The sequence below is a fragment of the Pseudochaenichthys georgianus genome, chromosome 1 (assembly GCF_902827115.2).
Source record: "Pseudochaenichthys georgianus chromosome 1, fPseGeo1.2, whole genome shotgun sequence".
NCBI classification, from domain to species: domain Eukaryota; kingdom Metazoa; phylum Chordata; class Actinopteri; order Perciformes; family Channichthyidae; genus Pseudochaenichthys; species Pseudochaenichthys georgianus.
In genome coordinates, this window is record NC_047503.1 from 43,068,109 (window position 1) to 43,178,342 (window position 110,234).

Consider the following 110,234-nt stretch of genomic DNA (forward strand, 5'->3'; position numbering starts at 1 on the left):
TCCGGATGTTGTCTCATGCTACCCACGTCTGTAAACAAACGCATTCAAATAAACTGTACCTTCATTTAATATTCAGCAATAATAATATTTCGACGTCTATAGGCTACAGTAGTTGTAGTGTTGAAATCAGTAGGTTTCGGTGTGCAACACTCCGTGTCATATCGCTACTAAATTCACCTCTATTGTAAATGGTATATTAGCCACATGCTAAATGCTAACCGGAGATGAAGGATTTTCAGAATAAAAGCTTAACAACTGCGCACGAGAACTTCTGGTTTTTCAGTATAAAACAGAATTTAAACTGACGGTATGTTTAAGGTACTTTATGCCATCAAAAACATTGATTTTAATTTATAACACTGTGCGCATGTGCAGAGCTGCAGGTCGGGTAGTCACAACTACTACAATCACATTCACCGCTTCACCGACAGACGTACCATAAAAATGTCCACGAACACAGATGAAGAACTCATTCCTAAAAAATGTGCTACTTCAGTTGTATGAAGTGGTTTGGGTACAAGCGGTCATACACAGGGGCGGACTGGCCATTGGGAATACCGGGAGTTTCCCCGGCGGGCCGGTGCTGTGTGTGGGCCGGAGGGCCAAAAACAAAACAAAAAAAAAGTTTAGAAAAAAAATAAATCTTTTTTTTTTGCCTGAATCTTACCGGCCCACATTTGTAAGTGTTCCGGCCCAGCCCAGCCCAGTGGGATGTGGCCAGGGTTGGGTTGTAACGGAATACATGTAACGGTGTTACGTAATCAGAATACAAAAATCAAGTAACTGTATTCAGCTCGCGTTATATTTGAAAAACGAGTAATCTGATTACAGTTACCTTCGTAAACCTGAAGTGAATACATTTTTATTGGAATTATTGGTGGAAAGATTTCCTCACAACATTTAATATTCATTACTAAAGGTAGAGCCGAATCATCACAGCGCACAAAACCGCGCAGATGGACCAAAGGAGAGCGTTTGAAAAAAATGTGCGGGTCCGCTCAGTGAAACAATAACAACGTAACATGGAGGAACAAAAGTCTGCGTTTAAATCGTGTGTTTGTGTGTGTGTGTGTGTGTGTGTGTGTGTGTGTGTGTGTGTGTGTGTGTGTGTGTGTGTGTGTGTGTGTGTGTGTGTGTGTAGAGGTGTGTGTGGTTAAAACACATCAGCCACACCGCTCTTTAGCCTTTCTAATGATTCTGAAAGTAAACACAGTGAAGGCGGTGTGTGAAAGGCGGTGCGTGAAAGGCACTGCGCGCTCCTCTTCTCAGAGGCTGAGTTAACCCTCCCGCTGCCTCCTGGTGCTGCAGAGATTTCATGAAGTGAAGGAGGTTTTCCTTCTATAAAACAGCTGCGGGCAGCAGATACTGTGAGTGTCACAGACATGAATACATAGATCAAGGCAGACTGGTGCACACACTCTCCTGTTTTGCCAATCCGGTGCTTAAACAAATATAGCTCTACACCCTTGGCCGAAATGTCCTTAAAATGAAGTCTGAGTTCGACATTTTAATTAATGTCCTGCCAACACTGGCAGAACAGAAGGCCCTTTCTAAGCCATGTCCTCACATCCCAAGCTGCATCCCCAAAAAGTGTATTATGTTGTTACAACAGGGTTCAAGGGGAGTGGCTGTACGGCTGTACCCGTAGGATAGAAAAGGGGGAAGTGCCGTCTGACTCAGAGGTCGCGCGGCTGTGGAGAAGAACGTGTTGCCCACATTCTGTTACTGAGTTAGCTAGCAGGTTTATTGTTTTGGGTGCAGTCACGTTTGCCTCCACTTGCTGTTCAAATAAATGTTGGAAGAAAAAGTTAATCTGTTTACAGTTCTGTTTTATATGGGTGTTGAAGAAGAAGAAGAAGAAGAAGAAGAAGAAGAAGAAGAAGAAGAAGAAGAAGAAGAAGAAGAAGAAGAAGAAGAAGAAGAAGAAGAAGAAGAAGAAGAAGAAGAAGAAGAAGAAGAAGAAGAAGAAGAAGAAGAAGAATTGGGAGGGATGAAACCCTCTTTAATGGTCACACATGCAGAGCACACAGCACACACAGTGAAATGTGTTCTCTGCTAGTCACTCTGCTAGGAGTCTAGTCAACACACTCTCCCTCCCTAAGCGTCCAATAGCGACGTTTGGTCAGTGTCCGTGGCGTCCAATTGTGACGCTCCTAGGCTCCTTCAGCGTCATAAAGGGACGCAAATAGCTTTCAACTGATTGCAATGTATTCCCATCTGCGTCGGGATTTGACGCTCATGGAAGCACGGCATTCGTTTATGTCGGCTGCCCTTAAAGGTAATGTGAGCGTCCATTCCCAGGAGTAAAGGATGGCAGAAGACACTACACTACCCAGAATCCCCAGCTATCGTTTGGACTACACCATGTGCTCTGTTTGACAAACCCCGTGATAGTCCTCAAGCTCTGTGATTGGAGAGTGTGCTCCGAGGCTTAAGCCGATTCTCGAACAGCACTTGAAATGGGATGGAACCACGGCAGACTGTCCAAAACTGGATTTGAACGCGTCCCCCCCTCCCCCACCCCGTCCCCAGAACTACACATGCTGGCTATTCTGTTTCGCAACATGTTCTCTATGGCACGTCTCTACTGGGAGTTGTAGTTTTAAAAGACGTTTTCGTATTTCCCATAATAAGAAGTTGCCAGTATTAAACTGTGTACATCCCTGGAGGATTAGGGGACAGGAAACACTCACATTTAAAACATATAATTAATAAATGGGTGAAAATTGCTTGTGCCCATAATGGGCAGTATTAATATATATACCCACATGCCAGCTAAGGTCAGAAGAGCTTTATTTAACAGCTGGACTTATGTTTGTGACCCCTCCTGTTGTTAATTGATAACATTACATTACATTACATTAATTGATAAGCCTGAAACATGCACTTGTCAAGGTTCAGAGGCACATTTTGCAAATATGGCAGTAGCCATCGATCAGCTTAAGATAAGATATACTTTATTGATCCCAAGTTGGAACATTTGCGTTACATCAGCATGTGTAACAGTTAAATATGCAGTTGTGTTTATTTGAAAATCATTTAGTATAATCACACAAATTCTGTGTTTTATATTCAACAATTCTGTGTTCTTTATTTATTGATTGTTCAATACCTGACAAGGCCGGAGATGAAATATCTGCATACATCTTATAAGAGTATAATACATTATGTATAATATCAGTTAAAATAAGTGCTTCAACATAGTTAACATTGCTGGAGGTATGCACACATATTGATAGATGTCTTGTAATGCACTATTGAGGAACCTGCAACCCAAGTTTATCATTCAGTGCAGAACTACACCACAGTTGTGTAGGCCTATATGATATGTCAATAAACCTTAGAAAATCATGAAATCTTGAAAGGGATGTGCAAAATAGTCATTACATACAGTCTTTAATTAACTATTAGTAGAGAATAACGAGTAATGAATATACTTTATAGGGATCGTATTAATATCTAATAATAAAAATAATTAAATTCAATAACATGCTTTAACCACCAGGTGTCCCTTTATATCAGCTGTGCACCTTTATGGTGTAAATACAGATGTAGCACTCCAGATCAGACTGAAATGGGTGTGTCCCAGTCAAAAGCCCAGCGGATGCCAGTGGCTGGGGGTGTTGCCAAATTGCTAGAGGGCGTTGCCCAATTTCCCCATTTGTTCAATTACAGGATTTAACCATGAGATGGCGCTTCATTCACAAAATACACAATGGGTGTTGTAGAAACATCAATATTTTAGATCAAATCAAGTATATAGTTTGCTTTATGCAGTATATTTCCTGTAATATTGTACAGTAGATTGAAGTAAATCAACTTATACATTAAGATAAGATAAGATGGACCTTTATTAATCCCGTGGGGAAATTCAGTAGTTCAAACAGCAACAGGGTGAGAGTGAAAAACAGGACAGCACAGATTCACACAGATTAATAAAATCAAAAATAAGATGAGCGATAAAAAATAATAATAATAATGAGAAACTATGAAATAAGAAATGAATAGAACTCAAATTTAATTATCATATCATATATTATAATGTATTGTATTAAGTAATATCATACATTAACCCCATTATAGCAGATGCCACATTGAATGGATGAACACATGTATGCATCAATAATTACAACAGAGTATTTCTAAATACAAGTTGTAAAAATACTTATATGTATTTAATATTAACCCTTTGGAGTCGACCGTCACGCCGGCGTGATCAGATCACATGACCTGTTCAAGCCGGTGCCGCATAAAAACAACAGTCCGGACAACATTGCCGTGTGTTTCTGTCGAAAGTACTGGCTTGAAACTATATCCCAGTCTTTATTTCATGCAAAAAGACCCAGTAAACACGGAGATACGATGATATAAAGTTAATACATTTCAAAAGTATGAAATATGGAAGCACATATTTGAATATCTTCGCCATATTTGATCATTTTACGAAACGGAAAATACTGGAAACTGTAGATCCTGCTCAACAGGATGTATATGTGTATTTCTGTCGAAAGTACTGGCTTGAAACTATATGCCAGTCTTTGTTTCATGCAAAAATACCCAATAAACACGGACATACGATTATATAAAGTTAATACAGATATATTTCAGAAGTATGAATAATGGAAGCACATATTTTAATATCTTCGCCGCATTTTATCATTTTACGAAACGGAAAATACTGGAAACTGTAGATTCTGCTCAACAGGATGTATTTACCAGGAAGGGGGTGAGGTAATCAGGTAAACGGAGTTATACGAAACGAGACGAAGAGGGACGGTGGGAACCGAAGAGAGACGGCGGGAAATGGAGAGAGACGAAGATATACGAAGACAGGCGGCGGGAGACGAAGAGAGGCTGCGGGAGACTGCGATTGAAGTAAAGTGACAGACAAACATGGAGAATTTAGATATAGTTAGATAGATTTAGAGTTTTGAAGACTCAACTATGATGAAGAGAACTCTGAACGTGAGTCAAGCTTTAAGCTTGTTTTTTGACATGGAGGAGGAGGAATCTGTGATGTTGCCCTCTGTGTCGTAGTTGACAGAAACCGCTTTGAAGCGTGGCACAGATAAAAACAGATTGTTGTACATAATGTGTATATATATATATATATATATATTTGTATTATATTTATAATAACACTTTTGCCTTATCAGAATGAAATCCCATGCTACCTCAATCAAACTTTCACATTATCATAGTCACATCCCATGTATATATTTCCAGCTTTTAAATGGTTTCGTTGTGTATGTTTGTGTTGTGAAAAATAAAATCATTTTCAAAATCTGTTTTTACGTTTTTGTTGTGATTTTGGGTCCAAAATGTTCATATAGTAGAAGATCACCTACATCCAAACGAAATAAATATAATTAATTATGATGAATACGTTAAGTCTTGTTCATTGTTTTTCACTTTTATTAAATGTTTGATATTTCCGGTGGAAATGGTGGATTATCGTACATTCAAAATGCAGCATATTTCCCCCAAGTGTCTGTCAAAATGCATTTTACGTTTCTAACTTGCAATATCAATATTTCAGCTCTCTTCACTCCAGAAAAGCGATCTCCCTGTGTGCGGGGGATCACAGGAGGGGGGGGGGGGGGAGAGCTGTGGAATGTGACTCCACACATTCCGATGGCCAATTAGTTTTAAACAAAGGGTTCCCAACATACATAGGAAACATGGGGGGGTTGGGGCATGGTCGGCGGTCACTCCTGATGAACCCACCAGGGCTGTTTCCTCAGAACGAGAGGAAAGTTTTTACCAGGACAGCTTTTTTAAGGGACAGCATCGCCCTGAGATCTATGCTGCTAATATGTTCATGGCCATAACGCCATTTGTAACATAGGCTATGGGAGAATGGTGAAAATAACCAACTGGACTGGGACCAATGGGAAAATGCCTCTTCCCCTCAATGTGAAGCAAAAGATTGAGTCCTATGTTTCCAATCGGTTCCCAAATCTGAACATTGACCAGTGGCATAAGATCAGGAACCGGGTAAACGAGAGACTGAGGAGCCCCAGAAAAACAGATCCCGAAATCGCTCGTCCTGGTTTCCGCAGCAGATAGGCCTACAGGATGTGTCTGTTACTGTATGTCAGTTATTTTAAATAAAACGGTGAAAACTGAACTTGAAAATTGTTTCCTCTTTTTATTTTCTTTATTATTTTTGGGATGGGGAGACGTGTGTGATTAAAAATTCATTCGCAGAAATGTAAAGTGATCTAACTACGGGAAGAGCCGTGTAAATGGGTGGCCATATGCATTTGAAAAGCAATATAAATCACACAGTTATTATGCAATAGGCTATAAAAGCACCATCGATTACCTTTCTCCAATTCAAACTCTTGACGGGAAAAAAGGAAGGTGTAAATGGTTGGGCTATACTGTACTGTATACATACAAAGGCCATTCAATAGACGTTCAATATATAGTATTCGTTTATTAGAGTCGGCTTGACTCGGTTTGCATTCATAAAGAATGCACAAATGTGTTTAATCGTTAATGTCATAGTATTCGTTTATTAGTCCCAGTAGTTATACAAATGCCACATTCGTCTCATTAGTATGCATGGAATGTGACAGGTCGCCCGCCCCTTGTTGGCATTTTTGATCGGAAGTCCCGCCCCTTTTGACCGGAAGTCCCGCCCTGCTTGACCGGAAGTCCCGCCTCTTTTGACCGGAAGTCCCGCCTCTTTTAACCGGAAGTCCCGCCCCGTTCGACCGGAAGATTATTATGATCCGGTAATGGCTCTACAACACCATCCTCTAGTTTAAATGTCTTCACTTTGTTTCTTTTTCTTTTCACCTTCCTTCTTTTTGTCTTTTTAGTTTTCCGTCCTATGGTCCCTTTTCTTTTCATTCGCATTCTGCGTTTGCTTTTAATTTTTCTTCTCCTTTTCATGTTGCTTTTTCTTTTTCTTCGTTTTTCTTTACTTTTTATATTCTTTTCTGCTAATTGTCGTTTGCGATCTTGGCGAGTGGTATGAGATATACTGTTTCTATAAAGGTTATCTATAATACCATCTTTTAAAGAAAGATATTCTTCATATGTCATGTTATCATGGTCCTCTTTTGTCCTAAAGACCTTACATGGATATGATATAGAGGAGAGCTCTTCTTCGGGAACATCCTCTCCCCTACTTTGTAACATCCAGTCATTAAGCCCATATCCATTATCCTGGTGATAATAAGGGCAGGCTACATCAGACTTGGTTTTTCTCAGATCCATGGCTAGTTTTTAATGGTCGTCCTTAGTTTTATATGATTTGCTGAGTGGGTGGGACATATTGCGTTGAGTGGGAGATCTGTAGAAAGATTTCGTTAGGATTCTGACTCTTAATGGCAGTTTGTCATTTTGAGGGTATTTCAGTGAAACAAGGCTGTTTTGAACATTTGCCAGATTTATGCTTAAATTCTCTGGTAAAGTTACTGAAAGATACACTTTGTGTATAAAAAATCTGAAAAGTAGATAATGAAGTACTTTGTGTCAGTAGATTTCGTTAAGAATCTTTCACAGATTTATGCTTAATTCTCTCAAGAAGGTTACCGAAAGATACACTTTTGTATTAAAAGCTGAAAAGTAGATAATGAAGTACTTTGTGTCAGTAGATTGGGTTAAGAATCTGACTCTTAATGGCAGTTTGTCATTTTGAGGGTATTTCAGTGAAACAAGGCTGTTTTGAACATTTGACAGATTTATGCTTAAATTCTCTGAGAAAGTTACCGAAAGATACACTTTTCTTTTAAAAAAAGCTGAAAAGTAGATAATGAAGTGTGCTTTGTGTGTGCACAGACACACAGAAAACACTGAAAAACACAACAAGAAGGACTGTAATACACATGTATCAGACACGCTCCCCTTGCTATAATGATGACAACAGTTTTTAGATGTAAAAGATTTTAGATTTTATTTTTTTCACACACAAAATCAATAGTTATACTGATTGTAGCATCCCCAGGACAGTCTCCAGCTTAGAATTCCCCATATTACTGGAGATATCGTGATGGAGTTTTTTCACTTCAGTCAAAATATTCACATGTATGCTGTTTTCAACACACAGATGCATTACATCTACAAACAGAGCATACAATGAGAGCACATGATACACTTTTGATGTTTGTTTCATTTCTGAGATAATGTTACAGAATGTTTCGGAAAATGAAGATTCCAGGACCACTTTAAATGTTTCGTTTACAATTCGTTTACAAAGTATAGTATGTCAGAAATATGGAAAAGTCATATAGTATGTTGAAAATCAAAAAAAGAAAACTCAATTCAATACAAATTAATGAATATTTTACCCTGTTCTAAAGTTTTGCACCCTTAAAGAAAAACCCCTTCCTTACCAACTACTTCATTGCGTACATCAGCGTGTATCTCAAAGTATCTTGGTAACATAAAATAACTAAAATATGTAAGTTTATCAGACAAGAAAAAACCTTGTTTATCTGAACAAGTGTTGCATACACCAAAGTGTGTCTAAAAGTATCTTAGTAACACAAGAAAAAGAGAAGAAAGCGTTGATGTTAACAAAAACTGGATTGTTCCACTGAAATAATTAATAAATAATTTCAAAAAGTGCTCTTAAAAAGAACAAATGTATTCAGATAAAAGTATTTTGTTAGACTATTAAGTCCACGATGATTACATTTAACCCCTAACCCATTTGTATTATATGTTTGTTTTCCTAATAAAGCCAGAGTCACCTGAAATAATTTTGTCTCCATACATTTTATTTTTATTTTTTACATTTTTGTAACAATCTTAAACTGTTTGCTTTTATACATCTTTGATTTAGTCTGCATCAACCCAGCTGTTGAATTTTTCGGGCCAATTATGCCAAGATACAAACATTTGTTTTTTCCCTCTCACCATACGCCTTTTTAGAATTTTCTCGACTTGAAAAGCCTTGTCATTGGCTATCTTCACTTCTTGTAACTCTTTCTCATAAAAAGTCCCCTTGATCTCTTCTCCATCATAATCTTTGAGCTTGTAAACAGGTGGCTGCCGAGGTAAGCCTTCAGACACCGTAAATATTTCGTCAGTATAACTCTGCTCATATATTTTTTCGAATACTCCTCTCAATTTGGATATCCTTACAAGCTCCCCCTCCTTAAAGTTCATTTTGACAGCAGCTTTTTTACGTTGGCTAGAGGGGTTATATAGATTCCGAAACACTTGAGCCTCATTTTCCTTAGTTACCTGCAGTGGGTTCATTTTAATACTTTGGTGATAACTATTATTGTAACTTTCAAGTAGTTCGGGTAAGACGTCTATTTATCTATGAGTGTTTTTAGCTGTAAAATACCTCCACATTTTAGTTTTCAGCGTACGGTTAAATCTCTCTACCACACATGCGTTATGTCACTGGCTGTTGCATAATGTGCAATACCTCTTTTCTTCAACAAGTTTTGAAAAACTTTATTAAAGAACTCTTTCCCCGCGTCTGTTTGTATCTTTTTAGGAATCTCGCTGTGTGTTAAAATTGTATCAAAGGCCTTGGTAACCTCAATACCCGACTTCTTTTTTTAATGCTTGAGCATAGGCTTTTTTCGAAAATACGTCTACGACTGTTAACAAATAATTAAAACCATCATTATATTCGGACAGCGACTGCATATCGCAGAGATCTGCTTGAAATTGTTGTAGCGGTCTGAGTACAAAAACTCTGTTTCTTACAAAATGCACCCGTGCCGGCTTATGCAAAGTATATGCATCCTGCTCAGATAAATATTCTCTGACTTTCTCTACATTTACTTGTTTACCCATTTCATTCTGTACAGCTCTATGGAGTTTATCCACACCTCCTAAACTCCCTGGATTAGATGGAGTGTAATAAACCCTATGCATAACACGTTTCTCAGACATGTTTCCTGTTACAGCCCGATGAGGTAATGAGTACAACAGTTTTTCTTACAATGCATTTTATTGATATGTATATACAACATTTCTCCAAGCAGAGAATAATAAAAGGAAGGACACACTATATCAAGTAAAATTTAAATAAAACATACTTTAACGAAAAAGTATCAAAAATAAATAAAAACTCTTCCTAATGCTGCCAGAAGGCCCAAGCTGCTGTTGTAATCTTCAGTTGGGTCTCGTCGTTCTCTACAAGCTGTTCGTATAGCTTCTCGATTTTAGCCTCAAAGAGTCTGGTGTTTCTGAGGTTGTGCAGAATCGCCTCGGTAGCTCCAAAGACTCTCCTCTCTGACACATGAAGGTGGTTCTGGTGCAGAGCGTCCCGAATGGCTGGAATGAAACGAACGGTCCATAGTCTCTTTACCACTTCATCATAGTTTCGATCCAGATAGTATTCACCGGTAGGGAATAAACACTCGTGCTGCATCTGACTGGGGTGATCGACTTGACATCCGTTACATGTTTCCTTTCTGTGTAAAGGTATACGACTCTATCCAACAGATGAACTACAACTGCTTTTACCGTATTCAGGAATGCCGATGTCCTAGCACGTTCTGTAGCATCACCCTCGGGAGCACAAGGAAAGCATGGCGAATCAATGCCTACTGCTGTTGATTCCTCTGGAGAGTCGTGAGTAGATGGAGGTTGATACATATTCAACCATCCTGTAATATCAATGCCAGCCATAGCGCTGTCCAGATCTGGTGTCCAAATTGTAGGTGAGGATGGAGGTCCTCCAGACGTTTGCTCCAGGCTGCAGATCGTGGGGAGAGACTTGGTTTTTCTCAGATCCATGGTTGCTGCTCTCTAAAATGTCCTTGAAGGGTTCTCATTTTTAAATGATCTGGTGAGGAAAGGTGGGGCTTGTTATGTTGAGTGGTAGGCGGAGCCCATTGGAGAAAAGTCAGAGTCTTTTGCAGTAAAACTATGTAGCTTTTAAAACTCAGTGATGCATAATACAGAAAACTCCTTCATTTTACTTGAGGGCTTCAACATGTATTTTGTACTTAGAAGGATACTTCATTAAAAGCTTCGAAATAATTACAATCTAGGGCTGTTATATAATAGAAAAAACAACAGATGCATAGAGGTTCTTTAACACACATCAAGCAGCATTAACTAACTACATGATATTATAACATAAAAAAATAAAAGTACTTACCAGATATCTGTGCCTGATGGGGGAAAAGCAAAGAGAGGCTGTCTAGATGGTTCGGATATGTAAATGACTCTAAAAAGCAGCCAATAGGGTTATTCCTGCTTGTTTAACAAATTAGCATTATATTGTACTTGGTTTTTATGGCAGAGCAAATACTTTTTTAGGTGTAGGCTATTCTCCTGTATATATATATATATATATATCACACACATAAATATATATACACACATATATATACACACATATATATATTAAAAATATGCATACACATTACAAAAAACATTTAGCTAGTATATTACCCCTCTCCCTTCGGCCGCCATATGGTCATCTCCATAGGGGGTTTATGGTTTCTCCCCCCCTGTCCTGACTTGTCTCAGACTGTTCGCAAAAGGCTGACTTTTTTTAAATATATGTTTTTTAGATGCTTTACTTTGATTTATTTCATGTTATTTGCAAGTATTTGTAAGTTACATTCAATACTGTATACAGGATTAGGGGCACAGGAAGTGGTTAGGAGGCGGGACATATATCCTATGCATACTAATTGATTGAAACAAAAACAAAGAGGGTGACTTTTTTTAAACTTCTTCCTTCACCTTGAGGGGTAGCGATGCAAACTCTTCTTTAATCTCGCATGCTGTTTGTGTTTCTTTGCTTTTCTTTGCAAATATCTTGTGCGCCTCTGGTTCCACGATGGTTTCTTGATGCACTACTTCTTCCGATACAGTGGTTGCGTGTAGATCTCGGAAGACACCAGAGTTAACACAGCCCAATCTGTTGAGGTCAGTGTCGCTTTAACACTACGGGGTCCATACGTTTCTCCATTCTTCAGATTGTAGAAATGCAGTTCATTAGCCATATAGTTGAATATATAACCCCAAACATCGCCATTTTTTCAGAGTCCATTCTTCGTGAAGTTCTTCGGCTGTAGGCGTCTGAACCCGGCATACAAACTGCATTCGTTTCTTGATTGGAGCACCCAACGGATGGCTGTAAGTTGTCACCGGTGTCTCGCTGATTAAACTCATATCAAGACGTGTCTTGGCCATTTTCTCTCGACTTGAAAAATATTGAAGAGTGACCAAAAGACGCTGGCTTTTATTTAGCCAACCTCTAACGGGAGAGGGGTGAGGGGCGGGAAAAGTGTGTGTGTGTGTGTGTGTGTGTGTGTGTGTGTGTGTGTTCCCCCCTCCCCTCGGCCGCCATATGGTCTCTCCCCTCATGTCCTGACTTGTCTCAGACTGTTCGCAAAAAACAGAGAGGCTGACTTTTTTTTAAATATATGTTTTTTTTAGATGCTTTACTTTGATTAATTTCATGTTATTTGCAAGTATTTGTAAGTTACATTCAATACTGTATACAGGATTAGGGGGGGGGGGCACAGGAAGTGGTTAGGAGGCGGGACATATATCCTATGCATACTAATTGATTGAAACAACGGCATTTTATTTTTCTCATTTTTTTAATTTTTATTTAATTTAATTTAAGTTTGTAAACCGGAAGCGGGGGCGGGACATCCGCCATGGGGGCGGGGCTTATACCGGAAGGGGCGGGACTTATGGGGGCGGGACTTCCGGTCAAACGGGGCGGGCGACCTGTCACATCCCATGCATACTAATGTGATGAAAGTGGCATTTGTATAACTACTGATACCAATTTGGGAAATGTTTGCTTTGCAGCAGCAAAAGACACGGCATTGTACATAAGACAGTTAAAAGACTAGAATTAAACAATCGAAAATGTAAACATCTCAAATAGAAATAAAATAGCAGAAAATATACATAGTGTGAACAGCTATCTTCCTGTTAACATACATGTTAGGCTAACGTTGCCTTGGTTAAAGAGCCTGTTGCTGTTGTTTATTGCTTTGAATTGTTTAAAACAAATATTAATATACAAATATTATCTTCTTAAACTTGAATGGTAGTCATCACTTCCTAATGTTCGATATATTTAGAGGGAGGGAAGGAAGGTTTCAAAATTCAGATTAGATTCATTTCTACAATTTCTTTAATTCATGGTGGTTTCAGTAATCCCCTGGTAATTGAGGACATAAGTCATCTAAATGAGTGATGTCTTCTTTATGACTTTCAGAAAGGACAGGAGACCGACAGGTGCCTCTCAATGATTGTCAACTGACAGTAAATAAATGGAATTCAATAAACATTGAATAGCATGCATGCAGTTTGTCTGTGCCTTTTCCTCCGTGTTGACCTGTCATATAGTCTCCCCCATGGTTTGCTGTGCTGCCGGGGGATGCTCCAATCGCTCAGAGAAAGGAGTACAAATGTAAGGTTTCCCCACTGACACAGAGAGGAGGAAAGAATGTCTGGCTCAAGTCAGCAGGAGCAATTTAACTATCACAAAAGACAACAACAGCAACAACATATGTGAGGTAATCATATTTTTCACAAAACGAAGACCACACCATTGGGAAGCTTAACGTCTGTTTAATAAAAATAAGGAACAGGGAGAGGCTTGCAAAGCTCTGGGAGTTGAGACTCAGGTCCAGGGTGAGGGTCTCATTGCAGGTCTTCAGGTTCCATTGAATCCCCCTGGGGTTCTTGTGCTGAAAGAGGGAGACACAGACAGGAGAAAGGGTTAGATACATCTAGCAACCTATAGGATGGGAGATTGGTGACCTATTTTAAACGTGCCTTGTGTTTTCACTCTCACTTAAGTCCCTCTCCCTTTGCCATCAATCCAAAATCAGCTGAGCTGCAACATAATACAGACAGGTAATAATCAACAGAATCACAAAGACATAATATGACTGCTAAAAACGCTCACCCATAAGTTATGTCTTTGTTTACTGTTTGGAAGTCTCAAATATCCACTCTAAATCCATATCAATAGTGATGTATCACAAAAATAGCTCTCTTCCTTATTATTGTGTAACGTTAACTATATTATACTAGCTTGAACTCCAAGATGGATATCCTCATTTCACCACCTCCACCCACTACAATCACACGCCCCAATGTTATATTTAACTAATATGTAACTCCCTCCACCCCGAATAAAAGCACGTTAAGAAGCCCCTTTTCTCTAATTCCACAACGTTGGAGGAAATAACATTAGGAGAACGGATTAATAGGTTGTTCGTGGTTAACGTGTGTTGCTAACTTTGTCCGGTATCCTAGCCTAATCTGTTATCTGTAAACGTTAAATATACTGATTGAAGGGATAGTCCACTAACATTCTTTAATACACATCTGTAGTTAATTTGATTCAGATATTCTGATAATATCCGCAATATAAATCTTTAAACGTCTTCTTACCTTCAAAAGTCCATCACGAACGGTCTACTATGCTGCAACCATAGACTGCTAGCCGCAGATCCGCTAACTTCCGGGGAACTATTGAGAGGTTCCACGATCCGCCATTGCTGTAAAACTGGTCCATTGGAGTGAACGGAGATGTCGTAACTCTTGGGCTTGCTGCCGTGGATGGGCTGCATTCCACTCCAAATAGCCGGTCGGCCGTAACCAGAATCCAAACGCCAGCTGTTTTATGGATTCTCATTTAATTTCCAAGAATATCTCAGTACTGGGTTATTTCCAATTTCAAATTAAACATATATATTAAACAAATAGAAATAAGAAGTAAGTATATTATAGTATATTCAAGAATGAAAAAATATGTGCATATATATGCGTGCATATATATGTGTGTGTCTGTATATATTTATAAACTGTATATTATTTTCCATCATTCAATGGACAATGGAGTATTTGTACTTTTTTAATATATACCATCAAACATATGTTCATATATAAAGTGGGTAACTATACAAAATGAAGTGAGATAACCGTTTATGAATATCTGTTCAAATGTATGTAAACTTGTGTAACTCAAGATAAATGAGTGTTTCAATAAAACTATTACATATAAAAATGTATAGTGCAGTTTTTGTTTTCATATTTAAAAATACAAGGACTACTTTCCCATATATGGAAATGTATGATCCAGCATATTGTATTATATTTACCAATATATTACAATATATTTTTGTTTCATAAGGGAAGGATCAGTATTTTGTAGTTGATGCGGTGGGTGACGGGAAACCAGTAGCCTATAGTTCAAGTTGAAGTACTACAATGGAAATACATATTTAACTATGTAGATTATGTCATCCATGACATTTTACTGACATCTGTTTTCCAATAAATGTAACTGAAAACGTTCATCATAATAAAGATTAGAAACAGCTTGACACATCTGTAAAGCACCAGCTTTGCTCCCTAACTATCAGAGAAAACCTGGTGTTTCTCAAAACCCATGCAGATCAGAGGGAGGGAACCACCAGCTGCAGTGAGAGGAGGAGCTACAGTGGAAAGAGGAGAGCTTACACGCCACACTCAGGAAACGAAAGTTAAGGTAGTCAGAGAGGCAGCCACACTGCAGTCGAGACTAGTCTCCGTTTCTGTCTAAAGAAAATACAAACTGAGTTCATCAGATCTTTCTCAACAACACAGCAGAGTCTCTGTCAAACACTGGTGAGTACATCTGATTATATTTACACTTTCAACAAGCAGGATTAACACAAAACTTCAGCTCTACTTAGACGAAAGCTGCACCCATTATGTCCAACTTGTTTTTCTCCAACAACATAACCATATATATGATATAGAGTCCACTCTAAACAGTCTCTTTGCATCAACTCTTAGTTCTTTAGTAACTTGTAACTGAATCTCTGTGGTAGGAGTTTGAATTCACTTCTGCTCTCCTGCTATTATTACATGTTGCTGATCACTTCCTACATAATGCTTTACCCATTTCCTCTAGCTGTTTCAAAATAAAAATATTTCCATTAGAGAAACAGTTGGAGGCTTTTAATGTGAAGCAGCTCGAGGAAATTAATGGTTATGGTCACACAGTGAGAAGAGCAGTGTTATTTTTCAATAGAAAAATGATCGAGAAAACCTGTATTTTCATTGCTGTTAGCCAGAGTTGCATGCTTGACCCTGTCAGAGTTAAATGGCAAATGTTGCTCATGCTTCTTTCTTTAAAACAATATATGATATGAATTGATAATTGATGTTTCAAATGTTTTTTCTTTTCTTTCACATGTGTGTAGATATGGCTGCTGCAAGCTGCCTGCCATCTGAAGATCAGTTCCTCTGCTCCATCTGTCTGGACTTGTTCACTGATCCAGTCACTATACCATGTGGACACAACTACTGTAAAGACTGTATCACCAAACACTGGGATACAAGTGACGGGTGCCAGTGTCCCATGTGTAAAGAGGCTTTTAATACAAGACCAGATTTGAGGGTGAACACTTTCATCTCTGAGATGGTAGCTCAGTTCAGACGGTCGGCTCAACAGAAAGCCAGCAGACGCAGCAGACGCAGCAGAAGCAGACGCTCAGAGCAACAAGTCTTCAAACCAGGAGAGGTTCCCTGTGACGTCTGCACTGAAACCAAACTGAAGGCCCTGAAGTCCTGCCTGGTGTGTCTGACCTCCTACTGTGAGACTCACCTGGAGCCTCATCTGACAAAGCCAGGTACTGAAAAGACATCAGCTGATCGACCCTGTGGAGAACCTGGAAGACAGGATGTGTCCGAAGCACGATAAACCTCTGGAGCTGTTCTGTAAGACCGACCAGACATGTGTCTGCATGCTCTGCACTGTTTTAGACCACAAGATGCATGATGTGGTTCCTCTCAAAGAAGCATATGAAGGGAAGAAGGCAGCGCTGGGAAAGAAAGAGGCTAGAAGTGAGGAAATGATCCGGAAGAGACAACTGAAGATTCAGGAGATCAAACACTCAGTGGACCTCAGTAAGAAAGACGCAGACAGAGAGATAGCAGAAGGAGTTCAGGTCTTCACTGCTCTGAAGGAGTCTGTTGAGAGAAACCTGAATGAGTTCATCCAAACAATAGAAGGGAAGCAGAACATGAGAATGAAACGAGCTGAAGACTTCATCAAAGAGCTGGAACAGGAAATCTCTCAGCTGAAGAAGAGAGGTGCAAAAGTTGAGCAGCTCTCACGGTCTGAAGACCCCCTCCATCTTCTCCAGGGTGTCCAGTCCCTAAACATCCTACACCCATCACCCACCAAGGACTGGACAAATGTCAGCATCCCTCCATCATCATATGAAGGGACTGTGGTGAGAGCTGTGGTCCAGCTGGAGGAGACTTTCAGTAAAGAGACGAAGAAGCTGCTTGAAGGTGAGCTGAAGAGGGTCCAGAGCTACGCAGTGGATGTGACTCTTGATCCTAATACAGCAAATCCATATCTCATTCTGTCTGATGATGGAAAACAAGTCCGGGATGGTGACGTGAGAAAGAATCTCCCAGAAAACCCAGAGAGATTTTCTGCATGTCCTTGTGTTTTAGGAAAACAGAGTTTCTCTTCAGGCAGATTTTACTTTGAGGTTCAAGTTAAAGGAAAGTCCGACTGGGATTTAGGAGTGGCCAGAGAGTCGATCAACAGGAAGGGAGCGCTCTCACTGAGCCCACAACATGGTTTCTGGACTATAAATTTGAGAAATGGAAATGAGTACGAAGCTGATGATCCTCCAGTCAGTCTCTCTCTGAAGTCTCGGCCTCAGAAGGTGGGGGTGTTTGTGGATTATGAGGAGGGTCTGGTCTCCTTTTATGACGTAGATGCTGCAGCTCTTCTCTACTCCTTTACTGGCTGCTCCTTCAACGGGAGAATCTACCCATACTTCAGTCCAGGTGATAAATGTGAACGTAAAAACGCTGCACCTCTGATCATCTCTCCTGTCAGCTAATCACTCATCTCATTTCATGTGTTGATTTGTTTTCATTCAAGGGAACAAACATCAATATTTAGAGTATTTTCTACAAAATAGGTTTAATGTGGTGAATGATTTACATATGGTTTAGATTCTGTATACAACACATAAGTGGACTCATTAATCTACTCGACAATCAAATAATGATCTCTTCAACACTTTATCGGAACACATGTGGAGAATATCTATGAACGTTGGAAAAAGCTACATTCATTTTAACTTTAAAAAAAAGGTTGTTTCTAATCACACCAAATTTGTCAAGCTCGTTAGAATTGATAAAAACATTAAATGTTTTATATGTAATTGTGTCATGAAGCTTCATTTAAGAGAAAGGCTTATACGTGCCTATACTGTGTATTAAATACAATATGTGTAATAGTTATACTGCTAGAAAAAGTCAAATGTGTGTTTCAAATGGTTTGTTAATAACTGTTAACTTGTATATTTACATGACAGGTTTTATATTGATTACTGGTAACATGGCTTATGAATCAAAGACATCTGTAAATATGTGATCATTAAAATAAACTGCATGTCGAACACAAGGTCTGAAGTTTTAACTCATCAGATACACGAAACCCTCTTTTTCTCATACTTTGAAAAAATGCCTTTTCAACTGATTTCCCTCCCAGCACATTTTTATAATCACTGAACTAAACAAGAACTCAATGTGAATCGGATTAAATATGTTGTCTTTCATTCAAGATAACAATCTTCACATCTACAATTTTAAATAAAAAATACAAACATACTAATTTCAAGGTCACTGGTCTTTGTTGTTTGTGTGAGGAATGTGTTCAGTGTTATTTCAGATGACAGGAAACAAGTCTTAAAAACACAAAAAGAAAACTTGATAGGTTTCCGTAAATCAAGGATCAAACCCAATCTATAAATCAGGCAAGATTTAAAAAAACATGGCAGATAGGCAGCCTTTTATTTTATTTTATATTTCAGTGGTTCAAAACTCATTATATGTTAAGATAAGCAGGATTACATTTGATCTCATTTTAGAATCTAAAAAAACAATAACTGCTGTTTTATTTGTTGCTCAAAGTTATGCATGAAAAAGGCCTTTTGAGCCAGATTTACAAATATTCAATAAATGGTGTTGCAAAAATAGTACTGTGGTATTTAATGCAAGTTTAACCGGATAATACCATATAGACCTCAGCACTGCGTTCATTGTGTTTTTGCTTGTTCTGCTACACTACAGTGACACACTTCCACCACTTCCTGGTGTTCTGGCGCAGAGTGTCCACTGGATGGAGCACAACACAAAGGGAAGATAAGCATGGAGTCACATGTACTGTACACCAAACACTGATGAGGAGACACAGTTTGTGATAAACATGTACAGGATAACCTCTCGTGTTGACCAAGGACAAATGGGGTTTTTCAAATGGTGGTCAATGTAATAGTTCAACTATGACCATGCTACCTGCGTATGTCTTTGTCAAGAGATTTTAGTTGGAGTTAAAAAAATAAGCCTGATGTTACAACAGTTTACATGTGTCTAACAACCCTAAAAATGCTTAAAGGCATCCATCAATGATCCTAATTAACCAGGAGGATTTTTTGGGCTAAGGGTAGCAAGTGATATAAAGTATACACTTCTGCTTGTGCCTACAGAGCTCAGTGATTCGCTTTAACAAAATAAACTCATCGAAAGGTACAGTAACATCTTCAACTCTAAAGGTTGAGAATCAAAATCCCTCTAGAAAGAGCTGCAGTAACAGGTAGTAGTTGAAAGGAATAAGACACATTGGTTTCTCTCAAAAGGAACCAAAACTAACTGAGTTCATCAGGTTGGTAACACTTTATATTAAGGTACACAAATTCACCGTCAATTTGTTGTTAATTAACATGCATATTGCAGTATATTGCTCTTTATTAGTCATTATAAAACACTTATTAATTCCTTGTTCTACATGACCGTAATCTACAAGCAATAGGCCATTAGTTGACGCGTCCTAAAACCCTCGACAAAAACGCAATGCAATTTCTCCATAGGATTTAGGGAAATAGCTCGAAATAAAGTCTGTGGTTGACACACATTTACAGTAAGAGACGGATCACATTTTGTTCAGTCGGATAATCTCCACATGTCTACCCTACTTCTATACTTTTCTAATCATAAATCTATCGATTAGATTTATGATTCAAAAATTATAAAAAAGGTTAAGTGCCTTGTAACTTCTTTTTTATAGTTTCACTCGCGTTGGTCAGGTGGTCCACGCCTTTCTCAGAGTCTCCTGTGGAGAGGAGACAGAGGTGAGGGAAGTACTCACACTTAGGTAAAAGTAAGAAATGTGCCACAGTCTTAAAATACAGCTGCATTCAAAATGTTAAGTAATTTCAATCTTTATTTATTCATTTATATAGCACATTTAAAACAACCTCAGTTGACTAAAGTGCTGCACAGGGAACAAATACAATATAAAATAACACAATAGGAGTAACATAATAAAACAATAATTAAAAACAAGATAAAAAGCACATTAACTAGAAACATATAAAACACATACAAATGTCAAAATGTTATGTTCAACTAGTATTAAAGTAAAAGTAAAGAAGTATTATCAGCATGATGTTTTCCAAAGTTGTAGTTTGTCATCATGGAGCCATTACTCGGTAGTCCGGCATCATATGATGTAAGTCAATGTGTTTTTGTTATTTAAAGAGTAAAACATTGTCAAATAAAACTAGCAATCTAAAAAATATAATATTTCCCTCTGTAATGTAATGACGTGGAAGTGTAAAGTAGCATAACATAGAAATACTAAAGTATTACTACTTAAAAGTAACTCAAAATTAATCTTAAAGGGGTCCAATAATGGTAATTTACAGGGTCATATCAGTATGTAGTGTCTCTACATGTCTGCATGCTTTAATGTTCAAAAAGCTCTTTATTCCTCTCATACTGCCTGTGCTGCAGCACCTCTTTTCACCCTCTGTCTGAAACCAGAGCCCAGTCTGCTCTGATTGGTTAGCTGGCCGTCTCTGTTGTGATTGGTCAACCGTTTAGAGATGTCCCGCCCCTTAGCCTATCAAGTACAATAGAGGCTTCTCAATACTCAAATTTCCCCTCCTCGACTCCCCTCCTCGAGACTTAGTCCCGCCCACAGGAGATGCGAGCGGAGGACCGAGGAGGGGAACCGAGGAGAGAGGAGGGGAAGCAGCAGACTTTAGAGAAATGAGAACTCCTCTCCTCTGAGCGGTCATATTAAAGCGACGTCCGTTCATTATTACGTGGCAACAGCTGCATCAGCTGTCGAGTGTTTTGTCATATTTTATAATCTCTGCTGGATCAGCTGAACATTGTTCCCCCACATATTTACTTTGAATTCATTGAGAGTGCGGTATAATGAGACAATACCAGGCTACAGATGCGGACACACAGACACAAATATATTTATATAAATATATATGCAATTTAAAGTATGAGAGCACTCTCATAATAACGTAACACAATCAGAGACTGGATATATCCCCCCCCCCCCCCCCCCCCCCTCTCTCTAGTCGCTGAAATGGGGAATTGAAATTACGGGCCAAAAGTTGTATTTGCAAGTATTAAAAGTAAGGACATCAAACCAACTGAGACCCGTCTGTCCGCCGCATCTACGCACTGTACAACACACACCTACACACTGTACCACACACACACCTACAGCTCCTAAAGCATAATCAGGCTACAGCCGTTGTGTATTTTATTATGTGAAGCACTAAATGGTTTTGGAAAAATATCGACTCTTTGTTTGTAGATATCTACTAAACTAAAGCAAATAAAGAGAGTATGCACTGAGTGATATATATTGTACACACTGCTCTGCTTTCTGCACCTCACAGCTGTTCTCACTGTAAACATCGCGTTGCGATGAGAGCAGGTTCTAAAATAATATCCAGGGGATGCATGCAGAGCTGTCATTGGCTGAGATAAGTCCGGCCTTGCGTCACGCCTCCACCGTTCCCGGAAATGCATCCGCGGAGGAGCCGTGGAGGAACCATCAGTGTATCCTCGGTTTCTCTAAATGCACACCGAGGACCGAGGATCGAGCGTCGAGGAGGCTCTCTGGAGGAGCTATAACAGAGGATACACTGATGGGTCCTCCACGGCTCCTCCGCGGATGCATTTCCGGGAACGGTGGAGGCGTGATGCACGGCCGGACTTATCTCAGCCAATGACAGCTCTGCATGCAACCCCTGGATATTATTTTAGAACCTGCTCTCATCGCAACGTGATGTTTACAGAGAGAACAGCTGTGAGGTCCTGCAGAAAGCAGAGCAGTGTGTAAAATATATATCACTCAGTATAACAGGCCTACTCTCTTTATTTGCTTTAGTTTAGTAGATATCTACAAAGAGTCTATATTTTTCTACGACCATTTAGTGCTTCACATAATAAAATACACAACGGCTGTAGCCTGATTATGCTTTAGGAGCTGTAGGTGTGTGTGTGGTACAGTGTCGGTGCGTGTTGTACAGTGTGTAGGTGTGTGTTGTACAGTGCGCAGATGCGGCGGACAGACAGGTCTCAGTTGGTTTGGTGTCCTCTGCTTACTTTTAATACTTGCAAATACAACTTTTGGCCCGTAATTTCAATTCCCCATTTCAGCGACCAGAGAGGGGGGGGGGGGGGGATATCCAGTCTCTGACTGTGTTACGTTATTATGAGAGTGCTCTCATACTTTAAATTGCATATACTTGTCCCATGGTGTTCAGAGAGGCTACGGGACATTTGGGTTACATTTATATAAATATATGTGTGTGTGTGTGTGTGTGTGTGTGTGTGTGTGTGTGTGTGTGTGTGTGTGTGTGTGTGTGTGTGTGTGTGTGTGTGTGTGTGTGTGTGTGTGTGTGTGTGTGTGTGTGTGTGTGTGTGTGTGTGTGTGTGTGTGTGTGTGTGTGTGTGTAGCCTGGTATTGCCTCATTATACCGCACTCTCAATGAATTCAAAGTACATATGTGGGGGAACAATGTTCAGCTGATCTAACAGAGATTATAAAATATGACAAAACACTCGACAGCTGATGCAGCTGTTGCCACGTAATAATGAACGGACGTCGCTTTAATATGACCGCTCAGAGGAGAGGAGTTCTCAATTCTTTAAACGTCTGCTGCTTCCCCTCCTCTCTCCTCGGTTCCCCTCCTCGGTCCTCCGCTCGCATCTCCTGTGGGCGGGACTAAGTCTCGAGGAGGGGAGTCGAGGAGGGGAGTCGAGGAGGGGACATTTAAGAATTGAGAAGCCTCTAATGTGTTGGAGCGCTAACCAATAGCTGTGTGTGTGTGTGTGTGTGTGTGTGTGTGTGTGTGTGTGTGTGTGTGTGTGTGTGTGTGTGCGCGCGCGCGCGTGTGTGCGTGCGTGCGTGTGTGTGTGTGTGTGTGTGTGTGCGTGCGTGTGTGTGTGTGTGTGCGTGTGTGTGTGTGCGTGTGTGTGTGTGTTACCCTGAGCCAGCAGCTCCTCCCCCAGCTGGATCTCCTCCAGGAAGAACTTCTGCACCGCCTCAGCGTCCTTCAGGTCGGGGAGCTGCGGGACAAACAGCCGTCAGCAACAGGAAGTCAAACTGTTTCTGAGCGATCAATAATCAGATCTGATCTGTGAGCCACTCGTACTTTTCAAGATGCAAACGCTTATTGTGAAATGCACAGAGATTTCCTCAGGCAACATGTTTTATATATTTGAGTCACAAAGAAATATTTGTATATATTTTGCAACTTAACCATTTTCCGCTTACTATGAAGCACACTGTAAATGATTGACAGGAGATAAGAGGAAGCGTTGCAACGCGATAAGGACTGTTTGTGCTCACCTTTGCCATGCCCGCCCTCTCTGTGGCGACCTGCTGCTTTCTCCTTCCTGCGACAGACACAAAGAAATACAAATTAAAAACCAAGAAATGGATTTAACAACTTCCTGTAGAACAGCAAGATTTTTGTTTTGTTCATGGCTTTAACTGCTCCTTTAAAATGTAAAGTAACCTTGATTTAAGAGGTCCAATCACTGGGAGATCACTTTTTGTATACAGAGCATTGAGGACACTTAACATGTTATGTTTCAGCATTAGGCAACAACCTCATCAATCGAGACCCAATATCTCACGAGGAACAAGTGAGAACAGGATAATATGATTGCTTTAATTCAGGCAACAAAATGCCATAATAATCCATGAGGGGTGCCGCCTGACAGAAAACACTCTTCTTCCTTGTTATCAAGACCACTAATGTTACATATTCAATGTCTAAAAAGCCTTTAGTTGATTTTATTGTGTATAGATTTCTGTTTTAGAGTGGATACATATTGTACTCGTTGTACATTTGATGAAGGTATGTTGTCTACATTACTAATAAAACATGTCCCGAAGCTGCAGAGTTTGGGTTTAGGGATGGATAGGAGACCGGCTGAGGTCGATCTGAGGGACCGTTGGGGTTGGTAGGGGGTGAGGAGGTCAGTGAGGTGGGGGGGGGGGGGGGGGGGCAGATGGGGGAGGGCTTTGTAAGTAAGGACCAGTATTTTTTAGTTGATGCGGTGGGAGACGGGAAACCAGTATAGTTCAAGTTCAAGTTCTACAATGGAAATAAGTCTTTAACTATGTAGATTATATCATCCATGACATGTGTTTCAAATGAATGTAACTGAAAACGCTCATCAAAATAAAGATGAACAGCTTTTGACACACCTCATCCCTCCCATCTGTAAAGCACCAGCTTTGCTCGCTAACTATCAGAGATAACCTGGTATTTCTCAATGCCCATGCAGATCAGAGGGAGGGAACCACCAGCTGCAGTGAGAGGAGGAGCTACAGTGGAAAGAGGAGAGCTTACACGTCACACTCAGGAAACGAAAGTTAAGTTAGTCAGAGAGGCAGCCACACTGCAGTCGAGACTAGTCTCCGTTTCTGTCCAAAGAAAATACAAACTGAGTTCATCAGATCTTTCTCAACAACACAGCAGAGTCTCAGTCAAACACTGGTGAGTACATCTGATTATATTTATTGACGAAATCTCCACCCAACTCTAACAACATAACCATATGATATAGAGTCTACTTCAAACAGCTTAAACAGTCTCTTTGTATCAGCTCTTAGTACTTTGTAAAATGTCCCTCTGTGGGACTGATAAAGATATTCTGATTCTGATTTAGTAACTTGTAACTTGTGTTGTGGTACTCAAGACCGGTCTTGGTCTGGAGACCACCATTTAACGGTCTCGGTCTTGTCTCGGTCTCGGACCTAAAGGTCACAAGATTTTGTGTCAAGAGCGAGTGAGACCGTTCTTATTATAGATCCATGCAGGGGCGCCGCCAGGGATTTTGGGACCCATGAAAAGAGATCACATTGGGCCCCACCACCAGGCCCAGGCCACGCCAACCAAGCACAATGCTGTAACCACACCTCCAGAACCCAACCCACTCATTTATGCTTTAAATAACTCGACCTGTACAGGCTTAAATCTATCTTGTAGTCCAATACTAACTGCACAATATTTACTGACACTGAGCGGTGAACATATAACATTCTGCTGCAGTAGAATTCACTATTTGATATAACACTAACATTCCTGACAATAGACCTCAATAGTCATCTTTTATGGTGTACATGCCTTTTTAATAACATTTTTGAATGGAACATTGAAAATAAAGAGAACATTAACACCAATATTATCATTTATAAAATGCTATAAAAAAAAAAATAACATAAGCAGCAGGTTTTTTTAATTAAATATACTACAAAATAAGCGGGTATTAAAGTGTAAATGGACAACAAAACGGAAATGGATATGAAAAGTATTTTTCTCATCATGCATCTTGTGTGTAGTGATCCAATATCGTGGATGGATTTTTTTGTCAAAGCACTTCAGATCTTCATTGCCATCGGGATGTGAAGAGCATTCCATGCAATATAACAACAGGTGTATCTCGAGCCGGTTTCTCAAACTTACCTACCCCACCTTTAATGTCAGCAAAACATTACAATTATTATTTACAATGGACTAAGCTTAGCTAACAGACTAATTTCCACCACTCATGGACCACACCCACCTTTTCTTTTGAAAAACTGGGTGACATATTGTCGCCCTTTAGTCCCTCTCTCTTGTCTTTCTCTCCTTTCTTTTCTTTCTTGAAAGCCTGACTTTGTTAGTTGTTGAGACATCGTACACTGTAAAAACAAATGCCTTGGCTCAACAAAGAAAACCAACAATGTTTATTGAGTTAAAACAACTTCTAATGAAATTGTCTTAAAGCAACAAAGTTATTTGAGTTAGGGGAGAAGGCTTTTCCTCTACAATCAGAGGTGTTTTTAATTTCCACTTACTTAATAATTGGTATCATAAACACAAGTTTTGAAGTTGATTACTCAAAAGATTAAGTTGTTCCGACTAGTTTTACCACATGATTTAAAAGGAATTGTAAGATGTATGTACTTAATTACCAGAGATGGGGTAGTTACCAAAAAAAAAGTAATATATTACATATTACTTTAAAAAAAAGTAATATATTACACTACTTCGTTACTCTCTACATAAAGTAATTAGTTACTTTACTCGTTACTTTACTCGCAGGGCCGGCCCGCCCCTCCCTGCAGGCAGATCACGCAGACTGATAAAGTTTCAAATGTTCTCTTTAGTTCAGTTTCCATTGTCGCATAAGACTGATCCAGATCCTGAATGTTTTCCTATCTGACCGTGGCTGTCCTCTGTCTCTTGCTATCTGTATATTTTGCGCAGTCTATCTCTGCTCACGCTGTTGCGTCAGCGTGTTCTCCTGCGTGTTGGCCATGTGTTGCACTGGAGCCATCAGACACCGCAAAGACTTCAGCCGAGCACGTACGAACTGCGCATGCGTGAGTGGCAATAACTCTCCTTACCAGCAGGCGGCGGTAGTGTGTATTCGTCATTCAAAACAAACCGGAAAACAGAGAAGAAGAACAGACCACGTGTGTGATATAAATAAACAACAGCTATGTGCGTTAGCTTCACCTAGCATGTGTTCTTTGCAGGTGTTTGTTGAGGTTTGATTATGACTGATTTTAGAAAGTAACGAAGTAACGCGTGTCGGGGCAATGTTAGTAACTGTAGTGTGATTACTGAATTATAAAAGTAACGCGTTACACTACTCCGTTACCGACAAAGTAATATTATTACAGTAACGCATTACTTTGTAACGCGTTACACCCAACTCTGTTAATTACCATCATTGTGAACACACGTTTTCTTTTCACCCCCTTACGGCCAAGCCTCCAGGAAGTGCGCCGGACTCAGATGAAAATATTCGTGGAGGCCAAACGGCGGTACTGCACATCCGTTTGGTTGCCAGGCCCGGAAACACTTATTCCCATTGACTTACATGGGGAAAGAGTGGTCTGTAAATCGGTGGATAATTTTTTTTAAACTAAATAAACTACCCAGTATGAACACTTGTATAGCCCTTATTAAAAACATTCGTTCCTCAAGTTGGAAAAATTTGCTAATAACGTTATTCTGAGAGTTATTTCCCTCGGCATTATGAACGTGCATCTAACCCACGGGACCGGGCTGTATGATTACATCTTGTACCGTAAATGTTGTATTAAATAAAGTTAATATTACCGACGTTAGATTAAGGTCCCTGTAGCTTCTTATTGCACTGTATATATATATATATATATATATAGCTAGCCGCTAGCTGCTAACTGCCGCCTCGTTAATATCAAATCTATCATAATAACAATCCATTACCATGCTGTCATGAACGTGCGGTGCTGTTACGTGTACGCAAATTGACGTGCTTGATGTGAACGAGCATTTTGGTTAAAGTTGCGCATACGCTATGAGTGCACATACGGGTACTTCTCAGGCATGCCGGGTAATCTGTGACGTTTCACTCTCTCAAAAGTTGGGCCATTTTATCATCATGCGCTAATGAGCAACTCTCATAGGAATGAATGAGGCCCCGCCCACGCTGTATCCAGTTCTTATTATACATCCATGCTTACGGCGCCCCTGCATCCATGGTCGAGACCACGGCTGTTGCTGGGGATGTGATTGGATGTAAAACGCCCTGTTAAAAAAATTCAACCCATAACGTGACTTCACGTGACTCCGAATCTTTGCCCTCATGCGCCGCAATGTTTGTTAACATGGTATGGTGTATACCAGCTGCTACACTCAAACGGTCTTGCAGTGAAGATGTTGCAAAATGTGTGTGTGTGTGTGGCCTAGCATTACTATACTGGTGGGGACCTAAATCTGTTTACACAGTCACGTGTGGGGACTCGCCTCCCTTATGGGGACAAATTGAAGGTCCCCATGAGGGGGGTCATTAATTTTAGGGTGAAGACTTGGTTAGGGTTAGGATTAGGCATGTGTTGGTTAAGGTTAGGATAAGTCTCCAGGAAATGCATGTAAGTCAATGTAATGTCCCCTGAAGTGATGTATACATGGTATGTGTGTGTGTGTGTGTGTGTGTGTGTGTGTGTGTGTGTGTGTGTGTGTGTGTGTGTGTGTGTGTGTGTGTGTGTGTGTGTGTGTGTGTGGTGTGTGTGTGTGTGTGTGTGTGTGTGTGTGTGTGTGTGTGTGTGTGTGTGTGTGTGTGTGTGTGTGTGTGTGTGTGTGTGTGTGTGTGTGTGTGTGTGTGTTCTAAGGTGGTTCCTGGTTGGTTGTTTTTTTGTTTGTTGCTTAGACCTATATACCGTAACATTTATATGATGTTTTACATTATGTTCTTACTATGTTACTGTTTTTATATGAAAAGGATAACTTTTTGAATAAATATGATGAAGTTGAATTTATATCTTACGTATATGTGTCTTTTTATGATGATGTGGATCTTTCAGATCAAATTGACTATGGTATCTTACTAGGGCTGTCAGTCGATTAAAATAGTTAATCGCAAATTAATCGCACATTTTGTATCTGTTCTAAATGTACCTTAGAGGAATATTTTTCAAGTTTTTAATACTCTTATCAACATATGAGTGGACAAATATGCTTTATGCTAATGTTTATTATCATTTGAACAATGATAAATATTCTCATGAATATTAAACAACAACCTGGAACCTCTCTCATACAATACAAATGGGGTGTGTGTGTGTGTGTGTGTGTGTGTGTGTGTGTGTGTGTGTGTGTGTGTGTGTGTGTGTGTGTGTGTGTGTGTGTGTGTGTGTGTGTGTGTGTGTGTGTGTGTGTGTGTGTGTGTGTGTGTGTGTGTGTGTGTGTGTGTGTGTGTGTGTGTGTGTGTGTGTGTGTGTGTGTGTGTGTGTTGGATCGTTGGAGGCATATGCTCGAACGGGAGCTGCCTGGACGCTGCAATCATGTTGCTGCAATCATGAGTGTGCTGACTTCTCCTACAATGTCCCGCTGTCTGCTTCCTGCATCAAGTCAAGTGTTCGGTGCAGTTGTGGCGAAATGTCGCTCCTCTGTTTTCATTTAAACAGCTCGTTATATCCGTTAGCGCAGCTAGCTAGCACCAGATGCTAACAACAACAACAATGCACGTAAGGTCTCTCTCTCGCTCGCTCGGGCCACACATACACACACCCTCCCGGTCCTCCCGATGGCCAGTCGGTGCCTGCCGGTGAGCGTGGAAGTGTGGTCTGCTGCAAGCGGGCGGCAGGAGCGGGGCTGTCAGTAGCTGGTATTTTAAACTTGATGCGCTCTGAAACTACGGGGCGGCCGAGGAAAAAAAATACACATGCGTTAATCGCGTTAAAATAATTAGTGGCCTTAATTTTTTTTTGCGTTAACGCGTTATTAACGCGTTAACTTGACAGCCCTATATCTTACACATGGTATGGTAAGTGTATCATCAACACATCCTCACTCCCTGGTCGGCCTATGTTGACGTTATGTCAAGTCCCCTGCCGGCTTTTTCCAACGCAAGGGGGGGGGCCTTAGCGTCCATTTTCAACGCAAGGGGGGGGCCTTAGCGTCCATTTTCAGCTTTCCGGGATGTCCATGTGCTTCTATGGATGCTCATGGAAGCACGGCATTCATTTGTGTCGACTGCCCTTAAAGGCAATGAGAGCGTCCATTCTCATTGGATAGCGGAGAATTGTACACCTGGAAGTAAATATTCCCCTTACTGTCGATTGATTTTACAGTGATATCTGAACTACTCATCGACTAAAAAACACCAGATTATCCTTGTTAATTACACAACATTGATTGGTTTAAATTGTGTACAATGCTTTTGTATGTTTCCCCTTCGATTCGGAGAAACAAATCTTTTTTCGGAGTAAAGGATGGCAGAAGACACTACACTACCCAGAATCCCCAGCTATCGTTTGGACTACACCATAAGCTCTGTTTGACGTCACGTGATCTTCACATTTCTCCCTGCAGAAAAAGAAAACATGGCCGAACTTCGTTTTATTCTGGGTGTAAAATGCCTATTTTAAAGTTAGTTTGGCCATTAAAATGCGTTTTGATGTCATTTGATGCGAGAAATATGAGTTGTTATTTCAGATGATGTGTGCAGTGGATGTACATGATCTTTAGTTTGCTAGTTATTACGAAGATTACTTCAGGAAATTGCGTCCAACGTTTTCATTGTTACCAAGGTGGTTGCTAGGGACGCTGCTATCGATATTATTTCTGTTATGTTGTGTAACTGTTTAATGGTGTTATCTTTATTGCTACCCCCTTCCCCGTCAATGTATAGTGTTGGTCCACAGCGCAAACATATTAGTTTAACACAATCCGCATCTAAAGATACGTTATTTTCCCCTGTGCAATTCCAGTCTCACATCTCACAGCACATCGTCATTAACAAATACCGGAAACAGACCGAAATAATTTAAAAAAAATAAAATAATACCTTATTCCGAGTGTGCTTGCTTTTCTCTTTGAAAGTCATCACATAACGGCATTGTAATACACGGTTCGGCTGCATTACATATTACATATCTGCCGTAGTTCTGTATTTATAGCCCTGATGAGAAGACAAACATGAGGAACTGAAAACGTGACGTGGATCATAAATATATCAGCCATTAAACAACATCTTACATTTCTTTTCACACAATACGTCTCCTTGCCGTATCAACACTAATTCGGCTCACTTTTATATTTGATCCAATTGGTAGATAGGCTGTATTTACACCATAAAGGTGCACAGATGATATAAAGGGACACCTGGTGGTTAAAGCATGTTATTGAATTTCATTATTTTTATTATTAGATATTAATAGGATCCCTATAAAGTATATTCATTACTCGTTATTCTCTACTAATAGTTAATTAAAGACTGTATGTAATGACTATTTTGCACATCCCTTTCAAGATTTCAAGATGTTCTAAGGTTTATTGACATATCATATAGGCCTACACAACTGTGGTGTAGTTCTGCACTGAATGAAAAACTTGGGTTGCAGGTTCCTCAACAGTGCATTACAAGACATCTATCAATATGTGTGCATACCTCCAGCAATGTTAACTATGTTGAGGCACTTATTTTAACTGATATTATACATAATGTATTATACTCTTATAAGATGTATGTAGATATTTCATCTCCGGCCTTGTCAGGTATTGAACAATCAATAAATAAAGAACACAGAATTGTTGAATATAAAACACAGAATTTGTGTGATTATACTAAATGATTTTCAAATAAACACAACTGCATATTTAACTGTTACACATGCTGATGTAACGCAAATGTTCCAACTTGGGATCAATAAAGTATATCTTATCTTAAGCTGATCGATGGCTACTGCCATATTTGCAAAATGTGCCTCTGAACCTTGACAAGTGCATGTTTCAGGCTTATCAATTAATGTAATGTAATGTAATGTTATCAATTAACAACAGGAGGGGTCACAAACATAAGACCAGCTGTTAAATAAAGCTCTTCTGACCTTAGCTGGCGTGTGGGTATATATATTAATACTGCCCATTATGGGCACAAGCAATTTTCACCAATTTATTAATTATATGTTTTAAATGTGAGTGTTTCCTGTCCCCTAATCCTCCAGGGATGTACACAGTTTAATACTGGCAACTTCTTATTATGGGAAATACGAAAACGTCTTTTAAAACTACAACTCCCAGTAGAGACGTGCCATAGAGAACATGTTGCGAAACAGAATAGCCAGCATGTGTAGTTCTGGGGACGGGGTGGGGGAGGGGGGACGCGGTGGACCCGTTCAAATCCAGTTTTGAACAGTCTGCCGTGGTTCCATCCCATTTCAAGTGCTGTTCGAGGCTCGATAACCCTCGGAGCACACTCTCCAATCACAGAGCTTGAGGACTATCACGGGGTTTGTCAAACAGAGCACATGGTGTCCAAACGATAGCTGGGGATTCTGGGTAGTGTAGTGTCTTCATTGCCTTTAAGGGCAGTTGACACAAACGAATGCCGTGCTTCCATGAGCGTCCATAGAAGCACATGGACATCCCGGAAAGCTGAAAATGGACGCTACAGGCCCCCCCCCTTGCGTTGAAAATGGACGCTAAGGCCCCCCCCCTTGCGTTGGAAAAAGCCGGCAGGGGACTTGACATAACGTCAACATAGGCCGACCTGGGAGTGAGGATGTGTTGGTATCATGTAGTGTTGGATTCACAGTCGGGTTCCGGTCTTGATTCGGTCTCGCCCTCTTAAAGTCTTGGTCTTGTCTTGGTCTTGCTACTCTTCGGTCTTGGTAATGTCTTGCTCTCGGATAAGGTTGTCTCGACTAGGGTTGCCAGAAACTGACCATGATCAAAATCGATTATTCGGCAGCCCTGGCGAATAATAATCGATTATTCACAGCATAACTCGCTATAACTCCTATGAAAATGTTCAAAAAGTGCTCAAACTTCACATGTGTGCTAACAGTCCAGCCATGAAGACATCTACGGGACAGTTTTGAGATTTCTTCAAATGCCGTTGCCATGGCAACACAATGCTCGCCATGAAACACGGTTTTCTCATAACTTCAGTGAAAATGCTCCAAACAGCCCAAAACCTCACAGGTTTGGTAACGATGCAGCCATCAACGCATCTAAGCGTAGTATGGAATGTCATCAAATGCCGTTGGCATGGCGACAGATCATTCGCCATCAAGTTAGTTCAAAAGTTTGCATTTCAAATATTCTGCAGCTTTTCCAAGCCTTTTTACTTTCTTTTCTTCTATTATCACACATTCAAGCCCCCAGTGTTCATGTATCATTTCAATCTAAATTCTTCACTTTCTTCTTACACATTACATTTCAGAATAGCAATTTAGCGTCAGCTTTTCAGCATAAAGCATTCCCAGTAGTAATTTCTTCAGTAATTGCATTCTCTAGTTACATTTGGCTGATCACTTCTGACTAGGGCTGTCCATTTTTTTAACGCGTTAACGCAAACAAATTTTTAACGCCACTGATTATTTTTAACGCCACTAATTATTTTTATTATTATTATTATTTTAACGCGATTAACGCATGTGTATTTTTTGTCGTCGGCCGCCCCGTAGTTTCAGAGCGCATCGAGTTTAAAATACCATCTACAAGCTGATGCTGACAGCCCCGCTCCTGCCGCCCGCTTGCGGCAGACCACACTTCCACGCTCACCAGCAGGCCAGGGCGGGCCATCGGGAGGACCGGGAGGGTGTGTGTATGTGTGGCGCGAGCAAGATAGAGAGAACGCGCACACCTTACGTGTATTGTTGTTGTTAGCATCTGGTGCTAGCTAGCTGCACTAACGGATATAAGGAGCAGTTTCAATGAAAACAGAGGAGCGACATTTCACCGACAAGTGCGCCAAGCACTTGACTTTATGCAGGTAGCCAGACAGTGGGACATTATAGAAAAGTCAGCACACTTAATTAACATAGGTAACATTAAGCTGTATGTGGCTCTGTATGCTTTACCCATTTCCTCTAACTGTTTCAAAACGAAATCTTTCCATTAGAGAAACAGTTGGAGTCTTTTAATGTGAAGCAGCTCGAGGAAGTAAATAATTATGGTCAGTGAAGAGCAGTGTTATTTTTCAATAGAAAAAAACGAGAAAACCTATATTTTCATTGCTGTTAGCCAGAGTTGCATGCTTGACCCTGTCAGAGTTAAATGGTCAGGGCTGCTCATGGCTTGTTCCAAGTTATCAAACTTCTTTCTTTAAAACTATATATGATATGAATTGATGATTGATGTTTCAAATGTTTTTTCTTTTCTTTCACATGTGTGTAGATATGGCTGCTGCAAGCTACCTGCCATCTGAAGATCAGTTTTTCTGCACCATCTGTCTGGATTTGTTCACTGATCCAGTCACTATACCATGTGGACACAACTTCTGTAAAGACTGCATCGAAGAACACTGGGATACAAGTTACTGGTGCCAGTGTCCCATGTGTAATATACAATTCTACACAAGACCTGAGCTGCACGTTAACACTTTCATCTCTGAGATGGTCGCTCAGTTCAGACAGTCGGCTCAACAGAAAGACAGCAGCAGCAGCAGCAGCAGACGCTCAGAGCAACAAGTCTTCAAACCAGCAGAAGTTCCCTGTGACGTCTGCACTGAAACCAAACTGAAGGCCCTGAAGTCCTGCCTGGTGTGTCTGACCTCCTACTGTGAGACTCACCTGGAGCCTCATCTGACAAAGCCAGTACTGAAAAGGCATCAGCTGATCGACCCTGTGGAGAAGCTGGAAGACAGGATGTGTCCGAAGCACGATAAACCTCTGGAGCTGTTCTGTAAGACCGACCAGACATGTGTCTGCATGCTCTGCCATGTTTCAGACCACAAGATGCATGATGTGGTTCCTCTGAAAGAAGGATATGAAAGAAAGAAGGCAGAGTTGGGGAAGACAGAGGCTGAAACTCAGCAGATGATCTGGAAGAGACAACTGAAGATTCAGGAGATCAAACACTCAGTGGACCTCAGTGAGGAAGAAGCAGACAGAGAGATGGCAGAAGGAGTTCAGGTCTTCATTGCTCTGAAGAAGTCTGTTGAGAGAGGCCAGGCCAATCTCATCAACACGATCAAAGCGAAGAAGAAAACAACTGAAAAAAAGGCTGAAGCTTTAATCAAAGAGCTGGAACAGGAAATCTCTGAGCTGAATAAGAGAAGCTCTAAGGTGGAGCAGGTCACACACTCTGAAGACCACCTGCATTTTCTACAAAGTGTCAAGTCCCTAAACATTCAACACCGACAACCCTCCAAGGACTTGAGAAAATTCCGTTTGACCCCAGCGGTATATGAGGGGACGGTGGTAAAGGCTGTGGCTAAGGTGGGGGAGAAGTTCAGTAAAGAGATGAAGAAGCTGCTTGAAGCTAAAGTGAAGAGGATCCAGAAGTACGCAGTGGAGGTGACTCTTGATCCTGATACAGCATATCCCCGTCTCATCCTGTCTGGTGATGGAAAACAAGTCCGTGATGGTGATGTAGAGAAGAATCTCCCAGACAATCCAGAGAGATTTTCTGATTGTAATTGTGTTTTAGGAAAGCAGAGTTTCTCTTCAGGCAGATCTTACTTTGAGGTTCAAGTTAAAAGAAAGACCGACTGGGATGTAGGAGTGGCCAGAGAGTCGATCAACAGGAAGGGAGCGCTCTCACTGAGCCCTCAGGGGGGTTTCTGGACTATATGTTTGAGCCATGTAAATGAGTACAAGGCTCAAGGTGCTCCGTCAGTCCGTCTCTCTCTGAATTCTCAGCCTCAGAAGGTGGGGGTGTTTGTGGATTATGAGGAGGGTCTGGTCTCCTTTTATGATGTAGACGCTGCAGCTCTTATCTACTCCTTTACTCGCTGCTCCTTCACTGAGAAACTCTACCCATACTTCCATCCAGGTCATAAATATGGCCGTAAAAACGCTCCACCTCTGATCATCTCTCCTGTCAGAGTCACCTAATCACTCATCTCATTTCATGTGTTGATTTGTTTTCATTCAAGGAAACAAACATCAATATTTAGAGTATTTTCTGCAAAATAAGTTTAATGTGGTGAATTTTCATTTCATTTCATTTCAAACCTTTATTTAACCAGATTGGTCCCATTGAGATCATAGATCTCTTTTTCAAGGGAGACCTGCAGCATATAGGTTCCACATGAAACATAAAACAATAAAAGACATCATACATTATATTTACAGGATACATAGTTATAGACATTTACAAGTGCCCATTGTATCGGCAAGCATTTCATTTACTCTAGCTTTAAAAACATGCAGAGGAATGAGATTGCTCAGTTTCAATTCTTGCTGAAGATTGTTCCAAGCAAGTGGAGCTGCGCACATAAAAGCTGTCTTACCTGAGACAGTCCTTGCTCTTGGCACATGAATGATTTACATATTGTTTAGATTCTGTATACAACACATAAGTGGATTCATTAATCTACTCAACAATCAAATAATGATCTCTTCAACACTTTATCGGAACTCATGTGGAGAATATCTATGAACGTTGGAAAAAGCTATAGATTTATTTTAACTTTTAAAAAAAGGTTGTTTCTAATGATACCAAATTTGTCAAGCGAGTTAGAATTAATAATAACATTAAATGTTTTATCTTGAATTGTGTCTTGAAGCTTCATTTAAGAGAAAGGCCTGTTAATGCCTCTATTGGCGCGTTTCCACTGCAGCGGGTAGCTCGCTTTAAGCGTGCCGAGCCCGTTTTTGGGGGCTACTTTTTCACCTTTTTTCTGGCCCGACTAAATCGTGGTTCGAGGGCCAGGAACAACCAGGCTGAGTCTGGCTGAGTATGCTAAACTAGAGAGATAATCGCTGGCAAGGGGGCTACAACTACAACAAGATGAACATATTTGACCGTGATTTAATTGTAATACACGTTTCAAAATGATGCCGAAGTAACAACATACTGATACCGGTTAGTAAAAACCATGAATTAATGCTTTGACAAGTCTGCAGACAGACGGCAGGCGGAAAACCCTTTTAAAATGCGTGTTTTCTAAATGTAGCTTGGCTAAGCTAACGTTATATATGCTCCGACCGTCCACACTCACAACAACGGCCTATACAGACATAAATAAACCAGCGACTGTATTCGCCATGACACAGGCAGTCTGTGGTTTGTACTTTTTTAACTTTTGTCTAGTTTCTGAACAGATATGAGGAGCTGTGAGCTCTGAGTGCTAAGAGCTAACGGCTGTGTTGTTTTTCTGGGGCTCTCATTGAAGATGACGTCACGGCTCCGCCTACACTGCGTTACTATAGTAACTGCCCCAGTTCCTAAACTGTAATGGAAGCGCAGCATTAAAGTGATCCGGGCCTAATAAGGCCTAACCAAACCGACCGAGGCCGACCGAGGCCTGCAGTGGAAACGCGCCATATTGTACTAGGCTACATTTAATATGTGTAATAGTTATACTGCTAGAAAACTAAAATGAAGCTAAATAATATGATAAATCCTCATAACTGTTAACTTGTATATTTACATGCCAGGTGTTATATTGATTACTGGTCAAATGGCGTATGAATCAAAGACATCTGTAAATATGTGATTGTGAGTTAAGAAAACAGTCAAATAAACGAGATGCTTGGTCTGAGAAAGCAGGGACTCGAGCACTAAACACTGAACAGGAAGGCCTGGTTTACACATCATCTGTATTTCATAACACATTTCCTGAGGCTAATTCACATAAACAAAAATATAAGTTGATGGCTTTTTTTGGGAAGAGTTTGTAGGATGAAATGTTTGTTTCCACTAGCAGTGATTGGATATTGTGCGGCTGTAGAGCAGAACACAGTGGGGCTGATATCAGTGAGATAGCATTCACTTTCAAAATGCAGACTCGTCACTGATGAGTCACAAAGACAAAAACTACTCTTTACAATGAGGTAACTAACTACAGAGTTTAGTATTATACAAGTATTAATGCCAACAACTAATATAAGGAAAAATTAGGTTTGATTTAATTAATTTTTTTAAAGATATAACAGTTTGTCTTAAGCCCTACCATTTGCTTCCTGTAGTTTTGCCATATTTGTATAAAACTAGTTTTCCCCTTTGTGATATAAAACGCTGAATCAACATGATGTCCTACATTTGTTTGCATTGTGTCAACACACACTTATGTGTGTTTGTTGTGTGTGGGAGAAACAACTGGATGATATGTGATGAGGGTCACATGACTAACGGGGGCTGGCAAAAAGCCAGAATACACCTCTTCCCAGGTTCTCAGTTTTAACTCATCAGATACACGAAACCCTCCTTTTCTCATACTTTGACCAAATGCCTTTTCAAATGATTTCCCTCCCAGCACGTTTTTATAATCACTGAACTAAACAAGAACTCAATGTGAATCGGATTAAATATGTTGTCTTTCATCCAAGATAACAGTCTTGACATCTACAATTTTAAATAAAAACATATCTACTAATTTCAAGGTCACTGGTCGTTGTTGTTTGTGTGAGTAATGTGTTCAGTGTTATTTCAGATGGCTGGAAACAAGTCTTAAAAACACAAAAATAACAGGTTTCCGTATGCCAAGGATCAAAACCAATCTATACATTTGGCAAGATTTTAGAAAACATGATAAATAGCCTTTTATTTTATTTTTTATTTCAGTGCTTATAAACTCTGTATATGTATATTTTAAGGTAAGCAGGATTACATTTTATCTAATGTTAGAATCTAAACAACAATAACTGCTGTTTTATGTGTTGCTCAAAGTGATGCATGAAAAATCTCCTCACAGTTGTAAAAGGCCTTTTGAGCCAGATTTAAAAATAGTCAAGAAATGGTGTTGCATAAATAGTACCGTGGTATTTAATGCAAGTTTAACAGGATAATACCATACAGACCTCAGCACTGCGTTCATTGTGTTGTTGTTGTTTTACTACACTACAGTGACACACTTCCACCACTTCCTGGTGTTATGGCGCAGAGTGTCCACTGGATGGAGCACAACACAAAGGAAAGATAAGCATGGAGTCACTGTACTGTATCTGAAAAGTGCACAGCGGATCGTCAGGACAGATCTGCCATCCACCTGGACCCCCCGTGGTGCTGGAGAAAGCAAAGCGGAGATCAGGAACATCCTCCACCCAGACCTCTGCTTACTGCCATCCTACAGACTTGTGTCTTAGTTTCAGAATTAGATTTTGTATGTGTCCTTTATTTTAATAGATATTTAACGATTATAGCTCGAGTCTGTCTGATTCCCCAAACAGCTGCTTCTATACTTGCTGCACATATAATACAAATAAACAACTCCATAAACACACTTTTGCTGATATTTGTGTTACTGATGTTAAATAATATGATTGGTTTCCTCTGTCACAACGATGAAAGTTATACTAATAGAAGACATGAAGCTGCAGGGAGAGGATGGATATATGCTTACCTCTACTTTGTGATAAGATGAAAATACAATATTAAATTGTAGTTGTTAAACACATTGTTTATTTCATTTACTGAGGTTTTAAAGATCATTCACAACATGTGTACATAAGCAGTGGAATAATAGGATATCTCTAGGTCATTAAACTGTCTTCAGTTTAATTTTATTAACACAAAAAATAGGTCATAGAAAATGTTTAATTGTGTATTTCGGGGGGGGGGGGGCACGGTGCTGCTGACCTGGGGTCAGTGGGACATCATCTGGGCAGGTTTAGGGGAAGAAGGAGAATACAAACTGTTATAATCACAGCTATTACGATTAGAACACTAATATTGTTAACAATCAATCGATACAACATGCTTTTGTTCCTTTAAAAAACATATTGTTTTATTAGTACAGAAAAATTAAGACTTATTTTAAATATATGAAATAATATGATTAAATTACATCAGCTATATATAATGTACTTAATTTACTGATGTAACATTACTGGGGGCTAAAGGAACAGCTTCATCTTATTTAACTGGCCATGGTCCTCTTTATTTAATCTCCGACGGTGATCTCCAAAAAATGTAAAAGTATAATTTCTGGATCCTATTCAGCTAATTTGCTAGCAGGTTGCTGGAGCAACGCAACCGAACAGCGCGTATCACGTGACGTAAATACGAAGCGCTCCGTAGGCTAGACCGTCTCATTTCGTAGAGGCCGCTCGGTCCAGCCTACGCGGTCTCGTCGCCCGCATCCTTCGTCGACCGCGTAGGCTGCGTACCCCGAAGGATACAACCCCTGAATTGAGACAGGTGCTGCAGCACAGGGAGTATGAGAAAATAATAAAATATATTTTTGAACATTAAAGCATGGAGACATGTCAGAGTAGAGACACTAAATACAATCCTGGAACATTTATGAATGATAATGTAAGCCCACAGCATCTGTAACAACTTTCAAACAGTTTATTTCTCATTTGTCCATGTATGAAGTTTCAGTGATGCAGCAAAGATGAAAACAGGAGTGAAACTCTCAGACTGAATCCATGTGGCCTCCATCACAAACATCCCTTTAAACCCCAGCAGACATTTCAGCACCGACTCAAATCAAACAAGCAGGAAACCAACCGTTAATAAGAAAATCAAAAGTGAAGAAACAAACATCCCTAAAACAGATCGAGTGGCGGCAGGCGACTAAAAAACATTTAAGATTACAGTTTTTTTTCCATGTTTAAACCTTTATTGGCAACATCAACATGCTTGAAATGTTCATGTTTTTATTCATCACCATTATTTATATGTAAACACAACACGGTCTCACTGAATTTCATGAAATGAGCCAAAACTCTGAAATGCAAAATGAATAAACTACAATACAAATGTTAAAGATTACTTATCCTCACCATGAAATACACTATCTGATAATAACACAACCCTGACACCATGTCCACACGCTTAAAATATGAAACTATTACAGCTAAATAAACAGTTTTTTAAAGTAGCTATTTCTCATGATCTCTATCTAGTTGAACATGCACCAAAAACTGTAGTTTCTTATTGTATAATTGTATAAAAATTCAAATATGCAAGTGGTCAAACCAGTAATACACATACTAGCATGCACAGAGTAGATTATTTGCATTCGCAAGACATTTCACTCATTTCATTAAATGTTGAGACCAGCTTTGAAAAAAGACCTTTAATAAAGCTTTTAAAGAGCTTTTAATAAAATCTGATCTACATGCAAAGAGCAACGGGCAGAAGAAGAAGATAAAGAAGAGGAGATCACACGTCATGCAAACACGTCACAAGTCTCTCGTTTCAGGTAGAAAAGTCTTGCAGAGCGTCGGTAAATCAGCAGTGTACTGAATACTACAGCAGGTTTTTCTAGCGCTTTAACGGCCATTTTTGTTGTTTCCCTCCTCAGCTTTGCTTCTCCCCCCAAGAGAGAGTCGGAGGATAAAGACGTGAATGTCCGAAAGCAGACGAGCTGCAAAAGCACAGATTCAGCTCACTACCGCAGAACATTTCTGTGTCTCTCAAAATCATTTACAGCCTCGCCTCGGAGCTTGTTTTTCACTAAATCTTACAGTAAAAACAAAGAGAATGGATTTTTTTTGTACAGTTTTCCCAACCTGCGATAGCCCTGCTTGTTGCTCAACGATCATCGGCTTTACAGTTCCTAATTTTCATAAAGCAAGAGATGTTTGAATTTCTACTCATTTTTTTCAAATGTGCAGAAAATGTAAAACCGTTGAGGAGTTCCTATTGGCTGAATTCAAGCTGCGACAACTGATCTTATTCCACTAAGCTGAGAGTGTTGAATCTACAGATGTGTGTGTGTGTGTGTGTGTGTGTGTGTGTGTGTGTGTGTGTGTGTGTGTGTGTGTGTGTGTGTGTGTGTGTGTGTGTGTGTGTGTGTGTGTGTGTGTGTGTGTGTGTGTGTGTGTGAAGTAATATTACTTTCAACATCAACGGTAGGCGCTGTTTAAAAAAATGCAGACTCGTCCCTGACAGTATTCATGCATGTCGTAATTACAGGTTTCCAACTTGTACTTAATATTCAACATGTTATTACAACTCGGTGCTTAATTACACAAAAAGTGCCTAAAAAAAGCAAAACAAAAATGGACGCTCATGTTAGCCAAAGTCTGAAAACATGTAGTGCCCAATCTCCCTCTGTCCTCCTGACAAAATGACTGTAAAATGAAACTGTTTTTAAGTGTAAATGATGCAATACTCCAGTAAGATAAATGCATTCAATAATACAATTACATCTCTAAAATAAAAGACACAGATTTTTTTTTATATATATGTATATATACCTGTAATTCAACTGCATGTCATAAATTGTTGTTGGCACTTCATGCTGTGTTTGTGTTGTTCTGAAATCAAGTAACGTCACCGCTAAATACACTCATCCACTAAAGTTAACTCTCTTTAAGATAGACTTCCTTTGATTCTCCGAAAAAAAAAACAATGACACCAAAATAAATATAAAAAACCCACATACCTTGAAAAAACCAGTAAAACATACAGAACACATACACACTCAAAGACACACACACGCACGCACACACTCACACTCCAGCTTTCCTCCACCAAACTGAAACCGCCGCTCTGCGTTAAAAAGCCGTCCGTCAGCTTTTTTTTGAAGTGCGGCGAGTCAGAGAGAGTTCCTGTTCGATAATACTTGGTGAGAGTTTGGCTTCAGAAGGCTCGGGGAGGGGGGAGGGAGGGGGGACGGGAGGAAGGGAGGGAGGGGAGGATTTTTCACAAAGAAAATACTTTCATTGAGCGTATTGTTGGACGACGTCTTCAAGCAGATCTTCAGTAAATGGAGGAAGAAAAAGAACAAAGTTGTCAGACGTCCACCACCATCTTTTTGTGAATGTCTAATCCACCAACGACCTGCGGGAGACAAAGGAGCGGGGGGGGGGGTGTCACTTTTCAGTTTGTTTACATTACTTTTAACACTTTTTCTGTAAATGACCAACAGGGAGTGTAAAAAAAAAACTTAAAGAGACCCTACTTCGCTTTTTGGGGGGTTCCCTCTCCTGTCGTGTGTTATAAAGGTTTTAGTGCATGTAAATGGTCTTCAAAGGCTAAAATGTTCCCGCCTCCATGGGACTCCTTTGTTTTCTTTAGGAACATAGTGACATCACTCTGTAACACCTACTCTTCTATTGGCTAGCATTGGTAACACATGGTACGTGATAGGCTATCTCTAAGCCAGTGTTTCTCAAACTTTTTCATACCATGGACCACTTAACCAATAAAAAAACACTCGCGGACCACCTAACTCCACAAATATCCCAAAACACATCGTTTTTCTAGAACAGATTATAAATCGCCTGGAAATGGTACAAACAAGTAGCAACATGTGTGACGAAGGTGTTGCCCTGGGCTTTATCATGCAATAGAAAGTGAAATTTAAGCTCGTTCCATTGCGGAGATATTCCCGCGAGAGTGCGGAAAACTTAAATGTATTTATTTATTTCAAATGTGAAATGTTACCAATATACTCACGGACCACTAGGGGGCGCTCACGGACCACCAGTGGTCCGCGGACCACTAGGGGGCGCTCACGGACCACCAGTGGTCCGCGGACCACTAGGGGGCGCTCACGGACCACCAGTGGTCCGCGGACCACTAGGGGGCGCTCACGGACCACCAGTGGTCCGCGGACCACTAGGGGGCGCTCACGGACCACCAGTGGTCCGCGGACCACACTTTGAGAAGCACTGCTCTAAGCGAATGTCCTATCACATTTTGATGGCATACTTACTATACTATGGCTTTAATGCTACATTATTATATATAAGTTTACGTGAGTACTGTATATATTAGGGATGTAACGATACCAAAAACTCACGGTACGATAATAAAAATCGATGATCTCAATGGGACCACCTGGTTAAATAAAGGTTTAAAACAAAAAAAAGTGTTTAGTGTCAGTCTCACGACGGTATTGGGACGTTTATTTACCGCGATATTCGGTATATCGTTACATCCCTAGTATAGTATTGTCTATGTGCAGTACTGTTTCAAATCTGCCGGTAAATAGATTTTTTCCCCTTAAGGGTTTAAAATAAAAGTATAAAACAGACACTATTTGCCTAAAATATAATACAGCGTTTTTATGACGTTTGAACGGCATGCTAGGATTTTTCTTTTAGCCCCTAGTTTGGGGTAACGGCACTTTTTACTGTTTAACTTCACTCTTATGAATCACTTTAAATAGGAGATAGCAGCTGCTTCCAGCAAAAACAGTATAAGAACACGTTTATTGTCAGACCAACACGTTTAGCTTGTGGCCTTTATGTTGTTCTCACAATTAAGATAATTAGATAAGATGAAAAGTTCTTCATTGATCACTATTGAGTAGAGTAGAGTAGATGACGTATTTTTGTAGGCCGACCTGGAAGTAAGCTGCTCATGGGTTCCCTCGACAATAATGCAACAGGATTTCTCCATAGGATTTTGGAATATTGTAAAATAAGATCTGTGGAAAACGGACCTGTTCGATAAATGCACGTTTTGTTCAGCCGGATAATCTCCACATGTCTATCCTACTTTTATAATTTTCCAATCATAAATCTAATCGCCAGAAGCAAAATGCTAACGCTATGCTATAAAGGAACTACAGCAGGGTCGCACGACTTCAACGTCACGCCGACTTAAGATCCATATTCAAACATACAGATTGTAAATGGTACAAGTTGAAGCGTTTGTTTGAACACTCTGCAGGAGGCAGGGACTTGCTTTCAAGCAGAACAGGGCAAACTTAGCGGGAGTGTTTACGCGTTCGGCGTAATGACGTAAAACGGCCTCGACAACTTCTGTAGTCCTATTCAGCCACTCGGTAACAACCATCGTTTTTCAGACACGTCAACTCTTCAGAAATCTCCAGTGGGGTGACTGCTGATGGATTTAATGTCGTAGAACAAAACGTGATCTGTCTCTTCAATGTGTCTCGACCACAGACCTTACTTCCAGATATTTTCAAAAAACTAGTTAAAAAATCCCGTTGGCTCTGAGACGAGGGAAGCGGAAGTGGTAAAATGCTAACTCACTTCCTGGTTTTAGGACCACTCTATTTGGGAAATGTTTGCGTTGCAATTAAAGATTCCTCTTTAAACCTTCAAAGAAGCTGAGGTTGTAACAGAAATGTAAACGGTGTGGTTTAGCTGTGTTGTTCAGTCTGTCGCTCTCTGGTTCTCACACAGGAGATGAAGAGGAAGGTAAACTCACCGCACAGAACTCCTCGAAAGATATCCGGCCATCGCCGTCTTTGTCTGCGTTGATGATGGTTTTGTCGACGATCTGCTGCAGCTGGGTGTCCTTCAGGTTGTTTCCCACCATCATCTTGAGGACCTGGAAGAGCTCGCCGTTGGATATGTAGCCGTCTTTGTCCATGTCGTAGATCCTGAAGGCAACTGAGGGGGAAGGATGTCAGTGTTTACTTTATCAGTTTTTCTAAAAGTATACATCCCAAATAAATGTAATCCCACTTTTGCTGCAGTCTAGATGTTGAAATGCTATCATCTAAATCAACGGTTCCCAACCTGTTTCAACTCGGGGCCCACACTCAACCATAAACAATACGGAGGCTAAATAAAGTTCTGATTGGTCAATTCAGAACATGTGACACGTTGTTAATCCAGTAGAACAGACCGCTGTCAAGGACTGTAATGACCGTTGCTAAGGAGGATCGAGAAAGAGAAAGGAAAGGAGGTTCAAATAAAAAAAAAATCTTAATAATGAAATGTTTCCACACAAATCATAATGTTTTGCAAATTATTTGGCGGCCCACAGCTTGGGAACCGCTGATCTAAATTGATCTAAATGTTTTATAAAGATGCAGCTCGACACTTATGACGTCACTGAAGAAAACATAATGAGATCAGTCTGACAACAACGTATTGCCACAAGACATTTTAAAAAGCTTTAAACATTTGTGGAAACGGCTCCGACTGGAGGTTTGTTTCTGTCGTTTTATTTGTAAATCTGGTTGAACCATTGTACAGCGTTTTGTTTTAAAGGGCCACGAGACAAACCTATCATTCAAAATAACATCTACATATAAAGGACTTCCGACTGTACCCAATCAAGCCTTTGTGGGAAAAGATTACAAACCTTTGAAGTGTATATAACTGAGTTTAGTAATGATAACAAGGCTACAGAGATGTGAGGAAAACTGAAGGACACTTACAACGCAACTTCTGCTCCTTGTCGCCTTTGACGCTGAACTGGGAGACTCCTTCGATGAACTCTGGGGAAGGATAGAAACATCATCATCTGTTCAAACTGCTGTTAGACAATAAACCTCCTGCTGTATAATAAATATCATTTATACACCCAAAATAAACAACAATCACCATGCACTGATGGGAAACATTGCATTGTTGTTATTGGAATAATTACAAGACAACTCACTGAACAACAACTGAATTATATAGTAAATAATAGAAGAAATGTAGAAATCTAAGTACAGGTAGTGATTCAGAAAGTAATGGCTTCGATGCAATTCAGATATTACCAGTACAATTACCGAAGTACACATTTAAAGTACTTTGAGTTCACCCCAGGGAGCAGAAAGGTGCAGCTGACTGCAGTATTTACATTGTTCTGTGGCCAGGGCCCGTATATAGGCGTTTAGTTATGAATATGGTATATATTTGTTTCAAGCGGGAAACATTCTTTGTAGCCTAAGTCATGACATCAGAGGACTTAATGTATTGATTGGCTGCGATTCTTTCTCGATATCAAAGTTTAAACTATTGTAAAATTGTAGTTATCAGTCCGGAAAATGCAGCTGCGATCAGTGACAGATTTCTGGATACACGGACAGTACCTCATGCTCATGAAAGGGAATTTAGAAGCACTTTCCAATGTGACGTAATCTGTAGCTCTTATGGGGGAAAAGCTTCTCAAACTTTACGTGATTACTCCGTTGTGATAGTGCTGATATCAGATAGATATTGTGAAACATTACAATGACATAATCAAGGATAGAGGGCATTTCTTGCAAAGGTTTTTCACCAAGTTTTACAAAATATTCACCCGCCTCTAACTGATTCATAAGTTAATGGTAAAGCACTTAATAATGCTCTTAAATTGTCAAATGTCAGACTTCTCGTGCCAGATGTTGTGCATCTGCCAGCCCATTGCATTGCATTTCAATCAGAGGACAGTCAGGAGCAGACAGACTGTATCTTTAACAACGGGTCATTTTGAGGACACTGAGAAAGGATACTGTTATCACATCTTCATTTGAAAAACAAAGGGGATATCAGAGGGAGTAGGGAAACAGTTTCTTGATTAATTTACCTTTAAAGTCGACTTCTCCGTTTCCATCGGTGTCGAATATGTCGATGACTCGCTGCACGAGGGGGTTCTGCTGGAGCTCTGGTAAGGACATGAACTCCTCCACACTCAGGGAGCCGGAGTTATCTAGGTCGAGTTTCTTAAATCTCTTTCCTAGCCTCTTAATCTCATCGGCATCAACTGAAATGAAAACAGAGACAAAGAGAGAGAGAGAGTTATTAACAGCGGCTAAAACAGACAAAGCCTTCGGATAACAGGAGGAGATTTGGACAAATATTATCAAGTTTTGGCGAAACTTCAAACCTGTGAACTTAAGCACCAGCAGGAGTTAGAACACCTGTTAGCCACCTGCACTTCATGCTCTTTCTGTAAAGAAATTTCTCCCTAACGTACCTGGTTCCTTGTTCCTACTGGCCATGACTGTTCAGAGCTACTGGTCTCAGTCAAGTTGGACCTCATGCTACTGGACCTCCCAGTGCCACGCCCTAAGCCCTAACACCGGGTCATGTGACGCCTCGTTCATCTCTAATCACTCTGCTGATAACCAAAGAGCCGGGGGACGCATTGTGTTGGTAACCTGGTAGCTCACGGAGATATCCTGTCCTTTAATATAATCAAACATATAAAGAAGTTTGGTCCAAGGCGATACAAAACATCACAAAGCTTATTGCTAAAGGCTATCAGTAAACAAGTGGCGTTCAGAACAATTATTAAAAGACAATAAAATGCCTTTCAATAAAACCTGGTCTCCTTTCCTGCAGTTTTTAGGAGCCGTTTCCTCTTTGCAGCTGATGGCCACACCCACAACAACAAAGCTACTTGATGTGATGAACTAGTCCGTTATCCTTTGCTTTTGCCTTGTTTTAGTATTGTTAGATATAAATATATGTTTTAATTCTTTACCATTTTACTGTTAGTACTTTTCAAATTCCTTTGGTTTACCCTATGAAATATTATAATAACAAAGATATAAAATATAAAAATGACTACATTCAAACAATACTACACGATAACAAATGTGTAATAAAAAGTCAAAGACATAAAACATTTGTAATTGAAGTTATAATCGCAAATTAAAACTCGAAGCAGTGCATTTCCACTTTACTTCCTCTCCTGCAGTGCTTCTTCTTGCAGGTAACAAGACTGGCATCAATTATAACTTAAACTTGATATGTTCTCTCTGAAAGTAATCCGAGAGTGATTGGTTTGTAAGTACAGAAAAGCATGAATCATTTTAATTCTGAACGTTTGAGATCTGACAGCCTTCCTCTTCGACACTACTATGCGTCATCACACAGAACGACCACGAGATGGATCACAACACGAGTCAACACACCTTCATGTGAGGATAATCACTTCTACAAGGACATGAAATATAAGCAACCTCAGAAACAATCCCAACAAAGAGACCCGAGCTACTCTTTGCCAGTTTCTCAACTAATTTCAAGAGTTGTTTTTTTTTTAAAGAAAATCCTATAAATAAAGTTCCTGCACTTTTAGAGACCGTTTCAACATAAAGAAGAAAAACGTGTTCACATGTCTCACTCTCCCCACTGTGAGCACCACCTTTGCTCCATTTGAACCTGAAGAGTCGCTGGTATTTCTCAACGCCCATGCAGATCAGAGGGAGGGAACAACCAGCTGCGGTGAGAGGAGGAGCTACAGAGGAAAGAGGAGGAGCTACAGTGGAAAGAGGAGAGCTTACACGCCACACTCAGGAAACGAAAGTTAAGTTAGTCAGAGAGGCAGCCACACTGCAGTCGAGACTAGTCTCCGTTTCTGTCTAAAGAAAATACAAACTGAGTTCATCAGATCTTTCTCAACAACACAGCAGAGTCTCTGTCAAACACTGGTGAGTACATCGGATTATATTTACACTATCAACTAAATATGATATAAGTATGGAGTTGTTTGTCCTCAGGCCTACGGTTCAGCCCTCTGCATTTAACTAACCTGTAACTGAATATCTGCGGTTAGGAGTTCATCCTCATTCCTGGTTTCCTGCCATTATCACTGTTTACTGATTACTTCCTACATGCTTACTGTTTGTTGTAGAGGTGTGTCATATTAAAAGCTCACCACCAAAGAACCAGTGTGAGTTTAAAATGTGAGGCAGGTGTGTCACAAAGTACTGAGAGCTTTGTTATCAGTGTTGTTCTTTAATATCAGTTGGTCTACACTAGGGCTAAGGTAGTTATCCATATTATATCATCATCTGGATATTAGACTAGATCTAGTGTCAGGTTTGTCAGAAGTAGTAACATTGCTTTTAAAGGCTGCATTACAGTAAAGTGATGTAGCTTCCTTAAACTTCCAGACTGTTCAACCATTTGCTTTTTTTGATTATCTATCAAAAATGTTATTGTGTAAAAATGTTGTGATGTTTTATATTCTCCATGTCGCCCAGCCGTAGTCTAAACAACGGGATAAAGACACATTCATGGCCGTTTAGCCAAGGTAGCTATCCTGAACCTATTAAGTCTTGAACAGTAACGGTTGCTCAAGCTTGGGTTAGTGCAAGTCAATACAAAACTCAAAAATTCAAAATTGATTCTGTCCAATATCAATCCCATTTCTTTCTTTTTCTGTAACTGTATTTTAAAGAAACTGTTCTTCCTTCCACACTACAGGTGGAGATATGGATGCAGCTAGTTGTACACCATCTGAAGATCAGTTCCTGTGCTCCATCTGTCTGGATGTATTCACTGATCCAGTCGCAACATCATGTGGACACAACTTCTGTAAAGACTGCATCACTGAACACTGGGATACAAGTGACAGGTGCCAGTGTCCCATGTGTAAAAAAGAGTTCAACACAAGACCTGAGCTTTACGTTAACACTTTCATCTCTGAGATGGCCGCTCAGTTCAGACGGTCGGCTCAACAGAAAGCCAGCAGCAGCAGCAGACGCAGCAGCAGCAGACGCTCAGAGCAACAAGTCTTCAAACCAGGAGAAGTTCCCTGTGACGCCTGCACTGAAACCAAACTGAAGGCCCTGAAGTCCTGCCTGGTGTGTCTGACCTCCTACTGTGAGACTCACCTGGAGCCTCACCTGACAGCTTCAAGCCTGAAAAGACATCAGCTGATCGACCCTGTGGAGAACCTGGAAGACAGGATGTGTCCGAAGCACGATAAACCTCTGGAGCTGTTCTGTAAGACCGACCAGACATGTGTCTGCATGCTCTGCCATGTTTCAGACCACAAGATGCATGATGTGGTTCCTCTGAAAGAAGCATATGAAGGAAAGAAGGCTGAGCTTGAGACAGAAACTCAGCAGATGATCCAAAAGAGACAACTGAAGATTGAGGAGATCAAACACTCAGTGGACCTCAGTAAGGCAGAAGCAGACAGAGAGGTAGCAGAAGGAGTTCAGGTCTTCTCTGCTCTGAAGGAGTCTGTTGAGAGAGGCCAGGCCAATCTCATCAACACGATCAAAGAGAAGCAGAAAACTACAGAAAACCAGGCGGAAGATTTCATCAAAGAGCTGGAACAGGAAATCTCTGAGCTGAAGAAGAGAAGCTCTGAGGTGGAGCAGGTCACACACTCTGAAGACCACCTCCATATTCTCCAAAGATTCTTGTCCCTTAAAGTTGCTCCACCCACCAAGGACTGGACAGAGGTCAGCATCCATTCATCACATGAGGGGACTGTGGTGAGAGCTGTGGTTCAGCTGGAGGAGACTTTCAGTGAAGAGATGAAGAAGCTGCTCGAAGCTGAGCTGAAGAGGGTCCAGAAGTACGCAGTGGATGTGACTCTTGATCCTGATACAGCATATCCTGATCTCCTTCTGTCTCGTGATGGAAAACAAGTCCGTGATGGTGATGTAGAGAAGAATCTCCCAGACAATCCAGAGAGGTTTTCTGATTGTCTTTGTGTTTTAGGAAAGCAGAGTTTCTCTTCTGGCAGATTTTACTTTGAGGTTCAAGTTAAAGGAAAGACTCAGTGGACTGTAGGAGTGGCCAGAGAGTCGATCAACAGGAAGGGAGGAGTCTCACTGGGCCCTCAGTGCGGTAACTGGACTATATGGTTGAGAGATGTAAATGAGTACAGAGCTCTTAATGTACCCCCAGTCTGTCTCTCTCTGAAGTCTCGGCCTCAGAAGGTGGGGGTGTTTGTGGATTATGAGGAGGGTCTGGTCTCCTTTTATGACGTAGACGCTCCAGCTCTGATCTACTCCTTCACTGGCTGCTCCTTCACTGAGAAACTCTTCCCATACTTCAACCCATGTCCTAATGATAGTGGTAAAAACTCTGCACCTCTGATCATCTCTCCTATCAAGTAAACTAATCACTTTTCCTATATTGATTTATTTCCATTCAAGGTAATAAACAAACATATTTAGTGTCAAAACTGTTTAGCTTCCATCTTGTTTTCTACAGAAACTGTTTACTCTGGCACATTTTTTTTACATGTCCTTGTTGAGATATTTTATGACATGCATCCTATTACTCAACACTGTAAATATCTTCCAGAAGAAATCACTGTTTTCTAATAACGTCAAATATGTCAAGCTGCTGTTTGCAGCTCTTCTTGGAAACAACCCAACATCCAAGTTTTTGATAATTGTTCTATTTGATGTCCGGCCAAAACAAATGCTTAATATTGCAAGAAATAGGGCTCATATTAAGAGCAAGGCATTTTATAAGCTTGTATTGTGTACAGAATAGAGTATTCTTCATCGATGTATCAACATTGAAAGTTAACGGACAAAAGACATCAACAGAAAAGATGCCAACAGAATGTTCTATTTTGTATTAGAAGTTGTTCAGTCAATCAATGGTAACATCTGTCAAAGAAATCTGTAAATATGTGATTGTAAAATTAAAAAAACTTGCTGTTAATAGCTATGATGATAAAAGATAAACAAGTTATTGCTATGTGATTTATGTCAATATTAAACAAATAAAAAATCCTTGATTTAATTATGAATCTGACCTTTCAGCATTTTTATTTGTTCAAATGAGTTTCACCTTTTAACTTAAAATGCTCAGAATGTTTTCCTTCTCATATAAAAGTTGTTTTTTTGATGATTAAAGCAGACGATACATAAATATCAAGACAAATATGTGTTCATTTATATCAAGTTTCATTGGTTAAAGGGCAAAGACAACAATCAAATGTGAAGTGTAAATCAAAGTAAGCAGGGTAGCGTTATATTATTATCTGAAAACAAGCAAACATTTAAATAGTTAATTTAAAGATATTGTAAAAATAATGCTGGTGTTATTTAATCCATTATTAATCCATTAGCTGGTTGTACTTCAGTAACACCGGCGTCCATGTACACCACTCCCTGGTGTTAAGGCGCAGAGCGTCCACTGGATGGAGCACAACACAAAGGAGAGATGAGCATGAGTCACTGTACTGCAAACCAAACCCTGATATATGAGGAGACAGTCTGTTACTCATGTACAGGATGACCTCTCAGTCGACCAAGGACACAAGTGGTTTTAAATGGTGGTCTATTTAATAGTCCAACAATGTCCATACTTAATTTTTTGAATTTGTCCTTACTTGTTGAACAGTATAAAAACAGTTGCTGGATAAATGTCAACATGTTTATGTTAGAGATAAAAACTGAGTGGATATTTTACGTGATAAAACAACAGTTTATATTTTGGATTAATCCTAAAAATGCGTTTAATTATATTTTGTAATTGTTTGCTTTCCAGGCACATCACAACACCAGACATCTAGTAAATCTAATAAAGGTCCATCTTATCTTAGTAGTCAATTCAAATGGCAGTAAAATACCACAATTCCCATTAGGTGATACGATACCACGGAAGATATAACTTCAAAAAGATAGAGCTGTTGTTCGGAAGTTCAGGTCATTATTCCCTTTGTAATATCCTCCTTTAGCTCCAATACTCGTTGTGAATGGAGAGAGCTTTGATGTATACTAGTGTAACTCAATGCGAGCCCTCCTCTGGTACCTGCAGTACTTTATAAAAACAAGTACCACTATTTGGGGATTTTGGCATCAACTTGGTACAGAAGAATCAGTTCTCATGACATCCCGACTTATATCTATGTGCCCTTTTTACAATGTTCAAGTTATTTGTTTGGTCTGCTAATATCACACTCTACACAGCTCTGTGCTACCCCTCAAAACGTTCACTCAAATGAATTTGTCACGTACCACACACACCTCATGCTAAGCCAGGCGAATACTTGTTAGTCACCGAAAGCAAGTCCTAACAAGAAGAGTACAATACTCTAAAGACCGGCAGGAAGGGGTAGAGAAATCCAGGAAAGAGGAAGGCTACAACGTCACACTCCAAAAATGAAAGTTAAGTTTTTCAGAGGGGCAGCCACACCGAAGTCGAGGCAAGTCTCTGTTTCTCTCACAGAAAATACAAACTGAATTCATCAGATCCTTCTCAACAACACAGCAGAGTCTCTAACTCACTGGTGAGTACAGCTGATTATATTTACCCTGTCAACAAGCAAGATTAACACAAAACTTAAGCTCTACTCAGGTGAAGGCTCAGAAAGCGTTAACAAGATAACTACGGCTATCTCTCCTCAGGGTAACCATACAGTAGCCCACTTTAACAGCTTCTGCTAGCTTCTTTCACAATCTCTCCGTGTCCGTTTTCGGGACTTTTAACCTTCAACTGAATCTTCGTGGTTGGGAGTTTAGCTTCACTCCTGCTTTCCTGCCTACGTTTCAACATCCTAGATTTTGTCCAGCGGTTTCACATACAAGTTGTCCCCAGGAGAACCGGCGGGAAGCTCTTTATACGAAGCAGGAAAAGGGAATTAAAAAATGTTGTCATGAAGCACAGCTTTGTTATCCGTGCCATTCTTAAATATAAAATGGTTTGCGCAACAGGGTGTGGACATAATCTGTTTGTTTCGCCAGAGTAGCATCAGTTAAGATAAGATGACTAAAGCCCCGCGGACACACAAGGACGATAACGGTTGTATCCGCTACAGTTCACTATCATATAGACGGTTCGGCCAAACGAGGCCGACATGGAAACGCAGAAAACGATAACGGGTCCCAAGGTGGGGAGATCTGCAAACGAAACGCTCTGGGGGGCAAACGGCTCCGTGTTTACGCCTATACGATCATTTCCTGATAACGTTGAAGCAATAGCCCCGCCTCTCCCCACCTCTCCTGCTCAGAGATCAGCTGCTGGGCTGTCAGAAGAGGGGGAGGAAAAGAGAGGCTCCGTTTTTTATTCGTATATTATTATATAGAGTCGTTATTCATTCGTTTGAAAGCTCAATAAATAACAAAGAAGACCTCTGACCGGCACTTTTCTAATTTTGTCCGGAAGATTTAAACTTTAACGGACATGTTGACCGGCGAACATTTTTTTTAACTGAAACTCTGCCGCACGGTCCCCTCGTCCCTTGGAAGAAGCGGAGACGGAGAGTTGGGTGTTTTTCATCTGCTGGTGGACTAACCGGAGAGATTTACAGCAGGAGCACACGCTTGCCTCGTGGAGGGAGAAAAAGAGACAGAGCATCCACAGTGGAGAATAAACAGAAGGGCAACCATGGCAACCATGTGTGGGAAGTAGGGGTGTAACGGTTCACAGAAGTCACGGTTCGGTTCGTACCTCGGTTTGGAGGTCACGGTTCGGTACAACAAGAAAAAGCAAAAAAAAGTCCCAAATGCTTAATTCCAGGTTTGTTGTTATTTATGTTTGAACAGTAGTGCAAGTTTCAGTTTAAAAATAAAGAACTCTGACATTTTGAATAATTAACTGTATTAAACAGTTAAAAACAAACCACACACACTCAGATGGCCATAGTATCTATAATGGCTGATGTCAAACTAAAAGGTTTCATCAAGCTGTAAAACTAAAAAGAATGTCTTGAAAATATTACATCATAAATAATAAGAAAGTATTTCAAGAGCGCAAAGTCGTTGAAAAACATATGCCAAAAGCTTCCGTTATTTATTTTGGTCTCTCGGCTCTCATGTCTCTTGGCTTCTTAAAAACAACGGGGATCAGCTGTTGAACTGCTGTTGTCTTTTGCCGCTCCGGTGATTGTCAAATCTGGGTGATGCCTTCTGATATGATTTAGCATGTTTGGCGTGTGTACCATTAGCATACCGCACCGCTATCGAACAACGCTGACACACCGTCCTCATCCGATCCACCACTCGCACACCTCATCGTTATTGTAGTCCACAGGGAACCCGAAATGTTCCCACACAGCTGATTTAAAAGAAGCAGGTGGGTTCTAGCTCCTGTGTGTTATCTGAACTCACCATACTAACCTTCCTTCTTCTTGTATTTTGTTCGTTTTGTTGTCGTTTCTTCTTGTTCTTCATTTGTTGTTTAAGGGCGGCTGGCAAACAGCTTTTAGGCGCAATACCGCCCCCTGGATTATATATAGTGTAGTGGATACTGCCCTGAATTACTTTTCCCACTCGTAAAAACAAGGCGTATTCGTCGTGTGACTGCATGTGCCGAACCGTGACGTCCGAACCGTGACGTCCGAACCGTGACGGTACGGGACGAATACGGATACCGTTACACCCCTAGTGGGAAGTCTTCTTCGCTGCTTTTGTGGCTGGACTACAGCGCCACTTACAGGCCTGGCATATGTACTACAGCGTCTCCAGCGCTTTGGAGCGGTCTCGTGTGAACAGACACGTTTCTGGTGCCTGTTGCGTGTGGACAGAATACTTTTTTGATAACGATTGCGACCCGTTTGCGTTATCGTCCTCGTGTGGCTCCAGCCTTAAAATGTTGCAGTTGCTTACAGCCTGGCATTGAGCAAGTACAACAAATAATAATTGTGTGATTCAATATAACTCTGCCCAAGTTTATTTTTTCAAAAGAACATTAGTCATGCTTGTTTCTTTTTAAACAAATGATAAAAACATGTTGTTTTTCTCTATTCTTTCACACTACAGGTGTCAATATGGCTGCTGCAAACTATCTGCAAGTTGAAGATCAGTTCCTGTGCTCCATCTGTTTGGACTTGTTCACTGATCCAGTCACTATACCATGTGGACACAACTTCTGTAAAGACTGCATCACTGAACACTGGGATATAAGTGACAGGTGCCAGTGTCCCATGTGTACAAAAGAGTTCAACACAAGACCTGAGCTGCACGTTAACACTTTCATCTCTGAGATGGTCGCTCAGTTCAGACGGTCGGCTCAACAGAAAGCCAGCAGCAGCAGCTCAGAGCAACAAGTCTTCAAACCAGGAGAAGTTCCCTGTGACGTCTGCACTGAAACCAAACTGAAGGCCCTGAAGTCCTGCCTGGTGTGTCTGACCTCCTACTGTGAGACTCACCTGGAGCCTCATCTGACAGCTTCAAGCCTGAAAAGACATCAGCTGATCGACCCTGTGGAGAACCTGGAAGACAGGATGTGTCCGAAGCACGATAAACCTCTGGAGCTGTTCTGTAAGACCGACCAGACGTGTGTCTGCATGCTCTGCACTGTTTTAGACCACAAGATGCATGATGTGGTTCCTCTGAAAGAAGGATATGAAGGGAAGAAGGCCGTGCTTGATGTTCAAATTCAGCAGATGATCCAAAAGAGACGACAGAAAATTCAGGAGATCAAACACTCAGTGGACCTCAGTGAAAAAGAAGCAGACAGAGAGATAGTAGAAGGTGTTCAGGTCTTCACTGCTCTGATGGAGTCTGCTGAGAGAGGACTGAACCAACTCATGGATACGGTCAAAGAGAAGCAGAAAACAACTGAAAAACAGGCTGAAGGTTTTATCAAAGACCTAGAACAGGAAATCTCTGAGCTGAAGAAGAGAATCACTCTGATGGAGCGTCTCTCACACTCTGAAGACCACCTTGATCTTCTCCAAAGCTTTCCATCCTTGAAAGTTGCTCCACAAACCAAGGACTGGACAAATGTCAGCATCCGTCCATCATCATATGAGGGGACTGTGGTGAGAGCTGTGGTCCAGCTGGAGGAGACTTTCAGTAAAGAGACGATGAAGCTGCTTGAAGCTGAGCTGAAGAGGGTCCAGAAGTACGCAGTGGATGTGACTCTTGATGCTGATACAGCACATCCTGAACTCATCCTGTCTGATGATGGGAAACAAGTGAGTCATGGTGATGTAACGAAGAATCTCCCAGACAACAAAGAGAGATTTTCTTACTGTAATTGTGTTTTAGGAAAGCAGAGTTTCTCTTCAGGCAGATTTTACTTTGAGGTTCAAGTTAAAGGAAAGACCGAGTGGGATTTAGGAGTGGCCAGAGAGTCGATCAACAGGAAGGGAGATATCACACTGAGCCCAGTAGATGGTTTCTGGATTATATGGCTGACAAATGGCAATGAGTACGAAGCTCTTGACGCTCCCTCAGTCCTTCTCTCTTTGAGGTCTCGGCCTCAGAAGGTGGGGGTGTTTGTGGATTATGAGGAGGGTCTGGTCTCCTTTTATGACGTAGATGCTGCAGCTCTTATCTACTCCTTTACTGGCTGCTCCTTCAACGGGAAAATCTACCCATACTTTAGTCCTGACTGTAATTACGGCGGTACAAACTCAGCACCTCTGATCATCTCTACGCCGGTCAAGGTGAGAATCCGTATTACACGTTATCCATTGCACAGACTATAGTGATGTAATGACGAGAATATCTATTTAATTCCTTGGAAAAAAAAAAAATTCTTTATAGGTTCTCAGATTGCCGAAGATCAAGAGAATCCGGGGAACAAAGGAAAATGTAAGCTGCATGACAACCGCATCACCCTACCGCCCAGAGATAAAAATGTACCACAGTGGAAATTGAGTGGAAAAAGAAACGCTGCAAAATATCTTGATGTATAGCCATAGACAATATATTGCTGAATGTTTCATAAAGCTTCATTTAAGATTAAGGCCTATTTTTTGCATATAATGTCTGCAGAGTCCAGTATGTGTCATTATTATGCATTCAAATGTATCGACAGTAGTGCTGGGAGGAAACGATTATTTTGAAAACGATTAATCGGGCGATTATTTGATCGATTAGTCGACTAATCTAACGATTATTTTTCTGTTGTTCAATTGTAATGTAAAAAAAACGTAATGTAAAAAAAAAAAAATCACGATACTGTGTCTCAGGGGATCTTAATATTTAAGAACCTATTAATGTGTTTTACCAGATTAACGGAAATAATCTCAGCTAACTGACGATACAAACCATGTTTACCAAAACAAAACACAAGTCTCATAAGAAGCATCTAAATGACCCCTGAGCTAAAAATGCTAACGGACATTGGCACAGAACTCAAGATAAAAGTACCCTTATTACTTATCGTAGCTGCACATACAAGATATCTGATTAAAGCTGAGACTCCACAGATTATGTAGGTATATAGTATCATCACTGAGTGATCCGGACTCGCGACAGGGGAAGCAAATACAGACATCACAACACGTACCTTTACGGAGCTTCTAGGGAGACCGTCTCACCACCGTAGCTGTCAATCTGATCAAAAGACGTGTTCAATGGCATTAAAACGAGAAAAAACGCGGCTGAATCGGTTAATCCATAGGTTTTTAACGTCTCTGTATAAAAAAATGATTACATTTATAATCCATAATTCCATTTTAATGTAAAAATCGGAGAGCAAATGCTAGCTGCTAATGGTAGCCACCACAGCTAGAACTGCTTGTTGCTGTGGGTGACCCACGTGTGTGTAGCGACGCGTCGACGCGGAAATATGTCGTCGACGATATTTTGAAGTCGATGCGTCGACGTTGTCGACGCAGCACTAATCGACAGAGTTGTTTAATAGAACAGACTGACAATATCTCTTATTTAGTTAATTACTGTGGCCAATTTTTTGGGGGGATTTGTGAATATTGGCAAGGTGGTTGATGAGACAAAGAAATCAGTTTTATTTGTTGTAGTATTTTGATTCCGTTATAGTTTAATGTTGTGATCTTTAATATTTCAGTCCTCGTTGATTTGGCGAAACCGTTGGTTACTTGTGAACAAAGCAAGAGTGGTTTAATACAAGTGTAAAGCTGCTTGAGCAACTGCTTAGTCAGAACTACAAAAGAAGAGCAGCTGCAGCAAAAATAGACCAGGAGCATAGCAATAGAGCAAGAAAAGAGTCTCCGCTCATGTACACTGGCTAGGATGGCAGCATATTGTTTTAAGGAGCCTTGAAGAAAAAATAAATTGGTGAAAGAGGGTGATAAAAGTTGTGTTTCAGTGGGATTCGTTTCAGTGTTTCTAAAACCTTTTCATACCAAGGACCACTTGCGGACCACCTAACTCCACAAATATAAAAAAACACATCGTTTTTCTAGAACAGATTACAAATCGCTTGGAAATGGTACAAACAAGTGGCAACATGTGTGATGAAGGTGTTGCGATGGGCTATTTCATGCAATTGAAAGTGAAACTTAACCTCGCTCCATTGTGGAGATATTCCCGCGAGGGTGCGGAAAACTTAAATATATTTATTTATTTCAAATATGAAATGTTACCAATATACTCACGGACCACTAGGGGGCGCTCACGGACCACCAGTGGTCCGCGGACCACACGTTGAGAAGCACTGGTTTAGACACATTGTGTGTATGTTTAAGGTCTGTAGGTTGGGTAGAAATAATTTCCTTTTACAAATGTAATTCATTTACATGTTCTATGTTTACTGGCCTGTGCCACCCTCATCCTCGTGTACTCTTTTTGAACCAAAATGTGTTTTTTGTACAAGAACAGCCACTAAAATAATCGATAGACTCCTTTCCCATTGCTAAGTATGTGTTTATGTTTTTATGTGGTGCGTCACGTTCAACGTCACAAACACAACTTGGAAGCAGGGTTCGTTGAAAGTGAAAATGTTCCGATGATTATTTCTTTGTTTATATGTGTTACTTATTCAGACCGTCTTTTAAATTCCTTAAACCAATATGATGATTGTTCAAAAAGTGGAAAGACATCGAAGACTTAGTGGGGTTTTTTCTGTTGCTTTTTAAAAAATAAATGTTTTTTACGATTATCAGTGAGGAGAGCATATTTGTGTTGTATGTTATGTTTCATAATTATAATCATGGTTTAAATCCCCGTTGTAAAAGAAAAGTATAAATAGCCAGATGTTAATGGATATTCTGTACAGTGTAAAAGGGGGTATTAGTGGGTATACAGTGTAAAAGGTGCCGTTAGTGGGTATTTTGTACAATGTAAACAGGGTGTTAGTGGGTATTTTGTACAGTGGGAAAGGGGGTGTTAGTGGGTATTTTGTACAGTGTAAAAGGGGGTGTTAGTGGGTATTTTGTACAGTGTAAAATGGGTGTTAGTGGGTATTTTGTACAGTGTAAAAGGCGACATTAGTGGGTATTTTGTACAGTGTAAAAGGGGGTATTAGTGGGTATACAGTGTAAAAGGTGCCGTTAGTGGGTATTTTGTACAATGTAAACAGGGTGTTAGTGGGTATTTTGTACAGTGGGAAAGGGGGTGTTAGTGGGTATTTTGTACAGTGTAAAAGGGGTGTTAGTGGGTATTTTGTACAATGTAAAAGGGGGTGTTAGTGGGTATTTTGTACAGTGTAAAAGGGGGTGTTAGTGGGTATTTTGTACAGTGTAAAATGGGTGTTAGTGGGTATTTTGTACAGTGTAAAAGGCGACATTAGTGGGTATTTGTACAGTGTAAAAGGGGGTGTTAGTGGGTATTTTGTACAGTGTAAAAGGGGGTGTTAGTGGGTATTTTGTACAGTGTAAACAGGGTGTTAGTGGGTATTTTGTACAGTGGGAAAGGGGGTGTTAGTGGGTATTTTGTACAGTGGGAAAGGGGGTGTTAGTGGGTATTTTGTACAGTGTAAAAGGGGGTGTTAGTGGGTATTTTGTACAGTTAGAAATGGGCTTTTCAACTCAAGTCTCCAAGCCAATAAAAAAAATACCAGCATTCTTTCAATAAACCAAAGAAGAAACCTATTATTTTTCACTGCTAGTTATTTTTCTGTGATGCAGTGCCACGGTTGGAGCTAAGATGGTAAATATACCACAGCCTGATGTTAACAAGGAAAGCAGCTGCACTGAACTGCTGGTCCTGAAAGAAAAGAAGAGTGGGGAGTCGAGGCGTGGCAGCGTCGGGGACCCCCATAAATATCCCTGAGCAGGCAAAGTCTGTCAGAGGATCGGGAATTACAGCAGCGTCAGCAAACCTGAACCCTGCCGCTCACATCTCTTCATTTCGGGCCGTCAACCCAGACACCTCGCAGAATACACGGTTTGGTGAGGCTGAGACACCCGAGAGCTGCTGGTGTGACTTCTGCATCAAGGCAAAGTCAACTGCAGTAAGAAGAGACACCTGAGTGAACCCTTCCTGCGGTCACACAACAGGGTCGGGTACTGCTTAGAAAACCCAAGATTTGGTATGAACTTTTCAGGCCACAATGTTTCCTGGGAATCCACATGAGAGGCAGGTTTCTGAGTTTGGAGGGCAAAGACTGAGCACAGGTCATAAATCTTAACCCCCCCCTCCTCCCTCTTTAGGGTCTCCCCCAGTCTTCCACACCTCTTTTAACAGCTCGTTAGGACGCAGTCCCCCCAAACCTCCTACCCACTCAGCAAAAGTATCCGATACCAGGGACGCTTGACGTAATTTTGAGACCCAAGTTCAGCTTACACAACTATTTTCCTGAGTGTAAGCTTTAAAAAGTAGGTCCAAACATTATTTTCTAATTAAGTGTCAAGCTTTGCTCTGGAGTTGAGGGGGGGGGTCAGAGCAAAGCGACCAACTAATTAAAACTGGGATATTGTCGTGACTAAAAATAAGCAAGGGTCTCCCAGCAGCCCTGACACTGACCTTTACAGAGGGATGAGGCATTTTTAGCCTCACAGTGTTGGGAGTCTGGGTCAGACTGCCAGCAGAGTTCTGCAGAGGAAGGTGCAGCATGTGGGGATGTTCCCATTCATCACCCATCACCATCGAAACGCGATATAAGTGTGTCTGTTTCCACTGAGAAATCCCCACCAAAAAGTGCAGACCAGGGTAAATGTTTTGACCTTTTAATTTCTGTTTGAATTGCGTCTGTGGCATCAAGTATCAATACTTTGTTTTCTACAGCGGTTTGACAATATTACACACCGATGCATCTGATGTTTGACAAGGTTGTGCTTTCTTTTTTGATTAATAAAAAAAAAAGTTTGCGGAGAAATGTGTTTTTTTTAAAGTATGCTTCTGGTAGTGCATCAATAAAAAATACACAAATAATGTTTGCAAATTCTTATGAAAAGGTAAATCTGTTCAAAGGCATTGAAGTGTATTTTTGCATTGTAAGTACAAAAAAACCTCACTGTAATTTAGAAAACGCTTTCAGTAAAAAAGTAACATTGGCCCCCAACACAACATGTAAAATGACACACATGAGGAATTAAAACAGTTGAGGAAAGTAATAAGTTACTCACAGTGCGAGCACATGTCCAGGGCATAACTGGCTTCATTTCCCTGGAAGAGAGAAAAGATTGACAATGAAATTAATGTTCCCATATAAACAGGAAAATCTCTTCAATACTTTATATACAAGAGAACAAAGCAGGACTCGGGTCTGCTTTATTGCATCAGGAGAGGTGCCAAAAAGCCTCTCAGTACATAACATGAAACACCATATGTATAACAGTTCTCCATAAACCTGAAGACAAATCAGCCAAAGCAGCTTAAATGTGAAAGAAAAAAGATGAATTGAGCTATTCTGTGTCCTGTTCTAGAGTAATTGTTGGCGTTCTACATTATGCATGAGCGACAGAATGATCTGGACTCTAAAACTAGGCCGTGCTGCTTTCATTTGCCTCCTCTCTCATCTCTCGAGGACTTTAAATCAGGCTGCTCGACCGAGGCCTCCTAGAGTGTGAACAAGAGCCACAGTGAGTCTAATCCACATTTATAGAACAGGTCCTGTGTGAGGTGAATACTGCTTAACATTTGGGCCTCATCACATTGATTGATTAGGATAATACGGATCTTATCAACCATATTTAAAACATTTTAAAAATCATACTGTGACAATGGAAATATTTGATGTTAACGTAATGACATCCCACCGTTTCGCAAAGCAACATCAATCATGGCTTAATGCTACTGGCACTATTTCAGAAATATTTTTGGACTGTTCATTTCTAGTGTCTTAATTTCTCTTTCTCTTAATTGCCTTTTTTATGCTGCTGCAACGCAAACATTTCCCAAATTGGAACCAATAAAGTACTTATCTATCTATCCATCCATCCATCCATCTATCCATCTATTTATCCATCCATCCATCTATTTATTTATTTGGGACGAATAAAGGTATTCTGAATCAGAGTCTGTAAAATTCCACTAAAAGGCCATTTAGTTTTCCTAAATCAGTTTCAATCCAGAATGATCCCGTTTGTGCTTTTGATTGAGGACTTGATTTGGTTTCTTTAGATTGCCTGCCAGCCCCCTCCCCCCTCTTTGGGGATCTCCACATGCAGAGGTCGGCTCCAGCTTGTTTTCTGACACCGAGCCCAACACACACTTGACTCTGATGGCAGGCGTCACATCGGCCGAGTACACTACACGGGGTTTCCTTTTCATCTTGTACTTGTGAGTTCCTGTTGCACGTTAGTATAGAGTAGAGTGTAATCAGTTTCACAGATTTCAAATTTGACTTAGTGCCACCAAGCATTGATGGTGTGTGCGAGAGCGACATCATGTTAGTGATTCATTTTATTTTGATGTTTTTTTTTAATAATCACTATTTTAACAGAGATACAAATCTATAATTTGGACACCAAATAGGATAGATAGAATAGAAGAAAATAGCAACACTTTATTTAGTTGATGTCGCCACAGTGTTGCACGAAAGGGTAGAATGTTGTTTAAATATAGAAATTGAATTTCCAATACATTAAAGTGTCAGTGACCATTGATCATTATTAATCCACAGCTGGGCTATACAAAATGTTTTTTACTTTCGGCCTACTCAGTGCTTGGAACAAATATGTTTGAACTGACTAATCTTTAATTTTCTATTGTGGTTTTAGGACAAGCTTTGCTAGAGCAACATGTTGCTGGTTGTTTACAAGTTGTTAGAGGCATTATTGTGCACTTGACACTGAAACCAGCTTCTATTTCAATCTGCACACATTTCGATGCCAAGCTTCCAGTTTCTTCTACCACTGACTGCTGACTGAACCATTTCTCAGTGTTATATTTGCCTCTTTCAATTGCACTTTTCACAACCTAAAAGCATGGATTTTCCTTAATGAACATTAAAGCATGTAAACATGTCACAGTTGAGGCCCAACATACTAATATGAAGCTGAAACGAGCACAATAGGGCTCCTTTAATTAAAATACTTCAGTAAAAAAGGTCTTCTCAGTCTCTCTCCATATTTTCCTCCAAGTCGGTTGAACAGTATTTCATCTCAGGGTTTATAGCCGCTTTTTACAGCGGATAATTGATCGTCGTTGTTCACTAAATCGTTACACCCCTATGCACTGTGATACATTGAAATAAACCCATAGCAATATACACTGCAATGCTACAAGTGAATCAGGTCAATCACTCCACCAAGAGGAATTCATTTATGAACCTGACCTACAATGAAACATGTGCCTGCTGTATATTTAGGGACCGTGAACGGTAACCCCACCGCAGCTCTGATTATCTGCCACATTATTTGAATCTCCGTTATAAAATCGGACTGGCATTGCTTCACAGCGAACATGACCGTAAAGCTGCAGCAGCGTCTGACAGGAATCTCAAACTGCTGACCTCCGTGCTGCTCTGATCGGACAGGACACAAAACCTACGCATCAACTGTCTTATGAACTGCAAAGAAATGCACAATGTTGGGGTTTTATTGTCCCTATGGACCAAGTTCACACCACACAGACCACTGGAACCACACACGGCCTCTACACTTTTAAAATATTTCTGTAAGGATCACCATTCACAGACAATGTGAACGTGGCTTGTTGTGTGGTCATTTAATCTTTTATGATTCGCATTATGTTTTAATGCTTTGTCCAGCACTTTGTGTGTGTCTGGGAAAGCACTTACTTACAATGGGAAAACACTTAATCTGTTCTTTCCTCTCCTGTTTCAGTCAGACAACTACATCACTGTTTGATCACAACATGTGCTCAATTGTTGGACAGATATTCTGGTTCGTCTGCCGTGTCTGTGCTGGATTAACCTCCTTTTTGATCCCTATGCATACAGTAATACTCTAGACTTTAACTGTTGTCATTTACAGATATCTGATTACTTAACAAGCAGGAAATAACCAATTGATTTCAGGTCATTGATACTACGTTTCTGCCTAGTGAACAGTAGTTCTTGTCTGACGATTAAATATGAAATGCACATTTTACAATCGTAATATTGTATCGTTGAACTATTGAATGGCATGTTATCAAAATTGAAAATAAGACTTCTGCGAAACTCAAATTGCAGGAGAAGCAATATTTCTTAAAAAAGGCACACTATGTGTCAAAATACCATTTTAGTATTTTGGTCTTGCAGAGATTTCCTTGCCAGAGTTTAAGATAACATAAAATAAAATAGACCTGCATTGATCCCCGTGAAAAATGCAGGTGTTAAAGCAGCCACAGAATAAGAGAAAAACATTGTACAGTACAGATAAGAATTAAGAATTAATTAAAAATCAGCTTTTTGCAGGTATTTTGTGTAGTTGTCTGACAGAGGAAAATGTCCCTCGGGAAATACCAAAAATAATCTAATCAGGCCTGTGAGGCAGTCAAAAGGGAAATCAATTAAATGTATCCCGGTTTAAAACATGTGGTGGTAAGAAGATCCCTTAAGACCGTCGTAAGTAGGGATGCTCCGATCGATCGGCCTCACTCTCTGCCGATCGATCGGCGCTCTAAAAAAATGCAGATTGCGAGAACCGATCGCATGACGTAAAATGATGACGTAAAATACATGACACCTTTCTCTGTGCGCGGCAAAACAAGCTCGCCAAAATGGCTTCACGACAGGGCATGACATTAAGGATTTTGGGAGATGGCCCTGTGGGCCATCTAAGCTAATTTACAGATGGCCCTGAGTCCAATAGAGATGGCCCTGAACAATGCGTGCGGACGAAATGACTCACGAAAGGTTTGGGGGACCTGCAGGTCTTAGATGCTGTCTGGTGCATTCTCTAGAATTATAAGATGAACCACCACAATATTATATTGTACAATTTCAATTTTATTCTTAATTTCACTTCTTCTTGTTTGTGTTTGCTGATTCAACGACTCAATGGCCCTCTGTCTGTCAGAGGGCCACTGACTGGGGTTGAAGATGGAACATTTTGAAGGGACACTCCCTTTCTGGAGATCTTGGAATCTTTTCTCCAGGTGCTTGATGAGCACATCTGCAAACACATACAAAATGTCAAATTATAATCCCTGTCTCTGGACCACCATAAAAAATCATTTATATCATAACAAATGTGAAATTATATTCCTGTCTCTGGACCACCATAAAAAAAGTATCTATTAAAACATGTTATGCCCATATGTACTTATGAAGAAAATATTTACTTTTGAAGAAAAAATATTGAATATTTACTTTGAAGAAAATATTATTGGGCACATACCTATGACTTTGATTCTCTTTTTTCGGGGGGGGGCTGCAGCTCAGTCTTTCTCTTCTTTCCAGGTTGTTCACCTTGCTTTGGTGGACTAAGAAACATTGTAATACACTCTGACTTTAAATTATTTGATCATTATGTATTCAGCATCAGAATCCGTAACAAACTGAAATTCCCGCGAAAATGTGGTTGCATTCGATTCATTGTCCGGGTAGTATTAAGTTGCGCCACTTATGTGACAGACAAGAATAGTCAACTCTAATGTCTAACACTTAATGTGGAGAAAGAGATGTCCTGTATGGGTTGATTGTGCGTTGATCTGTTGGTAATGCCTCAGGCTTCCGGTGGGCATGTAAACAAATGCATAATGCTGCGCTATACGTTGTGGCCTCATCCAGTTGCATAGCGACACTTATTGTTTAGGTGTCTTTTAATAAGCAGGTAGTCATATCATTAGCTAGAACTAGCTGGATCTGATCGATATGGACATAAACGCGAGTGAAGTCTAATCTGACGGGAGAGAGAGATCACCTGCTGCTGCTGTTGCTGCTGACGAGTCGAGACTCGACACGCAGCTCTGCATAATCACATGCAGCGGTGAGCGGACAAAACACACACTTCAGGTTAGAATAGCACACGTAGCTATTTTAATTACTTCTCAAACTACCTAAACTAGTTATAGATGTGTTTAGTTTTACTGTCGGGTCACTCATTACTGGATCCGCGAGCTGCATGATACTGGCATAATAGATTGCCCGATCGGGCAACCAGCAGGTGAGGCTTCATTGCCCGAGCTAAATGCTAGATGGCCCCGAGTAATCGGGCCATCCTTAATGTCGGGCCCTGCTTCACGAGTCTGGCAGTATTTGAAGGTGACCGAAAATGACAGTAAAATAGCGGTATGCAACGTGTGTAGCAAAGATCCTGCAGCTCCACCCGCTGTGACGAACCGGTGAGCGGAGCAACACACACTAATGGCACATTTCCACTACAGCGCGGAGCTCGCTTTAAGTGTGCCGAGCCGTACGGGGCCCGTTTTTGGTTGCGTTTCCACTTGGCGTAGTTCCGGCTAGCGAGTACTATTTCACAGTTTTTCTGGCCCCATAAAATCGAGGTTCTTTCCGGGCCAACAAACAGGGCTGAGTAGTGAGTATGCTAAATGAGTGATGGAATCACTTCCAAGGGGGCTACAACTACAACAAAATGAACATATTTGACCGTGATTTAATTGTAATACACGTTTCAAAATGATGCCGAAGTGACAACATACTGATACCGGTTAGTACAAACCATGAATTAATGCTTTGACAAGTCTGCAGACAAGACGGCAGGCGAAAAACCTTTTAAAATGCGTGTTTTCTGAATGGTGAAGCTAACGTTGTATATGCTCCGACCATCCACACTCACAACAACGGCCTACAGACATAAATAAACCAGCGACTGTATTCTCCATGACACAGACAGTCTGTGGTTTGTACTTGTTTAACTTTTGTCTGTGAGCTCTGAGTGCTAACGGCCCGTCCACACACCGGCGTGCGTTGAGGCTTGCCGGCGGGCGTGTCTGACACTCGACCAACAACCACATGAATCTCCCACCCCTGACACACAAGCAGCGGATTGATTGGCTAGAGCTTGTACTGGCATATGATTCGATTGGCTGACGCTTCTGCGGAGGGGTCAAAAGTTGAACATTGCTCAACTTTTGCAGCGAGCCACGCCAGCAACGCTCCGCGTCGCTTCCCACGATGCAGTTCGGCTAAAAGTGACGTCACCCCATTCAAAGTGAATGGGCAGAAGCGTTGGAAGCTTCAACGCACGCCGCTGTGTGGACGGGCCGTAACAGCTAATGGCTGTGTTCTTTTTCTGGGGTTCTCATCGAAGATGACGTCACGGCTCCACCTACACTGCGTTACTAGAGAGAGAGAGAGAGCGCTTCCGCTCATCTCTCCCGTGTTATTCTCCAAAGTGAATGTAAACTTGAATAATGAACTTCATTTGAATGTAATAATTATGTTGGTTGTTGTTTGTGGAAGCGCCAGTGAATGAGCCCCATTAACTGAGTTTTAAACATCACTTAAAATGGAAGATCCCCATAGGCCCCGCCCACTCGATCGGATCGGTATCGGACGATACTGATTCCGGTGATCGGCCCCAAAATTTGCGATCGGAGCATCCCTAGTTGTAAGACTATAACCTTATATTTGTGCGGTGCATGGCACGTGGGCGCTGAGAAATCCTGCGCCACTAGAACCTTTATTGTTAGCTCAAAAACATGATCTCTTCATTTTGCTGACTTCTTTTAATATCATACATGTGCTGGAAGGTGGATCCTAATTTGGGTTTTTTGTGCTTTATTGCTGTTTAAATGCAGGCTCAGATATGGCAACACGTCAGGTATTGACTATGATTTTCTTTTGTGTGTAAATCATGGAGCTATCCTACAAATCGTAGTGTACAGACAAAAATAAAACGCTACGTAAAGACCATCACATAAAATGTATTAAAGCATTGTGATGCAAAATATATATTTCTAAATTAGATTAATGTTGAAAATCATGATTTCATCGCAACTAGATACTTGTTTCTAAATTGTTCAGCCATGCAATGCCTGACTAAACAACGAGGATTCCCCAAAATCCAGTAATAATACACATCCTGGAAGTGTACTAAAATCATCATTGCTATATGTACATTGAATGATCAAAAACACAGCGTTAACATCGTTGTGTTCCATAGCTTAGCATTCCTACATTTCAAATTGGTGTACTCAATAAACCATTTGTTAATAAAGCACAGCAGTGGTTTGGTGTGAAAAACAGCAGCTTGTGGGCACTGCAGGCCGGAAAGGAGAGAAAAATATGTGTTTTAAATTCAGCTGGCTCAGTGTGGGCGTATTCTAACTCGTGGGAGAACTAGGGTAATCATTTCCACACAATTTGAGACATCAATCCATTTTTAACTCGCATTAAGATTTGAACTCTAAGGGGAAATACAGACCAGCGGGATATGAGAGTTATAACATTATAGGCCTACCAGCGGCCTATTTCCCAGCGTTTATGCACAACCTCGCTCCAAAATCACATCACATTTGGATCGGCACATCCCAGTACCTCGACATCCTCGTCTGTCTGCATGATGTAATGGGTCCAGTGTGTTGCACTTACACAAATAAGTTAAACCTGCCAGCTTCACTGCTTAGCCGACTTGCTGTGTATGATTATCTTGCTATACAAGCATCCACATTCCTCAACGCAGGTTACTTGTGGCTCTTGATCTAAGCGTTTAAAAAAAAAAAATGAAACCTTAAAACTGCCACTGCAACAAATACCATGTTCCCAAGTCTCTGGTTTGAATTTAGAAGGTGATCCCTGCTGTTTGTGTATCTCTTTAGTAGATCTATATATTCATTTAGGGCAAAAATAAATACAACAATAAAAATGTGAGCTGAAGATAATTGGGCGAAACAAGGGTTGCACAATTTTGGGAATATTACAGGTTGAACCTTTTATGAGAAATAACAGAAATGTATGAATATTAAGCAGATATAAAAGGAATACAATTAAAATATAGGACTTCTTTGCTAAGGCTGTATTTACCATGTCAAATGTAAAAGACATTCCCTATAGCCCACGCCAAAATGAGACTTCCTCACAGCCATTCTTATCGTTTTTATCTTTAGTACTCACAAAAATAGGTCCATAATTGTTTTGTAGCTATAGCTCGGAGAGAGACAGGGGATGACATGCAACATAGGGCCCGGGCTACAATGCTGATTTAATAGCAATTTGGCACATAGGGGAGCTGTATCGCTTTTTGTATGCCCTTTTTAAAACAGTTTAGTGGGTAGAAGGCTCCCAATAAATGTGTGTATAAATTAATTGTATATTGTATTTTACGCCTTATGATGAATCATCAACTGTTGATCACAGTGAGCCATCTAGTTTTATATCACACATCATATCATTTAACAGCAGATATCATCAGCCTGCTTCACAGCATCAATTATCTCAAAATCAGACATCAATGACCCTGAAAAATGAGGTTAAATATTGATTTAAAGGGATTTAAAACACCAACAGGGACGTCTGACAGAGCTCCAGTGTTCTGACAGATCAGCCATTTCTCACTTAAGACAACACTTCCGGTCAATATTTTCAAAATAAAATCGTAAATTGCAGATGAAAACTGGCAAACACAATTTGATAACCTATATATTGCACGACCACTGTATTACCAGATAATACTAAAAGAGTCCTGCAGAAATTGTAAGGTATATGAACAGCTCCTAACACAAATGTCTAAACATTTAAATATATCCAATATGTTGTTCATATTGGCACAAGGTGGTGGTACTGCATGCATTTTAAATCTATGTTAATTTAGCATTAAAAACAGAAACAATATTGTACAAGTACAAGTCCTGCATTGCAAACGTTACTTAAAAGTACAAAAGTATTAGCATCAAAATATAGTTAAAGTAGCGACAGTAAAAATAGTCATTGTGCAGATTGGTCCATTTCAGAATAATATATATGATATGTTTTATAATGATTGATCATGAAAGTGTTCTCAAAGCTGGTAAAGGTGCAGCTAGTTTGAATGACTTTGTATACTGCAGGGTAGCTTGTGAATTTACTCCAGGAGGAACTAAAGTCTGCTTTAAGACTTGATTATATTTCACATCATTCATCCAGATCTGTAAAGTAACTAAAGGTACTACATACAAGTAGAGGAGTAAAAGTACACCATTTACCTCTGAATTGTAGTGGAGTAGAAGTGTGAAATAGCTACACATTGAAATACACAAGTAGACTACAAGTACCTCAAAATTGTACTTGAGCACAGTACTTGCACCACACCATTGCACATATCTTGAAATGTTAGGATGTTGGTCGAGCAGGACACATCCACACTATTTATTGATCTGTTTTCTAACGATGTATGAACTCAATTATTAGCTTAGCCAAAAAGTCAATAATAAAAAAAGGTTAGTTGTGAACTCACTTAATTTACGGACTTTGAAGCTTTTATTTTTTATTATTTTTGACGTTACGACACTTCCGTCGTTACCGTGTTGCGCACTTGACGCACCTCCAGCTAGCTACAGCCTGCTAGCAAAAACCGTAATAGTATTTCTGGATTTCCTCACAAGCTAACTAGCCTTCTGACCATATTAAAACCGAGCCACACATCGACGTTACTCTCTACGTGGATGTGTGACAAGTGTGGCATTTAAAAGAAGCATAAATAATACAATAAATAAACAATATACTGTCATGGACAAAAAAAACGTTACGCTCTTTTTTTTATAATGTCAGTTAGCGCTGTGCTAACGGCAGCTAGGTTAGCATTGGGATGCTAGCTCTGAAGCTAACAGTTCAGATGAGAGCTGTGCTAAGGATAGCTAGGTTAGTATGCTAGCTCTGAAGCTAATAGTGCAGACGAAGGAAGGGAATCTGTTTTTACAAAATGACATTTTAATTTGAAAACAGGTTTTTCTTACCATTTTGCCGCAAGGGGGTCTGAAGCTTCTTGGAGAGTAATTTAAAGCTCCGTTAACGGATCGACGCAATCAGATAAAAGACGAGGTTTGTGACTTTTAACAGTGAGATACCGACCACCGGCTGTCTGACTTTACGGTTTCTGACAGCGGGGGAGAGATTCACTGCAGCGCGAGCTGATAGAGCCGCAGAGGGGGAGAGAGAGGAGAGGTAGTGGTGGAGAGAGAGAGAGAGAGAGAGGGGGGGGGGGGGGAAAGAGGGAGAGAGAGAGAAGGGGAGAGTGAAGAGGGAGAGAGGAGGAGGAAGGTGCAAACCAAAGCTCGTCTATTCAGAAGATGGATCACTCCACTTCTGATTCTTAATAAGAATAATGTTCATGCTCAGCTCTCTGAATATATTTTGCACATTTCTCCACACGTGTCTGCACAGCACTACTGTATCATATATAGTCATAATTTCATTGTCCTAAGAAGTGCTTTAGTTTTTGAGGTTCTTTATATATTTGAATTACAATTTGCTATAAATATTGGTCTTTTATGCTAAATAGTTTCTTTAAAATACTTTCTTGTTATTATCGTTATATTTTACCTACCTACACTTAAAACTTACTTTTGTTAGATTGTTTATGTTTGCACCACCATGCACCAAAGTGAATTCCTTGTATGTGTAAAATATCTGTCAATAAACTTGATTCTGATTCATAATAATAATAATAATACACTTTATTTGCATGGCACCTTTCAAAACATAGTGCTTTCACATAAGACAGAACACCGTTAAAAAAACACAGATAGAAAATAATGAAACAAGAATAAATATATTAAAATAAAATAACATATTGACAAACTCTGAACCATAAGGGAAATATCTGTGCATAAGTAAATCTACTTACAAATTGTAGCTGTTTAATTTGAGGCATCTGTCGTCTTGTAAATAAATAAAACTTGGCTCAGTGGGTTAGTGCGCTGATCTTTGAATCAGAGGATAGCACGTTCAAACCCCACTGCAGTCAGCATGTCGTTGTGTCCCTGGGCAAGACACTTCACCGCAAATTGCTCCTGTGGGGATTGCCCTGAATGTATGTAAGTCGCTTTGGATAAAAGCGTCTAACAAGTAACATGTAATGTAATACATATTTACTCGTGTTACCTGGCTGCTACTTCATTACTTTTCATATTTTCCACATGTTTATGTTACTGCTACTTATTTTTTGCTGCCTTGAATGTGTACTTCTTTGGTTTTATTGTATTAACATTTATTTATTATCCTTCCTACTTGTCATGCTAAACTCTGTAAAAAGCCTCTTGGATCTGCTTGAAAATCCATCGTCACAAAAATGATATTAGCTCAACCTTAAACATCTACATGCAGCAATCCAAAAACACAATTTATAACAGTAAACACTGTAAATACATTAACTGCACGATATTTATATTTTATCAGGGAAGAATTCTGTACATGTTTACCTTTCGCCCTCTGACGCAGATGCCCAGCGTTGGGCAGCCGCTATCTCCTTTTAATGTTTAATGTGTAATTGAACTATTCATATCTTAGACTGCACTGTAACTTTTATCCATGTATTTTTTCCTTTAATGTTTATTTTGTTAGCTTTTCTTTTAATGACTGATTTTAAATGCCATTTTCTTAATGTCTTTCATTTTTTGTAAAGCACTTTTAATTGCCTTGTGTTGAAAAGTGCTATATAAATAAACTTGCCTTGCCTTGCCTTTAAGGAGGGGCTGCCCTAGCATGTTGTTGTTGTTACCAGTTCATGACCGGGCAACTTTCGGTCAGAGATAGTTCTTGTTGTGGGACACCTGGAACACATCCTTCTCGGGGTGTAGAAGACCCCGAGCCATAAGCGACAACAAATGTGATTCAGTGTCCTCAGCTGTTTAGTCTATCCAGGGCCGTCGCTCCCTACAGGCCGATCATGCAGGCTGCATGGGGCCTCACATTGCGCAGGGGGCCTCGGCTTATGAGCTCGGCTTGTGCGCAGTTCTCAGCGCAGTTCTCCGCGCACCCAACCCCTAATTTTTATGTCAATTTGCACATCTCATGGTGATGCTCAGCCTCTCCCCTTAACTCCTAACAGTCATCATCATGTCCATCTATCCATCCATCTTCTCCCGCTTATCCGTGGTCGGGTTGCGGGGGTAGCAGTTCCAGCAGAGAGCCCCAAACTTTCTTTTCCCTGGCGACATCAACCAGCTCTGACTGGGGGGTCCCAAGGCGCTCCCAGGCCAGCGAAGAGATATAATCCCTCCTCCTGGTCCTAGGTCTACCCCTTGGTCTCTTCCCAGCTGGGCGTGCCTGGAACAGGTGGCATCCTAACTAGGTGCCCGAACCACCTCAACTGGCTCCTTTTCGACACGTCATCATCATGTCAACACAGAGAAATACTGATAGGAATGTGTGTGTAGTTGTTGATACATTGCTGACAGAGGGAATTTGAATACAGATTTAAGAAATATCTGTTTTTGAGCATGTCATAAGCATGTTTTGTCTTGACTATATTACAACTATATTATAATAAAATAATATAGTATTTATATTATTGATTATGATTATTAGTGGAAGTAGTTTATTTGTATTAATTATATTTTAATCTTTTTGAGGCTAGTATTTGGCAGGAAATGCATACTGAACGACATAAATGCACATTTACCATTTACCTCACTGTATAAAAAGAGTGTTGATGATAATAATAAACAGGAATTATATTTGCAAAGTACTTTGTTTTCACTCTTGTCGGTTGGGGGGGGGGGGGGGGGGGGCCTCATCTCACAATGTCGCTTGGGGCCCCAAGTTGGCCAGGGGCGGCCCTGAGTCTATCTATTGAAGAATGTTGATTATTGCACTCTGAACTAGTTAAAACCTGGAGCTACAGGAGGTGCTTCAGAATTGATTGTGGCATCTCTCTCCTGTGGTCAACCCGTGGCCCGTGACATGTCGTGTGAATTCTCCGGCCGAAGCTCCAAATAAACCGTCAGTGTTTGCCATCAAAGCTCCAGCTCTCCTCGTGTCTCTCTGAGTCCTGTCTCCAATTGCTTCAGAAGTTTCCCCCACATATTTCATTAAGCTAATCATACTTTCATACTAAACAATATCAATCAATCAATCAATGTTTATTTATATAGCCCAATATCACAAATGTTACATTTGTCTCAGTGGTCTTCACAGTGTGTACAGAATATCAGTATGACAATACGACACCCTCTGTCCTTAGACCCTCACATCGTACAAGGAAAAAACTTCCAAAGAAAACCCAGTTTTAAAGGGAAAAAATGGGAGAAACCTCAGGGAGAGCAACAGAGGAGGGATCCCTCTCCCAGGACGGACAGACGTGCAATAGATGCCGTGTGTAAATTGAAAAGATAATACATTTGCAACATACAATATATATATATGTTTTTGCTCAGAGTGAATCATTGCCTTAAACGGAGACAATCTTTGGTGGAAAATGGTAGCCCATCTTCTCTCAATCTCTGAAGCTCATCGTTGCATCGAGGAAATATCAAGGATGTAATAAAAACAAACATCAATCATCATGTTTTCATTACAACAGAATTATCTTTTAAACTTGAATAAATGTTAATGTGATCTCCCTTTTACAGTCATAGAGTTCTCATCCTCGATTTAAAGGCACACAGCATAACCACAGCTAACAGAGAGATAGATCCTCGTAGTACATCTACTCAATTACCATACTGACTAATCTGAGGTACTTTTTCTTTACTTAGGTATCTCCATTAAATGCCACTTTACACTTTTGCTCCACTAAATATATTTGAAAGCTTCAAATAATTTACAATATAATTTATTTATATAAAAAAGAGTTGAATATATGAATATTATGGATTGATCCGCCGCTGACCCCCAACACATGCACTAATTTCTCCTGTTTATTTGATGGTTGTTTTGCAGATTACATTTTAAATGATGATGATGGAATATTATGTTTATTTGATGAAATACATTAAATACAAATACAGCTGACACAACTACTAAATTATTATTTTAGGATTATTTGAATAACTCTTCGAGTCACTTAAATATATTTCCTGTTCCACTAACATGAAGAGTTGATGTTTTTCATTTTAATAATGTAAATAATTGTTATTGATAAAACATGATGGTTAAGTTTGTGAGATCATTGTGTCAGCATTTTTACTATTTTCCTTATCTTTACAAACGAAACATAAATGGATTATTGGCGATTAACATCTGCAGATTTGTCCTTAATGAAAGTGATCATTAGTTAATAAAAACAAGCTTTAGTTATTTACTTTGGGTTCATTTTCCTGACTGAATTAACTTGCTTTTACTCAAGTAACACTTTCAGATGAGGACTTTTAACAATTAAGTATCAGTACTTTTGTTTTAGGATCTGAGTTCTACTACTTCCTCCCCCACTAATACATTATAATAACTGCTACTGCACAATGACATTGATTCAGTATATTGTTTTATTCACAAAGACACTTTATACTCCTCATTTTAACACATAACAAAACAGCAAGGTTTATGCATTAAGATGTTTTAACAAAAAACAAAAAAACAGATCATATTTGGCAAAAGAAATGAATCCAGCCATGCACTTCAGGAGAGGACAGAGGACAGAGAGTCCTTGGCGGTACAATGAGATTCAGAAAGAGAAGCACTCGCAGCCTGCAATAAGCATCGTGCTTGAAAATAAAAGACGGAATAATTTGTCCTCTTTCAGGTGGAGAGACGGAGGTGTTTGAAGGCTTAACGTTTCGGTTTTGTTCTTTTATTTTTGTCAACAAATCCTAAGAATAGACCTTTATCTAAAACGACCCGAAAACCTGAAATATCTTCTTCCTGTGTGCCATAGAGCTCCACTGTTGTTCAGACACTATTAACACACATCAATGAGCCTCACTGATGCCCTGGTGACATGTTCCTTTATTATGAACACACACACACACACACACACACACACACACACACACACACACAGTCGTTTATTTTCAGCCAATACACACACACCGTTCCGCTGCCACAAATACTCACTAAAGTGCCAAATGTGAAAGTAGTCCCCAATAAAGGCACCATTTCCTCTTGTTTGCTTGTTAATAACTATGAGCAGTAGGAGCCAATCAGCTTGGAGCTCAGAGTGACTGACAGGAAAGCAGAGGATACGTTTTGGTCTTTTCATGGGATTTGTTGAAATGTAGAGTAACGCCTTATCATTTAAAGGAAGCATCCTCCATCATCCACTCGCACTGTTAAATATCATTGTGTCTGTGAGTTTTTTCAACTTCCTACAGAAATGTAGCTTCTTTTGGAAAACCTGACTTTCATTTTCTGTCTATTTTTCCTATTCTTGCCGGATTTGTACCTGGTTGTTAGAAATCAGTCTTAACAACCAGAAACAGATTGCTGCTTTTTGGTTGTAGATACTTTCAATGCTTTCTGCCTCAAAACTCACATTTTCTGCAGCTGGCAAAATCTGAACATGTCTGACATTGCCGCGTTATCTACAAGAACAAGAAACATCCCTTCATGCTACCTCCTCGTTTGAACAGATTTTTCCATTAAATAACACAATAAATAACACATAAGAAAAGTCAAAACTATTACAATGATGTTCACGCTCACATACCTCACATCTTCTTTCTCACAGACACATCCACACATTTAATAAATAAGATAAAATAGTTATTTCTCCTACAGGTGTCTTCCATCCACTAGGTCCTTCACAGCTAGAGATATATTTAGTTGTCAGGGGGCATTGCATACAATTGAAAGGCTTATTTAATTCCACTTAAAGGATCAGTTCTGGGATAATAAAAGGTGTTGTCTTCCCTCCTTCTCCAGAATGACATTAGAGGATTGACATATTTGAACGCCTCCAGTACAGAGATACAGGTTCTGTGTTTAATCAACCACAGGACAACAGCGGTGGTTCAAGATGGAGACAGTTGTCTAAAGAATTTAAATAGAGGTTAGTTTTGGGCAGAAATTCACAGATGTCTGCAAATCTACTCTGCTCCTAATGGGGGGAAAACCATGCATGAAAAGCAAGTAAGGACAAAACCATTGCAGTGAAGTCCTTAGAATCCTACATAATCTAACATGGAGGGAAGAAATGGGTTTCCCCTGCCTAAAGTCTTTTAGCTACGCTAAGCTAACACATCCTGGACTTATCTCCATTAGAATAACTGAGGTTAAATGTCTATATATCTTCTAAAACGAGATGGAAAACAAGCGTATTTCACAAAATGTCCAACTGTTCCTTTAACGCTATGTGTAACTTTTCATGTGATGCTGCTCTTAATGTTTAGTTACTGAAAGGAAGTATTTGTACACAAACGTAAACGATGGTTTGAACGTTAAACACAGATAAGCTAAGATCTTTCCCTAGGTTTTTCCCTTCCCTGCTTCCTTTGATATAAAACATTTTAAACCAGCCGTGTTGGCCGACATGATCCCGCCGTGTGCAGTTAATGTACGTCACTGTATAGGTGTTTAAATATTAGCTACCCTGTTTCTGGCATGTGAAGCTGCCGAAAAGCACCGCCGCAGCTCAAAACAACATAAACAACCTTCAAAGAATAGCATAGCAAACAGCTATCTTGCCCCAACAACACAAATACCCCCGCTGACATGTCCTTGTTTGGTGAAGCTGATGTTGGAAGGTGTCGGGTCCTCGGCTGTGTGTTTGTGGGGGGATGAGCACACTCAGTTGAAGGACTCCTTGTTGATCCACATGAGGGTCCGCGTCTCGTTGGGCTTGCACTCGTAATCGATGGTGGTGAATTTGTTCCCGAACTGGCAGTGCTCCCTCTTGTAGTAATTGTAGTACTTCGCCTGCCAGACCGTCTCAAACGTCCCGGCTTTGATAAACTGGACAGGAACAGAGATCATGGTCAGCATTCACAGAGGAAGTAATCATATGTTTGACTGACAGTTCATGTAGAAATAATAAACTGTAAAAATACCCTGTTGCCAGTCTAAGGGATGCACTCACAAATCTCACTTAAGTGCTGAAGTATTGGCGCCAAAATGTAGTTAAGTACCAGAAGTAAAAGTAACCATTAAACAGATTTAGGTTGTAAACACAAAACATAAATCAAGCATTAAACTATGATAAACCTCTGATATACTGTAGGCCAGGGGTGTCAAACTCAAGGCCCGGGGGCCAAATCCGGCCCGCGACTTCATTTTATGTGGCCCCTCAAGAGCTTGCAAAGAATACAATAAGTTTATTATACGGTTAGATGCTACTTTACAGAAGCACGTTGTCCAAAAACTACATGTCCCACAATGCATCTCAAATTTGACTCTTTTAAATATGCATTTTTTTTTCTTAGAATTTGCCTTTTTCTCCGAATTAGATTTTTTTTTCAAAATGTCACTTCTTTTTTTTTTTTTTCCAGAATTTGGCTTTTCTTTTTAAATCATTTTGTAACATTCTCACTGAAGAGACTTGCAATTATTTGCCCTAGACTTCTGCTTTCAGACGTACTTAATTATGAAGTTATTACCCTATCCCATAACAATCCAATGCAGAGGCAATAATGTAATATAATGCATTATTTTATATATTAAATATTTATATATGTATTTTTATATAGTCTTAAAGTTACAACCGGCCCTTTGAGTGCAACCTTCATGCTGATGTGGCCCGTGATGAAATTGAGTTTGACACCCCTGCTGTAGGCTATCCAGCTTTAGCTTTTGATGCTAATAGGCTACGCTTGTACTTTTACTTGATTTTGAATATACTTAAAGGCCTAACTGAGTCTTTATACACTGTAGTATGTGAAATGTTCACTAAGAATACGTGTAAACAACAATCAAAACAAGACTCAAAATAGCAACAACCCTTTAAATACATTAGCTCAATTAAACCAATCAAAGTGTGACTGCAGCTACAAATAATGCAAACCTGTCTGAGTGCTACACGCAGAAAACAAGAAGGGTGTTTCTGTGTTTTTCTATTAGCTAGGATACTTAGTACTTCTTCCACATCTGGAAACAGCCTCTGATATCTGGTAAATGTCGCGGAGACAGTTTTCTAACCTCCATGGCGACTTGCACGGGTTGCCGGTCTCCGCTCTTGGTGTGCGGGACGCCCTCGGTGTCGTACTTTCCGTGATAAACCACCGACTCCTCGTCCCGTGACTGCTCCTCCAGAGGGAAGACGATGCCTCCGATGTTCATGTTGCTGTGAGGAGGAAGAGGAGTTTGATATTATATTACAAGCTTTTAGGGATAAGACACCCGCAGATCTTGAGTGCTGACTCGTCTCCTTGATCTGTTGCGGCTTGGCATAACTTCTTTTATAGGTCACTTTGGACATCAAAATATATTTCTTTCAACATTATTTTATTGGTTTTTTTTGTAAAATAACAACCTGGGCTGAATAATATAACAATACTCAAGAATGTCACCTTGATGCCAGAGTATACCATAACACAGGATATTGGGGGGAAATAAAACAAGATAGTTACAGAGAGGTAAAAGATTCAAGGCTTTATTTTCATTTGCACATACAGTGTAGATATGGCAGTGAAAAATGTGCCTTGTCTATACACTTTAGTTTTAACAGTGTGATAAAAAGAAACAACAGACATGTCTGACTCAAAATTGAGAGTTGGATTCAACGCTTATTTGAATATAAAAGGAACAATTGTGTTGTCTGTCTCTAGAAATGTCAAAAAAATATAACGTCTTTGTAATCTCTCCAGCTTTTCCTTAGCGAATTTGCTCAATTGAAGTATACCATATATCAACTAAGATAGGTCAAATGTGTACAACCCTATATTGCGGCCTGTTGGCAGCGGGGCTCTGATATTGTTTTACTCTGCATTGTGCTGACATCATCCTACAGTAAAAGTGTAGATATTAGTCATCCTCCTCACAGAGACTAAACCTATGAATTTAGATGATTTTAGTCAACTTTTTAAAGACAGAAAATGTACCATTGCTCACAAACAACTACCCTAAAACCTTTGAACTCTAATTTGGGCATATATTTAGACCTTTAAACAGCTACTGGAATCACCTTTTCTAAATTGCAAACCATTCCCATTTGCACATCTTAGGTATGCAGGCTCTGGGACTGTGTTGTTTTTGTATATACAGTTATTTATTTAGGTTGTTCTGTCGTGAATCGTGACCATATACTGTATATATAAATATATATCTATTTATAAAGTACAAGTCCCTCAAAATTGTACTTAAGAACAGTAATTGAGTAAATCTGCTTAGGTTAATCACTGGGTATAATACATGTCAGCTCAGTCTATTAATAACAATGCATTATCAGCAGGTCCTAATTCTCCCTTAGGTCCTCTATTCCTATTTGGCATGTACAGTATCTTTGTTATTGTACATATTAATGACTCACCGCCACATAGGTCCCTCCCATTGTTTGATCATGTGGACCCCGCCCTGCTGCACACACTCATTCCTCTTTATCTAATCCAACAACACACAGCCGACATTAGTGTTTGCACATCAGAGAGCGACGAGGCTTCGTGTCGCCACCAGCGATACAGAAGAAAACATCATGATTCATTCAGGAGGAAATGTGATGCGACAGGCCTGCAGGAGGAAGGCCACGGAGCCACTAACATGCCCAGATATTACTGCTTTCTTTTGTATGTCTAAGCATTATTTAACCGCAATGATGGTAATGCATTGTATAATGGGCGTTTTACCATTTTAATTCTAATTATATTTAATTAAGTTATACTCTTGTGCCTCCTGCTGCAGATAAACCGCAATATCTGACCCTAGAATGACGAAATTAATAATAAAAAGTGGTTTAAATTGCATTTCCTCTTACATGGCCTCGACGGTTCCAGGCTTCAGCACCACCTCGATCTTGTATTTGGATCCTGTCAGCAGTTTGATGGTCCGGTTCTGGCCGAAGCGAGTGCCGTCCACCTTGAAGAACACGGGCCCGTCGTTGGGCTGGATCCGCAGCGAGATGGCGATGTCGACGATCGGGGGAACACCGTCCATTGTCCCGGGTTCAGAGGGTCTCTAACGGGGTCAGTGCTCGGTGTTGGGGGAGCAGACGGAGGAAGATGCGGTGATGCTGAGGAGGACCACAGTCAAGCAGGGCACTAAGGGACTTCCGGTTATGTCTTTCAAAATAAAAGTCTGAAGGCCAGAGTCATGTGATGCAACTCAATTCATTATTTCTTAATTGTATTAAAAAAGATTGCCATTGTAATTACCAAATGCTGAACCCAACAATCAAATATATTTCTTTAGCAATTGACCAAAAACATGAATATGCACGTTTGTATATTTCAATGAAAATGATAGTGCAACTATTTGTTAATAAAAAATAAAAACATATATATGCACACATTTTGGTAAAGGCTAGACGATAATGTTCTCTTTTTCCTTGTCTCATATCAAAATTAATCAAATAATACCCTAGACATTGTGCAGCAAATTTGTTGTTGTTTAGACTCAATTTCCAATACGTTTAAATCAAACCCAAATAAGTGCCAGAATAAAAAGAATCACATTTCTTGTAGCCGTATATTGAAGTGCATTTAGTCTAAATTGATCAAGGTAAATGTAAAACATACATTTGTTAGTTCTTTCTGCAAGATTTATCATTTAAATCATGATGAAAGAAAGGAAATATATTAAATATATGGTGTACCTCCGCGGGTCTTAAAATCCCCACAATGCTTTGGCGCACGGGACCAATTACCCAAATCTTTGGCGGAATCGCGCTCCATTTAAGGCGGGGCCTCGCATATGACGCACACCTGCACACCTGTTCCACAATTCCTCATTTTCCGAGGCTAGGAAGGAGTCTTGCATCGCTTCTGAAGGACCTGACTCGGAGGGACTTGTCCTACCAAGGAAGCGTCCTCGACATTGAGAAACACTCAGTGAGTTGGAAGGCAGAGGAGGATCGGAGAGCACGAGAGGGAGTGTAGGTGTGAAGGAGTTCAGATAGATATGGAGGTGCAAGAGTGTGAAGGGCCTTGAAGGCGAGGAGCAAAATGTGGATGCGGTATTTAACGGGCAGCCAATGGAGTTGTTGAAGAACCGGAGTGATATGACCAATGGAAGGAGTTCTGGTGATGATACGGGCCGGCTGAGTTTTGGACCAGTTGGAGCTTAAGCAGAGATGTGTGAGGAAGACCAGAGAGGATGGAGTAGCAATAATCAAAACGGGATGTAACGAGGGCTTTTGCTCATTATAATATAATAGATTATAAATGCCAATTATCCTCTATATCCCCCTTTTGCTTTTTCGGTGAGTTGCCTTTTCCTACTACTCATCCTTTTACCCTATTTTGTGTCTGTGTTTTTCTAAATATGTAAAATGACAAAGCGAAAACATTTTCATCGGACATCACAATTCAACTTTAGCTAGGAGCTTTGTAATGTATTGCATCTCAGTCTGTGTTAAAGGACACAAGAAAAAGAAAATTAAACTTTACTTCAGCTAATTGCAAACGTTTAATTTATTGCATACAGTAATTTTTACATCACAGGATTGAAACCGCTTAATTGTATCAAATAATGTGACCCTCTGATGTCAATGTTTCATTTCGCCATGATTCTTTTTTTCTTAAAAAAAGTACAAAAAAAATAAAATTATTTACATTTGTGTGTGTGTATTTGCATAAAACACAAACTATCAAATATATTAGAGTTAGAAATCAGGCTCTCAAAAGTGCCAGAGGTGCTTTAAAAAAATAATACTGGATGTGGAGTCTTCTGTCGGTCATCTGTCCAGCTCGGCCTGCAGGATCTCTCCCCAGGTCTCAGCGTCCAGAGGCGTCATCTTCCGGCCCCTCAGCTCCTCTGCAGAGCGCACATGGCTGAACCGGCCCCTCAGCCAGTCTCTCTTCAGACGGCTGCGCGTGTAGTTCTTCACCAGAGTGACCTGCAGAAACGAGCGGGACACAGTCATTACCAGTCGTTATCAGTAATCAGAAATTGGAGCTTTTTTCTGCCCATAAGTCCCACGTCTCTAGCAGGCACTAAACAGGGGGGAAAGTTCTCATGGACTAAGTACTCGTTTTGGTGTGAACGCAAAATCGCAAGAACTATCGGAACTAAACGGGAAAAGTACTCCGGTGTGAAAGCGCCTATTGTCGCTGTATTGTATAATTATTTGTCTGTTTTATTTTGATGTTTTTCTTTTTCTTTCTATGTATTCTGTTGTTTAAGTTATCTTGATAAGCATGCTTTGGTTTGGTTTTGCCTGCGTGGGCATGGAGGGAGGGAGTGGGGAGTGGAATGAGTGTACTGTGATACTACAATGTAAAAGAAATGGCATCGATTACTGTACACTATAATGAAATAAAAAGATGTGTAAAAAAAAATGTCTAATGTTTTGTGTCGCTGTGGTGAACGGACATTTGCAGCCGTGTTTTTTTTAAATTTTCTATTCTGATTGTACTACATTTGTTCTGTTTTCTTCTGCTGATATTCGACTGGAGGACTCCGAGAATCAGGAAACTTTATTTATACTTGGGGAATTTGGTTTCTTGACAGTTGTTCCATTTTAGAATTCAATAAAACAAGAATATGTATTAAAGAAAAATATTAATAAATATACAAACATTTTGTATAAAACATAATCCGAATCCTGGAGATAAAGTAAAATGTAAATTAAAAAGATATAATAAATGGTAGCTATCATGTAACTCCAAGTCTTTTTTGAGTATTTAATGGCTGCATTTGTGAAACCATTGATTTCCTTTCTTGTCTTGAAATGTACAGCTCTCCCCTTTTCCCTAAATTGCTGCTACTGACCTGTGTCTTCTTCGTCTTCTTCTTTCTTCTTTCTTCTTCGTTTTCTTTCTATAGTGGACCCACCTTCCAGGACAGTCCGTCCCTCCTGTCGCTGTCGACCTCCCTCTGGCAGACGGCGCTGACCAGCGAACACTGATTCCTCCACACCTGCTCGCTCTCCTCGATGATGTCGTGCCATAGCCGGCAGGTCAGCGCCGCGCTGCACAGACTCTCAGTGTCCAGCTCGCCAAAGATCCTCTCGCTCATCTCCGTCGGCAGCGTCTCTGCAAAGTTTTGAGGAGGGACGTCGCAGGTGGACATGAGCGAGGCTCTTCTTTTAGAGCAGAGAAACACGGGCGAGGCCGGGTCGTGATGCATGATAGCTCAGAGTCCAACTGTCTGAAAACCGCCTGGAAAACAGAGGGATTAACAAAGCTGACGTCACCGATTACAGCTTCATTACAAATGTGAACGCTTCAGGATTAATTTTTAATCCAACAGGCGACACTTTGAAGATATAAGGAAAGAGGACATTCCTATTCAATTGTCTTGGGGAATTTTGTAGCATATATTGTATTTCATTGAGCAAGAGTTTTACATACAAATAAAGAAATACTTTGGATCAATGTATATGTTATTAAATTCTAAAAAGCAGCATCTGCCATTGTAGCTGAATCTCCATCCTCTATTCGGTTGTATAACATAAATACATGTTGGCCTTTTCAGTTACAGAAGCATAGCATTTGCCGAAAACCAGTGCATAGTAAAAATACAGAGACACTCACTGTTTCATAATTGTAAGTAAAATGTAAGTAAATTAAAACATGTACACGAGCAGACTATGAACAGTCACATGTGGCAGTGATTCACATGTCAAATAGAACAGTAGTATGCCCTACAATAGGACATACAACTATTTTACTCTCTTGTATGTATTTTATCTAATTTTATTGTCATACAAAAATATCAGCTAACTCTGGTAAAATACACTAAATGGTAGAGTTTATGTTTTCATAATGTCAATGTTCCCCTTATGAATAAACACTCAATACAATGCTTGTGCAGCAGTTGCAATACAAAGATGCAAATATATATACTGCAAGTAAACACAGTATAAAGTAAATGTGCATAAAGCCAGGAATATGAACAGGTGAGAACAAGATGCAAATTGAAAACATGACAAAAGTAAACAGATAATGCTGAAAAGTAAACAGGCATGATATAAATGCAGTTTTCTATAACCCAAAAATAGGTGTTAGGCTTTTGAGTGGCAACACAAATCTCTGCCCTTGAATACAACCCAGATTTAACCATTTCCAGGCCACGAAACAGAACAAAATAACAGCAATTCGTTTAAATTACGATCATGTGTTTACCTGTTGGGTTTGCGGATGAAGAAAGCTTTAATTTCTGCATAAAAGTGAGAATTTTCAATCAGATGTTACTCTTGCTCACCGGAGTAACGTTGACGTCCCTGCTAACATCAGCTAGCCTAGCTAAGATCGACTGAAAAACCCTCGCAGTTTTCAGGCCAAATCCTTGGTGATTTTTTTACAAGAAATGCAGATATAAAAGTCAGTCAGACTATTTTACTACAACACGATGAGGTTTAGTTTAGTTTGTTATTTTCTTACCGGCAGTGTGGTCGCTCCGTGCCTCGGTGACAGCTGACTGTTTAAATGCCTCAACGGTTGTTTACACACACACACACGTCGTGTGTTTTGATGAAGTGCGCATGCGTATAAAGGGTCATACATTCACCATACTCCGTGCTGAATCCTTACAATTTAACATGTTGTTGTTTATTGATGAATTATTCATCTGTAGAAAATAAATCAAAAGATGGTTTATCAACAAGTAAATATCAATCCTTAATTCGGCGTACATTTTATATACATTGGGTAAGTTTAGTTTATACAAATCGCAATTTATAATTTGATTCTCACGTCTTAAATACAGAAAATCCTCGTTCTTTATTGAAATAATTCAAAACAATGTTATTCGGTGAAACATGTTGGGAATACATTTACTCCACTATAATATGGCGGAAAAAGCTCCTTATTTCTTTCTATTCTGTCCTAATATCTGGCTACTCAAATCCAGTACGATGACCACAAGTGTAGAGGAAGAAGTGTGAACCAAATGAATAAGTTGAAATATTTATCAATACAAGAATGTAATGTCTGTTAAATGTATGCCGAATTAAATAGTTGTATTTATTGTTGATAACCCGTCTTTCTTTTACTTTTAAAATGCACAAATAATTCGCGAGTGAATGATAACATTTTAAATGGGATAAATCTGTATGGAGTTCGGTTCAAGTGTGTGCAGAAATCCAAAAGACAGAGGTCTACTGCGCAGACTCCTCAGAATCCCGGAAGTTTTGAATCCTGCAGCTAGAGTTGTAAATGCTTTCTGTGCTGTCGGTTTGATTGTGGAGTTTTTTATCCTGAGAGACAAATAACTATCCTGTTTTCCTTCACAACAGGTAGGCAGAAGTAAAAGTGTATTATTGGATGGCTTGTTGAGACCTTAGCTGACTACAGTCCATGCAACTGAATGAAACACAAGTTTTAGAAGCTGTTTACTTCCACTATTACTGTAAGTCCTGTGTAGCTTTTCAAAAACCCCTGAACTAAATGGTTGTTTGTTGTTTACTTATGTGTTATCAACCAGTGGCTCCAGTGAACTGGGGTGAAGCTCCCTCCAGTACCCGACCAGCGGTGCAGATGTCAGGCTTCGACCTGCTCCCGGTGGACGGTGGCAGCGGGGAACCAATCCACCTTCCTCCGGGGGAAACGGTGCTGGGCAGGGGGCCCTTACTGGGAGTGAGTCCTTTTAATGTATTACATTACATATTGATGACTACTTATTTGACGCTTTTTCAGAATCAGAATATCTTTATTCGGCCCACGGAGGGGAAATGTACATTTGTTACAGCAGAAAAGAGCCAAAGACAGCTTAATGTTAACTAAATGTTAGTTACCCAAAGCGACTCACATAATACTACTTTTGTTTTGGCTTGGTTTGGATACTTGCAGTACTCTTAAGAAACAGTGCACATTAATACATATTGCTGTAAATGCAGTGTGTTATTTTAACTCTAGTAAAACATTTGCACAACAGACTATTAACAGACACACGTTATATATCACCCATAAATTGGTCAAATTGACATTCAATAGTAAGTTTCAGTAGCTTCAAGTCAAAGAGAAAACTGCTAATCAACTCTGCAAATACTGACCAATATTCCTGCTTTCAATTTGTCCTGTTAATACTCTTTGCTAGTGTAATACTAGCGTGACTGAGTACCCATTTAAAATATTCCTGTACATGTGTTAGTGGGATGTAGTAAGTACTAAAATAGAATAGTGAATAGTTTGTTCTTTTTCTACCTTACAGCTATGGTTAATTCACAATTTAAGATTCAGGTTAATTACAGTGTATAGCAAAGCTGAAACTATGAATCTATTAGTTGATTGACAGCAAATAAATCAGCTACTATTTTGAGGGTTAAAGACCTTTTTCATGCAATGGTTTGTGTGTGTTCACTAAATAATGAGTAAAAACCATCTAATTGTCTATTGTATTCAGTAGTATTATAGCGGGAATACTTTTTTCGACTTCTTTTGCACTCAGCAGTAGCACTTGTAATTTCTGTAATCACGCTAACTGGTGAGATTTTAAATAAATATCTTTTTTAAAAAAACATGCTCCAAAAGAGTCAAACTAAAGAACCTGTCATCGCTGAGCTGCAGGTGTTCCTCTGAACCACTGGAGGACTCTGTCCCACCGGAACATGGAGGTGTAATTCCTGATCCGGTACAACATTGCCGTTGTAGCCCTGATTTGATCACAGCTCTCACCAAAAGGACAGATTTCCCAGCATGTTTTTTGTATTGCTTTTCTTTGTACACCTGTGTCTCTCAAATTTAAACATGGCCTGATTTCACTTCCATTACATACAAGGAGGGATGTTCTGTTATAAATAATAAAAAAACAAATGGAAAATCTGTAAATAAATTAAATAAATCAAAAATTCACGTATATTAATACTTTATTTACTGCATGAATGTTGAAGTTTTCTTTTTATACTAGTCTTTTATAAAAACTTAAAGTAACTAGGTGGTAGAAACACACACACTTATCCTCTGGGTACCATCACAGGTGTTATTCTTATAAAATACAGGTGAAATTACGGTAGTGGTCTGTATCTATCAGTTTATTTAAACATATCTAACTCCTTTTGGACTGAAGCGTCTCCTGTTTAATTAATGCTGTGTCGTCTCAGGTCAGTGATAAGAGAGTCTCCAGACTTCACGGGCTGCTGGAGAACCTGAACGGACAGCTGCGCCTCAAGCCGGTACGTCTTCGCACTAAACATAATCAATAACAACAATGAAACACCCCACTGCTCCTGCCTGTTTCACTCGTTTCACTTGTAGTTTAACGGTGACCCTTATTACAAAAGCTTTGTTTTTTAATATCAATTCTGTTAATGTCGCATAAATCACCGCCTCGTGTCTTAGTTCTTTATAATGTATTTTATTGTGTGAGATCAGTTTTTTAATGGATGCCTAATGCAAACATGTGAAACACTACAGATAATGTTTAGAGTAATCTGAAATTACTGAAATATAAAACTAGCAAAGCATGTAATGACACTACGGCTACAACTAACGATATTTTTAATTATCCATTAATCTGTTGATTATTTAATCGATTATTCAATTAAATGCTGGATAACTCCCATAGCAGTTTCTCAAAGAACAAAGTGAAGTCTTAAGATGCAGAAAATAATATTTAATAATTATATAACATTACATTGCATTGCATTTAGCTGACGCTTTTATCCAAAGCGACTTACAATAAAAAAGAGAAAAGCAGGAAATCTCCATATTTGAGAGGCTGCAGTTTTGAATGAAAACAAATCTGGCTATTATTTTTTAACTATCCATTTGTCAACAAATATTAGTGCTCCAGTTGACAACATTTCCGTGTTTATGTATCTGTTTAGCGCACTAGTTTCTGGTGGTGTTGTATTGGATTGCATTATTATTATTACTCAATGGTGTTTCTAGGATTTAGTTCCCATATTTCTTTCTTAAAAGAATGAAGAGGTTTTCATCCGGCAGATAGATCTAGAGGAAGGACCACATTTTGCCGATTCATTCAAGGAAATAAACGCACAATCTCTGAATGCACTTCACTTGCTTTCTGTCTTCCCTGTAATGGAAGGAAGATTCCTGTCCCTGCCATGAAGAGGGATTTTGTGTTTCAGCAGTAATGGCTGTCAATGATTGCCGAAAAGTCGCCACTTATTTGCTGTAAACACATGCCTCTGTGTCTTGTACCAGGAGGAAGTATTGATTCGTTCGAGTTCACATCGAGGTCTGTTTAGAAAAGATTATTCAGCGTTATATCCCACCGACATCTTCTGATTATCATTTCCTGAATTGACTTTAAGAGGCTGTTGATGCATCAACACGTCTCCAAATGTGAGTTGAATAATTAAACCTCAACAGTCACCACACTTCAGATGTTTTCTAATTGTGAGGAGAAATCAGTCGATCAATAAATTAGATCTTTTGATCCCAAGCTGGAAAAAAAACTATTCTTCACAGAGCATTAATTTTGGTAGTTAGTTATATTAAATACATGTTCTTACACAGATGAATTTCAGTTCATCAGGTTTGTTTCACATGTTATAACATAGGTGCAACAGGGAGGCAACTATTGTCATTTTCTTTGAGATATTTAGAAGCTTAAAGTGTCTCTACTGGGACATGTCTCCATGCTTTAATGTTCAAAAAGGTCTTTATTTCTCTCATACTGCCTGTGCTGCAGCACCTCTTTTCACCCTCTGTCTGAAACCAGAGCCCAGTCTGCTCTGATTGGTTAGCTGGCGGGATCTGTTATGATTGGTCAACGTCTTAAAGATGTCCCGCCCCTTACGGTACGTCCACACAGCAGCTTTTCAAAAATCTTGAAAATCTTGGAGCTGGGCGTGTCTGACAGCTTGGGGATTTTTTGCTAGCAACGCGACCAACAACCAATCACATGAATCTCCCGCCCCCGACATACGAAGCAAAAAACCCCGGGGATTTTATGCGAGCAATATATATATATATATATATATATATATAAAAACTCCCCAAACAGGCGAAAGCCTACCAGTTTCCCCCACTGTCTCTGCCACCTCCCTCCATGCCTGGTTCCTCCGGTTTGTATCCCGTTAATAGTTCTGGTCGTAAAGAACCGGGTGATTTGCTACCGTAATTTCTCGTTTGGAATATGAGGAAATGAACTGCGGTCTGGTTCTCCCTGCTTACACGCGGTTTCATTGGCTAGCGCTTCTACTGTCAGATTTGCATAAACGTGTTTGATTGGCTGGCGCTTCCAGCTCAGCTTCAAAAGTTGAACATTGCTCAACTTTTGAATCCTGGACATCCTGGAAATCTTTGCTTCGCTCCCCCACAATGCAGTTCGGCGAAAAGCGAGGCAAAGTGACGTCATCCCCATTCAAAGTCAATGGGCAGAGAAGCGTTGGAAGCGGTGGAAGATTCGTCTAAAGCTGCTGTGTGGACGTACCGTTAGTCTATCACGTACAATGTGTTGGAGCGCTAGCCAATATGAGCTTGAGTGTTGCATAGTGATGTTACAGAAGTAAACAAAGGAGCCCAATGGAGGCAGTGGGGGGAGTGTGTGGGAGAGAAACCTAAATAACACACTACAGGAAAGGGGAAACCCCAAAAGCATCATTTTAACTTTCCTCACCTTCAAATAATTTTAGTTTAGATAGCTGCTGGAGTTCATTGGTTCATCCTCTCACTGTTCCCCCCCTCAGACCCACCTGAACCCGTGCTTCGTTCAGTCGTTGCTGTCGGACGACCCTCGCCCTCTGCAGAGAGACGTCTGGCTCCCTCTTCAGGATGGAGATGTATTCTCGCTGATGCCGGGTCAGTTTATCTACAGGGTGGTGGCCGTGGGCGGAGGAGACCGCACTCCCAGGTACTTAAACATCTGAAACACGCTCAACGTCAAGAGATGAATCTTGTTTACGGCGATGTCCCCGTCTTCGTGGGTAATTAAACGGAGACGGAGGACGCTGCTCCTCTCTGTTTGATTACAGTCTTATCTTTTATCTTTGCACGGCAGAGATAGTGAGGTTCAGTTTAAGTGTTTTGTGTCGACTCAAATTAAAACCCAGCATTAAGGAGAAGATTGATTCATGCAGTCTTTGAGCTTCTGCAGTCTTTTATCTATGAGGTACCTTCCCTCGTGTTGTCCTGAAGATCTCTCTTTGAAGTTTAGATCAAGCACACAGGAAGAAGACACTCCAGAAGATGTCCGCGCTGTTCAGACCAGCCTCATCTTAAATTCATGAGAAACTGAAGGTCGCTTCAGAGCAACAGCATTAAGGCTCTCATTTCACATCATCCTTTCTCTCAGGAAAATCTCCGTTAGTTGTTAAGAAGTTTTAAAATGTTACACAAACGCACACATATATACAGCACCTTAGTGTATAAAGGTTATATAAGGTAACTTTATGAAACCCAAACCCAGTCTGCTCTGATTGGTTAGCTGGCCGGCTCTGTTGTGATTGGTCAACCGCAAAGAGATGTCCCGCCCCTTAGCCTATGGTGTACAATGTGTTGGAGCGCGAGCCAATAGAAGCGCAAGTGTTACAAATTGATGTCACTATGTTCCTGAAGTAAACAAAGGAGTCCAATCGAGGTGTTTCAGGCAGGAGGGGGAAAACCTATATAACACACGACAGGAAGGAAAAAGGAAAACCCCCATGAAGCAAAATAGGGACTCTTTAAACTAGTCTCCTTTGTGTCATTAATTCAGATTGCTACATTCACAAACATGAGGATGAATGTTTGATTTAAAGTATTGTTTTCTTCCCGTAGGAACAGTCAGATGTTTGAAGAAGCAGAAAAAGAAGAAGAGGAGGAGCGTCTTGTTTCTCCTGAGCCAGATGTGGAACCTCCTCCTGCTGTTGGACAGTCTCTTCCTCAGGAGGAGGCGACACCAGCAGCTCCGTCAGAACAGCAGGAAGCCGACAAAAGAAGTTTAACAAAGGTTTGTTCGAATCGCATCAAAGTCTTTATCAGCAGAGACGCAACAGAGCAGAAGTATATATTTGTGTAATGCTTAATTTATAGAGATGTTACACCGTATGTCAGACAAGACATGAACATACAGTATGCTACCCTCTCAAGGTAAGTATATGTAAGGAAAAAAGTAGAATTGGAACGGAACAAAAAATCGTTTCAATTATAGCCAATAAATATATTAAAATCATGTTCCAGAAGTAAACAGCGTGAGCAGCGGCTCGCCTGGTCTTCAACCTTCCTATAGTTCCCACACCACCCCGCTCCTCCGCTCCCTCCACTGGCTTCCGGTAACTGCTAGAATCCACTTCAAGACACTGGTACTTGCGTACCATGCTGCGAATGGATCTGGCCCTTCCTACATCCAGGACATGGTTAAACCGTACACCCCAGCGCGTGCTCTACGCTCTGCATCAGCCAAACGACTCGCTGCACCCTCGCTGCGAGGGGGACCCAAGTTCCCATCAGCAAAAACACGTGGGTTTGCTATCCTGGCTCCAAGATGGTGGAATGAGCTCCCCATTGACATCAGGACGGCAGAAAGCTTACACACCTTCCGGCGCCGACTGAAAACTCATCTCTTCCGACTCCACCTCGAGCGATAGAATTACTAACAAAGAACTGCTAACAGAGCACTTATATACTAATAAAGGACTGGCTTATCTATAGCCAGTTGAGTAGCACTTGAAATGCTTGGCTCTTTGAAACCTGATGTACTTTATGATTCTGTTTTCTTCAAGGTTGTGTCTTCCTGGTCGTATGTACTTATTGTAAGTCGCTTTGGATAAAAGCGTCAGCTAAATGCAATGTAATGTAAAAACAAACAGGGCCAAGGTTTGCTTTATATTCCTTAATGAATCAGTTAAGGGTGCAACTGTTAGATGTTCCTCATCAAGTCTTTGATCGATTGCTTTTATGATGAACGGTTAAATGTCTTACATTTTAATTGGATAAAACATCTAGCTAATAGAGACTGGTTTCTGGAAGTGAAGGGGAGATAGAAGCCATCTAGATCCTAAAGTGTATCTGAAGGAGAGGGAATAATAAACCACAACATGTAGTCGCTGTGTTGTGTTGTGGGGATGAAAGAACAACACTCAGCCGCAGCACTAGAGGACAATGATAGACATCTACGGCCAAGACAAACTTCTCCTCCATTTCCTAAACTCAATTTCATCCCGGGCCACATCAGCATTATGGTTGCACTCAAAGGGCCGGTTGTAATTTTAATTATATATAAATATACATTTAAGCAATAGCTCACGACAGGCCGTGGTGTATATGCTCATTATATCACAGCTAAGGGGCGTGGTTCGGCCCGACGCGAAGCGGTATACTGTTTTTCTCAGACGCGGAGGGATACTGACTTGTTGTGAAAAGTAACTTACGATTCTACCCGTGGTATACGCTCAGTATATCACGGCTAAGAACCAATCAGATTGCTTGATTTGACTTGTCCGTTTTATAAATGTAAATATATAATATATATGAAATAATGTATTCTATTACATTGTTGGCCCTGCATTGGATTATTATCAGTCCTGGTAATACCTTCCTAGATAACTACGTCTGAAAGCAGAAGTCTAGGGCAAATCATTGAAAGTAAATATTCAACAATTACACCACTTGTATTGTATATTATGTTCTTTGCAAGCTCTTGCGGGGCCACATAAAATTAGGTCGCGGGCCGGATTTGGCCCCCGGGCCTTGAGTTTGACACCCCTGATTGAACTAACCAGGGATTTCTGAACAGTTCCAAGATGTTCAACTAGAAATGCTCACAGCGGCACAAAAACAGTTTTAGTGTAATATCTTAAAAGAGGTCAGACACTGAGGTTGTCAAAATACATGGATTAACTGTAATTTATATTTCTACTTGTCTTAAACTGAGACTAACTGTGGCTTTTACCGGTTAAATGTCTCTGCAGGTCACATGGTTTATGATGACAGACCCACTGTGCTCCACTAAAGATCATTGTGTGGAAAGAAGGAATCACGTGTAGCTGGATCATCTTTACTGACTATGAGATAAACACACAGTTCACTGATGCTAAGTGCTTTCTGTTTTCCCTCTATAAAGGGAGATTCTGCTCAACCAAAAGAAGAAGAAGAAGACAAACAAAATGTCCTCTCTCCGTCTGTAACCAGGACAAGAGTTTTACCCGCCTGGATGATGGCGGCAGCAGCAGCTTCACAAAGCGCCTCCTCCTCCTCCTACATCCCCAAAGGTAACGAGTTCATGTCTTAAAGGTCTCTTCTACATCAACATGTGTCCCCTCTTCTTCGTGTCTCTTCTACATCAACATGTGTCCCCTCTTCCTCATGTCTCTTCTACATCAACATGTGTCCCCTCTTCTTCACGTCTCTTCTACATCAACATGTGTCCCCTCTTCTCCATGTCTCTTCTACATCAACATGTGTCCCCTCTTCTTCATGTCTCTTCTACATCAACATGTGTCCCCTCTTCTTCATGTCTCTTCTACATCGACATGTGTCCCCTCTTCTTCATGTCTCTTCTACATCGACATGTGTCCCCTCTTCTTTATGTCTCTTCTACATCAACATGTGTCCCCTCTTCTTCATGTCTCTTCTACATCAACATGTGTCCCCTCTTCTTCCTGTCTCTTCTACATCAACATGTGTCCCCTCTTCTTCATGTCTCTTCTACATCAACATGTGTCCCCTCTTCTTCATGTCTCTTCTACATCAACATGTGTCCCCTCTTCTTCACGTCTCTTCTACATCAACATGTGTCCCCTCTTCTCCATGTCTCTTCTACATCGACATGTGTCCCCTCTTCTTCATGTCTCTTCTACATCGACATGTGTCCCCTCTTCTTCATGTCTCTTCTACATCGACATGTGTCCCCTCTTCTTTATGTCTCTTCTACATCAACATGTGTCCCCTCTTCTTCATGTCTCTTCTACATCAACATGTGTCCCCTCTTCTTCCTGTCTCTTCTACATCAACATGTGTCCCCTCTTCTTCATGTCTCTTCTACATCAACATGTGTCCCCTCTTCTTCATGTCTCTTCTACATCAACATGTGTCCCCTCTTCTTCCTGTCTCTTCTACATCAACATGTGTCCCCTCTTCTTCATGTCTCTTCTACATCAACATGTGTCCCCTCTTCTTCATGTCTCTTCTACATCAACACGTGTCCCCTCTTCTTCATGTCTCTTCTACATCAACATGTGTCCCCTCTGCTCCATGTCTCTTCTACATCAACATGTGTCCCCTCTTCTCCATGTCTCTTCTACATCAACATGTGTCCCCTCTTCTTCATGTCTCTTCTACATCAACATGTGTCCCCTCTTCTTCATGTCTCTTCTACATCAACATGTGTCCCCTCTTCTTCATGTCTCTTCTACATCAACACGTGTCCCCTCTTCTTCATGTCTCTTCTACATCAACACGTGTCCCCTCTTCTTCATGTCTCTTCTACATCAACATGTGTCCCCTCTTCTTCATGTCTCTTCTACATCAACATGTGTCCCCTCTTCCTCATGTCTCTTCTACATCAACATGTGTCCCCTCTTCTCCATGTCTCTCCTACATCAACATGTGTCCCCTCTTCCTCATGTCTCTTCTACATCAACATGTGTCCCCTCTTCCTCATGTCTCTCCTACATCAACATGTGTCCCCTCTTCCTCATGTCTCTCCTACATCAACATGTGTCCCCTCTTCCTCATGTCTCTTCTACATCAACATGTGTCCCCTCTTCCTCATGTCTCTTCTACATCAACATGTGTCCCCTCTTCCTCATGTCTCTTCTACATCAACATGTGTCCCCTCTGTGGAAAGAGACTCTGAAAGTTTCAGGAACAAAGATTCTCTCTCTTTTTGATCCATTTCTATAAAAACCTGTCTGAAAACGAGCTGATCAGATTTTGGCCACTTTATGATGTCATAACGATGTGTTGTCTTGAGTAACCATTAGCCAATCAGCAACCAAGGTAACCCCCCCCCCCCCCTTATCACCTGAATCTCCTCCTAGAGCTCCATTGAGTTCTTTGTAACCAAATGTCTCAGAGGGGCGTGGGGAGGGGCTCCTTGTTTTCATCTAAAGTCACAGACAGAGAATCAGCACTTTGGAAACAGAGGGGATTGTGGGTAATACTGCAATGATCTGTTTGGTGTTTCAGCCAATCAGAGACAGGCTCTGTATATATCTGAGACCTGTGATATATTGATGAGAAATGGAGACCTTTAAGGACTTATTTCTTCATGTGTCTGTCCTCATTTTGAATACTTCAACCTGAACCAGCTAGATCTGTGAGTGTATCCTTGAATCAATACATTTACTTTCTTCTTCAAGCACTGGAAATGTCTTAAATGTCCGGAGCTTTAACAATAATTGTAAGGATATAAGATTATGTATATTTCTTATCCAGTCTTTTTCATTTTGGAGAGTACTATTGATGTTTGATTGAAGTTTACTCAGAAACTCAGACACAGAAACGTATTGATTGTTAAATCAGGCCCTTAACATGAGAAATGAAAAGGTTTTATTTATTACGGCGACCTTGAGAGCCTTGAAATGTTTCTAAATACAATTATTTATAAAGGCACCTTTCACCTAGTGGCTGAAATATATTACAGCATTACTACGTCGAAAACTGTTCCAATATAAATATTTCGTATATCAATATTTGAATAAGGTAGGACACTGGTTAATAATATTGTAGTGTGTTCAAGTAACCAAGGGATATAGTAGTTATCAAATAAGTATAAGATGTGCACAGTTATGATAAGTTGTTGTTGGGGGGAGAGACCGCCCCTTCCATGTGTGTGTGTGTACGGCGGGCATGAGGCGTGCATGACGGGACGAGTTGTGTTCGTATGTGGAAAAGTAATACTCAGTGCGGTGAGCGCTGGCTTTATTGCTACTGTATCCGTAGCAACCCACGAAATAGTTGGGACTGTGTACTAACGTCAGTAAAAAAGGTTTCCCCCTCAATTATTATTATTATTATTACTCATATTTAAAAAGCTGAACATGTCAAATCAAGTTAAATCAAATTAAATAATATCAAGTAGTATTATTAATCAGAGCAGACTGCACTTCAATAAACAGGCAGACATTGTAGCTTTTGCTTTCTTGTGATAACTCATCTCATAATCTCTCACAGAATAATTAACTTGTGAGCTGGAGATAACACGGGTCTACAGAGGATTTAGAAGGCTGTCAGGCATTAGTTAAAAAGCCTCAACATACCTTTCCTTTTTTTTCACAATGGGACTGTTTTAAAACACTTCAACGTCTTCAGCTCTAATCCCCTGAGTGTCTGAGGGAATGAGTGTCTGAGGGAATGAGGGTCTGTTTCCAGGTGATGTTGTCCAGGTGCACCTGAAAAAAAGCAGACCATCATTGACCTTAAATAACATCTAATCCAGTCTGAGGCGTCCCTTAATCATGATGACTGCTGGGATATATATTTTTTTTTTTACCTTTGTTTATTGGGTTTTTTCAACAGCATACAGTTATTCTATCAGCATGTATCAAAAGTATAAACAATTCTTCACTTTATAGAAAAATAGGTAGAGTAACAATATTAATACTGCTTGACACCAGGGCAAACACAATCCCACACAGACAGGAGAAACAGACAGACAGACAGACAGACATAGAAAAACAGACATAGAAAAAAAGGAATAATATATAAATAGAAAACCAGTCAGCTAACACAAAAATGTCAATAACAAACATAAATGTCAGTACAGCACCTCCTCCCCAAATGTATTTGAGGAGCGACTGCTGTGGCCGTTGATGAACTGACATAAACAAGAGACTGAATATGAGAGCAACATGGCAGCTAACCTTTCTCTGTATTTTACAATGATCTTTGATGACTAAAGGAGGACGGTAGATCCTCCACTCCCCTGAGCGTCTGCTGCTGTAATATTTACTCTGAAGGAAAGCAGATGCTCCGTGACTTCTTCTCGGCCTCCATTCTGCGCACTTAAAGAGACGAGTGTTCCTGGGAGAAGTGCAAAGATGGAAAAGATCCAGTTTCCTAAGGAGAAACTCGTGATGCTCTCAGTTTAGAAACATCAGTCTGCTTTCTTTCACTGAGACTTTTTCACTGATGTGCTCAAATCTAGAGTTTGACTTCGTTGAAACATGTTGGCTGTGATGGAAAGTAATTAAGTGGCTTTTCTTATGTACTTTGATTCCATACAAGTTTGTGTACTTGCTTAATTTATTTGAGTCATTCTAGTTATTTACTTAATTACTTACCGACTTACTGACTTTAGTTGGTTAGTTAGTTGCTTACTTTCTTACTTATCTACTAACCTACTATATTACTGACTTTCTTACTTACGGTAGTTATTTACCTACAAGTTACTGACTTAGTTAGATACTTACTTACTTACTTACTTACTTACTTACCTACTAACGTACTAACTTACTTACTTAAGTACTGACTGACCTACTTACTTAGTCAGTTAGTTACTTACTTAATTACTTACTTATGTCGCTTTTCGACTGCAGGACCTAGCACGGCTTAGTACGGTATGGTTAGGCCTTGGTTGGCCAGGCTCACTTTATGCTGAGTTTACATTACAGTTTACCAACTGGGGTAGTAACTATAGTAACGCAGTGTAGGCGGGGCGATCGGCTGTTCGGCGGGCGGAGCAACGCTGCGTAAAACTGCTGTGACGTCATCTTCAATGAGAGCCCCAGAAAAACAACACAGCCGTTAGCTGTTAGCACTCAGAGCTCACAGCTCCTCATATCTGTTCAGAAACTAGACAACATTTAAACAAGTACAAACCACAGACTGCCTGTGTCATGGTGAATACAGTCGCTGGTTAATTTATGTCTGTAGGCCGTTGTTGTGAGCATATACAACGTTAGCTTAGCATGATCGATCCGATCTCTATTCAGAAAACACGCATTTTAAAAGGTTTTTCGCCTGCCGTCTTTCTGCAGGCCGGTATCAGTATGTTGTTACTTCGGTATCATTTTGAAACGTGTATTACAATTAAATCACGGTCAAATATGTTCATTTTGTTGTGGTTGTAGCTAGGGCTGCTCGATTATGGCAGAAATCATAATCTCGATTATTTGGGTCAATAATTGATATCACGATTATTAAAAACGATTATCCATTTACTTTGAAAACATCAATTTATTGGAGAATTTTTTTTGAACAGTATGTTTTTATCAGTTTACCCTGAACTTTAAGTATAATTCAACATAAAGAAAAAAAGTAATAAAAAAAATAAAGTAATAATAATAATAAAAAAATATTCGTTTTATTTCGATTACGTTGTTTTCGTAATCGTTGCAAGCCATAATCCTAATTGCGATTAAAATACGATTAATTGAGCAGCCCTAGTTGTAGCCCCCTTGCCAGCGATTCTCTCGGACCATTCAGCAGTCGTGAGTGTTTACGTCACTCGGTTAGCATACTCAGCCCGGTTGTTGGCCCGGTAAGAACCTCGATTTTGGAGGGCCAGAAAAAGGTGAAAAAGTAGCCCTGAGCCGGAACTACCCCTAGTGGAAAAGCGCCATTAGAGACTGACTTACTTTCTTGTTTGCCTACTTACCTACTAAATTACTAACTTACTAACTTACTTAAGTACTTACTAACCACCTTACTTAGTCAGTTAGTAAGTTACTCTACTTTCTTATTTACCTACTTGCCTACTAAATTAGGTACTTAGTTAGTTAGCTACTTACCTACTATATTACTTAGTTACTTATCTACTTACCTTCTAAATTACTTAATTAGTTACTTACTTACCTACTAAATGACTCACTTACTTAGCTACCTATTTTAAATGAAAAGCTTTGTCTTTTATTATGTCTTGTGATCTCTTCACAAAATGAGTGTTGAGTTGTGTGTGGAAACAATTTCACCAAGAGAACATTTATCCTGTTCAATATTGTTTTCCATATTCAGTATTTCACAATATTCAAAGATCAGAGACAAGTCTTTGATAAAAGATTAAAAAAGATAAAGTTACAAACAGATGTATTGGTTATTGTACTCCTATCAACGTTGCTGTTTTTAACATTGAAGGCCACTACATTTTTCGTGCATTTCTGTGAAAAACAAGTTAATCAAAAACAACTTTTGTATTTTCTCCTCCATTTACGTTGAATCAGCTTTAAAGAGAAGTAAAGGACCTTCAACCAGCACTAAAGGACCTTCAACCAGCTCTGAAGGACCTTCAACCAGCTCTGAAGGACCTTCAACCAGCACCAAAGGACCTTCAACCAGCACTAAAGGACCTTCAACCAGCTCTGAAGGACCTTCAACCAGCTCTGAAGGACCTTCAACCAGCACTAAAGGACCTTCAACCAGCACTAAAGGACCTTCAACCAGCACTAAAGGACCTTCAACCAGCTCTGAAGGACCTTCAACCAGCACCAAAGGACCTTCAACCAGCACTAAAGGACCTTCAACCAGCTCTGAAGGACCTTCAACCAGCACCAAAGGACCTTCAACCAGCACTAAAGGACCTTCAACCAGCACTAAAGGACCTTCAACCAGCACTAAAGGACCTTCAACCAGCTCTGAAGGACCTTCAACCAGCACTAAACCAGCAAAACAGGCCACGCCCACCAAGACCTCCTCATCTGAAGAGGAGCTCAGCGAGGAGGAATTGCCGAAGAAGAGAAGGAGGAAGATGAGTGATGAACAGCAGGAAGCCACTCAGTCTAAAACAGTTGAGTTATTAGCGAGTACATGTGGTTATTGAAGTTTTTTTACTGCCCTTTGTGTTTGTTTTATCCCATTAATGTATTCATTGTTAATCCAAATAAGACTTACTCTCAGTCTTGAAATGTAAATGATCTACCTTATATGCTTTACACTTCACGAGGGACAATACGTTTACGTCTTTGTCCGTTCTCAGGATGTTCCTTCAGAGCAGCCTTCAGGTCGTCTTCAGAGCGAATCCAACAGATCTGGGATCAGCGACGAGTCTGACGGCTTCCCTACGGAGGAGGACGAGGAGGAGGAGGAAGGAGGAGCAGGAACATCTGCAGCAAACACCGAAACACAGACGAGTAAAATCAGTCAATCTGAGGACGAGGAGAAGAAGATCAAGAATGGACGACAGCAGACTAAGCGAGCAGATGCCAGACTCAGGACGCCGTGTCCGTACGGGAAGAACTGCTACAGGTAAACTGAGAATCAGCACAACAGCTGAGCTTCTTTCGAGCCCGAACAGAGAGATGTGAGAAGGGGATAAACATGAAACAAGGAACACATGAAATAAAACTTCTCTGAGATCTCTCTCTGCTTTTAGCCTCGAGAGATCCTGCGTCTTCAAGATAAGATAAAGAGTCGTCCAAAAACAGCTAAAAAATAATTCTGTTTTCACAAAGTAAAGAAAATAATCTCACGGATTTACAAAGCTCCTAAACTAACGACATTCCCTGTAATCAGTCAAAACGTTGTCGTTCACAGGATGACGAATCGGCCAAGTGTAGAGTCAACCAAATCCCCCCCAAAAGTACACATCTCAAGTTTTTTAATTATCATTTTTTCAAAGCTCTGGCCCTAAAAAACTGATCTTAATCGCGACAAAATAAACACAAAACTGTCTTCATGGATGAGATAAGATACGAGGTACTTTATTGATAAAAAATTGGGACATTTTTGCATTGCAGCAGCATGAAGAACAACAAAACAAAACAAGGCATTGCACATAAGAAGAAATTAAAGAGTAGAAATCAACAATACTAGAATTTAAACATCTCGAGAGACAATTAAAACAGCATTAAAAAGTAGAAAATATACACAAATCGATCAACTCTGACAATAAAACACTAGTGAAGGGCTTTAGACACAATATGGGCGACTGTGGCTGCGAGGGGGTGCGGTCGTCTTTCAACCAGAAGGTCGTGGGTTCGATCCCAGCCCGTGCAGCCAACATGTCGATGTATCCTTGGGCAAGATACTTAACCCTGAGTTGCTCCCGATGGCCAACGGTGTGTGAATGTTAGGTCCTAGAGTAAGACTGCTCTGTATGAATGGGTGAACGACATGTATGTAAAGCGCTTGCAGGGGTCGTAAAGACTGGATAAAGCGCTATATAAGTCCAGTCCATTTACCAATATAAAGCAGGATGTTATTTACATGAAGAGTGTAGGGAATGGAATATTAAATGTAATGTATACAACAAGCAAGATGGAGACCGGTGTGATGGGGGACAAACCTTTCGTGTTTATCAAATATTTTAGTGTTATTGTTACTATTATTATTGTCTTGTGGTTTTTGCAACTTATATATAGAGAGAGATAATATATATATGGAGAATATATTCCATAAATATCTCTAGAAATGCTAATTCTAATTTGTTACACGACCTGTTTGCCTTTCTTAAAAAATAAGTGCTCCATATTTGGAGGAAAACACAAATGGTCATCCTCGAACTGGACAGCTGAACCTTGTATGTAGGCGTGTGGTGCAGTGGGTTGTGCGCTGATGTTCAAATCAGGGGGGCACAGGTTCAAACCCCACTGCAGTCAGCATGTCGTTGTGTCCCTGAGACACCTCACCCCAAAGTGCTCCTGTGGGGGTTGTCCACAGTATTGAGTATGTAAGTCGCTTTGGATAAAAGCGTCTAACAAGTGACATGTAATGTAATATATCCTCTGCCTCCGTGTGAATGTGTGTGAATGCTGACTTGTATATAATAATAATAATATGACACTTATATAGCACTTTTCTAGAAACTCATAGATGCTTGTGTAAAGCGCTTTGAGGGGTTGTAAAGACTCGAACAAAGCTATATGAATGCAATCTATTTACCACCACAGTATGTAGCTCTAAAGGAACATTTTGCCCCAGTTTGTGGTTTAAATTCTCCAAAATGTCAGTGTTTGGTCCTTTTTTAATAAAAATGCACATCCTGTAACGAGGGACACGCAGCAGATTGGAAACACGCTGTTCAAATGTTCAATGTGCAGACTCTCCATTATGTTTCTCAAGACCTCTCGTCACCTTCCTGTTTGTTTCTGCAGGAAGAACCCGATGCATTTCCAGGAGAGCAGCCACCCCGGGGACACCGACAACGAGGAAGAGGAGGAAGATGAGACGCAGGAGGAAGACTTACCCGAGTGTCCTTTTGGCACCGACTGCTACAGGTGAGAAATAACAGCATGGACTATAAAAGGAGGGATTTAAAGGCACGATGGGAAACCTGATGAAGCTGATATTAATGGAACAACATTACAAGATGCTCCTTAATAGTGCAAGAGGACAAGCAGAAGAAGAGCGCTGTGTCAGAGGTCGAGCTGCACAATGAATCTAAACAAAATCACAAAATCGACTAACACAATATCCAAATTACAGAAAGCGCAATAAAGGCAAAATATATCTAAATATTATTCTGAAATAATGATTGTGGTGCTCCAGATCCTCCATCCAAAATCAAACCATGACCATTTTATTTTATATTTCCCAATGACAATGTGAATCCATCGTCATCATCTTATCTGGAGCCGTATTATAATTAATGTTTAATAAATGGTAATTTTTTTCAAATGTTGTTAATAATATCACAATTGCAATAAAGAGTTAAAATAATCACAATTCAGTAAATTTTTCCAAATGTGCAACCCTACTCTGGAGGATGTATTTCAGAGTAAAACACACACACGTCACACACACACGTCCCACACACGTCCCACACACACGTCACACACACACGTCACACACACACGTCCCACACACGTCCCACACACACGTCACACACACACGTCCCACACACACGTCACACACGTCCCACAGACACACATCCCACAGACAAGTCATTTTAATCAGGGGGTGCGGTAAATTGTCAATGGGGGGAGGGGGGGTGCTCGTGATTTGTCAACGGAGGGGGGGTAGCCTCGCTGCGGGGACACGGTGGACCTCCGTCGCCTGTCAGCGCAACTTCAATAATGACGTTTAAAAACACATTACAGGCGGTGCCGGCCGTAATGTGATTCTCCAGATTCTAGGGGGTGCACCCCTACTTCCCGCAGCTATGCACACACGTCCCACACACACACACACACGTCCCACACACACACCCACACACACACGTCCCACACACACACACACACCTCCCACACACACCCACATCCCACACACACACACACACGTCCCACACACACACCCACGTCCCACACACACCCACGTCCCACACACACTTCCCATGTATAACATTTTGTTAACCCTAACCCTAACAATAGGCTAAAAAAATGCATTAAAAAATCCGTCTGTTTCACAATGACTTTTTAATGACTGAGAAAACGTAATTTATTTTTGCCATAGTTCTTCTTTTAAGAAAACACCGTGACGCTGACTTTGCCTTTTTGTTCCCCGACAGGAAAAATCCTCTTCACAGGAAAGAATACAAACACACAAAGAAGCCAGGTAGGATGTTTCACCGTCTTTATTCTTTTCAAATGTAATTGAATAAATGAGTCTGCTCTGGACTAACACAATACATTTCAATAGCAAAAATAGTTCTCCATGCAAGGTGACGAGAGCTTCTTTAAAAGTCATTACCTCAGGTATTATACATATGTGATAGCCTTTAAAATGGCTTAGTTATTTAACATATTCTCTTGTTGTAGTATATTAGGTAATTTTAATGAATAATAGGGCAGACATGTTTGAATATGATTAATTCGTTTGTTTGATCGTAAGATTCTGCTCATCTTCAGGTCCATATCAGTGTGTAGTGTCTCTACTTTAAAGAGTCCTCTCCTGCTGATGTTCAGGTGTATATCAGTGTGTAGTGTCTCTACTTTAAAGAGTCCTCTCCTGCTGATGTTCAGGTGTATATCAGTATGTAGTGTCTCTACTTTAAAGAGTCCTCTCCTGCTGATGTTCAGGTGTATATCAGTATGTAGTGTCTCTACTTTAAAGAGTCCTCTCCTGCTGATGTTCAGGTGTATATCAGTATGTAGTGTCTCTACTTTAAAGAGTCCTCTCCTGCTGATGTTCAGGTGTATATCAGTATGTAGTGTCTCTACTTTAAAGAGTCCTCTCCTGCTGATGTTCAGGTGTATATCAGTATGGAGTGTCTCTACTTTAAAGAGTCCTCTCCTGCTGATGTTCAGGTGTATATCGGTATGTAGTGTCTCTACTTTAAAGAGTCCTCTCCTGCTGATGTTCAGGTGTATATCAGTATGTAGTGTCTCTACTTTAAAGAGTCCTCTCCTGCTGATGTTCAGGTGTATATCAGTATGTAGTGTCTCTACTTTAAAGAGTCCTCTCCTGCTGATGTTCAGGTGTATATCGGTATGTAGTGTCTCTACTTTAAAGAGTCCTCTCCTGTTGATATTCAGGTGTATATCAGTATGTAGTGTCTCTACTTTAAAGAGTCCTCTCCTGCTGATGTTCAGGTGTATATCAGTATGTAGTGTCTCTACTTTAAAGAGTCCTCTCCTGCTGATGTTCAGGTGTATATCAGTATGTAGTGTCTCTACTTTAAAGAGTCCTCTCCTGCTGATGTTCAGGTGTATATCAGTATGTAGTGTCTCTACTTTAAAGAGTCCTCTCCTGCTGATGTTCAGGTGTATATCAGTGTGTAGTGTCTCTACTTTAAAGAGTCCTCTCCTGCTGATGTTCAGGTGTATATCAGTATGTAGTGTCTCTACTTTAAAGAGTCCTCTCCTGCTGATGTTCAGGTGTATATCAGTATGTAGTGTCTCTACTTTAAAGAGTCCTCTCCTGCTGATGTTCAGGTGTATATCAGTATGTAGTGTCTCTACTTTAAAGAGTCCTCTCCTGCTGATGTTCAGGTGTATATCAGTATGTAGTGTCTCTACTTTAAAGAGTCCTCTCCTGCTGATGTTCAGGTGTATATCAGTATGTAGTGTCTCTACTTTAAAGAGTCCTCTCCTGCTGATGTTCAGGTGTATATCAGTATGTAGTGTCTCTACTTTAAAGAGTCCTCTCCTGCTGATGTCCAGGTGTATATCAGTATGTAGTGTCTCTACTTTAAAGAGTCCTCTCCTGTTGATATTCAGGTGTATATCAGTATGTAGTGTCTCTACTTTAAAGAGTCCTCTCCTGCTGATGTTCAGGTGTATATCAGTATGTAGTGTCTCTACTTTAAAGAGTCCTCTCCTGCTGATGTTCAGGTGTATATCAGTATGTAGTGTCTCTACTTTAAAGAGTCCTCTCCTGCTGATGTTCAGGTGTATATCAGTATGTAGTGTCTCTACTTTAAAGAGTCCTCTCCTGCTGATGTTCAGGTGTATATCAGTATGTAGTGTCTCTACTTTAAAGAGTCCTCTCCTGCTGATGTTCAGGTGTATATCAGTATGTAGTGTCTCTACTTTAAAGAGTCCTCTCCTGCTGATGTCCAGGTGTATATCAGTATGTAGTGTCTCTACTTTAAAGAGTCCTCTCCTGCTGATGTTCAGGTGTATATCAGTATGTAGTGTCTCTACTTTAAAGAGTCCTCACCTGCTGGTGTTCAGGTGTATATCAGTATGTAGTGTCTCTACTTTAAAGAGTCCTTTCCTGCTGATGTTCAGGTGTATATCAGTATGTAGTGTCTCTACTTTAAAGAGTCCTCTCCTGCTGATGTTCAGGTGTATATCAGTATGTAGTGTCTCTACTTTAAAGAGTCCTCTCCTGCTGATGTTCAGGTGTATATCAGTATGTAGTGTCTCTACTTTAAAGAGTCCTCTCCTGCTGATGTTCAGGTGTATATCAGTATGTAGTGTCTCTACTTTAAAGAGTCCTCTCCTGCTGATGTTCAGGTGTATATCAGTGTGTAGTGTCTCTACTTTAAAGAGTCCTCTCCTGCTGATGTTCAGGTGTATATCAGTATGTAGTGTCTCTACTTTAAAGAGTCCTCTCCTGCTGATGTTCAGGTGTATATCAGTATGTAGTGTCTCTACTTTAAAGAGTCCTCTCCTGCTGATGTTCAGGTGTATATCAGTATGTAGTGTCTCTACTTTAAAGAGTCCTCTCCTGCTGATGTTCAGGTGTATATCAGTATGTAGTGTCTCTACTTTAAAGAGTCCTCTCCTGCTGATGTTCAGGTGTATATCAGTATGTAGTGTCTCTACTTTAAAGAGTCCTCTCCTGCTGATGTTCAGGTGTATATCAGTATGTAGTGTCTCTACATGTCTCCATGCTTTAATGTTCAAAAAGCTCTTTATTGCTCTCATACTGCCTGTGCTGCAGCACCTCTTTTCACCCTCTGTCTGAAACCAGAGCCCAGTCTGCTCTGATTGGTTAGCTGGCCAGCTCTGTTGTGATTGGTCAACCATTAGAGATGTCCCGCCCCTTAGCCTAAATAATTGCGATCACAATTTATCCCACTAATCATCAAAATGTCCTTGAAACCCTAATATGTCACTATGGCACATACTGGGATCACTGTACCAAAGAAACTATTGTTTTTATTGCATTGGAAACATTATTGTATTGAAAAATAAAAATAAAACAAACTTAAAGGTCACCTATCGTGCTATTTTTAAGCAATAGCATAGGTCTCAGATATATCAAAAATATATTAAAAACATGTCTATGAAGTGTTTTACTCAAAATACCAAACAGGTCACCCGTTCTAGCCATGCCTCATATCCCTCCATTTCACTTCCTGTTTCAAAAGTGCTGATTTGGGTAGAAAGCTTTAAAAAAAATAAAAAAGTGATTTATAAAAAGGAGGGGTCTGAGCTCATGCGGGACCCGGCAGCTACTGTCTAAACTAAATGCTGCCGTGATGAAACGCCATATCATGGATTATCAAGGATCTGAAACAGTCTGGAGCTCAAAGGCTTTCTCTCTTGCCGGTTATACCACAAGGTGAGTTCCTTTGTACTTCCTGCTTCTTCACACACATGCTCTCCAGTACAGGTTAGCTCTGAGTGTTAGCGATGCTAATGTAAACACCGACCATATTACGTCCAAAACAGTCGGGCATTGTTTCTGATAGCAACGTTTCTGATAGGGCCGTGGGTCCACATTTCAGATGTTACGTCATATCGGACGCAAATCTGGATCAGCTCCGTTGTTCCCCGTTTTTAGAGATTTGGGTACGGAGGAAAAGAGAGGGGGTTTTATTTTCTGACGCTGCGTGAGTTCCCTGACGCACCGGGGACACATGTTGATGTATAAAAGACATCAAAAAGTGAATTTTGCATGATAGGTCCCCTTTAAATAAGGTCGTCATAGATCATGACCCCCTGCTTCAAATAAAAGATCAGTAAATAATACAGATTAGCAGCATTGTGAGAGTCTGTTCTTTCTTACATGATCATTTCATGATGTTTTCAGTTAAAAAACAAATCTGGCCTCTTTTCCCACTTTTCTATCAGGATTTTAACTTGAAAGCGAGCTCAGGATTTCCACAATCATCCCAATAATGGAAACTCACCACAATCTACTTATTGTGAGTGTTTATTATTGCGACGTACATCAGTAGAATGATATACTGAACTGAATGTGCACGTTTTTCAAAACACAAAATGACAGCTATCAAAAGCAAAGACTAAAAGGGATTAGCAACCAACTCATAGCCTGAAGAAGAAGAGGCATCACACACACACACACACACACACACACACACACACACACACACACACACACACACACACACACACACACACACACACACACACACACACACACACACACACACACGCGTCATCAAATCTGATCAGGATATATAAACTCACAGTGGCCCATTGATTTATTTTTTTTGTTAGCAGCCTCTATAATGTAATCAAGAGCCTTTTCGAACATATCCCCCCCCCCCTTTTTCTGACCCCTCAAACACACACACATACCACACACACACACACACACACACACACACACACACACACACACACACACACACACACACACACACCATTGACTAACCGAACCTCTCTCAACTGATTTGAAACGCGTCTCTCCTCGGCAGCGTTTGCATTTTGAGGCCTTCAGTTGACATTTACTTAACGCTTATTTACGGACGACTCCCTCGACAATCTCTTGTGATTTAAGACGCCTCCGTGTCTCAACCTCAAGAGACCGTAACAATTACGCCTCCAATTCTTTCTTTCTTCCACACTGCTGTCCTTTCACCGATGTAGAAAGATGTTGATGACTACTGAAGGAAATGCAGTAGAAATCATGTCACTAGGGGCCCTGTTGGTATGCTGGGTCTCTTATGAAGATTATTATTAAAACTAGAAAGCCATTCGTGAGAGCAAACCTCTGCCTCGGCTGCACATCCTCATTCCTTCTTTTAATGAACAAATAATGGGTTTGCTGCATTAAAAAACACATTTACGTTTAAACAATAATTAGATGTATGTTTGCAAAATGTCTATCTTTCAAGTGAACACATTATGAAAATGCTCCGTTGAAAAATGTAATGGATTTGATAATAATGCATATCTTTCAAAGTCAAAGTCAGCTTTATTGTCAAAATGTCTACATGTGTTATACATACAGAAATATCGAGATGCCGTTTCCACACT

At 40.3% G+C, this 110,234-nt stretch overlaps 7 protein-coding genes, 2 long non-coding RNA genes and 1 pseudogene across 12 annotated transcripts in view; 5 read left to right on the plus strand and 5 right to left on the minus strand.

The window, feature by feature from the left end:
* Nucleotides 1-13,517: 13,517 nt before the first annotated feature.
* Nucleotides 13,518-14,564, minus strand: LOC139434828 (uncharacterized). The gene is made up of 2 exons (XR_011644132.1): nt 14,365-14,564; nt 13,518-13,652 (listed from the first exon to the last, which is right to left on the minus strand). It is a non-coding gene; the product is annotated as an uncharacterized lncRNA (long non-coding RNA).
* An 866-nt stretch (nt 14,565-15,430) lies between these two features.
* On the plus strand, nt 15,431-18,610 carry LOC117450367 (E3 ubiquitin-protein ligase TRIM21-like; annotated as a pseudogene).
* A 1,014-nt stretch (nt 18,611-19,624) lies between these two features.
* Nucleotides 19,625-23,707, minus strand: LOC139434174 (uncharacterized). Its single transcript, XR_011643589.1, has 3 exons — nt 23,657-23,707; nt 23,292-23,373; nt 19,625-20,101 (listed from the first exon to the last, which is right to left on the minus strand). It is a non-coding gene; the product is annotated as an uncharacterized lncRNA (long non-coding RNA).
* A 963-nt stretch (nt 23,708-24,670) lies between these two features.
* Nucleotides 24,671-38,130, plus strand: LOC139432841 (E3 ubiquitin-protein ligase TRIM39-like). The gene is made up of 2 exons (XM_034088275.2): nt 24,671-24,815; nt 33,978-38,130. Exon 2 carries the CDS (start codon nt 33,980-33,982, stop codon nt 35,636-35,638), a length of 1,659 nt encoding a protein of 552 aa, XP_033944166.1. The 5' UTR covers nt 24,671-24,815; nt 33,978-33,979; the 3' UTR covers nt 35,639-38,130.
* A 1,896-nt stretch (nt 38,131-40,026) lies between these two features.
* Nucleotides 40,027-72,133, minus strand: ppp3r1b (protein phosphatase 3 (formerly 2B), regulatory s1ubunit B, alpha isoform, b). Its single transcript, XM_034088544.2, has 6 exons — nt 71,911-72,133; nt 62,250-62,289; nt 46,908-47,084; nt 45,790-45,849; nt 44,829-45,013; nt 40,027-42,485 (listed from the first exon to the last, which is right to left on the minus strand). The coding sequence occupies exons 1-6, from the start codon at nt 71,911-71,913 to the stop codon at nt 42,438-42,440; spliced, it is 513 nt and encodes a 170-aa protein (XP_033944435.1). The 5' UTR covers nt 71,914-72,133; the 3' UTR covers nt 40,027-42,437.
* Nucleotides 48,633-51,890, plus strand: LOC117450289 (E3 ubiquitin-protein ligase TRIM39-like). 3 transcript variants are annotated; one of them, XM_071203719.1, is made up of 3 exons: nt 48,633-48,756; nt 49,312-49,414; nt 49,535-51,890. In XM_071203719.1, the coding sequence occupies exon 3, from the start codon at nt 49,543-49,545 to the stop codon at nt 51,184-51,186; it is 1,644 nt and encodes a 547-aa protein (XP_071059820.1). In that variant the 5' UTR covers nt 48,633-48,756; nt 49,312-49,414; nt 49,535-49,542; the 3' UTR covers nt 51,187-51,890. The 3 variants fall into 3 exon arrangements, with proteins under 3 accessions (XP_071059820.1, XP_033944169.1, XP_033944167.1); XM_034088278.2 differs by having other exon boundaries at nt 49,312-49,361; XM_034088276.2 differs by lacking the exon at nt 49,312-49,414.
* Nucleotides 53,214-59,842, plus strand: LOC117450273 (E3 ubiquitin-protein ligase TRIM21-like). The gene is made up of 3 exons (XM_034088274.2): nt 53,214-53,318; nt 55,789-57,422; nt 57,523-59,842. Exons 2-3 carry the CDS (start codon nt 55,797-55,799, stop codon nt 57,634-57,636), a joined length of 1,740 nt encoding a protein of 579 aa, XP_033944165.1. The 5' UTR covers nt 53,214-53,318; nt 55,789-55,796; the 3' UTR covers nt 57,637-59,842.
* A 4,723-nt stretch (nt 72,134-76,856) lies between the features above and the next one.
* cnrip1a (cannabinoid receptor interacting protein 1a) lies at nt 76,857-82,056 on the minus strand. The gene is made up of 3 exons (XM_034088558.2): nt 81,732-82,056; nt 79,961-80,105; nt 76,857-78,781 (listed from the first exon to the last, which is right to left on the minus strand). Exons 1-3 carry the CDS (start codon nt 81,908-81,910, stop codon nt 78,617-78,619), a joined length of 489 nt encoding a protein of 162 aa, XP_033944449.1. The 5' UTR covers nt 81,911-82,056; the 3' UTR covers nt 76,857-78,616.
* A 1,311-nt stretch (nt 82,057-83,367) lies between these two features.
* On the minus strand, nt 83,368-86,308 carry fbxo48 (F-box protein 48). Its single transcript, XM_071204801.1, has 2 exons — nt 84,749-86,308; nt 83,368-83,810 (listed from the first exon to the last, which is right to left on the minus strand). The coding sequence occupies exons 1-2, from the start codon at nt 85,040-85,042 to the stop codon at nt 83,649-83,651; spliced, it is 456 nt and encodes a 151-aa protein (XP_071060902.1). The 5' UTR covers nt 85,043-86,308; the 3' UTR covers nt 83,368-83,648.
* A 758-nt stretch (nt 86,309-87,066) lies between these two features.
* Nucleotides 87,067-110,234, plus strand: part of aplf (aprataxin and PNKP like factor) — a 26,490-nt gene continuing 3,322 nt past the window's right edge. Inside the window, exons 1-10 of one of the 2 annotated variants that reach the window (XM_034088267.2) lie at nt 87,067-87,152; nt 87,341-87,492; nt 88,956-89,027; nt 91,512-91,675; nt 92,581-92,752; nt 94,865-95,012; nt 100,905-101,467; nt 101,657-101,925; nt 103,773-103,895; nt 105,125-105,171. In XM_034088267.2, the coding sequence (XP_033944158.1) occupies nt 87,394-87,492; nt 88,956-89,027; nt 91,512-91,675; nt 92,581-92,752; nt 94,865-95,012; nt 100,905-101,467; nt 101,657-101,925; nt 103,773-103,895; nt 105,125-105,171 (1,657 nt within the window). In that variant the 5' untranslated portion in view covers nt 87,067-87,152; nt 87,341-87,393. The remainder of the gene's footprint in view (nt 87,153-87,340; nt 87,493-88,955; nt 89,028-91,511; nt 91,676-92,580; nt 92,753-94,864; nt 95,013-100,904; nt 101,468-101,656; nt 101,926-103,772; nt 103,896-105,124; nt 105,172-110,234) is intronic. The other variant, XM_071203732.1, reaches the window with a different exon arrangement.

Bases quoted from the DNA above. Each gene is read 5' to 3' on its own strand.
- LOC117450289 (XM_071203719.1), top strand. From the start codon at position 49,543: ATGGATGCAGCTAGTTGTACACCATCTGAAGATCAGTTCCTGTGCTCC.
- ppp3r1b (XM_034088544.2), bottom strand. The intron at 47,085-62,249 runs GTGAGTAACTTA...TTTTCATTTCAG, and splicing joins CCTGGACATGTGCTCGCACT to TTGATGCCGATGAGATTAAG. The intron at 45,850-46,907 runs GTAAATTAATCA...ATCCTTCCCCAG, and splicing joins CGGAGAAGTCGACTTTAAAG to AGTTCATCGAAGGAGTCTCC.
- LOC117450273 (XM_034088274.2), top strand. From the start codon at position 55,797: ATGGCTGCTGCAAACTATCTGCAAGTTGAAGATCAGTTCCTGTGCTCC. The intron at 57,423-57,522 runs GTGAGAATCCGT...AATTCTTTATAG, and splicing joins TCATCTCTACGCCGGTCAAG to GTTCTCAGATTGCCGAAGAT.
- fbxo48 (XM_071204801.1), bottom strand. From the start codon at position 85,042: ATGCATCACGACCCGGCCTCGCCCGTGTTTCTCTGCTCTAAAAGAAGA. The intron at 83,811-84,748 runs GTGGGTCCACTA...TCGTTTCTGCAG, and splicing joins GGGACGGACTGTCCTGGAAG to GTCACTCTGGTGAAGAACTA.
- LOC139432841 (XM_034088275.2), top strand. From the start codon at position 33,980: ATGGCTGCTGCAAGCTACCTGCCATCTGAAGATCAGTTTTTCTGCACC.
- cnrip1a (XM_034088558.2), bottom strand. From the start codon at position 81,910: ATGGACGGTGTTCCCCCGATCGTCGACATCGCCATCTCGCTGCGGATC. The intron at 80,106-81,731 runs GTAAGAGGAAAT...TCCTCCTCACAG, and splicing joins CCTGGAACCGTCGAGGCCAT to CAACATGAACATCGGAGGCA. The intron at 78,782-79,960 runs GTTAGAAAACTG...GTTCCTGTCCAG, and splicing joins CCGTGCAAGTCGCCATGGAG to TTTATCAAAGCCGGGACGTT.